The 144,179-nt window shown below is 40.0% G+C and overlaps 1 protein-coding gene, 1 long non-coding RNA gene and 1 other non-coding gene across 3 annotated transcripts; all 3 read right to left on the bottom strand.

The window, feature by feature from the left end:
- Positions 1-25,056: 25,056 nt before the first annotated feature.
- LOC131223883 (eukaryotic translation initiation factor 2 subunit beta-like) lies at positions 25,057-88,198 on the bottom strand. The gene is made up of 10 exons (XM_058219423.1): positions 88,042-88,198; positions 87,738-87,811; positions 80,133-80,241; positions 79,940-79,995; positions 79,767-79,821; positions 79,476-79,570; positions 74,847-74,992; positions 50,190-50,332; positions 33,907-33,992; positions 25,057-25,349 (listed from the first exon to the last, which is right to left on the bottom strand). Exons 2-10 carry the CDS (start codon positions 87,786-87,788, stop codon positions 25,272-25,274), a joined length of 819 nt encoding a protein of 272 aa, XP_058075406.1. The 5' UTR covers positions 87,789-87,811; positions 88,042-88,198; the 3' UTR covers positions 25,057-25,271.
- On the bottom strand, positions 45,396-50,183 carry LOC131223885 (uncharacterized). Its single transcript, XR_009160749.1, has 2 exons — positions 48,961-50,183; positions 45,396-48,914 (listed from the first exon to the last, which is right to left on the bottom strand). It is a non-coding gene; the product is annotated as an uncharacterized LOC131223885 (long non-coding RNA).
- A 53,440-nt stretch (positions 88,199-141,638) lies between the features above and the next one.
- LOC131224608 (small nucleolar RNA R71) lies at positions 141,639-141,745 on the bottom strand. The gene has a single exon (XR_009161079.1). It is a non-coding gene; the product is annotated as a small nucleolar RNA R71 (small nucleolar RNA).
- Positions 141,746-144,179: the final 2,434 nt, after the last annotated feature.

Consider the following 144,179-nt stretch of genomic DNA (forward strand, 5'->3'; position numbering starts at 1 on the left):
CTCTTTTTAGAGCACACAACTACCATTGTGTGCTTCAACAATCTTGTGAGCCCATAATCCACCTTATACCCACTTTTCCTTCTAGTTCAATGGCTCTTTTTGAGCTTGTGGCAACTATTTTCTCACTTTCCGCCCTTCTTTCTCTTATGGGAAAGAAAAGAGCTCCTGTGGAAGAAGCTGGGCCTAGTCACCCTACTCGTTCGAGGAGACCGAGAGGTGCCGCCGCAAGTTCGAGCGTCAATCGGGAGTTTCAGACTAAACGGGATCTTGATCCCTAGGCTCCCGTCGGAAGGACGCTGTTGGCGGAGCTGTCACATGGAGTATATGAGGGCTGTAGAGTCCTTTTTGAAGCTCATATGGATGCAAGGTTATTTGGGGAATACCTCTTGCTCGAGCGCCTAGAAGAGGCCGGGTGGGGTTCGCTACTTGAGGGCGAATACCGTGCTAATGTGAGCACTGTCCGAGCTTTCTATGCCCACATTTGAGAGCCTACGCTAGAGCCCTTGCAGTTCAAGATCCCTTGTGGAAGAGATCGGGAAGCCACCATCGACGTTGGATTAGTATCTCGGCTTATGAATGTGCCTCTTGGCGAGGTACATGCAACTGAGAAGAATCTAAGGAGTTTACGTGAAAGAGATCTCCGCACACGGGCCCTTTATGGCCAACTGGTTCAGTGGCAATCCAACAATAGCCTTCTAGCGACCCATATGTCTGGCGACTTCCGTCTACTTCACCATATCTTCACGTTCAACGTCTACCCTAGGTGGAGCAACCGCAGCGAGTACACGCGCCTGATGGTAGATTTTCTGTATCAAGTGGGGCAGGGAGAGAAGCTGTGTGTGCCCACTTATGTTCTGTGACAGATAGTTCTCATTGCACGCTCTAACAGAAGGACGGATTTGCTCCCATTCGGCCAACTCATATGCAAGATTGCACATGAGTTTGGCTACAGACTTGGGGCGGAGAAGCCGGTGCCGATCCACTACATAAATGAAGGGACTCTCAATTAGATGGGAATCGGGCCGTGGCAACGACAAGCCCTACTTGAAGAGGGTGAGGATGAGACAGAGAGCGAAGAGGAAGAGAGTGAGGAAGAAGAGGAAGCTGAAATAGAAGAAGAGCAGAGCGAGGAAGAAGAGGAGGCCCATGATACGGATGAGAACTCCCCTCCTGCGGAACCGGAGCATGACACTGTTTAAGCTCGCTTAGCTCAACTTGAAGAAGGTCAGCCTGTCCTACGACAGGATATAATGGATCTTCGGGGCCTCGTGAAACATAAGTTTAAGAAGGTGACTCGCGCTTTGAAGTCCATCCTATGCTGCCTACAAGATAAGGGTGCACCTCCTCCGTCACCTGACTCGGATGCCTAGTCATCCAAGTCGTTGCCCCGTAGCTTGTTTTGTTGCTGTCTTAGAATGTTTGTGCTTCAATGATTAAGAGCTTAGTAGCATCGTGGGTAGATAGTGTGTTTGTGGTTGGCAGTTGCTCTACGTTAGTAGTCTTGCTTTGTAATAGCTTTCATGCATTTCCTATCATGATTCATGTAATGTGCATTTCATGTATTATGACAATTTTAGAAAATGAAATGCATGCAGTCTCTTTTGCTAAGAAGTTGTGTGGAATGCTTAAAGGATTGTGTATTGATTATCGCAAATTGAACCAAGTGACGGTGAAGAACAAGTATCCTCTGCCCAGGATAGAAGATTTGTTTGTTCAGTTGAGAGGAGCGCAGTATTTCACGAAGATCGACTTACAGTCAGGGTATCATCAGTTGCGCGTTCGGGATGAAGACGTGCAGAAGACGGCTTTTAGGACTTATTTTGGACACTATGAGTTTCTCATAATGTCGTTCGGCCTTACGAACGCACCAGCCATGTTCATGAACTTAATGAACAAGGTATTTCAGCCATTCCTTTTCCGATTCGTCATCGTGTTTATTGATGACATCCTTATATACTCCAAGAGTCAGAAAGAGCACGAGAAACAGCTGTGAACAGTCTTGGATAGTCTGAGGAAGAACCAGTTGTTTGCACAGTACAAGAAGTGCAACTTCTGGAAAGAAGAAGTCAAGTTCCTGGGACATGTGGTGTCCAGAGAAGGGATAGCTATGGACCTTGCTAAGGTAGCCGCAGTTCAGGACTGGAAGCAGCCCGGTTCGGTTACTGAGGTGAGGAGTTTCCTTGGCCTGACAGGTTACTATCGCCGATTTATTCGAGATTTCTTGAAGATAGATAGACCTTTGTCTCAGTTGACACGGAAGGATCTGAAGTTCGCCTGGAATGAAAAGGCGGAAGCAGCTTTACAGGAGCTGAAGGACAAGTTGACGTCCTCCCCTGTGCTAGTATTGCCAGAGCAAGGGTTCAAGTATACGATATAGACGGACACGTCTCGTGTCGGTTTGGGCGGTGTTTTGATGCAGAAGGACAGGGTTATTGCCTACTTATCACGACAGTTGAGGAAACACGAGAAAAACTACCCTACACACGACCTGGAGTTAGCTGCCGTCATCTTTGCCTTGAAGATCTGGAGGCATTACCTCTACGGAGAGGAGTTCGAGCTCTTTTGTGACCACAAAAGCCTCAGATACATATTCACTCAGCGGGACCTGAATATGAGGTAGCGATGATGGATGGAGACACTTAAGGACTTTAAGTTCGAAGTCTCTTACCATCCTGGTAAGGCCAACCTTGTGGCAAACTCACTGAGCCGCAATAAGGCATTTGCATTTGCGGCTCCGTTAATGGTAGCAGAGTGGGACATGGTAGAATTTGTGCGAGACTTTAAGCAGAAACTCACGGTGGAGGAGCCGTATGAGGGCATCGCACATATTCGAATACAGCCCCTCATTGATGACAGGATCATCGCGGCTCAGGCAGACGATGAGCTATTGGCGAAGATGAGAGGGCAGGTTAGTGCAGATGAGGATTCAGAGTGGAGCATTGGTACGGATGGGGGCTTATGTTACCGTGGTCGCCTATGCGTCCTAAACCTCCCTGACTTGAGGAAGGAAGTTCTTGAGGCCGCTCACGATTCTAGGATGGTTATGCATCCAGGCAGTATGAAGATGTATCGTGACATGAAGAGGTCGTACTAGTGGGACAATATAAAGACTCACATAGCAGATTATGTATCCCGTTGCCTCACGTGCCAACAAGTTAAGGCAGAGCATCGCCGACCACCTGGTTTGCTTCAGCCCATGCCCATAGCAGAATGGAAGTGGGACTTCATCTCCATGGATTTCATTTCAGGTCTGCTGAAGACGAGGAAGGGTTATGATTCCATTTGGCTAATCGTGGACCGATTGACGAAATCAGCTCATTTCCTCCCTATCAGAGTTTCGAACTCTGTAGATGAGTTGGCCAGGTTGTACATCAAAGAGATTGTATGTCTGCATGGAGTTTCCTTGGAAATCGTGTCGAACCGAGACACGCGATTCACATCTATCTTCTGGACTCGTATCCAGGAAGCGATGGGTGTGAAGTTGAAGTTCAGTACCGCGTTCCACCCACAGACTGACGGGCAGACGGAATGGGTGAATCAGATCTGAAAGATATGTTACGGGCCTATGTGCTGGATTTCAAGGACAGTTGGGACGACTGTCTTCCCTATGTAGAGTTCGCCTATAATAATAACTTCCAAGCGAGTGTTGGCATGGCTCCTTACGAGGCACTGTATGGGCGTCCGTGCAGGGCACCGCATTGCTGGGCAGAGATTGGCGAGAAGAGCTTGATTGGCCCAACGTTAGTTCAGGCAACTTCAGCAAAAGTCGACATCATCAGGCGTCGACTTCTGACAGCGCAGAGCAGACAGAAGAGTTACGCTGATACGAGGCGGCGACCGCTAGAGTTCGAGGTCGGAGACCATGTGTTCCTCAGAGTTTTCCCTATGAAGGGAGTCCTTCGGTTTGGCAAGAAGGGAAAGCTTACGCCTCGATTCATTGGCCCATTCCAGATACTGGATCGAGTGGGAGCGGTAGCGTACCTCCTTGCTTTGCCTACACCACTTGCGGGCGTACATAACGTATTTCATGTATCTATGCTGAAAAAATACGTTCCCACTCCTTCACACATTATCAGATGGGAGCAGGTATAGTTGAGCGAGGACGCTACATATGTACTGCGACCGACGCGTATCCTAAACAGGAAGGAGCAGGTATTGCGTAGCAAGGTTATTCCGCTTGTGAAAGTGCTATGGACGCATCACACGGAAGAAGAGGCTACTTGGGAGACAAAAACCGAGGTTCGAAAGAACTACCCTCAGATTCTCGAGGAGTACGAGAAGGTACTAATTTCGAGGATGAAATTTTTCTTTAAGGGGGGTAGATTGTAACGTTTTGAAAAAATCTGTCCAAGGACCCGAGTACCACCTCAGACAGAATCACCCAGAACCAAATCCTTTAGAAATTAGGTTAATATTAGCAAGTGCTAAACTAGAGTGCTTATAAAATTAGCACTAATCACTTTAAATATGATCTGCAACACCCAAAACGTGAAGAATCATTGACGCTACATTACCCTGAAATCTAGAATCCATCCTTAAACTTGGTTGCTCTTAGGAGCACACCGAAACTCCGTATCAGACATGGACCACACGTCGAAAGTCCGATTACCCCGAAACTATACGGATATGACCGCATTACTGGACTTGACAATCCCCTCGGAAATCAAGTCTTAACTGTGTCTAGAAATGCACAACTTGAGCCCAGAGCGAAGAGTGTGAGAAACGTGAAAATATTTAAGAACAAAATCTGAATTTAAGTAATCTGACTCGTGTCGCTTGTGGGCTAAATATAAAGATTCAGACCGTCAGAATTTGACCCAAATACACCCTCAGATTAGGAGAATTGTCCCACACATGTCGATGTACTTGTGGCCCTGATCGAGTGACCGTGACCGCTGAACTAAAATTGGTCTACCACGGCTTATCTGTAAATTCGATTGGTACGAAAACTCAGCCTAACCTAGATCCATGGTCAAGGAGCTTAAGTCAACTGCACGTGGAAAAAGGGGCCACCAGAAGTGCTCCGTTGGACCGAAAGGGCCCATACTTGGATATAACCTAAGTATACCTTGGCCCTGGGGCCATTCCCATCAAATCTGGGCCTATATAAGGACCTTAAACACTCTCTCTCATATGCCATACGAATTTGATAAAACCCTAGGAGAGAGAGAAGAGAAAAGAGAAGGAAAAAGAGAGAAAGTGAGAGTGAGGGTTGTCTCATTGCTCCTCGGCCTTAGCTACCGTATCTACATCACTAATCCAGTGTTTTCGATAACGTATTTGGGTAAGAAAACCTAACCCTAATCCCTTTTAAGGTTTTAGATAGTGTAAGTTAAGAAATAGCTAGCCTAATTTATGCTATAGGTTGGCAATCTGCCGTAGACAAAGACTTAGCTTTAAAATTGAGTTCGTTACAAGTCTACCGGCGAAAGGTGCGGACTATAAGCGTATAGGTTATAGTTTTCAAGGCTTTCAATGTCGGTGAATGGTTTATTATTGATGTGGGTGAAATTTCATATGCAAAATGCAATGTTTGTATTGCGTTTCTGATATATATGAACTATATTGAGAATTGTGTATTCCATGTGTAGGTAGAAAGTATCGTATACGTATGAAATTTGAACATGTGTTTGCCATGATTAATTGTCGTGTGTTTGTGCTAGTTGTATGTGTAACAACTCCTTGGCGAAAGGATTTGTCCTAATATGTACTATCACCAACATACGTCATGTATGTTGGTATATGTAGTCCAAGTGTTTGTAGAAATGTTTGAATGATCAAATGTGTAATATATTATACTTTATATAGGCGTTGAGAAGGGATTCTCAACTACCTTGATGACGTGTATGATTTCCTTCATGTAACTTACATTCTTTGTCTACTAAACTTAGACACTGCTTATGTGTGAATTCATGTTTAAGTTGAAATCCGTCAAATGCTCACATGCTTGTATGATTGGAATTGTTGATCCATTACTGTTCTGATTTGCTTGTATGAGTATCTGTTATAATTGAATGTGTTTGGGACTACAGAATAGTCCAGGTAATCGGTAACAGGTCCTGATATGGTGGCTGAGGTTGTCTCGCCACATAGGACGTGATCGATGAATCCGAGCCGTACTTGGGTTGCCGGCAGTGGTTAGGCCACACGGAGTGCTCATGCACTTCATGTCGATTAACTCAACGTACGCTTGTACTAATCGAGCTCGTCAAGTAACCCGATTGACCCGATGTATGTTCACCATGTATGAACGCTAATGCTTGAATCTAAGGTACCAAACTCACTGGTGAAAACCCTTATAAACCTTGGTACCTCGATCCGCTAAGACTCATGAGCCGGGCATGGTGGTATGGGACACTGTGGTCAAGTTGTCGACTTACGCTGGGGTGACGAGCCTCCCCGTAGTGACCAGTGAGCAACCCATACTCGTGAGCTGAATACGGTGGTATGGGACACTGTATTCAAGCTATCGGCCTACACTGATAAAGTGACTAGCCCTTTGTAATGACCTCGAGCATACACTACGACTGCGTAGAGGTGACGAGCCCTTATGTAGCAACAAGAGTACACTAGGCCTGCACTGATAAGGTGACCAACCCTTTGCAGCGACCTAGAACCGTATCATCGTATGAGATGTACTAGGACTGACGACCCTAGAATGGATCATTGTTTGAAAATTTATATAAGGGAGGTACCTTAGCTTCCCAATCCTGTTGTATGAAAGGGACTAATAATAACTCGGTAATTACGCTCATGTCATCGCACTGCATGTGCCCCAGGTTAAAGAGCACAGAGGGAAGAAAGCATGTCGCGACCATAAGATGGTGTCGCATGAGGGAGTGTAGGCGAGGGCATGCATCAGACTTACATTTCATCCTTGCATTAATCAGAGTACTTAGGGATGTTTGATTGTATTGCTTTATCATTACTGCTTGACTGAATTAAGAACATGTTAACCTTTGCTTATTGTTCCACTGAGTTGATCACTCACTCCCACGTTCTGGGATGGTGTTCTGAACAGCCACCAGACTCTGTCTTAGTTGTAGATGATGATGCCATTCAGGAAGCGGAACCTAATTACTATGATGATCAGGATGAGTTCTCATATATACAGTCCTCCGGGGGTTTCGCTTAGGTCATCCGGATCGACGGGGCTACAGGGTTTATTTTTGTAGTTAAACTATTTTGAACTATTACATGTATATGATGACTCAGTGATGTATTCATACTCTGGAGACCGATCGTGATCTTTTGGTTCATACACGTTTATATACATTTTTCAGTCTTCTGCTTGCGTTATATGAATTGATCTGGAGTATGAATTATTGTTTTGGTATAATCCCACTCATGATTAATACACTAACACAGACAACCTTTAATCATCATTATTTATGTTGCATAAGTGATGCGTTGGAACTCGTGGATTGAGTTTATACTCGACCCCCAATTTTCAAGGCGTTACAAATCTGTACAAGGACCCGAGTACCACCTCAGGCAGAATCACCTAAGGATCATATTCCTATTGTAATTAAGGCGAAATTTAGTTAAGTACTAAATGGAATAATCAATGGATTAAGCATCGGCCACCATTTCCACAAATGAGAAGGCCTAAAACCATTAATACCATGACTCAACACTACATTAAGATCTAGGAGAAATCCCAAGAGCATGTCGCTCTCAAGAGTACATTGAAACCCAGTATCGGACCTAGACCGCATGTCGAGAGTCCGATGACTGCGAAACTATAGGATTATATCCATCCTACTGGGCTTGACAACTATTGCGGGAATCGAGCCCAGATAGTGTCCAGAAATGCTCAACTTGAGCCCTGAGTAAAGTGTGTGAGAAATGTGAATACCTTTAGAAAATGAACCAAAACTTAAGTAAATTGGGCCGTTCGCTCACATGTGAAATTGAAGATTTCAGACCGTCAGTTTCTGACCAAACTTCACCCATGGAAAAAGAAAATTTTCCTGCACATATCCGTATATTTATGGCCCCGATCGAGCAAGTTCGACCGTTAATTTGACACAGGTCCTCAACGGTCGATCGGCTTGTCCGATCGTACCGAAATCACATCCTGGAGTAGATCCATTGTCAGGGAACTTACCCTACGATGTACATGAGTAGTGGGCCTTCCTATGAGCCCTATTTGTCAAAAACAGCTGCCCAAAGGATATAAACCATGTATATAGTGGCCCTGGGGCCATTTACATCACTACTGGGCCTATAAATAGTCTCCCACACACCCTCTCTCTCCCATATACGAATTTCTCCAAACCTTAGGAGAGAGAAGAGAGAAAAGAAGAGAAAAGAGGAAGGAGAGAGGAGAGATCTTGGGAGATTGTTGCAGTGTTTCTCTCCCACTACTCCACGCACTGAATCACTTTCCTGTTACGCTACACAATCTGTTTCGGCTACAATTTGGGTAAGAAAACCTAACCCTAACATCGTTGTAGAGATCCAGATTGAGTATTTGTCGAACTAGCTAACCCTTTACGTTATTTAAGTGCTCGACATTCCGTTTTTGGGAACGTAGAATTCGAATCGAGTCCGAATCGAGTATTCCGACGAAAGGTGCAGATTATAAACATTTAGGTTATGGCTATCAATGATTTCAATGTTCACTAATGATTTGTGTCTAACTTGATTGTTGCCATATTGTCTTAGATATGCCGTTTTCGATATAATATACATGTAGGAACTATGTTGAACAAAAGATACATCCCATGTGTTTGTTGAAATGTTTGAATGAACATGTAAACATGATTTGTGCTTGCCATGACTACTAATCTACGATTCATCGTTGTCATATGCATGCTGACCTCTCTGTATAATGATTTACTAAAATATACATCGTAACTAACCTAGTCTATATATTTGATGAAGTGTAGTCTAAGTGTTTGATGAATTGTCTGAATGAGAAATTGTTGATGATTTGTATTTATTAAGAGTATTAAGGTAGGATTCTTAATTACCTTATTCATATGTATAGTTTCTTTAATGTGATCATATTTGTCGCTCCGTAATTTATGGATAGAATGCAAGTGTTTGGTAATATGTTCAATGTGTTTGCTAAAATGCTCAAATGAGAAATTCACTTGAATTGTTTATTAAATGCTGCAGTGATTATCACATGTGTTTACGTACTACATCTGAGTAAGATTGTGACTACAACGTTGCCCAGGCAATCGATAATAGTCCTTGTTCGGGTGGCCGAATTAGTCTCGCCACATTGGGTAAACTCAACGAATTCGAGTCGCACGACGATCGTCGATAGTGGTTAGGCCACGAGTGGTGCTTATGCGCTCCATGTCGATTGAGTCAGTGTGTGCCCGTACCAATCGAACTTACCTAACAAACCGATTGGCCTATGTGTGTTTACCATGTATAGACACCACTGCTTGAATCTGAGGTACCCCTCTCCAATGTAAAGGCCTACTTTAACCATGGTACCATGATCCGCTAAGACTCATGAGCCAGGCATGGTGGTATGGGATACCGTGTTTGAGCTATCGGCCTACGCTGGTGTGATGAGCCTCCCCGTAGTGACCAATGAGTAACTAAGACTCATGAGTCGAGCATGGTGGTATGGAACACCGTATTCGAGTTGTCGGCCTACGCTAAGGTGACGAGCCTCTCCATAGTGACCGTAAGTATAAACTTTTGAATTTGCCTATCGACTGTGTAAGGCCCGAATCCTAGTCTGTATCGTTCCGTAAACTTCCGCGATCCTTCCCGTCGAATGTCGGCAACCCACGACCTATAATTGATGTTTGCGCACGACCCTAAGTCGTATCCCATAAATCTGAGTTGGCTCAATCCGAGACTTGTACCATTGCGATTGCACCATCGTTGCGGTTCTAACGCCGCGTATTACGCGGTGAGGCGATACCTAGGCCAGGAGATGTAGACCAACGTTTAGTTCAAGAAAACGCCGTGTGTTTGCAATCCCAAGAGAATCTCTACAATATGTCTCATCAATTAAGTGTACATCAATCACCTCATGTCAAGTACAAGAGCAACCCCAAAGTCAACTCTCTCTCTTTCTCTATCTCTCTCTCTTACACACCCATACATTTCAAATACATATATCAACTCACATCCATCACTCACAACCATCACCTCTCTCTTACAACCACCATTTCTATCTCTCTTTCTCTTCACATTTTCCAAGCAACCAAGAAGTGCACGTCCAAGCACTCCAAGGAGAGAAAAGTGTGTTGTGTGTGGCCCACTTCCTACCCTAAGATCCATTATCCTAGCCCTTCATTTCTCATCATCTTCCATCAAAGTGAGACACAAGGAGTTCGGCGTTCCATCGGACTAAGGAGATCTAACGGTGGGTGTTTTATAGGCTTAGATTTTTATGTTTTGATGATGGACCAAGTGGGACCTACCAATTGATGGTATGGATCTCACTTTGAACCCTAGATGTGGTCGATGGCCCATTATGATCCACATGATCATTCCATGATGGGGCCAATCTCCATGGACCCTATCATGATTTTACTTTTCTAAGTTTGAAAGAGGTCATCTAGACCTTCCATTTTGGTGGAGAAGGAATCTCCACCATTATTTTGAATTGGTGGGCCCACATATATTGGGACCCACTTGATGTATGATTGAATGCATGGAAGGGAGGGCCCATAGTGTTGGGGTCCCTCCATCGCACGTGTCCCTTTCTCTCTCTCTCTCTCTCTCCCCCTCCCTTTTTCATTTTTTTTGTGTGATGTTGTGGCTGTGTGGCCCACCCGGATGTACCTCACCTTAATGTATGTCTTATCCACACCATCCAACCTTTTGGTGGCCCACCTAGGCAGCACATCTGTAGGTGGGGCCCACCTTAAAATGTGTTGTAACCAAACCGTCCAGTGTCCAGGGACGCTGGACACGGCCACACAGTGAAGTGTGAACGAACAGTGTGGTGTATTGACCGGCAAAACAAAAATATCAGTTTGATTTAAAACTTTGGGTGGACCACTCATGTAGGCCCCACATTGATGTATGGATTTAATCCACGCCGTCCATCTCATCTCTCGACTCATTTTAGGCGTTGAGCCTAAAAGTGAAGCCAATTCGATTTTTTGGCGGGCCATAGCATAGAAAATAGTGATTTTTACCATTCAAATCAATTAGGGCCTATCTTGATGTTTCTACACGCCAAAATATGCTGAATATTGGGCTCGTTTGGTCCATCATGAGCCACAGAATCTAATGGGTGGAGTGGATCCACTTGATGCAGGCCCCACCTAGGAAAAACCACAAATAAATAAATAAAATGTAGCAGCAAGCACTCCTACTGTCATCTAGAGGACGCTGCAACAGCGTCCTGCGCTCCTGTGTTAGGCGGTAAGCAGGGACGTGGGTCCCAGATGTAGGCCCTACCGCCATGTGTGTGGGACATCAACGCCGTGCATTTGATAGGGCCCCTTCTAGCTGTGGGTTGCCCCAAAAATCAGCCGTGTAAGGAACTCAGGTGGCCCACACTACAAGGAACAGTGGGATCGAACGTCTATCATTGAAACCCTGTTTGGGTCACAGAAGTTTTAGATCGTTATGAAATTTGTGTTTCCTCTTTATCCAGGTCTGTGTGACCTTATTAATAGATTGGATGGAAAGCAAATGTTATGGTGGGCCCCACGTGGGACCCACCTGCAAGAGGGATGGCTGGTATACCTCACTCCAGCTACATAGCTGCTGTAGTGACGTCACAAGCTCTGTGGGTCCCATCCGCCATCTACACCATCCATTTTTATGGACGTTGGCTGGTGCGGCTAGCCGTGATGCATAGCTCCATCTACACCGTCCGTGCAGTGGGCCACGCCATGACATATGTGTTTTACAGCAACATGACTACTATCATGCCATCAGCAAATTCTGGGGGCTTGTGGTATGTATTACATCCACAGCCCATCTGTGTGGGACCCTCCTTGATGTATGTGTTGCATCCAAACTGTCCAAACCTTTGGCAAGCTCGTCTTACAGCTTAAGATTAAAAATAAGATAGATCTAGGATTAGGTGGACCACATTATAGAAAGCAGTGGGTTTGAACGTCCACCATTAAAACCCTTGGGCTACCAAGTTTGGACCAATATGATATTTGTTTTTCCTCTAAATCAAGGTCTTTGTGACCTTATGAATAGGCTGGATGAGAAATAAACCCTATGGTGGGGCCCACTAGAATTTAACCGTGAAAATCATTATCACCATGGTTAAATATGGTATGGTCCAGTTGATCTTTTGATATGGTTCATTTTTATACAATACTCTATATTGATCTCTAAAAATAGATGAATTGTGTTCGGTCGCATTTGAATTGGCCCATTCAACTCGACCCATTCGACTTGACCCATTTGATTTGGTCCATTGATTCGGCCCATTTGATTAGGCTCGATGTGATGTACTTGGGGCCCATTTGATTAGGCCCGATGTGATATATGAGGCCCATTGTTAAGGCCCACCTTGATATATATGAGGCCCATGTGATGTGACCCATTCGATGTATTTGAGGCCCATGGGTCGAGGCCCAATGGGATGTATATAAGATCCATTGCATTGTGTGATTCCACCATGGTTTATATAATGATATTTAAGGCAGGCCATGCTTTAGGAGCAATGATGGTTTGACGTCCACATTATAATAATAATGTTGGTTAAATGTCCACATTGTAACTCTCCCTATGGCCCATTAATAGGCCCATACTTGTTGTGTGTAGGCCGTTTAGGCCCATCCTCGTTGTAAGGATAGTTCATCACCATATAACATGCTTAATATAACTCCATGACTCATGCCCATACGCATCATATGTATGCTTGATATGAATAATGACTGATCATAGCATATGACATTGGGCAGACTATGTATGGGACTCACTGATAAGAGTTACCCACATGAGCGTGCGGTTCGCGCAAGATTGTTACATGACTGGAGGGTGTGACTCATGCATCTCCATATGTGTGACATGATCATTACACGTCCTAACGACATCAGGGCCACGACCTCCACAGGCACATCGTGAATGGCCGGATTGGACACTGAAAATGTTTAGTTCGAATATCTGGGCACTTTGGATGTTCATGGGTGAAAGTCCCTAAACTTCCAAGGCCAGGAAACGTCTCAACGTCTACATCAAGTGGATACATGAGCGCCCAAGTGCCGAATACCAGTAGGCTGCGTCTCCTACTGTGTCGTGGTCGGTTAGGAGGGGTGTAGCCTTATCCGCCCGAGTGAGGGGGCTATAAGCTAGGCTGAGTTTGAGCAGCTCGCAAATGAGTCCGTTATCAACAAGCCGGGTAGGTATTGGCAAACTACTGGTCAGGCAAATAGTATGGTCTCTTCCACTCGCTGGGCTATGCGGCTAGGGAGGCGGCAGTCAGTGTGGAGTGTACTAGACCCCGGTGATGATCCCAGAGAGGAACACTAATACGTGGACTTACTGAGTAGGAGTTGCATACTCATTCATTCATCCATTCACTATCCACTCGGGCTGGTAGTGCGCAACTATTTATTACGTGTACCTTTGCAATGACCAGGATTTCGGTTGGGGCACGCGACTAACCTGAGATCAGGAGTTTTCACATTGTGTTTGACTATCCAAATTTAAGTATGGGACTGGTTTGGATAGAATTCCCTTGTGATGGACCCCATAGCCTACGATATCACGTACTATCATCCTGACTTCACTCCAGCTTGGTCATTTCATTCACATCGCATATTGCATTTCATCTGCGGCATATGACATTTTGGATTGCTATGTTTCTACACTTATATGGCTTAGACGGACTTGGCAGGATCTACATATTTCATTGCATCCTCGCTATCTGATACTTGATTCTTTATGACTCCTCATTTGCATAGTTGATCTGTATTGCGTACTCTGATGTTGTATGACTCATAGACTTGTTAGTATTTTCGCTTACTCTGATATCGTATAATTCATGATCTTGCCAGTATTTTCGATATTGTATGATTATGACATTGTATTGAATACTGGGTACTTACCTTATACACACACTTTCACCAGCCTCTAAGCTTCTTATAAGCTTATGCACGATAGATGCGTGTATGTGGCGTTAGGTTGTAGCAGCCTGGAGCTTGGAGCATGAGCTGACTTCTGGAGCTTTGATTTCGATATATGTATTTTTCTTTCAGCACTGTACTCAAATGTTTATATTAGTGGATATGTGATGATGATATTGCCTTTGTGATTTGGGTAAACTTTTGGTTATGCTTCTTACGAGATAAATGTACGTTAAAAAATCTTCCTTTTAGCATCCCAGGATTGGAACCTGGCATATGAGCACTATGAGCTGAGAATGGGGTACTATGGAGGCTGTCGGTACTGGATTTGGTGATCGGGATTCATGTGAGTCCGATTTCTAGGTTTGGGGCGTGACAGACTGCTTTTCATTAGGGGTGATGCCCTACAACTTGCCTACTGTATGTGATTAGCTAGGATTGACGACCCTAGATGGATCCTTCGATTCGGGTTAATGATATAAAGGGAGGTACCTTAGCTTCCTAAACCTGCTGTATGAATAAGCTTAACTAAGTACTTGGCTAACACGACCATGCATCGCATTGCATTAGTTAGGATGTGCTTTTGGCAATGAAGTTGTATTTTTTTAAGGGAGTGCTGTCATATGCGAAATTGGTTGTCGGAGTCACTTTTTGAGGGAACTTTGATGCGAGGGCATACATCATTACTTACACTTCATTCCTACATTAACAAGAGTAGTTAGGAAGTGATTGTTAAGTTGCTTTATCATTACTGCTTGATTGACTTGATAACATGTTAACCTTTGCCTTATAGTACTACTGAATTGATCACTCACTCCCACCCTAGGACGGTGTTTTAAAACACCAACCAGACTCTGATTTAGATACAGGTGTTGATGAAGTCTATGCGACGGAGCAGGACTTCATGGACGAGGAGGAAGAGTTCTCCTATTTCCAGCTCTCAGGCGGGTCTATGTAGACCTTGTGCTGATTCGACGAGAACACGGGGATACTTGGATTAGTTGAACATCTTACATTTCCACATTTTTTATATTTTGAGGCAATACATGTATATATTCAGCCTGGTTACATACTCATACTCTAGAGATTGTGAAACACTTACATACTTAAATATATATGCTTCAGACTTCCACTTGCTTCATTTAATTATATCCAGAGTATGATATGTTGTTTTAGTGTAATCCCACTCATGTTTAACTCATTAATATGGACGAAATCTGAACATCATTATCCATGTTGCATAAGTAATGTGCTGGATTTCGGGAGTAGAGCTTTGCTCGACCCTCGAAATTCAGGGCGTTACAGTTTGAGAGGGGTAAATGCTGACATGGCAGCTTGGGATTGGTTGAGGACAGAGGGACGCCACGTGACGCACTCCCATTGGCTTTTCGGGTTGGTAAAATGGTAAATAATGCTGGCTGGAGGGGTAATTTCAAAAGAAAGTTGACTTTCAGGCGCAGAGACAGTTGTTGCTTGGAGGACACATGCGCCCCGTGAGCGGAGGTAATCGGAGTACCACCGGGTAGTCAAACTACCGCCCGGGCTAAGCTCGGGCTGGCCTTTGTTCGGTGGGCCTCGTTTGGTGTGCTGGCTCGTCGATAGTCTTGTTTCGGGCTTTTGGGTTTGAATAGGTGGGTTTCCATGCTGAATTATGTAGATATTCTGATTCTGACAGGGTGTAGGTTTGGAATGGAATACGGGTTAGGCTAGGTTTAGAGTTTGGACTGAGGTTAAGCTGGGATTTAGGGATTTAGATTAGGGTTTCGTTGTGCAGATTAGGGTTTGGGGATTTAGATTAAGGTTTCGGGGTGTAGATTAGGGTTTTGAGGTTCGGATAGGATCATGGTTCTCGGACTATCTTAGCCTTCTCAAGATATTAGCCGGGGTGGGTGTCTACAGTAACACCTCGAATTATAAGGGTCGAGCAAATGCTTGACTCTTAAGACTCCGAGCATCACTTATGCTTTGCGGAAGCTGGTTTCTCGGTTGCTTCTACATTAGGCAATTAAGCATGTATAGGATTATACTAAATAGTGTATCATACACTGGAATAAACACGATTAAAGTAAAAAATTAATTTGAAATGCATATAGTATGATTATCCCGAGTATGGGTCGAATATACAATTCCAAAATCAACAAAAATGTGGAAAGGTGGCGTCTAGCTAAGCCTGATCGCTCGAGTCTCCCTGTCGAGAAGTGCGTAGTCTACATCGGTCCATCAGAAAGCTAGAAGTAAGAGAACTCCTCATCCATGCCCGCCTGATCCAATGCATTGGCCTCGATGGTCCCTGCATCTATATCAGCGTTTGGTTGGTGTTTTAAAACACCATCCGAGAGTGGGAGTGAGTGATCAACTCAGTGGTTCTATAAAGCATGGGTTACACATGTTATCAAGTCTATTAGCATAAGAATAATAAGGTAATTTAAAACTATCACTTCCAAATTATTCTTATTGATGCAAATAATAGAGTTTATGAAATGATGCATGCCCTCACCATACAACACTCCCTCAACACGTGACTCCGATCACCTGGTTCGCAAATGACAACACTTCCTCAACGCGACTCCAACACCTGTTTCACCACATTCTAAGTTAATGCAATGTGGTGAATGATTATGTTAGCCGAGTGATTAATTATACCTATTTATTCAGTAGTTTGGGAAAGATAGGATACCTCCCTTTTAGTCATTGGTCTCAACTGAATTATTAGATGCGGGATGACCACAACGGTCCTATGCCTGTAATCCATGATCTGTCTGGGTTCGTCACTCCCAGCTAAATACATACGAAAGGCAAGTTGTAAAAGTAATACTCGCAGTCACTATGGGGAGGCTCCTTACCCCAGCATAGGCTGATAGCACGGACACGGTGTCCCATACCACCATGCCTGGCTCACGAGTCTTAATGATCGCAATAGTAATGGTTAATAGTAGACCTTTGCAATTGGTAAGGGGGGTGTCCTAGATTCAAATAGTTGTGATCATACATGGTGAACATATATAGGGTTAGCCAGTTCTTTGGACAATTTCGGTTGATACAGGCGAACACCGATGTAACTGGCATGGTGTGTGTAAGCTCCCCACGTGGCCTAGCCACTGTTGATCGTCCGTGTTCGACCCGGATCAATCGAACGTATTCGGGGTGGCCAACCAAATTTGGTCAACCCATATCTGGGAATTTTCTAACTAACCAGACTACTCTTGTAGTCCTACTTCTTAATCTAATCAAGTCAACGAGCACTAAAGATGATTGGATTCACATTCAATTATCAAAATCAATAATCTACTCATTCGGGCATTTTATCGAACACGTAGGTGTTGCTATACTACAAATTGCAATCCATTAAGCATGAATTGAAATATATGTAAGTTATCATGCACATACTACATTAGTAATCATAAATCATTAATTGGAGCAGTAGTATTGATAAATCACAACCTAAGCACTTATGATCCGCACCTTTTAGTAGCACGTATGACTCGGACTTGTTCCTAGGAATACGTTTCCAAGGAAGGATCATCGGTCACCTATATAAGTACATGGGTTCAATAGGGTTGAGAAAGACCCATTTGGAGACCTATTTCTTTAAGGAAGTTTGCAGTCTTTACCCTAGGTTGTAGCCGGAGAAGTTCTGACGGCGGGAGTGGTGATAGTTAGGCTTGTGAGTCAAACGGAGAAGAATCGCCCTTCGTAGCAAGCACTAAATTCGTATTTGGAGGAAATGGAGTGATTTGGGAGTCTTTTATAGCTCCAGATGGTGTGCAAATCGCCCTAAGACCACTTTATTTGGTACTTATATCCTATGGGTGGTCCTTTCTAACTAATGGGGCCCTTAGGAGGGCCCGCGGAATCATTTATACCATGTGGTAGGTTCCCTATCAATGGATCAATGCTAGCGCATAGTTTTGGTGCGATCGGATAAACAGATCGGCCGTGGGAAGCCTATGTCAGATTAATGGTTATTAACGTTCAATAGGGGCCACGATTATACAGATGTCCGTGGAGAATTTTCTTTACTCTACGTGTGAAGTTTGGTTATAAAACGATGGTCTGAAATTCTCAACTTTGCGTAAGAGTAGACGACCCAATTCACTTAAGTTTCAGCTTCTTCCTTTAAGGTATTTGCACTTTTCATGCACACATCCCTCGGCTCAAGTTAATTGTTCTGGACACTACCCAAGTCCGAATCCCGTGATGGACGTCGAGCCCAGTAACACGAATATTATTTTATAGTTTTAAAACTAGTGGTCCACTAACGAGCGGTTTAGAGCCCGTTTGGATAATCAAAGCATTTTTAGAATAAATTAAGTAGCAAGATTTCTTGTACGCAATGATTAGGGTTTGGATTAACTATGTTCATAGTGTGGCCTTTTCGTAATTAGTGGAAATGGCGATTCAGTCGTAATCACTCTAAACCATTGGTTCGTAGGCTAAATGGATGATTAGGTCACTTTGGTTTATTAATTACGATCTGACCTCTAGTTATTTCGGATTTGGATAGATCTTTAATTTAGTTGTGGTCGTCTTGATTAATCAGTGATAGGTCGGCTAGATTTGAGCCCTATGTGAACAAATCAAGAGGTTATACTCGATGCTTAAGTGATCGGGCGGATTCGTTGGCTTTCTACGGTTGATTAATCAAATTTGTACGGTTCTTTATTAGTACCATCCACGTATAGGCTCACTTCGAGTGTCAAGGGTTAATAAGCGACAATGTAGGCTAGTCATATCGAAGGTTTTCAAGAGTTTTTTGAAAATCCAAAACAGTGAAAATCCGGGACATTACAATTAAGGTGTTTGAATGCGTACATTGATCGGTCGTTGTGCTGGTTGTCGAAAACCCCGAATAAGATGTTTACACATCAATCTTCTGCCTCTAGGATCTAGTACACTCACGCATGTAGGCCCTCTAATGAGGAGAAGAATATGCAAGTTGGAGACCAAATGCACTTCCTTATAATAAAGAGGTTATGTGAAGATCCCACCTATCGTAGGACTCTTCCAAGCCAACGTCTCCTCAATCTCGTCACTGGAAGAGAAGTAATCTCCCAATACAACTCTATCCAAAATTATATATAGTACTTCATGCCCATAAAATTGTATACACCCATCAACTGTGTGGGTCCCACCCTAATGGTCATGTAATTGATTCAAACCGCTCATTGCATTGTTAAATGGAATTATGCCATACATGGCCCATAATTCCAACATTCCTTTGATAGTCTTTCGATACTCGAGATTGTTAGTGCACTTATTTGTGTACCTTGTTTCTCAATCACATGCATCTGTGTGTTAGGGAGTCAGTTGAGCCCTTAGAAACTAAAGACCGAAGACACATGAAGACTAGAGCATGAAGGAGCAAAGAACAAGTATATAAGGTGTCTTGATACCTAACTTGACCCAAAATAACCCCATAACCTCTAAATGATTCTAACTTTAATAGGTAAACATTGTTGATCATCCCTTAACCTTAGGAGCGAAATTAAAACGTGATAAGATAGACTATAGAGGTCCCGAGCTGTTGAAAAATAAACTACCTAAACTAGAAAACTCATTGGCGTGCCTCAAGTGAATCTCAATCAATCGAGTCGATTGACTGAACATGGTCAAAACTGTCTAGCAAAATTTCTTGACAAATCTTATGGGAGTTCGAGTGCTTAAGGCGCAAGCTCGATCGATCGAGGAATCGAAAAGATCAGACTCAATTGTTCGAATATGGTCAAAACAGTCCAGCGAGTTCACTGAACTATTTTTGACCTAGCTCGATCGATCAAGCATTGAGGGTCAGGCTCAATCGATTGAGCCTAGCCGTTAGAGATCCGTTAGAGCCTTTTTATTATATATATTGCATTTAGCTCTTTAAACAAATGATATATTTTTGTATTTTAGAGACCTTAGTGCATCCTAAGTTATACCAAACCTCATAGGCTTTATCTCAATGAGATCCATGCTCTCTTCTTAACGATTATTCACTCTAATAAACATTTAAAGCTCCTATACTAGAATATCATGATCTCAAGCCTTCTTTAAAGTTTAGATACTGATTCTATTACCAAAACCTAGTGTCTATCAACCTCTACAATGTCCATTAAGAAGAATCCCCTATGAGTTCAACTTTACATTAGTTGTAAGAGATTTTACCAAACTCACATCACCTTGGTCACCTCCTACCTACTTTGGCGCTCGGGGTCATCGTTATTCAGTTTGAATTGGAGCCGCAATCCCAATTCCAGCACGCCCGCAACCACCCTTACTGAGAAAAAAAAGGATGAACAGTTGCGATGTAGTAATAACTCGGTAAATCTGAGGTCGATCCATAGGGACTATTTTTTGTTCAAAACACAATGGGATTGGTCTACTTCCAAAATTTAGAAATCTAGCAAAGTAATTAGGATTTAAAATAATAATGGAACACAACTAAGGATCTGGGGATTCACTTCTAATCAATCTACAATGCCCAGTTCATCGATTCAACTTCAATAACTCAATTGGAATCAAATGAGGATTCCTTCCAATCAGAAAATAGAAGAATTAATCCATCTAGAACATCCAACAATATAGGAATTCAATTGAACGATTTTTTTCATGAAACACTCAGTAATTGATCATAGGGAATCGAAAGTATCTATTATGCCCGGAGTCAACAATAGATCAAAGGATTTTATAGATTAATAACTTCTCTAATCAAGCCAATTAATTTCAAATTCAAAGCATCTGATATACTCAAAGTTCATAACTAGTCGAGGAATGAATAACTCACAAGCTAAAGTATTGAATCAAACAAACTAAAATATCATAAACTAATGAGAAGTTTCACCCCTTAGCCTTAGCTAAGAGATTAGCTAGACATATCTATGTAAATAAATAAATAAAAACTAGAAAAAAGAAGAAGAAGTACTAGAACTCTCTCTCTCTCTCTCTCTCTCTCTCTCTCTCTCTCTCTCTCACTCATTCACTCTCTCTGTCCCCTTGCTTTCTAATTCCTTAAAACGAGCTTAAAGGCCCTTAAATAACAAAAACCACCATCTTGGAAGAATCTCACTCAAATTAGGAAACAAATTATACACTTGCGCAAAATCACGCAGAACTGTCGATATGACCTTTGATAGGATCAAGTTCAATCGAGGTCCTATCGATGGGCTTTGATAAGATCAAAGAAGTGCAAAAAGTGTCCAACAACCAAATTGGGATTTTCTGGATCGAATCGATCTCCTATCGAGTCCAATTGAAGGTCTGTCAATGGAATCAAAGACCTATTAATCCAATAGAAAATTGTTGTTTTTCTTTGCTTTACTTCAATGCACTTGGATCTTCACTTCTCCCCTTTTGGTACTTGGTTTCTTTGGTTCTTCATTACTTGAAATCTTCCACTTTGGTCCTTCAATCTTCAATTGTTCAAACTTAACTCATTTGGGCTTTTGAATTCTCTTTTAAGCTCAATTCATCTTAGACCCTGAAATTCTCCTGCAAGTCAAAAATATACTTAATTAAGCTATTTTAATATTTGAATGCATGGAAAAAAAATGCAATATAAGGGATAGATATACAATATTTAGCTCTCAACAATGTGTATCGTGAATTCTCTCATAGAGACAAAGCATGTGGCCACTAGTAAAGCATCTAAGGAAAATATTTAGCTTAAGAAGTTTGTCTTAGAGCTGCATGTTTTCCCTACAGTTTATAAGATTTTGCCCATATTCCGTGACAACACTAGTGTGGTAGCACAATGTAGGGAGCCTCGGTATCAAAGCAAGGCTAAGCATGTCAACACTAGTGTAGTAGCATAATGTAGGTAGCCTCGGTATCATAGCAAGGCTAAGCATGTTGATAAGAAGTACCCCATCGTCCCAGAATGTGGAAGACAAGACTATAAGGGTTTTACGAGTAGTGTCAACGGATAATTTAGTAGATCCTCTCACTAAGGCATTGCTTGTTATCCTTTTAGTGCATGTGTACTTAATATGGGATTAATGTGTAGAAGTTGACTAGTTTCAGGGGACCGGGAGATTGGTGGTGTTGTGTCCTGAAAAAACCTATGTTTGGTTGCTTCTTGACCTAATTTCATGCATGGATTATTCAATCATTTATTGGACAAGTTAACGTATGGAACAGGATTAATCATATGGATTTAAGAGGATTTCCTCTGGTTGTCCATCCGCACCTGAGGTTAGACACAATGGTTGTTGGCCAAGGGAGAGTTATGGTCCATGACAATAGTGATTCTAAGATAAAACCATGTTTTTCTATGAATGACCCTCTTGTGTAAGGGATAACTTTGTGTTAGGATGGACAATCTCCATTGTCAGGGATTGATTTTATGTTGGTATGCATTAGCCCTATCCCACATGAGTATACGAGTGTGCCATAGATGATACCTTGGTGGAAACTTTGGTTATTTATATTGTTAGGATCAATAACAATCACTTAGAGTGGGAGGCCCATTAGCCCAAACTTGCACTAGCTTCGTTAAATCCATAGACTTAAGGATGTGTCGGTAGAGAGGTCTTGATTGATTGTGCTTTGGCCCACTTTATGAGATAAAAATGTGGTAACTGAAAGTATGTATGGCTGGGTGTTTTTATTAAGATATTTGAAGTACAAACGTTCAATAAGGGATCCCCTTGGTTTACTCAGGACATTAGTACGTGGACTGATCTTATAATTTGGAGAATCCATTGGGTATTTTAAAAGGCTGGCCAACACCTATGAGGTTTTCTATTGGTTAATTGTGAGTTTTAACCAATAATGTTAACCATTTATTTTTAAAAATTATATTTGATAGACATCCAATAATTAAGATATGTTAATCCAATCCTTAGGGCAATATGAAAGTAACCCAAGGACTGTGATCATGGATACTTGGGAGATTTGGGTGGTGGAGCACCATACAGGATATACATATTAGAACTTTAGCTTCCTCCTTATGGACCGATGTCAGAGAGAATGGAACATCTTAGTTGAAGAGAGCATGGATGCACTAACCCCTTTGGGGCATCACCATAGAATGAGAGAGAAATAACTGTGAGAGAGAAAAGGAGGGATGCCCCGTTCTTCTCCACACATGCATGTGCCCTAGGCATGTGGGGTCCACCTAGTGGAAAACTCAGGTCAGCCTCAGCCCCAGTTTAGGAACATTTTTGTACTGAGCCCCAACCTGAGTCCAATTGAGGAACATTCTATAGTGAGCACTAACTATTTATGGTAGACAGAGAATACGCTGACTCTTGCTTTAGAAAATTATGTATTGGGCACCAACCATTCATTGCTTGTATGGGCCAGGCTAAGTCCAGTTTGAGAACATTATGATTTTGTATTTCAAATAAGAAAAGAATTATTAAATTCCAGGCACACTTTAAATTTAATAGGTGACTAGCTCATATATCCACTTTGGCTCCTCATTAGGGCGGGTGGAAGCTCTCTGTTCCTATTCCATACATCACTATTTCCAAACCCTTTTTTTTTTCCCGGATAAATAATAAATGTGAAATGTGAAGAGCCTGATTGATTATGGATTTTTGCATCCTAAAAATGAAGCAGCTCTTGGCTCGTCATACAGTTTGCTCTGTGCCACTCGGACCCAATTTTCAAGGGTTGTAAATATTCATGATGTAGAAACTCATTAATTTGAAGATTCCATGGTTTTTTAGATCTCGATTCTTGATGAACCTCTTTCTTTTTCATCAATTGACATGAGCTCATTGCCATGCATCCTCCAAAGGGGCATTAGACACCAAAATGACGTTTTGAGACAAACCCCAGTTTGTGTTGTGCACTTGAGTCCCACTTACATAGGCACTGTCTCATCCTTCCCTAGGCAAGACAGGCATTAAAAAGCCAACTCGGCAAAAACCAATTACATCCACTTTCATTGAGCTAAACCAAAAGAGAAGGAATGAAAAACCCTTGGATTCAGATAATAAACCTCCAATCAATGTACCTGCTGCTGCCCCTTACTCAATTTCCAAAACTTAAAGTGGGTAATCCAAGTACAGATAATCCCACAACGATCAGCTCAGTCACGTAGGACAGATCTGAAATTCAATCACACTTCACCAACAAAAGAATAGGGTGTAGTACCTCTACCATGCAACTTTAGTCCTACCACCTGGTTGGGCCAAATTTCAAAAGGAACACTGATGCAACTGTCCAATAAACTAAATCTATGGACAGTTTTCAACAGACATGAAAATAACAGAAAAGTCCGTAGGTTATGATTTTTGAGCTGTAGCATCCCATCTACTGAATAGTCTAGATGGGCAAGCAATTGTTAATTATCAAGTTGGGGAGGCTAAAATGCTCCTCTATTTGAATCCTAGTACATGCTTGATGCTTGCATATTTCAAGCACTACAGCACTTAACACTAATACAGGTACCAGATGACTTTGGTATTAGTTTCTGTTGAACTATTAGTTATCAAGCACTATCTCCATACACTAGGCATACAGGTACAAAATCTGAACCATTCAGATGCTAGACCTTACCATATTTGGGTGCACCTTAATTTACACCAGTCAGGTAATGCTACCGCTACGGACACATTAGCAGCTTGGTCGTCTGAATGGTTCACTTTTGGTATCTGGCACATCACAGCAGTGGAACAAATGTTGTCAAGATTTTGAAAATCTAGTTATCCTCTTGCAAAAAATTAATGAAATGGTATTTATAGTGATAATATCATGATATTTTCAAATATTGGCAGTCATGGCTTTTCTTGCGATTTTGTAGTGGAAATATCCTGATATAAATCTGAAACTTTAAAGTCTGGCTAGTTCGTTAATAAATAAATATAATTAAAATTTTAAATCTATTTAAAAATTATAATGAATATTTAAATTATTTTAGCAAAAAAAATTCTTGATAAAATCCTAAGAACTCAAATTTTGAAAATCTCAGGAGAAAGTCCGCAAGACAACAGATGAACAGTGATTTTGTAATGTTTGTGAGATGCAGAGACATTGAGTGCGTGCTTGATATTTTCAATTAACACTGGATCCATTCAAAAAAAAAAAAACATGATACTTTATCAGCTTTCACCAATACAAAGCAGTTTCCTCTTAATTGACATTCATTAATTGCATTTGCTCACATCTTGACTAACATAAAATAAGCCTGGAAGTGAAATTGTATGTAGATTATGTCCAAATACCAAGGCAAAACCACAGACTTATAATCCAGAACCAAGGTTCGAAAACTAAAGATACACAACAAAGTGAAACCGTATTATAAGGAGAAATGTAATCCGATTAAGTCCCAGCCTTGCGACGTCCAACACGAGCAACAAAACCAGCCTTGATTGGTGCAACCGACCGGGAGCAACCACACTGAAAATGGAGAAAATTGGAAACGGAATGAGTTCCTAGATATTCCAAGATTTCATTACGATAACATCAAGCAGAATGACGTAACTCAGTCAAGTGTCATAATTAATATTTATAATTTATATACATTGTAGTCTTGGTGAGTGGAGTCAAGTTTTAATGAATGACCGAATCATGACTACATTGAGCCTTGATGAATTCTGATCAGATCAAGTTTTTCAAGTTTCCAACATGAAAACAACCCAAAGTATATTGTGAGCCACATGTGATGCGTGCCTATTGTGAGCCGCATGTGATTTGTGCATCAGATCCATTGCGTCCATTGGGGATGCCCTTCAATGGTTAGGCCAAAACAAAAAAGGAATGGAAAAAAAAAAAAAAAACAAAACAAAACAACCTGAATGGAAACTTAGGTGGGATACACCATAGGGAGACAGTTTGGAGCGAACTGTTGTTTGATGGGCCCCACTTAGATTTGTGGCCACCATGCTCAAACTTATCAACACTATAGATGAAATTAAGTCATGTGAAACAACCTTTGAAGATTACACCAGCCATTTCCCAATCATGACACTTCTTATACAAACATTTGAAGTTGAAGATGAGGCCTTGGGTAGTCTTGTAGATTATCGTGCATGAGAAAAGAATCAAACAATGTAGCCAATACTTTTTTAGATCATCACAGGGGGAAGGGGAGGAGAACTATAGAAACACACAACTGTTCAGGCATTTTCCTGACTAGCGCAATCCCAAAGGGGTAAATCTATCAAAGAAAATACAACAAGATTGTAGGAAACAATCCACTAGCCAAGTGCTAGAGATCACAAAACCCCCCTCACAAATGTTATTACACAAAAAAAAACCACTACAAACTCTGAATTTTTTTTCCAATCCACAATAATAATGGTATTAAAAAACATAACGATAAAGGTAGGCAATGTTGCCTGATACGGTTGTAACCGTCATTACAAAAAATGGCCTGTAACAGCCTCTATGCCTGTGACAGGCCATTTTGGGATGAATAGTAATTAGGATTTTTCTCCTCAAATTTCTCTTAGGAAATTGTATAGATGGTTAGGAATATGCACTAGTACGATGAATCCCACGGATTGCATGAATTTCGAGCCATTCAAGTGTACCCAAATCGGGTGACACTATTCATCCAACTTTTTTTTTTTTTTTTTAATTCCTCAAATTTCTTGAGGGAAATGGGGTCTGATGATTAGAGATATGCACAAGTGGAATTAATCCCATGGATTGCATGATTTAGGTCGGTTTTGTGTTGTTCAAGTGTATCAAATCGGGCCGACACCATTCATCCGAATTTTATTTTTTACTCAAATTTCTTGAGGAAAATGGTATATAATGATTAGGGATATGCGGAAGTGGGGTGAATTCTACTCATTTAGAATACTAAATATAGGATTTTTAGAGTCAGTAAAGTAAATAGAACTTAGGCAGATTGAGAAAACATTCTTACAAAAGAATGACATGTTAAACCATCATATGCATGTTTAAAAAACAATACACATTTAGGAACCTCTCATTTTTCTGAAAACTTTTCATTATTTTTTTCATATTTTTCTTTAAAAAATTCGACCATTTCAAGGCCTTGTGATGCAGGACATGAAAATTAAATATGATATGCGAGATTTCAAGCTTAAGATCATGTTAGTTCAGAAACAATTACACAAATTCCATATCCCACATGAAAGTCCAAACATTCAATTAAGGGGAATCTATGCGGGTCCAGGCCTACACATGATAGGGCTGGATCAATAAAAATTATGAACCAAACGATACTTAAAGATAAGAAATAATCATCCACACATGCATAGTAATCAATCCCTAATCCAAGGGATTCACCAATTTCAAATCAAGGAACCCTAGGGTAAGAAAATGGGCATAAAATTGGATATTTGAGTAATTTAGGGTTAGGTTTAGGGATTTTGGGTGAAAGCGGAGTGAAAGAGAAGAGAGACGAATCAGAGAAGTACCGCACGCGTGGACAACAACAATTGCCCAGATGCACATGCGTGTGATCTCGGCCGCATGTGTGTGGGGCCCACTATTCAGAAAAAGACCACCTTGGCCCTGGTCGGCCAGGGATAGACTTCAAAACCCCCAAATCTCAGCTCGATCTGATGTACGGTTTGTGCGTGATGCTCCGCCGAAGTTTCAGCCCTCCTGTAGGGCCAAATTTTGAAATTCTGCTGTGGGGAGGAGAATTGCTGCAATAGATGATTGATTCGAAGTATAGATGATGGGGTGAGATGAGAATAAGGGATAGTAGAATATGGGTAGCAGAGATGGTGATGGATGGGTGCGAATCGGGATAGATGTGGCTTTGCACCACGGTAGTTAACCCTTCGATGAAGGGAGGGCTTCGCACCCAATTAGGCTTCACAACTCAGAGAGTAGGAAAACGCAGAATTTTTATTAATCTTCAATGAATGAAAAACAGCTACAAGGGGTGCCTATTTATAAGAAAACCTCATATCCCAAAACTCGCGCCATGTGTGCAACCTATTACTTGGCAATGAAGTAAACCAAAATAGAAACTAATCAAAGAAATCTAAAGCGTCCATGATGTTCTAAATGACATTAATAAGCAAAACCTAAAAGATGAAATCAATCTGACTTAATGCGCCACGATTATGAGATCTCATGATGGGCTTTTCTTGACTAACAGGCCCACTCTTTTGAATTAAAACTTCGTCTTTTAGCTAAGAGGCCCTCTCTGGATGTCGTCATCGATCGGATCAACGGTGGGGCCCTCCTTTTCCTTGCGTACGTGCGTAGGGGGCGGCGTGCCTGAGCGTGTGCACGTTATGTCTCCATTAATTCTCTCCATCTGCGAAGATTTCGCCACTAGCGAAATAAAACTCCTAAACCGCTTTAGGATGTCAGGACCAAGTCTCTGAAGCTTCTCCTCATTGAACCACGTGCTGTCTGAAGCTGGGCGTGACTTCCATATAATCAGGAAACCTGCCGTCCGACGTTAAAACTATCTGATAGTCCAGGATATCCTCTATTTCCTCTCTGGGTGTGTGAATATTAGGTATGAGAGGTAAAGACTAGAAAGAAAGATCAGGAAGAGTAGGTATGGGGGTAGAGGATGAAAAAATAGGTCAGGACGGGTAGGTATGTGAGGTAGAGGCTGAAAAAAATGGGTCAGGACGGGTAGGTATGGGACGTAGAGGCTGAAAAAATGGGTCAAGAAGGGTAAGTATGGGAGGTAGAGGTTGGGAAGATGGGTCGAGAGGGGGTCATGGATCAAGGGATAAATCTGGAGAATCAAGATAGGTGGGCGAAGGGCCGGATAAAGTATCAGTGGTCCCCTGAAAAGTAACTAGATTCTCCGCATTGAATGCAGAACTAATTCTCATGAAAGGTGGAAGATTTACCTCATACGCATTGAGACCGTTTCGTTTTATAATTTTGAAGGGTCCAGCGCTACGCGCGTGTAACTTACGAACGGCCTCCGGAGGATACCGCTTAGGCCTAATGCGGACCATCACAGAGTCTCCAATATTGAATTCTTTGAAACGTTCATGCTGGTCTGCAGAAAATTTGTAATGTTCATTACTAGTAGTGATCTTCTGTCTGATTTCTTGATGCCATGAATGAATGTGATGCGCAAAAAACTTTGCAGGCTCTAACGGCCTGTGTGACAGAGACATAGGGACGATATCAATAGGTTTCTCAGGTTTATAAACAATAACGACTTCATAAGGACTGAGACCTGTGGACCTATCGACAGAACTATTAAACGCAAACTCGGCTGTAGGTATTATGGTGTCCCATGTTCTGGTGTGCTCTATATCCCTCCAATGGGGAGACTCATCCGGTAGATCATCAGGAAAGACATCACGTAACTCATCCATTATCGGAATGGCCTCAGTGGATAACTCTACACTAGCCTCTGGTGCACTCTCTCCAGCCACTAGGCCGCACATGTTGTACCCCTCAAAATAGTGGTCTTGATGTCTCTCATGGGGTGGGTGCATGGGTGCACACCCATAATTGATTCATTCACCCACTCCATTCATTGGTCTATCCTCCAGGCCACCTGCCTGAGATTGGACATCTACCCCAATGGTGGGGTTTGTCCTGGTGATGGCCTTTAGTCGGGTAATGCGTACATTAAGTTGTTCAAAGCATTGGTCCATTTCCAAGCGGTTAATAAAAAACTCCAACTTCTGGGACAGCTTGTTTAGTGACTCTTGCAATTGTTCCATGTTTAGTGTAGGGTGTCAACCAAAATTCAGCAATATAGTTGTCAAAATATAAGATTTTTTTTTTTTTTTTTAAGAAACAACCTAGTTTCTAAAAACGAAAAAGGAAAGTTTTTTTAAACAAGTTAGGAAAGTTTCTAAAAAAAAAGCAACCTAGTTTCTAAAAACGAAAAAGGAAAGTTTCTAAGAAAAACAAATTAGGAAAGTTTCTAAAAAAACAAATTAGGAAAGCTTCTAAAAAATAAAATAAAAAACAAATTAGAAAAGTTTCTAAAAAAAAAAAAACCTAGTTTCTAAAGAAAAAGAAAAAGGAAAGTTTCTAAAAATAGAAAGTAAGTTTCTAAAAAAGAAAAAGAAAAGTAAACTAGTTTCTAAAAAAGAAAAAGGAAAGGAAATTAGTTTCTAAAAACAGATTAAGAAAGTTTCTAAAAAACAGAAAAGGAAAGTTTCTAAACCTAGAAATAAAAAGCTAAGTTAATTTATAAAATAATTCAAATAAGGTGATAACAGAAAATTTGAGCAACTTATGTCAGGGTTTATGGACTTCTAAACAGCCATATATGATGAGAATTGATGCGTAATGGACATAAACAACCAAACCCTAAACATGTAATGAATTCCCCTACAAGAACCCTAGGCTCTGATACCAAATTTGGTGCAGGACGTGAAAATTAAATATGATATGTGAAATTTCAGGCTTAAGATCATGTTAGTTCAGAAACAATTACACAAATTCCATATCCCACATGAAAGGCCAAACATTCAATTAAGGGGAATCTATGCGGGTCCAGGCCTACACATGATAGGGCTGGATCAATAAAAATTATGAACCAAACGATACTTAAAGATAAGAAATAATCATCCACACATGCATAGTAATCAGTCCATAATCCAAGAGATTCACTAATTTCAAATCAAGGAATCCTAGGGTAAGAAAAGGGGTATAAAATTGGAGATTTGAGTAATTTAGGGTTAGGTTTAGAGATTTTGGGTGAAAGCAGAGTGAAAGAGAGGAGAGACGAACCAGAGAAGTACCGCACGCGTGGACAACAACAATGGCCCAAATGCACATGCGTGTGATCTCGGCCGCACGTGTGTGGGGCCCACTATTCATAAAAAGACCACCTTGGCCCTGGTCAGCCAGGAATGGACTCCAAAACCCCCAAATCTCAGCTCGATCCGATGTACGGTTTGTGCATGGTGCTCCGCCGAAGTTTCAGCTCTCCTGTAGGGCCAGATTCTGAAATTCTGTTGTGGGGAGGAGAATTGCTACAATAGATAATTGATTCGAAGTGTAGATGATGGGGTGAGATAAGAAGGGATGGTAAAATATGGGTAGTAGAGATGGTGATGGATAGGGGCGAATCGGGATAGATGTGGCTTCGCACCACGGTAATTAACCCTTCGATGAAGGGAGGGCTTCGCACCCAATTAAGCTTCACAACTCAGAGAGTAGGAAAACGCAGAATTTTTATTAATCTTCAATGAATGAAAAAAGCTACAAGGAGTGCCTATTTATAAGAAAACCTCATACCCCAAAACTCGCGCCATGTGTGCAACCTATTACTTGGCGATGAAGTAACCCAAAATAAAAACTAATTAAAGAAATCTAAAGCGTCCATGATGTTCTAAATAACATTAATAAGCAAAACCTAAAATATGAAATCAATCTGACTAGTAGGCCACAATTATGAGATCCCATGATGGGCTTTTCTTGACTAACGGGCCTACTCTTTTGAATCAAAACTTCGTCTTCTAGCTAGGAGGCCCTCTCTGGACGTCGTCATCGATCCAGATCAACGGTGGAGCCCTCCTTTTCCTTGCGTACGTGCGTAGGGGGCGCGCGTGTGCACGTGATGTCCCCATCACCTTGACGGCCCTTATGGCCCTTGTTGTAATAACCACAAGGATAGTTGTTACATCTAGCGTTACCATTATTGGATACCTTGACCATAATGCTTACACGTCCAAGCATAGCCTCAAGATAGGGGTGGCAATAGGCTAGGTTTTGGCTAGGTCAGTCTAGGCTCAGGCCGGGCCCTATACTTAAAGACCCTCAACCTGAGCCCAGGATGGGCCTGATCAAGCCCGAGCCCCAAAAAATTAGTTGGGCCCAGGCCCACGCCAGACCCAATCCAAACCAAAAAATCGATAAATTACCTATTTCCCATTTGAATGTTCCCATCTATTTGTTCTTCAAGTGGGCCACACATGCACAAAGAAATAAGCATTTTAAAGAAATGAAACCTATGGTCTACATTCAATATAGATGGATTGCTTGCGGATTAGAGTGACATATTTGTAGGATATAATACATTAGATATAAAGTTAGGTAAGGCTAAAATGACTTGAGCCCATGCCTGACCAGAAAATTGATCAAACAATGCATGTGAGGCCCAAGCCCGGCCCACAGGCCAAGCTAGTAGGTCTGAGCCCGGACCAAACCTGGGTCAAGCTGAGTACCTTGCTCAATGCCATCCTTACTTGAGATGGGTTTAATAACGAAAAAGAAAGAATGCCCTAATTTATGAAAAGACTAAAAATACCCCTAAATTCATCACAACCCTATGGGCCTTACGTTATTTTGCTATAACTTGCTCAAACGACACTAGGATTGCATGATCTTGGGCTCGTTTGAAAGCTAACTGAATAGGCTACAAAAGAGGAACAATTTCGTGTCATTATGACATTGTTTGATGCTCCAAAAGTGGCCCACTAAAAAAGTGACGAGAATACAAAAGGAGACTCATAAATACTCAATATAACTATAAAAACTTATTAAAAATAAATCATGTAAATTTAATGACCATTTGATAGATTCCATGGGCCCACAGTGCAAAACTGCAAATTGACTATTGGTCTCATCAGAATTATCATTAGACTATATATCTAGACCAGATCATCAATCAAAATAATCAAAACGGTTGAATTGGACAGATCTTTGATCAACCAGTCTGTGTTGCCATATGGTTGCATCACCAACAATTCATAAAGAACAGATAGCACTTCAATTTTTTGGGCCACCATGCAAAAAATAGAATTTCATTCCAGTGCATGAATGAGAAGTGCTATATAACAAATGCATCATTTAAGTTTTAGGAAGTGTCATCTACCTTCCCACCATATCTGCGGCGAAGATGATGGTGATTGGGACTGGTGTTTGGTGGGTGAGTTCATGGATCAGTTACGGGCCAATAATCATAATGATTGGACAACTCTGGCCATCTAGTCGTTGTGGTTTTCCCATTGATAGGGGACACTGTGACTGATTTCTTGAGTTACAGGCCACTACCTGGGTCTTGGATGCCTAACGGACATGGCCATCCACTTGATGGATTGCCAAACCAATAGTCTTGATCAAAGGGCACACTGAAGAAGTGCCACATAGTACAATAAAGATGTTCTAGTGCCATCTCCACTCCCCACCATAGCACTGATAAATACTGCTGGCAATTGGAACTTGACCTATGGTCTTAACTGAAGTTTTGGCCCTTGTTAGAGGTGGTATGGCGGAACAGGATTCATGTAGCCAAAACCCAATTAGTTGGGTAAGGCCTAGATGATGATTAATTGGGACTGTTGATTTGGTGGGCCACTGCATTGATGGGCTTGGGCCAAAAATCGTAGTGATTGGACAACTAACCGACCATTTGTTCACTTAGGGTTTGTTAATTGAGGGGAATGTTGCTCATTACAAGTTAAATCACCCTTTTATGGATCATGCATTGGGTGGCTACTGGATATGGCGCACCCACGTGACAGATCACCAAACCAGTCGTCCAAATCAACATAACCAGATGATCCATCTACAATAGTCATTCCCATGTAACGTACATCATGGAGCTTCATGAAGCTCTATCTTCATCCATGAAATAGAGACAAAATCATCAACATCATTAGTATCAGAGCTATTCTGGCTATTTGGGGACAAGCTTTCATGATAAAGGGTTACAAATAATCCAAAACCGGCACACATCACCCAATAAGTACTGGTTTTGTCCATAAATGGTACAAGCTGTATCAACTCAAAATAGCCTATTTCAGGGTGATACACTGAGATATGACTTTGAATCGGTTGTGAAAGATACAGGTATATACCAAAACTGATATTCAATCCTTGTTAAATTTGACTACCAGCTGCTTCCTGGCATTAACCCTTCTGGAACCAACAGGCACATTGCTACTACCTGGAGTATTTATTAATAATATATAATAATAAAAAAACTACAAACATAAAAGATAGAAACCAACCCAAATTGCTAGAAAGATAATAATGATGATGCAAGCACAATGTAATGTAATCAGCAAGAGTCAGTAATTACCTGCTCACATCTGAGAAAGAACAGACGATTCTCCTTTGAAAGTATAGTGTCTGGACTTTTGCAGCCATTGCATATAACATATTCATCTAGAAACATAAAGTAATAATCAAAATGCATCCAACATCATGCACATAGAACAATATAGGCAAAAACATAGATGTATCTATTTTTGGAGGAGATAGGTAAAGAAAAGAAAGTTTTACTCCAATCTCTTGGAAGACGATAGATAGGAACAATCAAACCTCAATAGTTTGTACTTTGAAACGATAAGCAAGGAAGGCACAAACTGGACGGAATATCTGATAGAGGAAGAATAATTGAGAAAACTGTACAAATATGAATTAGCTAATAATCCTGAATCAAATGGGTTCCTGATAGCTTTCTAGTAAATATTTTAGCAAGGGGACATCAATGATTCTCTTTGCTACTAAATTATCTTTCATCATTGTTCGATGATTCCTCATCATTGCTTCTCTCTCTTTGCTAATAAATTATCGCTCTCTCAATAAAGATGAAAAGAAAGACAAGAAGGTAATCTAATGAAACTGGGGTTTGTCTAGTGTGATAATACCCAAGATGGAACAAGTGGAAAGCTTAAAAGACTACAGATCTACGTCTTATTAAAGGACATTAAAAGATTCTTGCTAAGATCTTAGGCATGTGTTTAAGAGATGTTTTGGGGGGAGTAATATTTAAATCAAAATGAGATTTTCCTTATGGAAGACTAACTAGGATGGTTACTTGGTAGCACATGAATGCATTCATTCAAGGCACGAGGCACACAAGCCTAGGTCATCATCATCATTATCATCTAAGCCTAATCGCAACTAATAGGGGTCAGCTACAAGAATCATATTCCACCATTCCACTCAAGGACTATATCTTAGTTAAACCATAGGTCATAAGTCTTTTCTTAGAACCTCCAACCATGTCTTTGGGCCTTCCCCATGCCCTTTTAGAGCCTTCAACTTGAGCCAATTCACTCCTCGTCTTGCTACTAATCCATCTTAACATCCTCATTTCAGCTATATGAACATTTTTTTTGAAAGATGATAAATTTATTGACCACAGGTAGCAGCCTAAAGAATACAAGAACAGAAAAAAAAGAAAAAAAAAAAAGAAAAAGAAGCAAATTACAACTATTGCCATTTGATGCAATCACCCATTCGATAACATGAGACTAAGCCCTTTTGAACACCACCAATAATGCCCCTTTCGATTCCTAAAGCATCGATCATTCTTTTCTAACCATAGGAACCATATACCTGCTGCAAAGCCTATATGCCACACTTTCTCAAACTTCCCTTTGCCCCCACCATGCCAAGCCAAAAAGGAACCGGTCAATAGAGCTTGGCAACACCCATGCTACTCCCAACAGGTTGAAGAAGCAATCCCCCATTCTTTTTGCATATGAGCAATGAATGAAAAGATGATCCATTGATTCCTCATCTTGAAGCATTCCCCCATCCTTGTTGCATATGAGCAATGAATGAAAAGATGATCCATTGATTCTTCATATTGATAGCACATCAAACGTACATTCGGTATAATCATCATTCTTTTTTCGAGGTTGTCAACTGTTAACACCTTTTTTCTTCCCACTAGCCAAGTAAGCTCCGCAAGCCTCAGAGGAGCTCTGTAACACCAAACAAAGGAAGTTGGACTGACCTCTTCACTATTTCCATGCCCGCTTAGCAACTTGTAAAAGGATTTAACTGAGAATTTATTTATCTTTAATCCATTTCATCAAATCTGCTTCCTCGAGCACCACGATAATATTGGATAGCAACTCAAGCAAACCAATGAGCTCATATATCTCTACGTCCTCTAAATTTCTTCTGCACGGTGGGGCCCAAATAACTCTCTCCTTGGAAATAAAAACGTCTCTCCACCCTCAAGTCTTCCTCTAAAGCAGTCCCCACTAAATGTGGAAACACTACATTCAACTTTTGCTCCCCCACCCATATGTCCTCCCAAAACCGAATAGTTTTCCCATCACCCGAATAGAAACCTATCCCTTCCCAAACATTACTTTTTACCAACACCATGGCTTTCCATAAATATGATGACCTAGTCCACCTATCCCTATCATCCACAACTACTACCTCTCTCCATATAAAACCCTCTTCCACTCCAAACCTCCAAACCCATTATCCTAATAGGCTAAATTCGGTACCTTCGAACATCTTTAACCTGGCCTCCAAATTCATTCTATGAACATGTTCTTCCTTTCTGGCAAACATTGTCTGTTAAAGCATCAATGATTTTTTTTTATTGCAAGGTTAAAGCATCAATAATCTTATAGCTATCCTATAAAATCCCCATAATTTGATTGGTACATTGCGATCACATAAAACTCCAAAGACACAACTCCGCTTCTTCCACCTAGCTTGAATTTCATGAGCAACATCCCCCACTTTCTTCAATTATCAATCCAAGATATCGAAAATGGTGGTCATTTTGTGGTACTTTGCAAAACTGCTCTAGAATTTATCAGAGAAGTGTCAACTTCCTTAGATGATGCTCTACCTCTCCCTACATCTTTCGTGTTATCAATGAAAAGCTAATGATTCATTGCTCTTGCAGTCAGGGGAAGAAGCATACCTTTGATACCCTCTTCTGTTGAGTCAACAACCCAAGATTTCAACTATAATTTGGTAAAGGTAGGGAATTCCTCTACAATTTTTGAAAGCTTCCCGGTTTGCCATTTACCATGGCCACAATCCAAGACTTTGAAATGCAGGGCTCTATTATAAAAGAAACGTTATTTGAAAGATGATTTGTCAACAATCTTAACAAATTCCTCATTTCCACTCCTATTGTTACTAAAATTGCATTCCTTTTATTTTTGTTTTAGCCCTACTAATGTTGAACCACTAGATTCTAAAGCATCGATCCATAGTTCTGGCTTTGTGTTTACTCCTTCTCTCATCTCATCAATCAAAACTATGTTATCTATAAACAAAATACACCACGAGACCTCTTATTTGTAAATACCTAGTTAACTCGTTTATGACAAATGCAAAAACATATGAGCTCAATGTTGACCCTGGTGTAAAAAGCCTACATTTTGGAAACTGTCTCTCCACTAGTGGTCCCCAAATTTGCTCTCTCCCTCATACATATCTTTAATCATGTCAATATATTCTCTTGAGACTCCTTTCTTTCCCAATACCCACTAGATTAACTCTCAGGAGACCCTATTATATGCTTTCCCAAAGTCGATAAAACTCACATGGAGATCTTTCCTCCTCTCCCTGTATTTCTCCACTAGCTATCTAAGTAGGAAAACAACCTAAATGGTTGACCTTCCCAGAAAATCCAAACTGATTTTTAATACATTCGTCTCACACCTTAACCTAGCTTTGCTTGATTCCCTCCGCCCAAAGTATCATTTTATGACTCATAAGTATAATCCCATGATGGTTAGTGCAGCTCTGCATGTCTCCTTTATCCTTATAAATAGGCATTGTTGATGCAAAAATCTGGTCCACCCTTTTTAGACCTTCGAGTACCTGCACAGGAAGAAGACAAAGGAGACCTTGGCTAGACCAGGGGACCCTCCGATGCCAAAGTCAGGCTAGGAATCTGGGTCTGGTAGTATCGAAGGGTTTTGGGTGAGAGATTCTGCGTACCTTTCACCGTAGGCGGAATCCTTATTTATAGCCTTTCGGGGCAGTGGCGTATATGGCAATGCCTCTCTATGTAGATGCGTATTGCGGAAGAAATCTTCCTCCGGACGTGTCGTGATTGATTTCCTTATATCCTCGGCGAATCTCTCGGAGGATAATCCTATCTTTATAGCGAATATCTAGAAAGATAATCCTATCTTTATATATTCTAAGTGTATTTCTGTCCTAAGGCCGAGGTCGGCTCCCGAGGCCGAGGTCCGTATCTGAGGCCGACTTCCAAAGTTGGTTCCCGAGGTCGAGGTCGGTATCCGAGGTCGACCTCCAAAGTTGGTAACCGAGGTCAAGTTCTTTGGTCGAGGCCGACCTCCAAGGCCGAGGTTGGGGTGATTTTCCGGCCCTCAAGCAATCCATAGTCTTCGAGTCTGTTCATCTAGTCAGTCCATTTTTACCCATAACAGGTACCATTGTATTTTTACTCCATTCATCTAGCATTTTCTTTAATCTTACAATCTCGCTAAGCAATTTTATCAACAAAACAAACCAGCATCTTCCATGCACTTCCAAACCTTTAATGGTATACCATCGAGTCATAAGGCCTTTCCTTTATTCTCGTCTATGGTCTCTAATGTCATTTGACTTTATGATTCCTTTTATCCTTATGCTCTCGGAGTAATCATTTAACAAGTTCTAAAAATTATCATCTCAACCTTTCATTGATATCATTGTCCTTAACCAATACCCTTTAGATGTTGATCTTAATGCATCTAACATGATCTAGGTCCCTACCCTTCCCCTCTCTCATTTTTGCAAGTTTGAAGACTTATCTTTGTCACCTTCTCTCATCCCCAACGGATTGTGCGTATCATCATATGCCTTAAGTTTGGCCTCACTTGGTACATTCTTAATCCTTTTGGTGTTTCGATATTCTCCTAAGAATTTCTTGTTTCTAGTAGCTTGTCAAGCTTGAATAAGAACATTTCTCGCTAATACCCTTTTGAACTTCATCATTGCACCACTGAGTTTCCTTATATGAGCGGATTTTTCCTCTAAATACTCTTAAAACTTCTTTTTCCACTTTCCTACTGCACTCGGCTATCTCAATCCACATAACATTAACATCTTTCATCTTTAAAAAATAAAATAAATAAAAACAGTAACATAACACTTTTCCTCAACATTCCACATTTCTTCTTCCATCAATGTATTACTAAATAAGGTCGTTTTATCTTTTAAATCCACCACTTCATTTTTTGGCACCTATCAATTTCACACCCTCACCCCCATATCTTCATTAAACGTCCATAACTATTAATTGCCTAGTCAAACTCTCCTCAAGTATAACCTTGTACTCTTTAGTCTTTACAAAACGATTGGTTTGTCCTGTTAAGTATTGGCTTCATATATGATCCACTTTTGGAGGTTGTCAAATGTTCATCTTTCTTTTTAAAGTGTATGTTTGCTAGAGCTAGATTGTATGCTATAGCAAATTCCATGATGGCATCCCCCGTCTCATTTACTATCCATTCACCCCTTCAAATCACCTACTATCTTTTCCTACATGACCATTTAGGTATCCTCAAGAAATATCCTATCTCCATTTTAATCTCATTGCAATAGTCCATCCATGTCCTCCCAAAATTGACTCTTGATTTTATCCACTAACCTTACCTGCGGCGCACATGCACTAATGATATTGATTCTCATCTCCCAAAAGAAGATATATTAATAAAATCTTATATCTTACTCTCTTAACATCTTCAACTTAATCTTTGAAATCTTTGTCTACCACTATCCCTACCCCATTTCTTTTATATTCATCAATTTCTCTAGTTTTTTTTCCCCCCTTTCCATTTAGTCTCCTATATCCAAGATATGTTAACTCGACTTTACTTCATCGAATCCACTAACTCCATACTCTTACCTATCAAACTTCTTGCATTTCACATGGCAAGACGAATACTATTCTCATGGACAAGCTTCAAATATTCCAAAATGATTACGTAATGGTAATGGTGGTAATTGTTACACAGACGGGTTACAGACAAGAAAAAAAGAAGCTCTAACGACTGTCATGGGGGCTGTTATGGCCTGTATCGGCGGTGGCCGGCCGCTATGGCCACCATTATTGTTATGGAATACCTTGACTAGCTTCTTTACCTACACTCGTCCAAAATGCCATGGGAACCCTTGCCCACTTCTCGCCACAACTGGGGGTCATTGCCTTGGGTCGTCATCATTATCATCTAAGCCTTAACCCATTTAATTAGGGTCGGCTACATGAATCTTGTTCTGACATTCTTCTCTACAAGGACCAGACCTTCAATTGGGCCATTGGTCATCAAGACTTTTCTTACTACTTACATCCACATCCTTTTGGACCTTCTTGCCCTTTAAAGCCTTCAACTTATACCAACTCACTCCTAACCAGCGCGGTTCTTGGTCTCCGTTGCACATGACCAAACCATCTAAGTCTACTTTCCTTCATCTTATTACCTATTGGTGCTACTCCTACGTTTCCTCGAATGCATTCATTCCTAATTCTATCTTTCCTCGTCTTACCACTCATCAATCTCAACATCCTTATTTCAACTACACTCATCAATTTCAACATCCTTACTTCAACTACACTCATCCTATGAACATGTTTTTAATTGGCCAAACATTTTGTCCTGTAAAGCATGGCTGGTCTTATAGCTAACCTGTAAAATTTCACTTTCAGTTCAAGTGGTACACAACGATGATGTAAAACTCCAAAGGCACATCTCCATTTCTTCCACCCAGATTGAATTCTATAGGCAATGTCCTTTTCAATCTGTCCACTCTCATGAATTATTGCCCAAGCTATCAAAGGTGTCATCTAGGGAAACTCCTTGGTTAGTAGTCTTAACCAATGTTCGAAATATCGGTATCGCGTTACGTATTGCATTCTTGGGATACGGACACGTATTGGTTATCGCATGAGATATATCGGCTGTATCGTGTAATGTATCATTGTTGTTGGAAACATGGGGAAACATTGGGAAATTGGTTGAATTTTTCAATAAAACTTTAGTGATTGTTAAAAAAGACATCAATACATACTTATAAATCAAAACCTTACAAAAAACAAGTACACATAATAGGTTTTCTTTGTATGGGGTCCTAATCTATGCGTTGTCTAACTGAATTGATGCAAGTATATTCAATGTCTATTCATATAATTTATAAATGTAAGAAAACGTGTGGAATGCAATACATTCACAAGCAAAAGAAGAATCAATAGATTAGGTTACATACATGCTTAATTTTATGTTTGGACACAGATTGCAAACAATTTGCGAGAAATTGGGAATTTTTTATTTTTTCAATTTTTCATGACTCAACATCTCTTCCAAATCTTAAAATTGAAACTCCCAATCTATGATTTTTCTTGCAAAACATGAAAAATCATGGATTTGTATCAATTTGACACTAATTTAACATGATTTACAGAAAATAAAAGGATTGGAATTCGAAAATACTCACCAGATCAAACATGTGGGATATATCGCACTACCTATGCATTTCGTATCGCACAGGTGGGATACAAGATATATCGTGGGATATATCGGCCGATATCGTCGATATTTAAAACACTGGTCTTAACTAAATCCCTATTTTCACTCTTATTATTACTAAATTTGCACTCCATATACTTTGTTTTAGTCCGACTAACTTTAAATCCTTTAGATTCTAAAGCATCCCTATATAAATGTAGCTTTGTTTTTACACTCCCTCGTCTTGTCCATCAAAAAGGTGCATGACAAGGAAAAGGCATGTGATTTCATTAATTGGAATTTTTTTAGTAATAAGTACAAAGATCGAGGCTTGGGCTAAGATTAAGAAAGTGGATCCAAGAATGTTTTGTATCTGTGTCACTCCATTCCAATTAATGGTTCGCATATTGGTTTTATCAGGGGGGCCAAGGACATCCAACGAGTGATCAACTATCACCATTTTATTCGTTGTTATAGTGGAGGCCCCAAGCAGAATGCATGAAAAAGCATCCTTCATCTCACTAATTGAATTAGAGATGAGTAAAAACAATTGCTAAGTCTCCTATTCACAATTTTTTTAAAACGCACTACCTTTCTGTGATGTGAATAGCTCCCAAATTATAAATTTGAGAAACGTGCTAAGGTGTTCTGAAGCAATTTCAAAGCAAAAAGCCAATATCCATAAAAGCAATATTATTGGAGTGAAGATTTGATGAGCATAGGGTGAGCTTGGGTGTTTGTATGTAGAGTGGGAGGCCTTCCATTATCATACCTCCGTATCAAAAAGCCAATAAAGCATTTGTGTAACACTATGGTGGAGAGGATGGAAAGAAATTATAGGCATGGAAAAGCAAATATCTATCTTAGGGGTAGTATTACTCATGAAAACAATGTTATTCGATATGCCAGTTTACTTTATGTATCTATTTCAGTTCCCAACAAGTGTCATTCAACAGTTGAGAAAATGGAGATTTCCTAAGGAGATGCATGGATGATGGGGACATTAAAGGACCTACTCAGGTGTATCAGAGATGGAGATGAACACCCACATCAGTGCAATTTTCTTTGTGGATGGAAGACGAGTTCCAGATGGGGACCGCCAGGCCATTTTGCAGACCCCACATACATTGGACGTGCATCAGGAAGACCCCATTTTGAGATAATGCATGTGGGTTGCTTAGGAGACAATTTTAGTCATAGGATTTTTATTTCATGTCAATCAGGCCATTGGGCCACTAAATCTTCCAGATCTGAGCCCCTTAGACTCTAATCTTGACTCCTTTATATTTTTTTTGTTATTTTTAGGATTTATTTGATGGTTGAGAATAATAATAAGTGTTTTAGTTTTCTTATTTTGGATGATGGGCCATTTCACCTAAGAGAGTGGCATAGTTGTAATTATTTCGAATTTTTAATTATAAAAGCATATGTGGGGGGGGGGGGGGGTTTCCAACCCTAGTGGAGTTATTGAGAAGAAGAAAGAGATAAGCCCTCTTGTGTGAAAGAATTTTCCTCGTGTTTTAGGGTTTTTTAGAATCCCTCCCAATTGAATTGTGGAAGGGTAGAAGCTTATTAGGTAGTAGATTCCCCAAGGTGCATCCTTCATCTTTCTCTTCTTCAAAAGGTATTCTTCTTCTTCTCGTCTTCCTCCTTCCCTTCCATTACAACCATCTAAACCTATCAAAACCCCACTCAATCCTCCCTCTCTTTCTTCCCCTTTACCTAGACACGTGTGGACTTGCACATGCACATGCACGCACGCACGTGCGTCCATACGGGCAGCCACGTGTGAGCCCCCGTTTGGACTTTTCCTTCTTTAGTTTTCCTCTAAATCTCCCTAATCCCTTGATCCTTTGAATTCCTAAAAACCCCATTCCTAAATCTCTGTCTATGAATACAAAACCCTAATGAAAATCTGAATTTTTTTGTAAAATTTTCCCAAAACCAGAATTTTGCTTGCGTCGTTGTCTATTCACGTAGTTGTTGCACTACCCACACTAGATTGGAAGTCCCTAATTCCAAGTGGGTGACTCTTGAATTATTTTATATTTTCGTGCACTGCGTATGTGATAACCTAGGATCTTCGAGTTATAAATCTGAATTTACAAATCTATTATGTGGATATGCTTGATTATACATGTTGATTGCTGAAATTAATGTGTAATTGATCTCTCATCTTGCATCTTAGGATAGTTTCCATCATCCTACATCAATGGAGATGGGAAAAGAAGATTCATCTGGTTAGCAGGGGTGAGGTTTGCTAGCTGCAATCGATAGGGGAGCCGGTGATTAAAGACTTACGACTTAAGAATCAAGCAATGTCGGGAAAGTGGTTATGGAAGTTCTAGGACCAAGGGAGAGAGTCTACGAAAGCACGGAGAAAGGGGTCAAGGGTGGTATGCTCTGATAACCTCGTGTTATAGGGCCTTTGGCATTTAGAAAGTCATAAGACTCATAACAAAGGTGGAGATTGAATACTCAAATGGAGTGTCTTTTGTGATAATGGCACGAGAGTTGTACTAGATTTTCACAAGATACTTGGTGTGGAGGAATTCCATTTTATCACAATTTCGCTAGGTTATACAAGGTTGCCTCTAACCAACACGCATATATGAATCAATGTATTCTATGGAAGAAAAGGTAGTAGTATGCAATCCATGATTCAGAATACATCTCATTGAAGATGAGATCTCAGCATTTATACTTCTACAAGACCATATTCGGCATGCTAAGGACAACTCTTTAGGAGACTTTAGGGTTAGGTCATAATATCATTCTCTCCTTTGTGATTATGGGAGAAGCTAAGAGTCCCAACTACTTCAATATTGCATAATTTGGGGCTGCCCAGGGTGATGGCTTTATGGTGCCTGGTTGGCAAGGATAAATTCCTCACTATCAACCACCTTTGAGAAAGGACATGATCATCACTAATGCTTGCATCATGTGCCTGAGGAAGGAGAAATCCATGACCATCTGATTCATTCATTATGAGGTGGCCTCATATGTTTGAGAATGTTTGTTGTCTTCCTTTGAGGTGGCTTAAGTTATGCCAAGTTCAATCAAGGAACTAATCCAAGTCTAGAATTGTGGAATCAGAGCAAAAAGGAAATGAGCCCTATGGCATTGCTTATTGGCAATATTAGAATTTGAAAAGGAAGAGATTATTGTCCCAAGTGTTAGCGAAAGGTGTGCCCTTGGGCTAATAGGAGCACTTGTTTCTAGCAGTGTTCGAAATATTGGTATCGCTTACGTATTGCTTCCTTAGGATACAGATACGTATCGGTTATCGCACGGGATATATCATTTGTATCAGGTAATTTATCGCACTTTTTGGGAAACGTGGGGAAACATTGGGAAAATGGTTGAATTTTTCAATGAAACTTCAGGGATTGTTAAAAAAGACCTTAATACACACTTTTAAATAATAACATCTCAAAAAAGAAGTGCATAATAGGTTTCTCTTGTATAGGGTCCTAAGCAATGCGTTGTTTGATTGAACTAATGCAACTATATTCAAATTGAAGACAACATTTAGAGTGTATGTGATGATCATTTCATCAAACACTCCTAAATACTTCTAAATTACTCTCAATTGACAGCTGGTTGAAGGAAAATTTAAAAATATATGTATATATTTTATTAAATTTTAATTAAAAATGATTTTAATTTTAAAAAAATTGATAAGAACTTAACAAATCAGTAGATCAACTCTCATACATGCTTGATTTCATGTTTGGAGTGCAACATTGCAAGCAATTTGGGAGAAATTGGGGAAATTTAAAATTTTCCTCAATCTTCCCCAAATTGAACCACCCACACTCAAATTTCAAAATTAGAGTGTATGTGATGATCATTTCATCAAATACTCCTAATACTTTGAAATTAGTCTCAATTGACAGCCGGTTGAAGGAAAATTTTGAAAAATAAATAAATATGGAGAACATGAAGAACCAATGGATATCGAATCAAAGCTCCAACTCCATGATTTTTCATGCAAAACATGAAGAACCAATAGATTTGTAATCATTTGACACTAATTTAACATAATTTCAACAAAAAAAAAAAGGATTAGAAATTGAAAATGCTCACCGGATCGAACATGTGGGATATATCAGCACTACATGTGTGTTTCATATTGCACAGGTGGGATACAAGATATATCGTGGGATATATCGGCCGATATCGTCGATATTTAAAACATTGATTTCTTGAACAATAGTGTCGTTTATGCAGGTTTGTTTATGGGCGGATGGTGCCTTGCCATCCACCTCCCTACCTCTATCTCTCTTTCTTTCTTCTTCTTTTTTTTTTCTTTTTTTATGGCGATAGGGTGTCCCCGCCCCTTGTTAAGGCAAGACTAATCTCTCTTTCTTATTTTGTTTCTAACAAAATTGGAGTTACCACTGAAAAACCATTATTTAAAGAGAAGTGCTAGAAATATGAAAAAAACTTATCATAACCTGAGAAAAGAAGGAATAAAAATCCAATTATTTGAAGTTTTTAATTACAACATATGGGATCCATGAGTTGGCATGATGTGTCCCCCGTCACGTGGATAAGACATACCCCTACAAGTCTTGTAGATTTTAAGGCCCTTCAATTCCTTCAACTCCCAAAAAGACTAATTGATCCAGGTCGGGCATTCTGGTGCCTAGCGCCAAGGTGCACCAGAGCGCGTGCCTAGTGCCTTAATATGCCCAAGTACCACCTGCAAAATGTCATAAGGTACCATTATTGTTCCCTCAAAGAAATCATATTTGAGGTATTTTGACATCCATTATGTTGGAGCCAGTATCCTGGAAAACCAATGTGAGCTCTAATCCATTAACCGTGTGGATGTGATTAGGGCAATCTTGGCCAAAGATCATGATGACCATGAGTCCTTAGTGGACATACTATTCATCCTCTGTATATAGTGTTGCCTTAAATCTTCATTATGAGTTTATTGAGGAGTGATTCCTCTGGTAGTCCTCGGAAACTTGAGATTGGACATGATGGTCATTGACCTAGAAGAGTCGTGGTCCATCGATCTCAGTACCCCGTTAGACCATGATCGTCACAGGTGCATGGGACACACCTGTGGACATCAGTTCGTGAGATGTATGGTCATCTTGCGTCAGGATGGACAATTTACACCATCGGGAACTGACTAGTGTCAGTTTATGCTTTACCCTTACCCTTACCCTACACAGGAGTGTGAGTGTGCCATGAATAAAGGATCTAGGTTTAGATCTTTGGTCACTAACATTGGTGGATCGAGATCAAGTCAACAGTCTAGGGGCCCATTAGCTTGGACTGTGATCGTGAGATTGAGACTTGATGATGCATGAAAGATGATTAATCCTTAGACCTAAGGACATGTAAAAGTCACGATCTTGTTTAGTCAGCTTTGGCTCTTCCTACGAGGTCCATGCGGGGGCCAATAAAGTGGGATGTAACTAGGTACTTCCATCGGGAGTTGTTGATTCTTGCACGGTCAAACAAGGGACCATTGGTTTGCCTAGGATCATGTTTATGACTTTGATCTGGATAAATCAGGGACTCATCAAGTGGTTTTTCCACTGGGCCCAACACTCTAATTATTTTAATTGATTTTTCAAAGGTTTTTAACTGTTAAAGTTTTGTTTTAACCGTTAAAACTACTTTAATCGCACTTGGTGATAACTTGATGGCCCAAATCTGATGGTTCACTTCTGATTGGCATGGGATATGATCATTAGTGGATGACCATGGCAGTAAAGGGAGTGCATCATGAGTATATGCATAGATGAGGCAGATCGACGCACTTCCCTCACAATAGGTTATAAAATTGTGTAGGGTGGAAGAGTACCATATTGGTATTCTCCTTAAACCCTAACTTCCTCCTCATTTATTTGATTCTATCTCAGAGGAGTTGATACGAGAAACCCTAGACACCCTTTTCCCTTGGGCATGTAAATTAGAGAGGAGAGAAGTGTGTAGAAAGAATGAAGAAGTTTTTTATCCTTTTCCGCATCTTCTCCACCTCCGTGTGGTCCATCCTTGTAGTTGTGAGATTCCTTGGCACCTACCAAATGAAATTCCTTGGGCTATCTAGATCTCTCCAGTACCGAGATCATGGTGTGTTGAAACTCGTAACAACCGTTACGGGGCCATAAAGACTATTATGTAAAGGTAACACTGGCAACCGTTACACGTTACGAGATCGTAATGGCCGTTACGAAAAAAAATGACCCGTAAAGGCTGTTAGTTACAGCCTCCGTAACGGCCCCATTACGATCCATGATAGGGCTGATACAAGTTTTTTGGAATTTTTCTTTCAATAAAAAAAATATTGTAACAGCCCTTACGAGGCCCGTAATGACGGTTACAACTCGTATCATAAAGGTAACGGTGGTGGCCACTACGGCTACCATTACCGTTACAGAATACCTTTGACTAGGATAGATCGAGAAGAGACCTAGGTTGGGAGACCATCATCGACATTAGATCAACACAGATCGTCTAATTCCAGGTATAACTTTCTCAAGTTAGTTCTTTGATTCTAGAAATTGTACATGATTGTATTGAGGAGATCTTGGGATTAGGATTTCAATTTCGAATTCGAAGAAAGTCATATTCCACTGCACAATCCAATGAAATCGCATCACATTATGGGTGGAAAGACTTTAGGGGGGAAGGAGACCTTATAAATGCCCTTTGAACAATGGTTCCCTATTTCTTTTATATCAAAGCTTTAACTTATGAAAAATACGTCTTCTCCCATATTTCTTAAATTTTTTATAAACTCATAAAGTTCATCTTATTAATTCCTTGCTTCTATAGTTCTATTAGAATTTTAAGTACTACATTGTCTTCTTAAAAGCAATTAGAGTTTCCATTTGTCATACAAGAAGTAGAAGACAAATTGGAGATTTTAGGGGAATTGGAAAATGTAGGTTGGAGAATTTGGAGATATTAAAATTTGAATTTTTAGGGTTCCAAAAATTTTAGGGATTTTGGCAAAATTATAGTTTTGGATTAAGGAATTTGGGATTAGGATTTGGGGAAGTTAGGACAATTAGCGATATAGAAGAAAGAGGAACTAGAATCTTATGAAATTAGGGTTTCTAGGTTTGGAAATTTGGATAATTTGAAATTCTAGGTTTTCGTGGATTCATTGGAAAGTTTGAGCTAGTGTAAGGTTTTAGAAATTGCATGTCTAAAATATGTAATAACTTTACAGTTAGTTTCAATTCATGTGTTAAAATTAGTATTAGTGCTAAAACTAATTTTTTTAAAAAAAAATTGATAGGTATCCGTAAACAACACGCATCATATAAAATAAGTTTAATAAAAATTGTGCCTAGTAACAGTAACCCATTACATGAGACTGGGCTGTCATGCCCGTTTTGGAAAAAAAAAAAAAAGGATGTAACCAATACAGGCCATAACGCGCAGATGTTGGCCCATAATGATCCAATACTGGGGCTGATACATTTCCTTCTGTTATTTTTTTAAATTTTTTTATTTTTTTACCATTATAGGGGCATAACAGTCATTACGGCCGATATCGTGACAATGGTATTAAAAACGGTTACATAACAGTTATGGTCGTTACATAATGGTGATGGTGGGGGGCCGTTATACAATACAGGGCTGTAATGGCCATTCTGAAAAAAAAAATAATAATAAATAAGGCCCATAACGGCCGTAATGGGCTGGTACAGGGCCGTAATGGGCCAGTACATATTCTTCCTTCGATTTATTTTTTTACTGTTGCAGAGCCATATTATACCAGGCATAAGGCTGGCCGTTATGCCCACTGTAACCATTATTGAATACCTTGATCGGAATGGCCATAAGGCTAGCCATTATGGCCACCATTACAGTTATTGAATACCTTGGCCTAGATTAGCCTTATGGCCACCATTACAGTTATTGAATACCTTGGCCTAGATTTTTCAGGTGTATTTCTGTAGAAGGTGCAGCTATCGCCTTTAACTACACTACTATCCATGAATTTCCTTTACGGCCTGTTTGGATAGGGTGAATCCAAGAGGGGGTAATGGAAAGGGAAGGTAAAAATAAGATCATGGATCACCTAGGTAAAAACTACTGTATCCATTTCCCTTTCACCTGTTTGGTTTGTACAACATTTGCTGTGGAAATGTATTTTCATTTCCAATTTCATCTATTTATATTGGCATGCATAAATGTGGAAATCCAACCGAAAATATTACGGTGCTCCACACAATCGTGGCATATACATACATATTCATGCTATGATGGCCCACAACAAGCATGTTTATAAGCCATCCAATCCATTCACCTGCTATGTGAAGAATTACCTAAAAATCACAACATTCCAAAACTCAAGTGGGCCATAGCACATGAATTCAGAGGTTTACGTATCTTTTTTATGGAGTGGCCCAATTGAGTGTCAAATCAGCCTGCTGTTTGGGATCAAGGCCAAAGAAGGGGTGGTATACCCGATGGACGGGGTGGATTTCATGCTTGTGGAGCTATTTGCCCCACGTTTGAGTAAACACGGTAGATACCTAGGCGAGGTACACAAGCATTTTCCTCCCTACAATTGGAGAGATAAAATGATGTGTTGTCTTCAATCCGAAAGGTAAACACATTTACATGGTTAGTTTGCATTCATAATCAGGTAGAACCGTCCCATCAAAGAACCCTTTCCATTTCCAGCAGGGAAAACCCTTCACCCCATCCAAAACAGGCCCTTAATCTAATCACGCCTCTTGGAGCTGACTTTTCGAGGAAAATCTTTCCATAATTTCTTCTGCTACAGCAGCCACAATCTTAATTGGCATCCAAAGTCTCCATCTTATCGCTGATTGCACTTTATCCTTCTTCGACATTGCCAAAACAGTCCTTGTTCCACTTCTTTAACTCATCTTTCAGAATTTCTGAGTTAGTGGCTAAACTTACATCTTAGAAGAGCCATCTAAGAAGCACTCAGAACTATACATCCCACTCACGGGAGTAGCAAGCATTTGTTTCAAAATGTTTGCAAGTATAAACAGATGGGACACGAGCAAGAGCAGGAGTACAAAGTTTGAAGCCTCATTTAAAGAGGGAACAGCACCTGCATAGAAGGTTCATGCAACTAAGGCAGCTCTAAGTTCTCAGCTAAATAAGACAAGAAACTTACTGATGTATCTTCGTAGGATGCCCTCGAAATTCTTAGGAGCAAATCTTCCCTTAATGACTAACCTTTGCTGCCCGTCAAGAGATCCACTCGTTCCCATTTCAGCAAGTAAGAATGTCATAACATGCTCCGGCTGCCTATGCATCCTGTAAATCACAATCATGTCAATAGCTTTTTGTAAAGAAACCTAGTCTTGTTATTTTTTAAAATGTTAAAGGAATTTTATTTATTTTTTAATTATTATTTTTTTAACGCACGCACACACAACCCCCACACACGCTGGTGGAATTTCACCACCTATGGGTACTCAAACCATTGACCGGGAGTTGAAACTCCTGAGAGTCTACCACCCGAGCAAGAGTAAGGACCCATCCACAGCTTAATGTTAAAGGAAAATATGAATAAAGAATGTCTTTCTTCACGGCCGATATGAAAACGTGGCATACGAGGCATTCATCAGGTGCGGACCGACATGAATATGCCATCTCCAAATGGACAGGCCTGTCCACTTGTCAGGTGGGCCTAAGCATGTTGACAGTGGGCCTTGCTTAATGAATAGCCCAGACCTCGCATGTGGCTCACACTGGCACATGTGCCACGAAGAAAACCATGAAACCTCCTTTTTTTTTTTTTTAGGAAATAATACACGGCATAGAATCTGTGCACACTCATATAATCTAAGCAAACAAGTAAATAATACAACGTTGTGCACACATTCTACATGGACAGAATGGCTAACTGAAAGATAAGGACCCATCCACAGCTTAATGCAAACATGTGACCAATGAGGAGGTGCTCACAACATTGTGGATCAACAAAAGGCCCCAAACAGAAAAGAGGAGTGACAAGAAAACAAACCCAAATTGAACAATCAACAAATTCAAACATTGCATATTGGCAGCTGAAAGCTGCTAAGGATATTTTAGGGACAAAATTTGACTCTCATACAAAAATTAGATAATGAATTAAAAACAACAGAGAACAGATAAAAGCACAGCACACCAGGAGAAATGAAGCAATAAACTTGATACAACCCTGCTAAGGCCATTTTGAATCTTACTGACGGGGACATCACGCGCACGCGCACACGCACGCTGCCCCCCTACGCATGTACGCAAGGAGGAGGGCCCCACCGTCGATCTGGATTGATGACGACGTTCAGGGAGGGCCTCCTAGCTAGAAGACGGAGTTTTAGTTCGTTGGAGTGGGCCTGATAGTCAAGTAAAGCCCATTATGGGATCTCATGATCGTGCCTCACTAGTCTGATTAATCTCATATTTTAGGTTTTGCTTATTAATGTTATTTAAAGTATTATGGACAGTTTAGATTTCTTTGATTAGTTTTTATTTTTGTTTACTTCATCGCCAAGTAATAAGTTGCGCACATGGCGCGAGTTTTGGGGTATAGGGTTTTCCTATAAATAGGCACCCCTTGTAGGTTTTTTTTTCCTCATTGAAGCTTAATAAAAATTCTGCGTTTTTCTACTCCTCTGAGTTCTCGAGTTGTGGAAATCCAATTGGATGCGAAGCCTTCCCTTCCTTGAAGGGCTAACTATCGTAGTGCGAAGCCACATCGATCCCGATTCACCCCCATCCTCTACCATCCCTATTTCTCATCTCCTACCACCATCCACGCTGCAAATCTATCCTTTATTACAACAATTTTCCTCTTTACAGCAGAATTCCAGATTCTAGCCCTGCAGGAGGCTGAAACTTCGGCAGAGCACCACGCACAAACCGTGCATCCGATCAACACGAAACTTGGGGGTTTTGAAACCCTCCCCTGGCTGACCAGAGCCAAGGAGGCGCTTTCCGCGTTTGACGCCTTCTCGCACGTAGGGCTAGACCCTTGCGCACGTGCCACAGGCCTGACTCGCTATCCACGCGCGGGGACTATCTCCAAGTTCAAATTTCCGCCTATTTTACTCCTGTCATACCTATTCTCCCTAATCCAAACCCTAGATTGCATTACTTTCAATTTATTTACCCCTTTTCTTACCCTAGGGTTCTTTGAATTGGAATTGGTGAATCCCTTGGATTAGGAACTGATTGTTGTGCATGTGTGGATGATTTTTACTTCCCTTTAAGTATCGTTTGGGCCATAATTTTACTGATCCAGCCCTAGCCTGTGTAGGCCTGGACCTGCACAGATTCCCCTTGCTTGAATGTTTGAACTTTTGTGTGGGATGTAGAATTTTATGTGATTGTTCCTGAATTAGTATAATCTAAAGCCTGAGATCTTACATATCATATTTAATTTTCATGTCCCGCGTCAAATTTGGTATCAGAGCTTAGGGTTCTTATAGGGGAATGCATTACATGATTAGGGTTTAGTTGTTTCTGTCCATTACGCATCAATTCTCATCATTTATGGTTGTTTAGAGGTCCATAAACCCTGACATAAGCTGCTGAAATTTTCTGTTATTCCCTTATTTGAATTATTTTAGAAATTAACTTAGCTTTCTATTTCTAGGTTTAAAAACTTTCCTTTTCTGTTTTTAGAAACTTTCTTACTCTGTTTTTAGAAACTAATTTCCTTTCCTTTTCGTTTTTAGAAACTAGCTTACTTTCCTTTTTCTTTTTTTTAGAAACTTGCTTTCTATTTTTAGAAAATTTCCTATTTTGTTTTTAGAAACTAGGTTGCTTTTTTTTTTTTTTTAAAGAAACTTTTTTAATTTGTTTTTAGAAACTTTCCTTTTTCGTTTTTAGAAACTAAGTTGTTTCTTTAATAATAATAATAAAAATAATAAAAATAATAAGAAAAAAAAAAAACATGGAACAATTGCAAGAGTCACTAAACAAGTTGTCCCAGCAGATTGAGTCTTTGGGTAAGCGCTGAGAACAACATAATGCTTTGAGCAATTTGATGTGCGCATTACCCAACTAGAGACATTCACCAAGACAAACCCCACCATTGGGAAGAGTACACCAGAGGCTAGTGTAGAGTAACCCACTGAGGCCATTTCGGTAGTGGATGAGTTTCGTGATATCTTTTCTGATGATCTACTGGATGAGTTTTCCCTTATGAGGGATATACAGCATACCAGGACATGGGACGCCATACTTCCCATAGCCGAGTTTGCATTCAATAATTTTGTCAATACGTCCACAGGTCTAAGTCCTTTTGAAGTCGTTACTGGTTACAAGCCTACGAAGCCTATTGATCTTGTCCTTATGTCATTGTCCCATAGGCCATCAAAGTCTGCAGAGTCTTTTGCGCATCACATCCATTCATTGCATCAAGAAATCAGACAAAAGATCACTACTAGTAATGAACATTACAAATTTTCTACAGGCCAATATAAACGTTTCAAGGAATTCAATGTAGGGGAGTCTATGATGGTCCACATTAGGCCTAAGCGGTATCCTCAGGGGGCCGTTCGTAAATTACACACGCGTAGCGTTGGACCTTTCAAAATTATAAAACAAAACGGTCTCAATGTGTATGTGTTAGATCTTCCACCTTCTATGGGAATTAGTTCCACATTCAATGTGGAGGATCTAGTTGTTTTTCAGGGGACCCCTAATACTTTGTCTGAGCCTTCGCCCACCCATCCTGATTTCCCAGATCTATCTCTTGAAACATGGCCTCTTCCCGACTTTTCTTCCCAGCCTCTACCTCCCCTACCTAACCTTCACACACTCAGAGAGGAAATAGAGGATATTCTGGACCATCAGATAGTTTCAACGTCGGACAACAGGTTTCAGAAGTACCTGGTTAAATGAAAGTCACGCCCAGCTTCAGACAGCAATTGGCTCACTGAGGAGGAGCTTCAGAGACTTGATCATGACATCTTGGATCAGTTCAGGAGTTTTGTTTTGTCAGTGGTGAAATCTTCGCAGCCGGAGAGAGTTGATAGGGACATCACGCGCACGCGCGCACACACATGCACGCCGCCCCCTACGCACGTACGCAAGGAGGGTCCCACCGTCGATCTGGATTGATGACGACGTCCAGGGAGGGCCTCCTAGTTAGAAGACGGAGTTTTGGTTTGTTGAAGTGGGCCTAATAGTTAAGTAAAGCCCATCATGGGATCTCATGATCGTGGCCCACTAGTCTGATTAGTCTCATATTTTAGGTTTTGCTTATTAATATTATTTAGAGTATCATGGATGGTTTAGATTTCTTTGACTAGTTTTTATTTTTGTTTACTTCATCGCCAAGTAATAGGTTGCGCACATGGCGCGAGTTTTGGGGTATAGGGTTTTCCTATAAATAGGCACCCCTTATAGGTTTTTTTCCTCATTGAAGCTTAATAAAAATTCTGCGTTTTTCTACTCCTCTGAGTTCTCAAGTTGTGGAAATCCAATCGCGTGTGAAGCCCTCCCTTCATCGAAGGGCTAACTACCATCGTGCGAAGCCACATCGATCCCGATTCGCCCTCATCCTCTACCATCTCTATTTCTCATCTCCTACCACCATCCGCGCTACAAATCTGTCCTTTATTGGAACAGTTTTCCTCTTTATAGCAGAATTCTAGATTCTAGCCCTACAGGAGGGCTGAAACTTCGGCGGAGCACCACGCACAAACCACGCATCTGATCGACACAAAACTTAGGGGTTTTGAAGCCCTCCCCTGGCTAACCAGAGCCAAGGAGGCACTTTCCGCGTTCGGCGCCCCCTCACACGTGCGACAGGCCTGGCCCCTATCCACATGCAGGGACTATCTCCAGGTTCAAATTTCCGCCTATTTTACTCCTCTCATACCTATTCTCCCTAACCCTAACCCTAACCCTAGATTGCATTACTTTCAATTTATTTGCCCCTTTTCTAACCCTACGGTTCTCTGAATTGGAATTGGTGAATCCCTTGGATTATGGACTAATTGTTGCGCATGTGTGGATGATTTTTACTTCCCTTTGAGTATTGTTTGGTCCATAATTTTACTGATCAAGCCCTAGCCTGTGTAGGCTTGAACTCGCACAGATTCCCCTTGCTTGAATGTTTGAACTTTTGTGTGGGATGTGGAATTTTATGTGATTGTTCCTGAATTAGTATAATCTAAAGCCTGAGATCTTACATATGATATTTAATTTTCATGTCCTGCATCACTTACTCTCCTCACAACTAATTTGGCACGCGTGAAAGATCCAGACCATTTATTGGTGAACCTGTTGTGTGCGTGCGCTGTGACCAGAAAATCAATAAAGTCCAATCATCATGTACAATTTCAATGGCCTTATTTTGGGGTGTGGAACATACCAGGTGGGTCCACTGAGATCTCATACACATTGGCAATGGGGGAGAGCAGGTTTTAAATCCTATTCTTGCAAGTATCGTTCACATTTCCTTGCTTCATATACTATCGATTTTCCAATCAATAACAAAGAAAAAGGTATTATAAAATACTCAACCCAAGAATATCTACAATATGTTCAGGTTTTCAGTTTGTACAATGGTTTAAAAATTAATCTGATACAGCTCATTACTACCCAAGTTTCATATTGGTTTCAGTGGGAACTGGGACAAGTCAGGCCAGACAACTTGGGATGAGTCACACAGTGCGAAGCGCATATACAATGCAAGATCTTTCACTCGATTTTCTAGTTTTGGAGCTTGGAGGAGAGAAAACATGATTTGGGAACTGAATTTCGGTCAACCGCAAGAAAAACACTTCAGAGAATTATGATCTTAAGTTCTCGAGGTAGAACATTTATTTATTATAGTTTATCAATAGTTTTCACTCAAAACAACCTCCAAATCATAGATGCATGGATTGAGGCTTAGATCCATGGATCTATGATTTAAAAAATAAGGATAATTTTTTATTAAAAAATTTAAAAATTCAAAAAATATTTTTCCGTTTTCCATTATTATTGTGTTCTGTTTTTAACTTAGGAGCAGCTTAGAGATGGAGAAATGGTGGACAAGGATGATGCATCGGCAGTGGGAGGCAGTGAGTTCTACTCATGAAATCTCGTATTCTCGCTCAAGGGGGAGATCAAAACGGAAAAAAGCCTCGTCATTCAGAAGTGGAAAATGACAAGGCTGAAGTGAGGATTAATGCAGGGGCATTTTCACACCGGGCTCGAGTAGGGTCACATGTGGGATGCAGGGGCACACTCGAGGTGGGCGAGCCCACGGGGGAGGTCTCGTGTTCGAGACTCCTCACCGGGGGTGATTAATACGCATTTCACACCGGGCTCGAGTGGGGTAGCTTGTGGGATGCGGGGACACACTTGGGTGGGCGGCCCGTGTGAGGCGGTACTCATGTGATTTGGGGCCCATGAGGGGGGTTCGGCCGAGGTCCTAACTCATGAGATGTGGGGCCCGGGCTATGAGATAAAGGGATTAATTCGTCATGCTCTAGCAGTTCGAGCTTTTAAAGTAAGTGGTTAATTGTCCTGCATCAAGGATGCATGAAAAGGAGATTGAGAACATCGGATGAACTAGGTAAAGAGAGATTTGACTGCCAATAAAGAAGCAGATCTTGCTTCAAAGGTCAAGAATGGTAGGAAATCGGCAAAAGACAGAGCATGGTAACTCGAAAGGGAATTCAAGAGGATTGTCAGAGGAGGTATGTTGGCCGGAATCTGCGAGAGTTTCCGATTGAATTCGTAGATAATTTTCCTGAAAATTGGATCAGACAACTTCTAAGAATGTTTTTGGGGACTATGGGGAAGTCATAGAAGTAATTATTCCTAAAAGATGGGAACTAAAGAAGCAAGGGGCTTTGCATGTGTTCGAATGAAGAAAATGGAAGACTTGCTAGAGGCTGTCAACACCATTAATGGAGTTCATATGGTAATGAAAGTATTGAGGGTGAATGTGGCGAGATATGTACAAGAGAAGATCAACAGGGGGTAAACAAAGTGAAAGGCAAAAGCAAGCAGGGGGGAGATTTTAAGAGACAAATCAAAGGGTTTCATCAAGATAATCTGCATGAGGGAGATAGCAGACTGAAAGAAGGAAAAATATACAAGGATGGCATCTCAAAAGTTCCTAATCAGTGAAAGGAAGATGATACAGAGGCGGAGAAGAAAGGTGAGGCATCTCGGTCGCAGAAGATGAAATGGACCTAGAAAGAAAAAAATGGAGGGATAGTGAAAGTACACTCAATGATTGTGCAGAAGGCACGAAAGTCCTTCAAACGGAGCTTCGTCTTCTTGATCAGAGCTGGAACATCGAAGGAAGAAATAGGCAATTGTATATGGGAAATTGGAGTACCGAAGAAGATGACAAAGTAATAAAGCTGATGTCTGATACAGAGAAATGGGTTTCGCTGCATCCATATGTAGATGTGGAGAAGTTCTTCCTTGTCAGTAACCTATGGTATGATTCGAGAGATTGCAAGATGGGAAGAATGGTTAGCATTTGGGTGGGCAGGATCGTGGTTTCAAATATCAGAGCTCCCTTTGGAGCTATGGATTGATGAACTGTTTGAGGAAGTTGGGTCGTGTTTAGAGGAGGTAATGGAGATCGATCCAGAGTCTACAAATTCTGAAATGTTGAGGTTCTAGTACAGGAATTAGAAGCCGGTATGGAGGAAGTGGACTATAATAGTCTCCAACATGACCTTCAAGTGGCAGGGGGCAGTTGTTGAAGACCTGGTAATGGAGGGGCAGGCACTCGACGATGATAGAGTATAGAACAGGTGCTCTGGCAAAACACCTGACCATAAGTAGTTGGCGTGGAGAGAGTCAACTGGTCATCTTGGGTTAGGTGGGGTAGAATCGAGTGAGAAAGTGACACGTGTAAAGTCGGGGGCAAAGTCGGCTTCTCTTTGTCAGAGCCAGCTGACGTCTAGCAACTGCATGTACTATGTGTTAAATTACGAGTAGAGGGGAAGGCTCGAGAACTGAATGATGTCAACGGTATTAATTGCAGCTGTAGGGCAGAGGACACATGGCTGGTGGTGGTGGATATGGTGGATGAGGTCGTGCCACATGGTGATTCGTAGTTGAAAGAGAGATTTAAATCTCTCACATGTGTGGAAAGCTGGCATGAGTGAAATTTATTTATTTTTTACACAATGTTTTCCATATTGTTATCACATAATGCAACGCACCCTTGGGATACGAATACATATCAGTTATTGAACAGGATACATTGATTGTATTGCGTAATTTATTGTTGTTGTTGGGAAACATGAGGAAACAATGAGAAATTAGTCGAATTTTTCAATGAAACTTTAGGGAATGTTAAAAAAGACACCAACACATGCTTAGAAAAAAATAAATCATAAAAAAACAAGTGCACATAATAGGTTTCCTTTGTATAGGGTCCTAATCTATGCGTTGTCCGATTGAACTAATGCAACCATATTCAAAGTCAATTCATAAACTTTATAAATGTAAGAAGACATGTATAGAAACACAAGCATTACATTTAAAAGCAAAAGAAGAAGTAGAAAACTAGGAATACACCTATAGATTTTGAAAAAATATATATACTTTTCAACTTTTCTAATTCTTTTTAATTAATTTTTTTCCCAAAAAATCCCCAAATTACCAAGAATGTGTAAATCAAGTTATATACATGTTTGATTTCGTGTTTGGACATTAAGACTGCAACCAAATTGGGAAATTTTGGAGAAAATTTCCGATTTTTCCCCAATTTTTCTCAATCGGCCCATCTCCCCCAAATCTCGAAATCAAAGCTCCAAATCCATAATTTTCATGCAAAACACGAAGAATCATGGATTTCTTAACATTTGACATTATTTACAAAATATAAAAACGAATCAAAACAAAAAATACACACCCCTTTTAGAATCTGACCCCAAGAAGCTTCAGATCACAATTTTGGAGAAATTTTGAAGATTTTCTTCCAACAAACTAAAGTGGACTAGTCAAAATCACCTTACAACATACTAAGATTTTTAGTTATTTATTTATTCTTTTTTTTTTGGCAAAAATTTTGATTTGTGATTTTTGAGGACTTTCCAGACAAAACAACACCAATTTCCTTTTATCCCTTTCAATATCGCACTCAATATTGATATATCACACAATACATTAAGAATTTAACATGAAAAATGGATAGTAAAGCTAGGTTTTGTATCGCCCAATTGGGATAACAGATATATCGTGGGATATATCAAACATATCGCAAGATACTAAAAACACCGGTCTAACGTGCTTGAGATTTAAAAGAATATCAGACATGTAAGACAATTTTTCATTTAAACACCAATTATAATCTCTCTTTCAAAGTGGAATCACGAAGACGGGTTTTGGAGTAGTTTACGGGCTTCTCCGGGAAGATTAGAGTGGCAACCCATCGACATTCTCAAGCGGCAAGCGAGGTCAATCTTTAGAGGAAAGCCCTTTTCACTTCGAATGCGGATCGCACATATGAAATGGCAATTGTGGTCTATCAGAGGGATAGCCAAGCCTCAAGACTTTTGTCAGTTATAGGATTTAGGGGTCAACGAGGCAGCTGGGCAAGAGAAGAACGCCATGTACAAGAGCAAGCTATCCAAACAGTGGCAGCGATGATGGAATGTGTTGAAACAGATGCCGGGAGCAAGAATGATGAAAGGTTAGTACCAAAGAATTTTGCGTTATTGGATGGGGGAGGAGGAGTTTCAATAGCATGTGGAATGGCTTGGGTAAAAGATGTACCAGGCAGAGTGGGTTGCATTCTGGGGGTATCCTTTGTGAACAGAGAGGACGACCATAAAGCGCTAATTCAATTTATTTAAGATAGATGGAGATATATGGGCAATGGAGAGAATGTTCTCACAGTTGGTATTACTTCTAAAGGCGGTGTCAAGCTTTGGTTAGGTATTTACGTCGATGTATGGTCCAAATATTTCAAATCAAAGAGAAATGTTTTGGAAAGAACTACACGAGAGTCGTCACAAATGGCAATTACCGTGGTGTGTAGGTGGGGATTTCAACATGGTAAGATTTGTCTTTGAAAAATACAATGGGGGGGGTGAACCACTAGTAGTATGAAAGAATTTTTTATTTGGATTGTGAAAAATGAGTTGATAGATTTACCTATGGGAGACATAAGATTCACATGGTTAAATGGTCGAAAAGATGTTGTCAAATCAAGGTTGGATCGGTTTTTGATATGTTTAGAATGGAGAGAAATTTCTTTTAGCCCATAAAAGATGTCTTCCAAGACTGGAATGAGATCATTGCCCAATAATATTGGAGCTGGAAGAAAAAAATTGGGGCCCGTGTCCTTTCATATTTGAATTGGCATGGTTGGAGATAGACGGTTTCAAGGATTTGATAAAATTTGGTGGTTGTCCATAGTGATTCGAGGCAATGTTCGAAATATCAGTATCACGTTACGTATCGCATTCTTGGGAAACAAATATGTATCGGTTATCACACGGGATATATTGTTTGTATCGGGTAATTTATCACACTTATTGGGAAACAAGTGGAAACTTTGGTAAAATTGCTGAATTTTTCAATGAAACTGCAGGGATTGTTAAAAAAGACCTTAATGCACACTTTTAAATCATAACATCTCAACAAAGAAGTGCACATAATAGGTTCCCTTTTTATAGGGTCCTAAGCTATGCTTTATCTGATTGAACTAATGCAACTATATTCAAATTGAATGCATAACATTTTGAGTGTATGTGATGATCATTTCATCAAACACTCCTAAATACTTTGAAATTAGTCTCAATTGACAGCTGGTTGAAGGGAAATTTCGAAAAAAATAAATTAATATTTTAATGTTTTTTATTAATTTTTAATTAAAAAATTATTTTTATTTTTCAAAAATTGACAAGGACCTAACAAATCAGTAGATCAGCCCTCATACATGTTTAATTTCATGTTTGAAGTACAGGATTGCAAGCAATTTGGGAGAATTTTGGGAAACTTTGAATTTTCCCCAATTCAGACCACCTACACTCAAATTTTGAAATTAGAGTGTATGTGATAAATGATGATCATTTCATCAAATACTCCTAAATACTTGAAAATTAGTCTCAATTGGCAACTGGTTGAAGGAATATTTTGGAAAAAAAAAACATGGAAAACATGAAGAACCAATGGATATCGAAATCAAAGCTCCAATTTCATGCTTTCTTATGCAAAACATGAAAAACTGATGGATTTGTAACTGATTTAACATAATTTCAACAAAATTAAAAAAAAAAAAATTTAAAAAGATCAGAAATTGAAAATGCTCACCGGATCGAACATGTGGGATATACCAGCACTACCTGTGCATTTTATATCACATAGGTGGGATCAGTGTTTTAAATATCGACGATACCGGCTGATATATCCCACGATATATCTTGTATCCCACCTGTGCGATACAAAATGTATAGGAAGTGCCGATATATCCCAAATATTCGATCTGGTGAGCATTTTCGATTTTTGATCCATTTTTTTGTTCTAAATCACGTTAAATCAATGTCAAATGGTTACAAATCTATGATTCTTCATGTTTTCCATGAAAAATCATAGATTTGGAGCTTCGATTTCGAGATTTGGGGGAGATGGGGCAAGTGGCGGAAAATTGGAAAAAATCAAAATTTCTCAATTTCTCACGAATCAGTTGCAATCTTTGTATCCAAACACAAAATCAAACATGTAACCTGATCTAGTGATTTTTCTTTTGCTTTTGAATGAATTGCCTGTGTTTCCATACATGTCTTCTTATGTTTATAAATTATATGAATAGACTTCAAATATACTTGCATCAATTCAGTTGCACAATGCATGTATTAGGACCCCATACAAAGGAAACCCCTATCATGTGCACTTTTTTCTTTTTTGTAATGTTTTGATTTTTAAGTGTGTATTGATGTCTTTTTCAACAATCCTTGAAGTTTCCTTGAAAAATTCGACCAATTTCCAAATGTTCCCATGTTTTCCAACAACAGCGATACATTGCACGATACAACCGATATATCCCATGCGATAACCGATATGTATCCATATCCCAAGGGTGCGATACAATATGCGATAACGATATTTAAACCATTGACTGGGATACAAGATATGTTGTGGGATATATCAGCTAATATTGTCGATATTTAAAACATTGATTCAAGGTTATGCAAGCTTCTCTTTATTTCAAAAGCTATGGAGTCTTAAGGCAAAAACTATTGGTGAGGAAAGAGGTTATAGGTAATCAGGAAGCGGGAAGTAGAGCTATATGAAGTGTTACAAAAACTACAAGCATTACATATTAAAGAAGAGGGAGTGGAATTGTTAGAAGAGGAGTTGGCATGGTGGGAGGTTCACAATGTGAAATATAGTGCAATGCTAAGGGAGGATGAAACAAAATGGAGACAAAGATCTAGAGCAACTTGGCGTAAAGAAGGGGATACAAATACCAAAATTTTCCATGAAATGGCTAATACTCGAGCAAAAATTAATAAAATCAATAGTGTATAGATAGAGGTGGTGAGGGTAGACGAAAAAGAGAAGGTATGTGAAGCCATAGTGGGATTCTACAATAACCTTCTGCCAAGTGAAGATTGGGTTTGGCCAAAGCTAGACAATCTCGTTTTTTTATATGAATTCAAGGAAGCAAGCAGCAACTTTGGAAAGGTCACCTTTGATTGAGTAGATGAAAGAGGGAATTGAAGAGTTATGAAGGGACAAAGCACTACGGCCAAACAAAATTCTTATAGCTTTCTTTCAGGAATTTTTGGAATTGATCAAAAACAATTTAAGTGTGTTCATAAATGATTTTCATGACAACAAAAAGATAGCAAGTGAGTCGAGTGCTACATTTATAGCTCTGATTCCAAAAATAGGTACGGAGAGATTGTGGGATTTCATACCTATAAACTTGATTGGAAGCCCTTATAAAGAAATTATCAAAAATATTGGCTTCCATATTCCAAGCGGTCCTGTATTGCTTGGTGTGATCTCCAATTCACAAGGGGCTTTTGTGTCAGGGCGGCAGATAGTGGATAGTGCTTTGATTACTCATGCAGTTATTGATTCTTGTCACAAATGAAGGAAGAACGGAATTGTTTGTAAGCTGGATATAGAAAAGGAGTATGATCATGTGGATTGGGATTTCCTCTGTTACATGTTAAATTGTGTGGGGTGTAACCAGTAATGGAGAAGATGGATGCAAGCTTGTGTCAAGTCGACTAGGTTTTCAATGTTGGTGAATGGTTCTCCAAAAGGCCTCTTTTCAACTTCAAGTGGCTTGTCGCAAGGGGATCCACTAGCTCCATATTTATTTTTGGTTGTGATGAAGGCTTTAAGTAGAATGGTTTGCAAAGGTGTGGAAGCAGATCTCATAGAAGGCTTCAAGATCAATAAATCAGAATTTCAAGTGCCACTATTACCATATGTGGATGACATGAATATATTTTGTGATGCAAATGCAAGCAAGGTGGACAATTTGAGGAAAATTGTTGTTTGCTTTGAGGCAGTTTCTAGTCTAAAAGTGAATATAAGCAAGTGTGAAGTGTTGGGGATCCATTTATCTGAAAGTGAATTGAAGGAATATGTGTCTATATTTAGGTGTCAATTGAGTTCTTTTCCTTTGACTTACTTACATCTTCCATTATGTGTAGGAAAGCCGACTAAACACTTGTGGGAGAAGTTGGTGGGAAGATTTGAAAGAAAATTATCAAGTAGGAAAAGAAGGAACTTATCTTTAGGGGGGAAGATTGACATTGATAAAGGCGGATATGTCCAACCTTCCAATTTATTTTATGTCCTTATTCAAATGCCCACATCAGTGTTGGATCATTGGACAAAATCAGAAGGGATTTTCTTTGGCAAGCAGTGGAAGAGAAGCATAAATATCATTTAATGAAATGGGAAGAGGTATTAGCCAATTCAAGAGGGTGGTGCGGGGATTAGGAGTTTGAGGTTCATGAATTCGATGCTTCTCGGGAAATGGCTACGGCATTTTGGAGTCGAGAAAGAAAGTCTTTGGTATCAAGTCATAGTCAAGAAATACGGGTTTGAGGAAGGGAGAAGATGGATTAGAGCATCCTCTTCTTATCAATTATCAGGGGTTTGGAGAGCAATATCCGGAATGAGAGAGAAATTTAAAGAGGGGATAGGATTTTCGTTGGGGAATGAACAGGGCATTCGCTTTTGAGAGGATATTCGGTTGGGGGATGACCACTTCAAGATATTTTTTCTCGATTGGCTAGGATATCAATGGAGCCGAGATTGTTGCTCATTGTTTCTCAATAGCTGGAAATGTGGTGAGTTGGATCTCATTATGTAGAAGGAACCTGTTGGAAGAAGAAGAAGAAGAAGAGATGCTCAATTTGTTGGAATTGCTAAGGTTTTGCTAGTTATGGGAGAGGAGGATTCAATGGTGGTCGGTTAAATCCTTTTACTCGTTCATTTCAAGTGCTTCATTGGATAGACAAACTTATAGTACAACTTTTGTGTGGCATTACAAGGCTCCCCATAAAGTGATAGATTTGGCGTGGCTAGTGGGAAGGAAAATGGTGTAAACCATAGACAATCTTCAAAAGAGAAGGATGGCGCTGCTGAATGTATGTCCGATGTGCACGCAAAATGAAGAGAGAATGGCTCCAAAACATGGAAAGCAGATATAAAAGAGAAAGAGAGCCCCAAGGAGATCTAAGGATCCAACGAAGAAGAATCCCAAAGAGATATACAACTTAGGACAACAAAAATAAGAGCGGAAGAGAGCAAAACAGCCGAGGACTGCTCTCAATCCAAGATAGAGGAGATTGTCGAACTATCAATCTTAAAAATGGCAAATCACCAATCCTTGAGATCCCTTAGCAAAAAGTATGCCACTCTTTTGGAGGAAGAAGAAACATTTTGAAAGCACATTCTGTTTCATTCCTTCCATATGGCCCAAAGGGAGGCCATGACCACAAGCACCAAATTGAGGAGAAATCCCTGTAAACATTTCACCGAACCAGACAAACAGAAGACTGGGGATCGAGTTGGGCATCACGAAGTGATGATTCATCTTGAGAAGAACAGACGACCACACCTCTGTAGCAAAAGAGCAATGAAGGAAGAGGTGCTCAATGGACTCCACATTGCCCTTGCATAAGAGGCAAATATTCGGAAAAAGCAAGCCCCGACATTGAAGGTTGTTGATGGTAACGGTTCTTCCGCGAGAACGAAGCTAGATGAAAGCTGCCACCTTGGGGGGAGCCCCAGAATTCCAAATGAAAGAAGGGAATGCCTCAATTAACATAGGAATGGGGACCCTTGATGACGTTGAGGAAGGATTTGGAGGAGAAGGTTCAGCACCTCACTTTGATCAAAGCAACTTTATCCAATCTTCCCTCCTTCCTATCATTATGTCAGTCCTAAATCCATCTTGTCTACGATAGATAAATTGTGCTGAAACATTTTTTGGAAAGGTAACGGGGACAATGCCAAATTTCACCTCGATTGGTTAGAGGTTTGTAATTCACAGAAGAGGGTGCGGGCATCAGTGTTCTCTCAGACATCAACACTGCCCTTCTTGGAAAATGGATTTCGCAGTTTGGTTCTGAACTTGGTATCTAGTGGAGAGAAATCATCATCTCCAAATATGAGTAGAGGAGGGGGGCTAGTTCACCAAATCTACCTCTCTTTATCGTGCCTCCAAAATTTAGAAGGCTATTGCTAATGTTGTGCCCCAACTTCGGGAATGTGTCTCTCGGGCTTGGTGATGGATCCCACATTAAATTCTGGCTCACTCATTGGATCTCATATCAATTCCCTGGCCTCTGTCTTCCCAATCCTTATCAGTGTTGCTTCAAATTTGTTGGTCTTTGTGCTTGATTGCTTCTCTTCTACAGGTTTTGGTGTGTGGTGCTCGCCGTGCAGAAGAGGACTGTCCGACCTTGAGACAAATGCTTTTCTCAATCTTGTTAAGCTTCTTCAAGGAATCCAGCCTTCTCAAGGATCAGAAGACTGCCTCCGCTGGACCCCTAGCCCGAGGAGAGCTTGTGTTCCATTCTCTCTATAACTACATCCCACGGGTGTTTCACAAGTTTACCAATACAAAAGAGAAGACCCAAATATTTAGAGGGAAAAGAGCCAGCTTTACATCCAAAAGATTTGGTGAAGCTCGTAAGAGAGGAGTCCGAGATGTTGATACCCAACAGTTCACTTTTGGCGAGGTTAATTTTCAAACCTGAAATGGCCTTAAAGCAATAGACCAGCTTCCCTAAATTGGAAATTCCAGAGGGGAAGGCTCATAAAAGATTAAGGAGCCATCTGCAAATTGAATATGTGACACTGAGGTACTAGTGGTTGCCACTTTGAACCCTCTAAACAGGCCTATAGACTCCCCTCTTATTAGCATGTGGTTGAGACCATTGTTTGAATTATCTCTGATATTATTGAAATATCTCCAATATTATCGTTATCTCTAGCTTGGCGATACCGATAACACTGGTAGAGATATCGATAACACCGGTAGCATTAGAAATTCCAAGCATCAGCAATGTATCGTCAAGTATCGCCAACATATCGATGTTGTGAATATTTTCAATTGTGTAAGTTTTAGGCATCGCTTGTATTGCCAATATTTTCGACTATGTAAATTATATGTGACACTTGTATCACAAGTGTGTCAACAATATTTCAATAATAACGCCAATGTAGAGATATCACAAAGTTTTTTTATTAAAAAAATCTATTTCAATTTTTTTTATGAGCACATTGTTGTATGTAGTTTTCAATTTGTCATTGCTAATATTGATAATATCTCAATATTATCATTATTGCAACATGTGCGATATCAAGACCACAATCTTTCATTTCCTTTCCAGTTGTTGATGATTTATTGACAAAATATCCTGAGTTGTCGATATTTTGCAATATCGATGGATGTTTGGATGGAAGGTTGGATAGATAATTGGATGGTTAAATGGAATGAATGTGATGGTTAGATTGTTTCTTATGACAACACATGCTTTTAAGCCCCCATTAAATGGAAACTTATTGTGTATACATTCTTTTTGTAAAAATTTTAATCCTAAGTATGCAGATATGTGTATTTTAGCATCTCCTGAAGTTTCACTGAAAATTCTACCATTTTTTCCATGTTTTCCCATATTTCCTGTTATCAGCGATATTATCGGCGATATCGATATTGTTTCCATACCCCGGCCAACGAATCTTGTAGCAATACCGATACTTCGAATATTGGTTGAGACCATCCAAGGCTAAGACGAAAGGAAAAGGGGAAAGGGGATCACCTTGCATGAGCCCTCTTGAGCAGGGGAAGAAACCTTTAAAAGGGCCATTGATCAGAACAAATAAGAAAGCAAAGGAGAGACATGAATTAATCCAACAACGCCATTTGATCCCAAAACCAAACCTTCTAAGGATATAATCGAGATACCCCCAATCAACATGATCAAAAGCCTTTTCTATGCCTAAATATATTTCCATTTTAAGGATTTAATAGATTGGCACATGAGACATTGGGGAAATTTCGATGTGATCTAGTTTTCTCATGAGAAGTTGGGGGGCAACCACATCACTTACTCAATGAGAAATTTTGCTACTTTCATCACTGATAATGATTAGGTTGATCTTCCGCTTTGGGGGGATCAATTTACACGGTCGAATAATTAGGAGAGATTGCCATGTGCAAGCTGGACCATTTTCTCATCTCATCTGATTGGGATCAGCACTTTGGCGGTGTGGTTTGGTCGGTTCTCCCAAAGACAACATCGGATCATACACAATATGTTTGGAAGTTACCAGAATTTCAGCAGGGCCAACCCCATTTCCATTTCATAATCAGTGGGCAGACAAGGGGAGTGTATTGATATAATGTCCGAGTGCTGGAAGGATTGTGTAGTGAAGGACTGGGTCAGTTTCAAATGTCTGGAGAATCTACAATTCCTCTAGATCAAGTTGAAAGAAAGGACAAAAACTACGATTCCTCAAGATCAAGTTGAAAGAATGAACTAAGTCCAAAATTGCTGCTGGGGAGATGAGGAAGGAGGAAATCTTAAATCGTGTTGCCACAATCAATGAAGAAGAAGAAAGGCGTTCCATAAATGAAGCAAGCTAGGCTAAGAGAGAAAGCATGAAAGTGGAATTCTCATGGCTGCTAAACAGAGAGGAATCTAAGTGGAGACAAAAGTTGAGAGCGACTTAGCTAAAAGAAGGAGATGAATAGTGCTTTTTTCCATAGGATAGCCAATGGAAGAGGGATAGTTAACCACATTCATAAACTGAAGATAGGGAATTCTATTGCGGAAGAACAAAGGGAGGTAGAGCAGGAAATGGTAGAATTCTGTATCAGGTTCTATTCTAAGGAAAACTTTTCAAAACCCTAGCTAGATGGAATTTCTTTCAAGACCTTATGATGAAGACATCTGAGCAGCTTACAAGGTATACCAAAGGAGGAGGAGATCAACTCCAATTTCACTTTGGCTCGGTGACCACTACATGGGTCCAGTTGGGTCACATTGAAGAGCCCATGTGCATGATCGTGCATCTTGCATCTTCGAAGACCCTATGCTAGGAAGATACATGTGGGTTACTTATTAAGGAGTTTGGACCGTTGGATTGTGAGGACACGTCGATCGGACGGTTGGATCTTGAGGACGCTATGATCGGACGGTTGGATCATTGTGATCTTAGATCACATTGATCTTAGACATGTTTTAGATTTCTTTCTTTTATTTAGTTGATTATTCATGTTGGAATTATTTTGATATTTAGTGGAGATTAGGGGGGTTAAGAACAAATGTTATTTCGTTAAGCGTCCTTATGCGAGGATTTTCATCTAAGAGTGCCTTTTTTTTTAATAAAAAGTCCCTTTTGAGACTATAAAAGGTTGGACGTCTAGCCCTAGTCCATTATTGAACATTTATATATATATATATATATAAAAAAAAAAATAAACTCTCTTGCTTTGAGATAGAAAATCTCTTGTGAATGAAGATTGATGGTGTGATGCCAAGGTGTGCAACCTAAGTTATCCTCTTTGTTTCTCTTTGACAATGTATTTCTCTCGTCTTTCTCATTGTCTTCTCAAATCCTTCTTTTCTTCTACTTTTCTTTTGCAAGCCCCTAAATCCCTTTACTCTTTCCTTCTAAACCTAAACCCATTGCCCCAAACCCATCTTTTCTTATTCCTCACTCCACCAAACCCAACCCATCGCCATCAGCCCCTACACCTACGGACTACCTGTCCATACTAGTCAGTCCGTATGGCAATACGGACAGGGTCATACAACCGTACGGTCTGCCCCTTCTTACCATTTTTCTACCCTTTCTTTGATTCCTTTCCCTTAAACCCTAGACTAAAACTCTAGTTCTCATTCACCTATAAACCCTAGTTTTCTTAATTTTTCTAATCCCCAATCCCCAATTCCCTAAGAAACCCTAATAATACCCTATTTCTGGTAAAATCCTAAATTCCCAAATCCTTCCAAAGCCCTAATTCCTTTCAAATCCCTAACCTTACATACCCAAACCCTAAACGGAGATTATCATATCCTTAACCCAAGAAAGAACAAATCAGCCCCTTCGAATTAGACATAACATAAGCCTACACTAAAGTGGAAGTTCTACCTTCCATTGATCCTTTGAAATTCATCTTCTATATGGTTTAGTTTATTGTGGGATTGTGATTTAGCTTAAAATCTGAATTTTATTGGATTTCTTAGATTTGTGGTAGATTTGTATATTTTATGCTATGAATTGCTCTTTAATCTGTTTATAATTTCCTTGGATCATATTTAGTCTAGATCATGTGTCATGCATCACATTACCAGCTGATATGGCAGTGCATCTAGAAAGGCAATTTGAAGAAGAGGAAATGTTTAATGCGATCAAGGATTGGAGAACAATACAGCTCCAAGTCCATATGGTTTCACAACGGTTTTCTTTCGGAGGTGGAGTTTTATTAAACATAATGTTCTAGACTTCTTTTCTTGGAATTTTACACTAGGCCGAATTTGAAAAAGGGGGTGAATGCTACATTTATATCCCTCATTCCAAAAATTGATGATGTGGCTGAAATCCTGGTGGGGTGTCTTTATAAATTTTGGCTAACACCTTCTCACTTAGTATGTGGGAGGCTTTAAGTTTCATTATTTTTCCTTTCCAAGGTGCTTATTATTAAGGATAGGCAAAGTTTGGACAGCGTGTTCGTGGTTAGTGAGATTATCTATTCCAAAAGCTAAAGATAAAGAACCAGGAATTTTATGCTAAATTGATATGGTACAATCTGTCAATTGGGATTTCCTCATTGTTTATTAAGGATGGGTCATGGGTGGGGTCTTGACGAGAAGTGGATCACGTGGATAAAAGAGTATCTCCATGGTATCCTTCTCGTTTTTTGTAAACGGTGTTCCGGCTGGCTTTTTTTCACTAGCTTGAGAGGTATCAGGCAGGATGACATGTAGTCACAGCTTTTGCTTTCCATAGTTGTGGAAGGGCTGAATCACCTAATGGAAAAAGCATCGTGTCATCGGAGTATTGGACTGGTGAGTGGTTTTAGGGTTGGCAATCTAGAGAAGGTTTTTACACACCTCCAGTTTGCCGATGATACCATCATATTCTATGATGCGAGTAGGGAACTAGTGAACAATGCTAAAGTAAGTCCTGAGATGTTTCGAGGTGGTATCGGTTGCAAGTGTATCTTAAGAAAAGTGCCATAGTGGGTGTTGCAATTAGTGACAAGGTGGTGGCTGATTTAACCAGCCGAATTGGATGTAAAGCAGTTAGTCTTCAATGCTCATATTTAGGGCTCATGCTTGTAATCCTAGATCGGTGAGCTTTTGGTATCCCATAGTGGAAAGGATAGGTAAGAAGTTGGCCAATTGGAAACTGAAGATTCTGTCATTTGGGGGGAGAATTACTCTAATCAGGGCTGCCCTATCTAATCTCCTAGTCTACTTTCTTTCTCACTTCAGAATTCCACTAGCGGTGGCTTTGAAGATTGAGTGAACTCGGGAGGGATTTCTTGTGGGAAGGAATAGATGCAGGGCACAAGTTCCATTTAGTTAACTGGAAAGATGTGCAGAAACCTTTGTGTAATGGGGTGCCTTGGTATCAGTAATATTAGAGAGAAGAATTTTTACTTTTGGGTAAATAGTGGTGGAGGTTCAGAGAGGAGCGAAATGCGCTTTGGAGGAATGTCATCCAACGCAAATATGGGAAATCGAAAAATGGTCAGTTTTCGAGAGCGAGCTCTAGAATCCAAGGATCATTTCTGTGGAAGGGCATTAGCTAAATGGACCAGCTAAACAGCAACATTGGTGGGGACATTCATGGTTAAACAGGTAAGGAAATGGAAAAGGATGTGAGATTTTGCATCGGCAAAGGCGATAAAGTCCATTTTTTATGGGATGCGTGGCTGGATGATTCTCCCTTGCTGCTCTCTTTTCAGCATCTGTTCTTCCTCATTGTGTGGAAGTAGGAAAAGATTCGGGACTGCTACGAGATGATTGGTAATGCGGGGGTTTAGCATATTAGAGTTTGGAGAAATCTAGATGATGAAGAAATGGGCACATTCACGGAGCAGGCATCCGAACTCTCAGGTTCAAGATGATCGGAGGAAGATAGAAAGTTATGGAGATGGTTCCAAGTGGTGCTTACATTGTGAAATCAATGTTAATATTTTCTAGGTTGCCTGTGAGTCCAAATTTGCAGCCTCCTTGTGCCACCAAATGGAAATCTCCAGCTCCCCCTAGAGTGAAGGCTTTTGTTTGGCTAGCTGTTACTAACAAGATCCTCACATTGGACAACTTGGAGAAAAGGAATTTCCCGATCCCAAATAGGTGTGTTATGTGCATGGCTGATGAGGAATCTGTTAATTACCCTTTTATTCATTGCCAGGTGGCAAAGGAAGCATGGGATTTCTTCTTAAAGAGATTTGGAATGCTGTCAAAGTTCAATGGGGCAGCCAGTGATCTGATTCTTGAGTGGTCCAAGGGGTTGTTAAAGGTCGTAAGAAGACCCTGTGGATTCTTCTCTTTTTGGCATTCTTTTGGGGAAAATGGAAAGAGGGAAACAATAGGATTTTTGAGGATAAGTCTGCTCCTAATGTAATTTTGAAAAGAAAGATATCGGCAATGATTATTAATTGGGCCCTGACGAGGCCCGATTTCAACTGCTGCTCTTTTTTTTTGGGGGGGGGGGGGGGGGGGGGGGCGGGCTCTTGGGGAATTAGGATGGAGATTTTGATGATTCCAGCTGTTGTTTTTGTCAGTAGCTGGGCCGCTTTAGAAATTTCTGTTTTTCTGGTTTTTGGTGTTTGCTCCTTTTACTTAAGTTGGTGATGAATGGGTCACCTCCTACGCTTGGGGAAGATATATACAAGATGAAATGTAGTTATTTCCAGAGTCTGATCTTTGGAGGAATCACAATTTAAAGAGCATCTCAAGTACATTAAAGGCGAGCCATGAAGGTGTACAAATGTATTGACAGATGTCAGAATCAAATATGAGTGGCTGTATCTGGAGAGAGAGAGAGAGAGAGAGAGAGAGAGAGAGAGAGAGAAGCAAATATAAGACAAATTTTCAAGCCAAAATAAGAACAGAAGGTTTTGCAGTTTATGATCTCAATTACATTATTCATGGCGACGATGATAATGAGGATGCTGAACTAGACGAAAATACCAAAAATCTGAGAGGAGAAATGCGAGCCAGGATAAAGTCCTATAGAGAAGAGCAACATTTTAGATCAGGTCAGCCTTATAGCAGCGCAGGGACCTCATCGAGGAGTGGGTTAGGTCATAGGTGACAGAGACAACAGTCGCTGAGAAGCACCAGTTGCTAGGGATCCATTGTTCCTATGGATCCACATTTATTTAGAAAGCAATGCAAAGCCAACTGGTGATCCCTTCATCTCTAAATAAGAAAAGCCTGAGGTTTTTTTTATGAATACAAAGAAACTTCATTGAAGAGCAAATGGAGAACTAACAGCTCTAAGCAGAGCCGAAAAGGTAGGCAATGAGAAGAAGGGAAAGAAAAAAAAAAGTAGCATCCCAATACAAAATTCAAGCTTGTAGCACTTGCCACTGTATGCAAATTATCTCTGACCGCACCTTTGCCAGACTATCTGCATTCACATTAACAGAGCAGTGCATATGAGAAATGGACATTGAGATAGGGACATGAGTCAAAACCTTCCTTAATGAGGTTCACTACTTCTCAAGGACAGCACCCATGTTTGATCCACCTTAATGCACTGCTCGAGTCTCATCCAATAATAATATGAATTGGATTGAGAGTAGATATCAATCTGACCCCTTGCAACAAAGCAGCAGCTTTGGCCTAATTTGAGTCCTGGACTGACCATGGAACAGAATACTCCAGAAGGATTACACCCCTGTGCTTCCTAAGACGACCTGTAAAATCCTTGCCATCCCGAGATTTCCAAGAGAAAAACCATCGAATTTAACCTTTATGCAATCATCCAAGGTGTCGATTAGGAGTGAGTGGGTACAAGTTGAAGGTTCTAAAAGGGCAAGGGGAAGGGCCAAAAGGACTTGGGTGGAGGTAGTAAGAAAAGACCTGAAGACCATTGTCTAACTGAAGTTATGGCCCTAGATAGAGTGGAATGGGGGAAAAGGATTCGCGTAGCCACCCCAATTAGTTGGGATAGGGTTTAGATGATGAAGATGATCCAAGGGCTTTTGCCACGTCCCTGAAGGTCTCATGGGACTCCAGCTGCATCTAATAAGCTCCTCCCAATTGTATCTCATCATCTAAATACAAGTACCTATTAATGCCTTGTTTATCTTGCTCCATTCATGTGACAGCTCAAAGATTTTCCTTAAACCTGTCTACTAGGAATTTATCTTCCCCTTAAAAACTCTTCTTCTTTTTTTAATCTGGATGCACCATAGGATGCTTTGATTATCAAATTCCATAAAATTCGACCTACTTGATCCCATGCAATCGACCACCAACCAGCAAAGAGGGCTTCAACTAAGCTTGGCATTACCCAATATGTACCAAACCGCAATAAAAATTAAAAATAATAAAAATAATTTTAAAAAATAAAATAAAAATGCTGAGCATATATACAAGGCAAAGGAATAGTGGATGAACAGATGAGGATTGTCTTCTTCTGCAGCGAAACACATCAAGAATCTGTTTGGAAGGGACTGACCCCTAGTTTTTAGATAATAAGGATTTTATTTAGGCAGACAGTCCAGCAGAATGCTATCACCTTCAATGAGCCCTCACCAGACCAAAGACCAGCAGCATACCAATCTGTTCTCAACCTTGGGTCATATGAAGAAGAGGCGATTGAGCAAGATGAAAAATAACAATCTGATTCTGAGGCCCAAATCCTGCTATCCATACCAGATCGACGATTATACATAACTTCCAGATTTTTGTCTCTAATTTTCCCAACATGAAGCCCCCCGCCCTCTTTAAATTTTTGCACATCCATCCACTTTACCAGCTGAAATTTACAACCATCACCCTTGGACAGAAGCATGTTTTAAAACAACAGATGCCGCTGTTCAAATAACAAGCTTGCTTTCTCTTCAATGAGGACTTAATTAGAAACTTCAGCCATTTTCAGCTGAGTCCATAAGCCTGGAAAAGCATCCCATTGGCATGGTCAGATCAACTAGTCAGGCCACTAGGCAAATTTCCAAGCAAATGCTAAGTTTCAAAGAATCCCTGAAATGCAATGAGATAGTTATGCAAAAATTACTGTAGCAAGGATAAGATGTGTGCATAATATAGTCGAATGAAGGGAAGTGATCGTGCAAAAAGAGAAAAAAATCAACAACAGGAGAAAATGAACATAAAGAAGGGATGTGGAAAGATACGTCTTGCAAAGGTCCATGAAGTTCACAAAAACAGTCTTTTTCGTTCCTTCACGAAGAACTTGAGGTGGCCTCATCACTGTCCTGCGCCTGTCTCCAGCAAGCTCTGGATTATTCTCACGTAAGATATTGAACACCCTATCTAGAAGCTGCACAGTCATTAGGAAATTGACATTGTAATCAACCAACTCGCAGCTGCTGCATAAAATCCAATTGTATGCAGGAAACCAAGACGCATAAGATGGGAACAGTGAGAAAATATATACAGTTTGAGGTCAAAGTCAACAATCCATTGTGATCTCAGTAACATAAACTGTGACATCAAATGACAGAACATGGAAATATACATACACATAAATCAATGAATAACCGAACTTTTATTTGCAGTAAGGGTGTATTTTGGACCCTTCTATCCCTTCCAAACCAAAAGCACATATATGTGGGCAACTGATATATACTGAAAACATGCTGAGATCACGAACGCACGCACGCAGAGAGAGAGAAAAGGCAAAAAAGAAAAACATATTATGGCTTATCAAATCAATTATACTGTTTGACCGCATCTACTGCTTGGATAACGATAGCAAATCTAAAGGCCAACCCATGCAACAAACCCCAATCAATGAAAAGAGTGCATTTATTAGATAAAAGGTTGATGTGGGTAGGGCTGTCAAAAGGTTCAGGTCAGGTCTATGTATGCCCATACCCGAACATATCAGGCCCCGGGTCAAGTTGGTTCCCACTAGGTCCGAGCACCATATTTGAGGTCCTAGATCCAATCAAGTCGATCTTCGGTTCCCATCGGTTACCCATCAAATCTTACAAACTTCCTTTGGTTGCCGCAGAATGATGCTCCCAATATGGTACGGAAGTTGTTAAGTGCATGGGTTGATACTCTACCAATTTATGGAAGAGTCTTTGAATCTTCCTCTGGACAAAAAAATTAACCGTGCAAAAAAAGCTCTATGGATTGCTGGCCACTAATGTAATGCGTGTGAAATCCACTCCTTCCACCATCAGTGTGAGCTTATATTAGGATGTGAGCCTTTTTTTCCTCTTTTTTTTATTTTTTTTTGGAAAGGCAACAAATTTTATTGAGAAGCTGCATCAAGACGATGACGGAAAAAGCAAACAAAGCAAAACCAAAAACAAAAATTACAATCCCAAGAGAGCTATTAGAACACAAGCATCTTACTCCAAAAAGCTGGAAGTCCAATCAACAACCCAAGAAGCGATCCTCCAAGAAACCAAACAAATAGATTCAAATTTGTTCTCAAAGCACCAACTATTCCTTTCATGCCAAATGGCCCAAAGAATTGCCATCGCTGCCAATCTCCACACCACCTTTCCATCCTTTCCCACACCACCCTCATGCTAAGCTGCCAAAAAATCTGATATCGACCCCGGCATCACCCAATTAATGTTCGTACTTGAGATGAACCGCTGCCAAATCTTCCTCACGAAAAAACAACAAATGAAGAAATGGTCCACCATCTTGACATCACTCCTGCACATAATACATATATTGGGCAGCACCGTGGATCGCTTAATGAGATTATCCACAATAAGCAGTCTACTCCTTCCCACTAACCAAACAAAGGCATCTACCTTTTTATTATTATACCGTCTCCCTACCGCAACTGTTTTAGGCAATTTGCAACCCTTTCGTCTTGTAATTCAGCTGGCAAAGAAGTCCGCTCCTAGGTCAAAAACTTCCAAATACCTCTCATCCTAAGAAGGTTTTACATCCATTCATTCCAAATTAATCTCCTCATAAAAAGGCTAAACCCATTAATTCCTCATTCATCTCCCGTAAGAAGAGTACACCCATTAATTACTAATTAATATCCATGTAAAAGGATAGCAACCATTAATTTGTAATATGCATGGTCTTAATTATCTGGTACCCATCGAGTACCCAATACCCAACCCAATTGGACCTGATTTCCAAAAAGGTATATGGCAATTACCCCGAACTAAACCTGGTTATTAAAACGGGTCCTGAAATAGGACCCAGGCCCTTTTAAACCAGGTTAGATCCCTCAAGTACCCGCAGATCCAGATATCTGTTAACAGCCCTAGACGTGGGTTCTTCTCATCGCTCTAATGATTTATGATAACTTGCCAGCTTGCACGGACCTCATGCTGGTCACGCATTATTCACGGCCCTATGAATTTCCATAATAATACGATAGTGGCTACTGTAGTGGCGATGGGCAATGGAGATTTAGGATCCAATTCCAGTAAGCAGGCCTGAGGGATGAGAATGCTAGAGACCTTGCCTTAACAGGATTCTGGTCCTACCATCTTGCCTAGCAAGCTTGTTTGCTAGAGACCCTTTTCGAGAACGCACAATAGCGAGACTGAAATGCATGAGATTCTACCATGATTGCTTCCAAAGGTAAAAGAGGATGGATGATGTCTCTTAGGAAGTCAATTATGGAACCTTCACCAACTTACCAATGTTTGGATTTAGTTATAGAATCTAAAGGTTTAAAAATTAGCTAAAGCCAACATGGTTTATTTAGAACTTAATTACATGATCCTTCTAACCAGGTGTTGCTCCCGCTCTGAAATTTCTTATACACTTTCCTGCCGCTGCTTCCTACCTATTTGCACTTGGAAATATTTTATTACCCATAAAAAAAAAATAATAATAATAATAATAAAATAAATAAATAACATTTTGAATCAGACGCTTCCACGCTCTTGCACTCAAATCCATTGCCACTTCACTGCACACTTCATGTAAGTACAATTTGGAATGCAACTTTAGTAGGGATCGTTACAGAGGCATGGCTTTCATTAAGGTCAATGGTCAAGAGATCCCTCAAGGCAATTCTTTAAAATAATAATAATAATAATAATAATAATAATAAAATAAAAAAATTGGCTCTATTCTTGAAAAAGATGAGGACGTTGATGAGGATGTTTCCAATAGAATTACACCTAGACAGATTAAGTGGAGATGTAACTTGACTCCAGAGTGTTATGATCACAACATATCTATGAAACTTCAAGTGAAAACTATATAACGTAGATATTTGGTCCTCTACGATATATGTAGTAGAGTGTGTTTGGCAGTGCGAATGCAACATGAACAAAGATTATGCATCACAAAGACGAAGTTGTTCAGATAGGTCATAGGTGTAAGGAAAGACTAAGGGTAGAATTAAGAACAAAGCCGCGTAAAGCAGCCCCCAAGTGATCTCGATGAGAGATAAATGATGGAAGCATATTGAGATGGTTCATTCCTGTGCAACAAAAAAAACAACGATGGCTCCAATAATGAGGGGACATTGACTAGGGTTTAAGGGGTAGAAAAGAGGATGAGAGGAAAACCTATAAGGACGTGGATCATGTTGATGAGAAGGGATATGAAAGTTTGTTCGGACACCAAAGACAGGGCTTTAGATGGGATTAAACGTTTTTTTTTTTTTTTTAAAAAAAAGGACTTCTAAAGCCAACCTCAAATAACTGGGACAAGGCTAAGAAGATGATGATGACAATGACAAAGACAGACATATATTTCAGGAAATGCTAATGTCCCCCACATTTGTGATGTTATCAGCAGCATCCCCAAAGCATTTAATTGATGCATGTGATGGCAAGTCATCGATCTAGACCGTTGTTGATTCATAAAACTAGGGCCAAGCATGGTGCAAAAAAGTCACGGTGACAAGATGATCCTAACCCTTTGACGCTACACCCATCGATCTTTTTATGAGCCATAGATTGCATGGTTAGCATCATCATACCAAAGTGCTTCTTTAGAATCATAAGCAATCCATGGTGGGGTCTATTGAATAGATGTTTGGGGATGTTGATTGGATCTCTTGATTTTCCACCTTCCCAAAAAAAAAAATTTATTGGTTCTCAGCTCAATCTTAGCTGTCCATTTTTCATATTGTTGAACAGATGGTTTGGATCATCCCATTCGTGTCATTTTTGCATGAGGCTTGCCCCTAGTTGTATGAACAAATGGATAGTCTAGATCGATGATTACACATCCACATCCACATCTCAAGTAAAAGCGTTGGAGATGTTGCTAATGTCCCAATAAAGTTGGAGACATTAGCAATCCCCATGCATGCATATATTTGTGCCCTAAACAATTTTTTTAAAGATGCCCTAAACAAATTTTTGAATGCATGGATCCAGAAACAAGTGAATTAATTTCTTTTCTGATGACGAAAGTGAAAATTAAAAATAAAAATTTGTCATAACTCTGGAAACATGCCTAGAAGTTCATTGAAGTAGTAGCATTAGCTTTATTGCCACAGACCAAACAAAGTGCAGAACTAATTAACAGAAGTCTTACATTGTTTTGCCTACAGAACAGATACAATGACTTAGCCCAAAATGAGGATGTGCTCCACAGAATGCATGCACATCATGCACGGTTGTTGATATTGTATCCTATTTTCATCACCCAATATCATGAACCTTATTCTAGTGTCACGACACTAGTTCCAGTTTCAAAAGTTGGAGCAATGTGAAATTTCTCACTTGAAATTTATTGAGTCAGCTTCCAAATGAATAAGGTCTCATTTAATTGAAGCAAGTGAAGATGAAGACAAGAACCGAATATTGATAATATTTGACACCAACCAGAAACAAGAAAAACTGCACCTCTTCATACTTATAATCCCGGTCACTGCCCTCCCAAGGATATTGAGCTTGCAGGACAATGCCCTCCCCTTCTTCCTCCTCTCCTATATAGTCACCTGAACAATGTATAAAGCATCCGTTATATAATTATATTCCATATGAGGATGACAAAAACATTTCCTCAAGAGAACCACTCAAGTTCAGTAACATTGTGAATTAAATACTTATTAGCATAAGAAAAAGTTGTTCATTCTTTTCTATCAGAAATCTCCCACAGGTAAAGCAATCCCTTGAAACAATCAGACTTCATACCATCAAGGTCATCACGAGGATCCCTATTCTCTTCATTGAGGAAGTCAGTCTCCACCTGAAATTGGCAAGACAACCCAGAATTCAAATCATCCATGGATCATGGCCAAAGATGTTCTTTCAGTGAATAAGATTTCATACATGGGTGTGGTCAGGCACAATGCACGCATCATTACCAGTTTCTTCTTCTTTTTCTTCATTCCAGCAAAAGTAGATTCAATTCCATCTGCAACTGCATGAGCAAGAGACAGTATGAAAAAGTTACAATGTGTTTTATTGTGACAATATAGAAGTAAAAATAGATCAAAATGAGCTGTAATGTGAACTTCCACAAAGAAAAACTTGGTCTTTATCTGAGTCCCAACATACCCAACAAATTCTCAGTTTTTTCAGCTAGTTTATCAACAGCATCATCTGTGGAATCCTGAATCACAACCTTCTTCTTTTTCTTCTTCTTTGTAGGATCGAATGGGGCAAGCTGCAAGACATTCATGGTTATAGAATTGCTCATAAATGGAAAATTACATCAAATAGTCCACATTATTAAATGATTAGGATCATCCAACAGTAGAGGTGTACACGAACCGAGCTAGCTCGGTTCGATCGCTCGACTCGACTCGAAAAAGCTCAACTCGACTCGGTTCAAAGCTGAGTTTGAGCCGAGTCGAGCTGATTTTTTTAGCTCGAAATCATGTTCAAGCTGGCCCCAGCTCGACTCAACTCGGATCGAACCCAGCTCGAATCGAACCAGTTCGGTGACTCGGTTACTTTGATATTGATGTTGCTCACCAAGTGTTTTATGAAATGACTCAAAGAAGTGTGGCTGGTGGCAAGGAATGCATGTATATGAAACCAACACCCTTTTTTTCTTGATTTTTATGTTGCTTAGAAGGTATTTGATAAAATACATGTAAATCCATTGCTGCTATCTCAAATACAGTGAGATTTTGAAGGTGCAGTCCAGGTGTTTGTGAAAATGCTGCAATGGCGAACACGGCTCGATCTTGGCTCGAACTCGGCCCGAGCTCGCCCAAGCTGTTGACCGAACCGAGCCGAGCTGGTCAGTCAGGTTAGAGGACCGAGCCGAGCCGAGCCGAGTTCGAGCTGAGGTCAGGTAGTGGCCGAGCCGAGTCGAGCTGAGGCCAGCTCAACTCGGTTCGACTCGATGTACACCCCTGTCCAACAGGGAAGATTTCTGGGATATTTACAATTCATGATGCAACCCACTATATGAACAGTTGGGATCACCAAAAGGTGGGCCATGCATCTAGTTTGTTGGACTGACTAAATTGCTCAATCGAGCCCTGTGCATTTCCTCGTACTTTAGTGGATATAGCCAACCACTGGTTGGCATTCGAACACAGTAAGGAACAAAGTATATAACGCATGTACATAGTACAAATAATAACACAACAAGATACTTCCTAAGCCATATCCTATTATTTGTGCTAGCTATAAACAAAATTATCCCATTAATGCAACAGTATCTGCACATATTTGCAGGGGTGGCAACGGATCATGAAAGGGCTGGGTCAGGGCCAGCCTGAGTTCAGGCCCATTTGGTAAACTGGCTTGGAATTCAGGTCTGAACCTGACCTCAGCCAGAGAATACATGGTTTGGGCCAACCCATTTAAAATTGATTAGACCAGAGCCCGGCCCAACCTGTAACATCTAAATAGTAATTGTGTCAGACCCAGCCTGGCCCAAATGGACATCCAGCAATAACAACAGTAGCTGTTACAGCACCATTACTATTATCGAATACCTTCATCGACATAGAGAAAGCATATGATCATGTTGATTGGGAATTCTTCATCAACCCAACCTATTTAAATAATCTTCATCATCACTGTAGATTCATAGACTTGTCCCAGAAATATAATAAATAATAATATGAACTATCTGATCCCCTCCCCAAGCATATGTACAGAATCAATGGGCCATACATTGACATTCCTACAAGGCCCTTGGTCAAGTGGTCTAAACCATTGATCATAGGACCACAGACGGACAATGCCCCAAAAGACCTCTCCAATGGGACAATCCTACCATTATCAGTTGGCTTGGAGGCATAACATGAAGAAAAAATACTGCAGTGGCACAGATTCAATTGAAAAAAGGCCAAATATTGGATGGAGAGAATCCTATGAGTGTAAGAGATTTTTGGGCATTTTCCATCTTTATCCAGGTCCATCTCAAGGTCTAGGATCACCATTCCATGCTGCCCACTTGTAAATTCCAACATAAGAGTGATGATGATGATGATGACAACAACAACGACAACATCAACAATCATGAGATACTAAAGAAGGTAGGAGGCATGGATAGAGATAAGGTGACTTAGGCCCATATCGATTCTCCACAGCGTTTTTTAAGGATTTTTTTTAATCAATAAGTAATGTGATTCTATTTTTCTAGGATTGTTGGGATATTATTAAGGTGGATATATGAGCTTCATGAAACAATTTCAAAAGTAATCAATCCTGAACAAAGGTTTCAAAGTTACATTTGTAACCCCCATTCAAAATAATAAACAAGCATCAGAGATCAAGGATTTTAGACCAACAAGTTTGGTCGGAGATGTATACAAGATTTTAGCAAACATACTCTGTTAGGCTGAGGGAGTCTATGAGTTGGGTCATTTCCCCTTCCCAAGGGGCTTTTGTGAAACATATGCCAATTCTTGAAGGTGGCCAATCGGCTCATTTATTGGAGGATAAAAGAAGGGGAATCCAGCATTTTACATAAAGTGAACATCATGGTATTCAAAAACAGTTATGTAATGGGCATTACGTACCGATAACAGTGGGTACTGTTACACGTTACAGAGTTGTTACAGCTTTTCTTTAGTGGTCGTAACAGTCGTTACGGCTAGTATCCTAACAATAACAACAGTAGCCATTACCATGGTTTGCTGTAAAGGCCGTTACGTAAATGTAACGGTGGCAACCGTTACACGTTATGGGGTCGTAAAGGTCGTAACAGCCACTACGGAAAAAATGACCCATAAAGGCCGTTATAACCCCCATAACAGCCCATTACACCCCTTGTAAAGGCCGGAATGGTCAATTACGGGGTTGATACAGTTTTTTCAAATTTCTTCAATTAAAGAGAGAGAGAGAGAGAGAGAGAGAGAGAGATTGTAACGGCCATTATGGCCCCCATTATGGTCATTACACCCTGTATCATAAGGGTAACAGTGGTGCCTGTTATAGCCAATGTTATCGTTACGGAATACCCTAGCCGTTACAACACTATTACCGTTATAGAATACCTTCATCGACATAGAGAAAGCATACGATCATTTTGATTGGGAATTCTTGTGGTATTCTCTCCACAAGATGGTTTCATGGTATTCAGTCTATTAGTCTTATCGGAAATCCCTACAAGATCCTTGCAAAAGTGTTGGCTAACAGATTTCAGTCGGTTCTATCATTAATCATTTCGGAAAATCAAGGCGCCTTCATTGCAAACAAACAAATTTTAGACTCAGCACTTCTAGCCCATGAATGCATCAACTCAAGATATAAGGAAGGTATAAAAGGCGTGATTTGTAAGCTAGATATTGAAAAAACATATGACCACATAGATTGGAGGTTCTTAGTGTACATGATGCGAAGAATAGGTTGCGGTATCAAGTGGATTAGCTGGATTCTCGAATGTATATTGTCCGGGTCTAATTCAGTGTTGGTGAATTGCTCGCCCAAATCTTTCCAAAACAAAAAAAAAAAAAAAAAAAAAAAAAAAAAAAAAAGAAGAAGAAAGAAAGAATGGCTCGCCCAAAAGCTTTTTCAAAGCCTCTAGGAGTCTAAGACAAGGAGACCCTTTGTCCCCTTTCTTGTTTATTGTCGTAGCGGAAGCCCTAAGTGCCATGCTGGAGAAAGGTCAAGTGGCAGGTATTATATCTGGTTTCAGTGGCTCAAGAGGGACCAAAATATCCCACCTACAGTTTGCGGACAACACATTATTGTTTTGTGATGCAAAGGGGTCTAAAGATTAACGCAGGGAAGACTGAGATGCTTAGCATTGGATTATCTAAGGAAGAAGTTTCTATGTTCGCAAAAGTATTTGGATGCGGTGTTGGATCCTTTCTAACAACTTATTTGGGGCTTCCGTTATGTCTAGGGAAGCCACTGAAGCATTTATGGAACAAGGTGATTGAAACATTCCAATGGAAGTTGTCCAAATGGAAAGGGCGATTGCTATCTTTAGCTGGGCGCATTATTCTCATTAAGGCGGCTCTATCCAACCTCTCAATTTATTTCATGTCCCTATACAAGTGCCCAAAATCTGTTTTGGTTAGATTAAACAAGATGCATAGGGATTTCTTATGGCAAAGAGCTTAAGACAAATAGAGCTTCCACCTATTACAAACCCCTCCATGAAAGCAACGTGGGTATGAGAAATTTGGAATCCCTGAACATTACATTGCTCAGCAAATGGCAATGGAGATTTGACACCAAGGAAGGCCACCTATGGAGGGAAGTCATTGCCACAAGATATGGCATGGAGGAGGGGGGTTGGGAGGTCAAAAAATCCTCACATTACCATGCCTCAGGAATTTGAAGGCTATATCATGTCGATGGCTCCTCTTATCCAATCTAGCATAGTCTTTTCCCTCAGAGATGGATCTCATATTCGTTTCTAGAAGGATCCTTGGTGTAGAGATGGGCCATTGGAGGTGGAATTCCCTTCGTTAGCAAGTTTAGCCCCAGTGAAGGACATAATGGTAGCCTCTTACTTTTCAGTCGTCGAGGGGAGGGGGATTTGGTGTCCCCCTGTGTCAGAGGAAGTTATCAGATGAAGAAATCGAGGATCTTATCAAGTTATTGGAGAAGATAAAAATATATAAGCCTAAATCCATCATCAATGGACTCCTTGTGATGGAGTGCATCCTCTTCTGGCAAATTTTCCATTAAGTCTTTATACAACAAAATCTGAGCTTTGGAGCACAAGTCAAATCGAGAATTCTTTCACGCATTCTAGTTCTATGGGGCTCCCCCAAAGATAGCATCTTTCGCATGGTTCATAGGGCGAAAGTGTATTCTGACAATCGACAACCTCCAAAAGAGATCAATGATTCTTCCCAATATTTGTCTCCTTTGCATGAAAGACGCGAAATCAATAGATCATTTATTTCTGCATTGTCTATTCACTTCTCAAATGTGGCTCCACGTTTTTTTAGACATTTGGAGTTGAATGGGTGATGCCTCTCTCGGTTGACCAAATGCTCCCATTATGGCACAGAATCCAATTGGACATGGAAAAGGTCATTCCTTGGCACATGTGCATCCTTGCAGTCCTTTGGAATATTTGGAAGGAACGCAATGCTCGGTGTTTTTGCAACAAGATGAGGCCATAGGAAGAGGTCTCTTGGAAGTCCAAGCGTGATGTATTACAATGGGCAGTCATCAAGTCTTATGTGGATGCTTCGATAGCTAAAAGGATATTGGGGTTGTAAAGGGGTAGGTTCTGTTTTTTTTTTTTTTTTTTAGCTTGGCTTGTCGCCTGCCAGTTCTTTAATAAAATAAGTTCAATACTCTTCAAAAAAAAAAAAATCATCTCTACAAGATTGGAAATTCGTATGGTACTCCCTCCACTCAAAACCCAAACACACCGTACACTCTCAGCCCAAACACCGTATAATACCTCATACCATGCCCATCCCAAAATATTTATAGTTGCTCAAGTTTTCAGCATGTACAAGTGCGGCTTGTGGTTAAATGATCCAACCACTTATATGATGTGCCCCACTTTGGGCTCAAGCATAACAAAGCTCCCAAATGTCACAATCCTGGGTGGCTTCAAAAAGGACAGAAAAAATAGCAAAGGTCCATATTCAACCATAAAATTAAGGCCAGAGATCCAATGATGAGGATCCTCCAATCTAAGGACATGTGCAATCGACATTGTGGCCCACAACATGCATGATTTGTGTCATCGAACCATGTGACACTCACTGTAAGTCACATATCACGCAAACTGCACATTCTCAAGCCGAGCAATGCTTGAGGATGATGGCCATTATACAATGTGTATCATGAAAAGTTCTTATACAAATAAGAATTTCCACAAACAGCCCTATGTTTCCTACAAGCATGTCAAATGTGTAGGACATTGGAAACATGCAAAAGGTGGGCCAAACCGTGAAGATTACTTGGTGTGAAAAGCAAGCTGATTCAATAATTTGGCAAGCCGCACCGGCGAAACCAATGGGCAGCCATCTGACTTAATGTGCCCACCTAATGAGCACATAGGCCCAATTTGCATGGCAGATGATATTTACAGTGTGACCAGTTTTGCACAGTCCAATTATGACCAAAAATCACCAAAGTTTTGAAAATCTCACAATATTATTGTAGAAACTGATCAAAAGATATTATTGCAATAATATCGAGATTTTGAAATTCTTGGCTTAGATTTCTCACGATTATATTGCAAAATCACGTTTTTAGGGCCTGTTTGGATTCATGGGAAGCATGGGAAAGGAAATAGTGTTTCTTGGGAACCCTTATTTCCAAGAAACCATTGGAAAGGAAACATCGTTTTCCTCATTTGTTTTTCAACAAGATTTTCCTAGAAATTTAGGATCTATTTTCAAATTTGTTATTTGGCAAAACAAAAAAAATTCTTGGGAAAAAATTCTACGTAGTCACTAGCATGTGTCAGATTAGCACATGTGGCCCATGTGGGATGCTTGAAGATGAAAAGTAGCAAATGTGAAATGCTTGAAGATGAAGAGTGGCACATGCGGCATATGCGGCATATGTGAGCGCTTGAAGCTAAATTGTGGCACACGTGACACATGCGAGGTGCTTGAAGTTGTATAGTGGCACATGTGGCACAAGACACACATTGGCACATTCGGCACATGGGCACCTAAAGCTAGATGGCAACACTTATGCACATTGGCACCATTGGCACGTGGCATATTTGGGGTGACTGAAGATGGATGGTGGCACATGTAGCACGTTGGTGCGTGTGGAGTGCTTTGCAATGTGGGGCACAAGAGAAGTAGAATGGTGGTACATGGCGCACATTAACGCATATGGGGTGCAACAGAAGATGGATGGTGGCACATGTGGCATATTAGCACATGTAGGATGCTTTACATGTGGGACACAATAGAAGATGGATGGTAACACATGTAACACATTGGCACATATGGCATAGTGACACGTGTGGGGCATAACTGAAGATAGACAATGGCTCATGCAGTACATTGGCACATCTGGCATGTGAGGCTATTAAAGATGGATGGTTGCACATTTGGGCTTAATCCTTGAAAAACTCATTTTCCTTCTATCGTGGGAAAATGTCTTTCTTAGAGGTGGAGGTGGGAAAATGAATTTGCTTTATTTTCAACAAACATAGAAAGTGAGAAATGTTCCCCACAAATTCCCACAAATAAAGGCTTAACAAACAACAGAAAGTAAGTTTCATGGGAAACATTGTTTCCTTTCTTTTCCTTTCCATGAATCCAAATGTTTAGAAGTTAAAATAATTCATTTTTAACTATAAATTTATTTTTATAATTATTTATTAATTTAAAACAAATATCTTTTTATATTTTATATTCAGTGTGATTTTCCCAATAATATTGGGAGAAAAACGTTAAATATGACAATCTCCTGAGAAATTACCTGGTGTAGATCAATATCCTAAACATGTGACACCTAGGTGGGAAAGAAAAGCTATGTGCAATTTTCACATGCAGGGTTCTATGTGATCATTTCTCATAATAACAACAACAACAAAAAGGACAACAGCGATGATGATGATGACTACTACAACAACAACAACAATAACAATAGCAATAATACTAACAACAATAACGATGACAACAGCAACAACATCAACAATAGTAATAATAATAATAAGAACAACGATGATGACAACAACAACTATAACAATAACAATAATAGTAACAACAACAACAATAACAGTAAAAGGTGAAAATAAAATTATTTTACATCTGCCACATCGTCCTTGAGTTCAGTTTCGATCTGAGCTTCTTCCGCCATCTCGGTTCCGAATCCGCAAAGCCCTGAGCAGCATAATAAAAAAAACAAAGGTTCAGGAAATCGGACTCATATTTATGGAGAACTCGAAAATTTCTGAAAAAGATTTTTCTTTCTGCTCACAACGAAAGAAACCTGAATTCTATCCTTCCCATACAGTGACACGAACTAAATCAATCAATTGGAAAACTGATATAAAATAAAATCTGGAAACGGACGGGATAGAGAACAGATTAAAACCCTAGATTTTCATTACCTTATGAGGAACAAAAATCGCTCTCCTTTTCCCTTTTTTTTTCCCTTCTTTCTTTTTTTTCTTTTTTTTTTTTTTGTTCTTTTGAGTTCCGCACCTCTGCTGTAGCTACGAGGGTGAAGGAGAGAACGAGGCTGCGAGAACACAGAGGTTTGCTAGCCACACGTGCACAATTTCCGCACGCGGCCACAAGTGCCAATCTAGCTTGTGTGTAAGAAATAATCCGGTTAACGCGGACGAGCGCCACGATCTTCCTAACCGTCCAATCATTTTCTTTCGTTGGATGATTGGCAAAAGCTTCGAGCAGGGTGGCACCACAGTAGCCAAATGATCAGACGGCTATCATCATTCAATCAAAGTGCTTTTTGGGCTGTGGACCATCCAGCGTAAAGTGGGGAGAAATTTCCTACTGTACGACCCATTTATTGCCCACGGACCTTTTAAGCCCAGCTCCCAAGAATAAGCCCAGCTGTACGGACAGCTTTTCAAGGTCAAAAATGCCCGTGGCTTAGTGGAAGCTGGGGTTTTCCTATGGCTACGGATTATAACCGTAGCCATAACCGTGGCCCCTGCTTTGTGATATGTCTTTCACTATGCATCAAAGGTCTTTCAATATGATTGAAAAAGGTCCAAAACTGTCTAGCAAGTTTGCCTCAAAAATCCTGCAATTTTCAATACATATCAAAGGGTATTCGATATGTATCAGAGGTATTTTTCCATATGGCTACGGATTAAAACCGTAGCCATAATTGTAGTGTTGTGGTACTCTGTGTAATTTTTTTTTTATTTTTATTTTTTACTTTACATGAAGAACTTTATTCTACCCACATTTTTATCTAATACATATTTATTTAAATATGTATATATAAGTATATAAAAAAAAATTTCTCTTTTTTTTCATTTCTTTCTTTATTCATTTAACAAGAATATCTTCTAAACCAAAATTAGTTACTTGACGTACCATATATGATTTTGGGGTAGGAGAAGCTACTTTAGCCAACCAACCTAGTCATTTTCATAGATTCCATCAGATCGATGGTCGAAAATCCATTTCATTCACTTCGCAGTCAATTTCAATCAGTTCGCGGTCAATTTCATTCACTTCGCGGTCAATTTCATTCACTTCGCGATCAATTTTATTAACTTCGTGGTTAATTTTATTCACTTAGCGGTCAATTTCAATCACTTCATGGTCAAATCCCTTCATTTCTCGGTCAATTCCAACGATTTCCCTTCACTTCACGGTCAATTCAATTCATTTCACAATCAATTCCCTTCACTTCACGGTCAATTCCCTTCATTTCACGGTCAATTCCCTTCACTTCATGGTCAATTCCCTTCATTTCACGGTCAATTCCATGCATTTCACGGTCAATTCCGGCGATTTCCCTTCACTTCATGGTCAATTCAATTCATTTCACAGTCAATTCCCTTCACTTCACAGTCAATTCCATGCATTTCACGGTCAATTCTAGCGATTCCCCTTCACTTCACAGTCAATTCGATTCATTTCACCATCAATTTCCTTCACTTCACGGTCAATTCCGTGCATTTCACGATCAATTCCCTTCACTTTACGGTCAATTCCCTTCATTTCACGGTTAATTCCGGTGATTCCCCTTCACTTCACGGTCAATTCCATGCATTTCACGGTCAATTCGCGGCAATTCCCCTTCACTTCATGGTCAACTCAATTCATTTCACGGTCAATTCGCTTCACTTCACGGTCAATTCCATGCATTTCACGGTCAATTTCCTTCACTTCATGGTCAATTCAATGCATTTCACGGTCAATTCCCTTCACTTCACGGTCATTTCCGTGCATTTCACGGTCAATTCCCTTCATTTCACAGTCAATTCCGGCGATTCCCCTTCACTTCATGGTCAATTCAATTCATTTCACAGTCAATTCCCTTCACTTCAAGGTCAATTCTGTGCATTTCACAGTCAATTCCCTTCACTTCATGGTCAATTCCATGCATTTCACTTCATTCACTCCCTTACACTCAAATACACGTCTGAACTCATCTCTGTTATCCCTATAGAGATTTAATGAAGAAAATGGGTGAAAAGAAGGAATATCGATGGTAGAGATGAGTTCAAACGTGTATTTGAGTGTAAGGGAGTGAATAAAGTGAAATTGATAAAGCACCGACATTTTTGACCTGTGAAAAGCTGTCTAGGAGTGGATGCGTCACAGAGAAAGAATGAAATAGAGTGAATGAAGTGAAGTGGACACGCCATGCTATAAATGCTTGCGTTTCTTCGATATATCGAAGGTCACTCGATATATCAAAGGGAGTCCAACGGTCGGGACAAAAGGTTTGATAGTTTTTTGAGGTATTTGCAATCGAGTAAACTTCGAGTGATATCGAACTATACTTTGATATATCGAAGGTCACTCAATATCATCAAATTTTCATTTTAAATGAACACGATGTCTCTAGACAGTTTTGGGTCTTTTTTAATATATCAAATAGCATTTGATATATCGAAGAGGTTTCGATATATTGTAAAATGCAGTGAATGGTTTAGTATGATAACATCGAATAGACTTCGATGTTATTGATAACTTAAGCTCGATATCATCAAGTAGTCTTCGATAACATCGAAGAGCACTTGATAATTTTACCTTTAACATCATCAATAAATTCAAGGTCTTTATAATCGAGTAAACTTCAAGTGATGGCGAACTATCCTTCGATATATCTAAGGTCACTCGATATCATCGAAAATTCATTTTAAATGAACAAAAACTCTTTGGACAGTTTTGGGTCTTTTTCAATATATTGAATGCCATTCGATATATTGAAGAATAGCATATCGAAGCGGATTCGATATATCAAAAATTCAGTGAATTTTCCGTGTATAAATTGCTGGACGAAACTGATTTAGTTACGATAACATTCGTTATTTAATGAAGAGACTCACTCACAATAACATTGAGTAGTTTTCGACGACATTGAAGAGCCCTTCAAAATTGTAGGTTTTGTTTTAAAGAAATTCAAGGTCCATGTAATTGACTGACATTCGATGATATCAAATTCAAGGTCCATGTAATCGACTGAAATTCTAGACAGTTTTTTCATTTATAAGATCATATTGAATTTCGTGAAATGCATGGAAATGACTGTGAAGTGAAGGGAATTGACCATGAAGTGAAGGGATTTGACCGTGAAAGGCATGGAATTGACCGTGAAGTAAAGGGAATTGACCGTGAAATGCATGGAAATGACCATGAAGTAAAGGGAATTGACCGTGAAATGCATGGAAATGACTGTGAAATGAAGGGAATTGACCATGAAGGGATTTGACCGTGAAAGGCATGAAATTGACCATGAAATAAAGGGAATTGACCGTGAAGTAAAGGGAATTGATCGTGAAATGCATGGAAATGACCGTGAAGTGAAAGGGATTGACCGTGAAATGAATAGAAATGACCGTGAAGTGAAGGGGAATCGTCAGAATTGACCATAAAATGCATGGAATTGATCGTGAAATGAAGGGAATTGACTGTGAGATGCACAGAATTGAGCGTGAAGTGAAGGGAATTGACCGTGAAGTGCATGGAATTGACCGTGAAGTGAAGGGGAATCGCCGGGATTGACCGTGAAATGCATGGAATTGACCGTGAAATGAAGGGAATTGACCGTGAAATGCACGGAATTGACCATGAAGTGAAGGGAATTGACCGTGAAATGCATGGAATTGACCGTGAAGTGAAGGGGAATCGCCGGGATTGACCGTGAAATGCATGGAATTGACCGTGAAGTGAAGGGAATTGACCGTGAAATGCATGAAACTGACCGTGAAGTGAAGGGAATTGACCGTGAAATGCATGGAAATGATCATGAAGTGAAGGGGATTGACTGTGAAATGAATAGAAATGATCGTGAAGTGAAGGGGAATCACACGGAATTGACCATAAAATGCATGGAATTGACCATGAAATGAAGGGAATTGATTGTGAAATGCACGAAATTAAGCGTGAAGTAAAGGGAATTGACCGTGAAATGCATGGAATTGACAGTGAACTGAAGGGAATGGACCGTGAAATGCACAAAATTGACCATGAAGTGAAGGGAATTGACCGTGAAATGCATGGAATTGACCGTGAAGTGAAGGGGAATCGCCAGGATTGACCGTGAAATGCATGGAAATGGGCGTGAAGTGAAGGGAATTGACCATGAAATGCACGGAATTGACTGTGAAGTGAAGGGAATTGACCGTGAAATGCATGGAATTGACCGTGAAGTGAAGGAGAATCGCCGGAATTGACCATGAAATGAATGGAAATGACCGTGAAGTGAAGGGAATTGACTATGAAATGCATGGAAATGACTGTGAAGTGAAGGGAATTGGCCATGAAATGCATTGAATTGACCGTGAAGTGAAGGAAATTGACTCTGAAATGCATGGAATTGACCGTGAAGTGAAGCGAATTGACCGTGAAATTCATGGAATTGACAATGAAGGGAATTAACTGTGAAATGCATGGAATTGACCACGAAGTGAAGTAAATTGACCGTGAAGTGAAGGGAATTGACCGTAAAGTGAATTGAATTGACCGTGAAGTGAAGGAGAATTGCCAGAATTGACCGTGAAATGCATGGAATTAACCGTGAAAGGAAGGGAATTGACCGTGAAATGCACGGAATTGACCATGAAGTGAAGGGAATTGATCGTGAAATGCATGGAATTGACCGTGAAGTGAAGGGGAATCATCGGGATTGACTGTAAAATGCATGGAATTGACCGTGAAGTGAAGGGAATTGACCGTGAAATGATTGAAATTGACTGTGAAGTGAATGAAATTGACCGTGAAATGATTGAAATTGACTGTGAAGTGAATGAAATTGATCGTGAAGTTAATGAAATTCATCACAAACTGATTGAAATTGACCACAAAGTGAATGAAATTGACCGTGAAGTGAATGAAATGAATGAAATTGACCGCGAACTGATTGAAATTGACCGTGAAGTGAATGAAATGGATTTTTTACCATCGACCTGATGGAATCTATGAAAATGACCAGGTTGGTTGGCTAAAGTAGCTTCTCCTACCCCAAAATCATATATGGTATGTCAACCAACTAATTTTGGTTTAGAAGATATTCTTGTTAAATGAATAAAGAAAGAAATGTAAAAAAGAGAGAAAAAAAATTTTATATGCTTATATATACATATTTATATAAATATGTACTAGAGAAAAATGTATGTAGAATAAAGTTCTCCATGTAAAATTTAAAAAAAAAAGAGAGAGAGAGAGAGAAGTGCATAGACTGTCGTGGCACTATGGTTATGGCTACGGTTATAATCCGTAGCCATAGGGTCGTGGTTTTTTTTTTTCCTGTTGTAATCCCCACTACTTTTTATGGGTCCTATTATGAGGTATGTGTTATATCCAAATTTTCCATCTATTTAGCAAACTCGTATTAAGGCTTGGGACGAAAAATAAGACAGATCTAGCTATCAAGTGGACCACACTGTAAAAGGCAGTAGAGGATTGAACGTCTACCATTATGAAATTTGTTTTTCCTCTTCATCTAGGTCTTTGTGACCTTATGAATATATTGGATGGAAAATAAATGTCATGGTGCGCCCTACAAAATTTTTAACGGTGAAAATCAATTTTCCCGCTGCTCTTTGTGGTGTGGTCCAGTTGATCTTTGGATATGATTTTTTTTTTTTGTGATAATGCTCTGAAATGATCTCGAAATATGGATGAACGTTGTGGATATAATAAATACATAACTGTGGGGCCCATGTAACTTTGATCTCTTTTGAACCGTTTGTACAACTCGGAGTTCGAAGAGCGTCAGCGCTCGTCTTCGAGCACGAGGCAATCCACCTCTGGAAGGAAAGTAGGGCATTTTCGACCTAAGAAATGGAGCCGTATGGCTGGGGCTTATTCTTGGGAGGTAAAAAGCAAGTGGGCTTAAAAAGGTTGGTGGGCCATATATGGGTCGTACAGTTGGAAATTTCTCTAAAGTGGGGCTATAGAGATTGTTTTGGTACTGAGTTTCTCGAGCCCACGCCACATAGAGTGGCGCGACTAGGCTGAGCTGGGCATTGAGTTGAGTCGTACCGAGTTAGGGGTGATTCGACTTGATTTGGTTTTGAAATAGGCCTGACCCGAACTCGATCCGACTCGATACTGAGTCCAACATGCCTAACACGATCCGAGTTCGGTCTGGCCTGGACTGATCCGGACCGAGTCTGATCCAATCAGAAGTACCGAGTTGAGTCAAGTTGGCACCGAGTCGAATTGAGAGATGAGGGAGGGAGGGAGTGAAGAGGAGAGAGAGGAGGAGGAGGAGGAGGGTGATGGTGGTGGGTGGTTTTCGGGCTTGGAAGAGGAGGGAGGGAGGGAGGGAGTGAAGAGGAGAGAGAGGAGGAGGAGGGTGATGGTGGTGGGTGGTTGTTGGGCTTGGAAGTGGAGGAGGATGAGGGAGGGAGGGAGGGAGAGAGAGGTTCGGATCAGGTCGGGGTAGGGTTAGAGAGTCGAGTCGAGTCAGGTTTCGAATCGAGTCAAGTCCAACCGGATCGAGTTTCGGGTCGAGTCAGGTCAAGTTACTGGGTAACTCGAACTCGACTCGATTTGAGTTCGGATTGGGCGAAGCTTACTCGATTTAGACTGACTCACCCATTCGGTTCAAGTCGAGTCAGATCAAATTGAGTCGGATGAGTCGAGTTAGTTGGATTGTGTCGTCCTGTGCCCACCTCTAGCTGTGACCCCCGAACCAACGTTGTGGTTGAGACCCTAACAGTAGGGGCCCACCTTAATGTGTGAATTACATATCCACGTCGTTCATTTGTTTCTGCAACTTATTTTATACAATGGTCCCAAAACTGAAGCTGATAAAATTTTTAGATGAACCACACCTTAGGAAATAGTGATTATGGACCATTAAAAACCTTTTGTAGGCCACAAAAGTTTTTTTATCAAGCTGATATTTGCTTTTTTCCTTTCATCCAGGTCTGTGTGACCTTATCAATAGGTTGGATGGTCAATAAACGTTATGGTAGACATGAAATTTTTTTTAACTGTGGGTGTTCAATGACCCATGTTTCCTTGTGGTGTGGTCCACCTCAGGAAACAGTGGTTATGGACCATTAAAAACATTTTGTAGGCACTAATTTTTTTTTTTTTTGTATGAAGCTGAAATTTGTTTTTCCCTTTCATTTAGGTCTATGTGACTTTATCAACAACTTGGAAGTTCAATAAACATTATGGTGGATGGTAGAAAGTTTTTTAATGGTGGGTGTTTAATGACCCTTATTTCACGTGGTGTGGCCCACCTATAGACACCCCAAATTAGCTAAGTGTCAACCAGTTCTGACCAAAACCGGCTGACACTCCACTAGTTGTGAGTTCTGCATGTGATTCGGGCTTGGTTCTGCATGTGGTTCAGGTTTGGTTTACGCGAGCCTTGCTTTCAAACGAAACTATGGCTTCAAAGAACTGAACCCGGTCACGTATCCCTTTTCAAATGCACATAAAAGGGAGAGGTCTAGTGAGAGAGAGTCTAGCAAGAGAACCAAAACGAAGAAAGTCTAGCGAGAGAGCCAAAACGGAAAGAGTAACAGAGAGAGTCTAGGGAGAGAGCCAAAACGGAGAGAGTCTGATGGAGAGAGTCTAGCGAGAGAGCCAAAATGGAGAGTCTAATGAGAGAGTTTGGCAGAGAGAGTCTGGCGAGAAAGCGAAAAGGTAAGAGTTTGACAGAGAGAGTCTAGTGAGAGAGCCAAAAGGAGAGATGGGGTGCCTATCTAAGACAGAGACAAAAAGTTTGTCTCTTCTATTCTCTCGATCGCATCCATTCTTTCAATCTCTTATATTTTATTTTAACTTAAAAGCCAACGATGTATTCTTGATTTATTCTTTTCCAGTATGTATATTCCAACCCTACTATTTTGAACACCTGAGGTAGTAAGCTTTGCTTTAACATCATGTAAAATATGTTCTACAGTTGCCTCCTTTGAGGATTTGTTCTTGTATATCAAAATATGTGACTTAAAGAAGTAACGAAAGACTTTGTATTCTTTTTCTTTTCCAGACTTCTATCGGAAAGCTTTTTTCTACCTCTCTTATTGCTTTTTCAGTTTATCTTTTATAGTTTATACATCTAAATCTTAGTATTTTACTGAAAGTTCCTTGAATCCCTTTTGAAAGCATATACAACCTGACAAATTAGAGACTATGTTTCACACAGGCATTAAAAGGTGCCTAACCTCTTCATTTTTCATAACCAAAATCCTTACCTATAATCCATGGCATTCGAGTCAAGAATTCTTTGGGTTTTTTTTTAAATTTTTTTTAATTTTATCTTAAGGCAATTCTACAGATTTTAGTATACTGTAGATTCTGAAGCCTTTATTTTGGCTAGTCACGACTCCAAAACAATGTTCGGTTGAGCTATTCTATCAATATTGTGAAATGTAATATACAAGCTAGAACCATATCGAGTTATTGCAAACCAAGTGCGCACATCCGGGGGGCTCATCGTCCATGATACAATCATGTTGTATTAGGTGTTACGAACGGTATAAGTATAATTATTAACTTCTCTTCTCAACCCTTCCGCAAGGTTCAGGTATGGAGGTCTTAGCTATTAGATTTGGATAAACTTCAGATCCCGGCCTTCATACGCTACTACATGTATCAACTAAGCACCTAAAATCATAACCTCTCTTCTCAACCCCTCCGCGAGGTTCGAGTATGGAGGTCTTAGTTATGGGTTTCACTGGATCTGGATATACTTTAGATCTGGGCCATCACATGCTATCGCCCATATCAACTGAGCATATACTAATCTAGGTTTACGAAAGACGTATACTCTATGACTTATTGGGTATCTGAATCTTGTCACATCAGAAATCTTAATAAATTATAGTTTCATATCTATCACACACACACACAAATATATCCATCACTCGACTCATGCAACTATCATACAGTTTGACCCTGATGCCTAGTGAGTAGCCCTGGGGAAAAATTTCCCTGAGATTTCACAAAATAGTGACTCTGCTAGGGATGTAGCTCATAGCCAAAGGCCCGACTCAAAATGTCGAGTTGTACATTAAAAAGGGGATTCATTCGAACTTCTAGTATCGTGCTAGTCTACATCTACTAGCATAGTTTACATTCATGTCTTTAGATTCAACATTTCAGTCTCGTACTGGTACATTTATATTCTTGTATGTACATTCTTGTCTTTCCATTACCTCATTTTCATCCATTTTTTATTAAAAAACAAAGGAGAAAGACAACATAATAAGAGAAGGTAGAGAGCAAAGATATAGAGAAGACCAGGAAGGGAGAGCCAAAAACAGAAAAAGATGCACCTGACCTGACTTAACTATTAGTAATCACAAGCTTTACAAAATCCCATGGGCTTTTCCTATCATGCCCCAAACTCAGAAATCGGGCTCACAAAATTTTCGATTGCCGAATTTGGTGCCGACAACCTCCATAGTGCCCCATTCTCGGCTCCTAGCACCCATACACCAGGTTCTAATCATAGGATCCTACAAGAAAGATTTTCTAATGTACATTTATCTCATAAGAAGCATAATCGCAAGTTTACCCAAATCACAAAGACAATATCATCATCACATATCCACTAATATAAACATTTGAATATAGTGCTAAAAGGGAAATACATATATCGAAATCAAAGCTCCAGAAGTCAGCTGCACGCTCCAAGCTTGACGCTGCTGTAACCTAATACCACCTGCACGCATCTGTCGTGCATAAGCTTATAGAAAGCTTAGAGGATGGTGAAAGTGGGTGTACAAGATAAGTGCCAAGTATTCAATACAATACCATAATCATACAATGTCGAAAATACTAGCAAGATCATGAATCATACGATATCAGAGTGAGCAGAAACATGCTGGTAAGTCCACGAGTCATATAATATCAGAGTACGCAATACATATCATAATGAGCCAAATATCATATACTGCGGATGCAATGCAATATGCAAATCTTGCTAAGTCTGTCTAGGCCATATAAGTGCAGAAACATAGCAACCCAAAATGTCATATTCGGCGGATGTAATATAATATGCGATGTGAATAAAATGACCAAGCTGGAGTGTAAGGTCGGGATGATAGTACGTAGTATCGCATACTATGGGATCTATCACAAGGGGCTTCTATCCAAACCAGTCTCTTACCTAAATTTGGATAGCTAAACTCAATGTGGTCGACTCCTGATCTCAGCTTAGTCGCGCGCCCCAACCGAAATCCTGACCACTGCGAAGGTACACATGATGACTTGATTTCACATCACCAGCCCGAGTGGATAGTGAATGAATGAATGAGTATAATGCTGAGTATACAACTCCTGCTCAATAAGTCCACATATCAACATCGTACATCTCTAGGATCATCACCGGGGTCTAGTACACTCTACATGCAATCGCTGCCCACTGGACGCGTGACCATGCAAGTGGAAGAGACCTCACTATCCGCCTGGCTAGTAGTTAGCCAATATCTACCTAGCACGTCGATAGCAAACCCAACTACGAGCTGGTCAAACTCAGCCTAGCTATGCCCACTACCCTCGAGCGGGTAAGGCCACAACTCCTTCCCAATCGACCACGACATAGTGGGAGATGCAACCTACTGGTATTCGGCACTCGGGCACTCATGTATCTACTTGGTCTAGACATTGGGGGCGTCTTCTAACCACGGAGGTTTAGAGATTTTCACCCAGAGACATCTATGGCGCCCGATGTTAGTAATAGATTTCTGGTGTCCCATCTGGCCATCCACGACATGCCTGTGGAGGCTACGACCCTGATGTCGCTACGGTGTACAGTTATCACAACACACAATGCAAGATGCATGAGTCATACAATCCAGTCATGCATCAATCCTGCGCATACCGCGCGCTCATGTGAGACAATCTCCGCCTATGGAGGAGTCTCATAACAACCTGCCCAATGACATATGCAATGATCAATTACATCTCATAACAAACATACATATGATGCATATAGGCATATATCATGATGCTATGCTATCACTTACTCATAATTGGTATCGCTAATCGGCATTGATAATTGGCTTATACAATCGACCTCGACAATTGGTCTCGACAATCGGCCTCGACAATCGATAATCGGCCTCGACAATCGGCACTGATGATCATCATCGACCTCGATAATCGGCACTGATAAGCAGCATTGATAATCGGCATTGATAATAAACCTCAATAATTGGCATTGATAATTGACATCGATGATCAGCATCGGCCACGATAATCGGCACCGATAATCAGCATCGATAATCGGCATTGATAATTAGCCTCGATAATCGGCATCGATGAGAATGGGCCTAACAAGGCCTAAGGGAAGGTCACAATGTGGACATTTAACCATCATTGCCCATCAATGAGGACATTCAACCAACATTGCTCCCAAGGAGTGGCCCACATAGAGACAAACATATAGTGGGGCTCATGGCCTCACACAAGGATCCAATGTACTTTTCAATGGGCTTTAACATACGGGACTTGTATACATCACATCGGGCCTCGCTCATGGGCCACATACACATCATAATGGGCCTCATCATATGGGTCATATATACGTTACGTGGGCCGCATCACTTGGGCCTAATACACATCACGATGGGCCGCATTACATGAGCCTAATATACGTCACGTGGGCTACATCCACAGGCCGCACCAATGGGCCTCATATATATCAAGTGGGCCACACCAATGGGCCTCATATACATCAAGTGGGCCGCATAAAACACATACCTCTGGTGGGCCTGAAAACTGATAGACGGCAAGGATAAAATATACATCACAGTGGGTCCCACTGGATGTGGGCCATCCAAAAAACGGGCTAGCTGCTGGGACACATACTTCACGAGGGCCCCACATACATCACTGTGGTCCTCCATCCTAGTGATGGAGTGGTGTGAATACAACACATCATCAAGGTAGGGCCCACCATAACGTTATTTCCCACCCAATCTGATTATAAGGTCGCAAAGACCTGAATTGAGAGGAAAAACAAATATTATATTGATCCAGAACTTCTGTGGTTTCAAAAAGGATTTCAATTGTAGCCGTTTAATCCCCGCTATTTTTGGCAATGTGGTCCACTTAATGAATAGATCTGTCTTATTTTTAGTCCCAAGCCTTAAGACGAGCTCGCCGATTGGATGGACTGTTGGGACATAACACATACATCAGCGGTGGGTCCGCATCCCAGTTGGACGGTTTAGGTATAACACATACATTGTATGGGACCCACAGGGCCTACTGACATGAACCCAACAGCTACATCTGTTGGTGGATCCCCACCATTCAGATGGGTGGATGGGATGAAATACATACGTCATGTGGACCTGCAGAACTTGCTGGTGTTAATTCAGTAGCTACCTGTTGCTGGTGGGGTCCTCAAATGAATGGTGTGGATAAAACCCTCACAACACATGGGTCCATGCCGATGGACAGTGTGGATCAAACCCACACAACTCGCTGACGTCAAAAAGTCAGCTATATTCAACGGTGATCCCACCGTCCAGATGGACGGTGGGATAAAATACACGTATCACGGTGATCTCACAACTGCTGGACATCAGTCCAGCTGCGTCCTTCAATGGACAGTCAGATGTAATAACATTAAGGTGGGTCCACACGTGTGGCCCATCGGTTATATATATATATATTATAAATATATATGTATATACACATACATATGTATTTTATTATATATACATATATTATTTTATTATTATTATTATTTTTTGAGTAGCAGCGTCCAGACATTGACCATGTAAATCAGTACCGTCCAGACATTGTCCATGTAAATCAGCACCGTCCAGACATTGTCCATGTGAATCAGCACCGTCCACACATTGTCCATGTAAATCAGCACTGTCCAGCACAATCTGGACGGTGTGGAATAAATACATCATGGTGGTGTCCACGTTGGCAAAACAGGTGGATGGCTTGGGTAAAACACATATACCAGGGTGAGCCCCACCCCCTGGACGATGTGGATGACATAAATACATCAAGGTGTGGTCCACCGTCTAGATCTGCTGGACGGTGTGCATACACCACATACATTAAGATGGTCGCACACCTCCCATCTAGATGGAGGGTGTGGGATGAAAACATACATCATGGTGTGGTGGATCTCCACTGTCCAGCATCATGGTGGGCCACACATCAAATAAAAGGGAAAGAGAGAGAGAGAAATAGAGAAATAGAGAGAAAAATTAGTGAAGGGGAGGGACCCTGCCACTATGGGCCCTCCCTATACAATGCATATATTAAGATGGGTCCCACCATAAGTGGGCCCTTAAATCACAAAATCAAAACATAAAATCACCCACCTTTGGATATCCCCTTCCTTCTTCCACCAATGCATCCTAGAGCTCCATGGAATGCATTTCAATGGTCGAGATGAAGCTTGGAGGGTGGGATTGGATGGTAGAAAGGTGGGCCACACTAGCTCTCTTATGGAAATAGCTTGGACGGTTGCTCTCATGGAGCTTGGGAGAAAAATGAGAGAGAGAGGTGATGCAAGAGATGGGTGTGATGGGTGAAAGGTGATGGATGTACTTGACACAGTTGACTTTGGGGATGGGTATGCGTGATGAGAGTGATGGGGTGTGTACTTGACATTTGATAGGATATATTCTCTTAAAATTTACAACGCGTGGCGTTTTCCTCGAACTGAATGCGGGTCCACATCTCCTAGCCCTGGTATCGCCTCGGCACGTGAGACGCGATGTCGGAACCGCAGCGACGGCGCAGTCGCAAGGATACAAGTCTCAGGTCGAGCTAACTCTGGAATACGAGACACAACTCAGGGCTGCAGGCAAATGCCGATTTCAGGTCGCAGGTTGTCGGAATTCAAAAGGGAGGACCATGGAAGCCTACGGAATGGTACAGTCTAGGATACGGGCCTTACATTTCCTCTATTCTCATTTTTCATAACCTGTTCCCAGCAAGAGCTACTCCATTACTCTATTTTGTTTTCAATCTCTTTTAAAATAAATAATAGAAGAGAAAGATATTATGAGAGATATTTTAAGAAACGTTATGATTCTATTCACGAGAAATAGCAAAACCATCATACAATCATTGTGCCCATAAGGCAACTAGGGGTCTGACACCCTGTAAAGTCAGCCTATCGAAGCATCATCTGAACACACATACAAGCCAAAATGTCACTTTTTTGAGATTTGTTGGATCCTACAACCGATTCACCCACACAACAAACCTTCCAACCCACGATAGACCTTGCAATAGCCAATCTAGCTTCCAGCATGAATAGGATAGAGAACTTGATGAGTCTGTAGCTGAACTCACGTGCAATCTTGCATATGAGTCGGCCTTATGGGAGTGAAATGGCCTTCCTAGTAGAGCGTGCGGTCAGGACTATCTCTCACAGGATGAAGGTAGGCAGGAACAGGTTGTCTCCCTGCCCCACACGGTATAAGAAGTCCACCATTAAGCGCGTACACTCACTGTGATTGCTCCACCTGGGGTACACATTGTACGTGAAGATGTGGTGGAGCAGGCGGAAATCGTCGGTCATTTTGGATGCTAGGAGGCTATTGTTTGGATTCCAGTGGACTAGGTGGCCACAAAGGAATCACGCGCGGTGGTCCCTTTCACGTGCACTTAAAAGGTTCTTCTCACTAGCATGGACCTCGCCAAGCGGCATTCTCATGACTCGGGTTATCAAGGCAATATTAACTATGACATCTCGCCTGCCCACAAGAAATTTAAACTGTAAAGGCTCCAGTGTCGGCTCCTAGATATGCGCGTAAAAGGATCGGATAGTGTTTACATTTGCCTTTGTCTTACCCTCAAATACGGGACCCCACCCAGCATCAACCAGGCTGTCCATCACCAGATATTGCCCAAAGATCCTCTCATCCATATGTGCTTCGAAAAGGACCCTACGGCCCTCAAACCTTCCATGAGACAACTCCGTCAATAGAGCCCTTTCAATGGGAGCCTGGGGATCGAGATCCCGTTTGGTCCTTATCTCCCAATCGACGCTTGTATCTGCGATGGCGCTTCTCGGCCTTCAAGATCGAGCAGGGCGGCTAGGCCTGGCTTCATCCGTGGGGGCCCTCTTCTTCCCCATAAGAGAAAGAAGTGTAGAGATGGAGAAAATCATTGCCACAAGCTCAAAAAGAGACATGAGAATGAAGAAAAATTTGGGAAGTGGGATAGGTTGGATTTAAAAATAGATGAGACACAAATATAGTCTTGTGTGCTCAAAGGAGGGAAAAATAAGGAAATAGAAGATGGATTTTGATGGAGGTGGTGAAGGGATGTTTGTATTAAAAAAAATGAGAAAGTAGGAGAATGGAGGGGAGATTTGAGAGGAGAAAATGAGTTTTTAGAGAAAAGGGAGAGCTTGGTAGTGTGTAAGAGGGGAGAATAGGGCAAACCTAAAGGGTATAGGGGTCCCCATGCGATTCCGTGGGCCCCACAGCATCCCACAATGAGCGGCCCGACCGGCCCTGGTTGGCTCGACAGGCCTGGGCTAGGTGATCGGTGAAGGCTCGCCAATCCGGCGATGCCATCGCCGGTCCCTGGACCATCCGGCGATGGCTCACCCTAGGGGCAATGCCATCCCCCCCGAGGTGCTAGAAATGTGCGGGGTCCACTCTGGACCCCCCGATTTGTACGATTTGGGCCCCCTGCTTCGTTCGAGCCATTTCGGGTCCAACTGCGCATATATTCATGCTTTTCAGTTTGTTTAGATGTGAAATAGGCTGCATTCTCATTTAAACCCATCGATTGACGGTCGAAGAAAGGTCTGGGGTCAACACGCATAATCTCGGATGTGTACGGGCCCCAATTCTAAGGGTCAATTTCAGTCAATTCCGTTGTCTGGCGAAACTGGGAATCCTACGATCATTTTTATATTATATCGCACCCTCCTATGTCAAAATACATCAGTGTGCGTCGTGTAACCATAACCCAGGTCCGGTTTAGTCTAAATCATGCTCTGATACCAACTTGTAACACCCTGAAAATTGGCGGTCGAGCATAGACTCAACTTCCGAGTTCCAACTCATCACTTATGCAACATAGATAATGATGATTAAATGTTGTCCGTATTAGAGCCTTAAACATGAATGAGATTATACTAAAACAGCATGTCATACTCCAAAGACAAATTAAAGTGCGTTAGCGAAAGACTGTGATGTGTATATAGACTGTATAAAAGTAATAGCAAGCTCTCAAAGTATGAACGTCACTAGGTTAAATAATTACAAGTTTGATTCAAAATATACAAAAATCAAAATGTGTAATGTTCTCTATCTAAAACCCTATAGTCTCGACAGTGCAACTCCAAGCCTACATAGACCTACCAGAGAGTTACACATAGGAGAACTCCTCCTCATCATCGTAATAGTCCGGCATTGCTTCATAAGCATCACCATCACCAGCAGCTAAGACAGAATCTGGTTGGTGTGTACAACACCGTCCCAGAACGTAGGAGTGAGCGATCAACTCAGTGAAACTATGTAGCAAAGGTTAATATGTTATCAATTAAGTCAAGCAGTAATGATAAAGCAGTACAACACTCATGTCCTAAGTACTCTTGTTAATGCAAGAATGGTATGTTGTAATGATGCATGCCCTCGCCTGCACTCTCTCTTGTGACAACATCTTACGATCATGACATGCACCACTCCCAGTAAACGTGCCTTTCCTCACCAAAGCACCGTGCAATGCGATGCATGATCGTGTTATCCAAGTTCTTAGTTAGCCCTTTTTCATACAACAGGATTGGGAAGCTAAGGCACCTCCCTTTATATTATATACCCAAACATTAATCTATTTAGGGTAGTCACTCCTAGTCATTCACATACGATAGATGATTCCAAGTCGCCACAGAGAGGCTCGTCACCTCAGTGCAGGTCTGGTTTATACTTTAGTTTACTACGGAGAGGCTCGTCACCTCAGCACAGTTTAGAGTATGCTCGAGGTCACTACGAGAGGCTCGTCACCTGATCGTAGGCCGACAGCACGAATACAGTGTCCCATACCACTGTATTCCGCTCACAAGTCTGAGTTGCTCACTGGACACTACGGGGAGGCTCGTCACCCCAGTGTAGGCCGACACCTCGACCACAGTGTCCCATACCACCATGCCTAGCTCATGAGTCTTAGCGGATCCAGGTACCAAGGTTAAACGGGTTTTCACTGGTGAGTTTGGTACCTTAGATTCAAGCAGTAGCGTCTATACATGGTGAACATACATTAGGCCAATCGGGTTGCTTGACAAGCTCGACTGGTACGAGCATACGTCGAGCCGATCGACATGGAGTGCGCAAACACTTCATGTGGCCTAACCACTGCCTACAAGCAGCGTACAACTCGGATTCTTCGGGCATGTCTGTCGTCGCTAAACAGCTCAACCACCGACCATAGACCATTACCGATTGCCTGGACTACATCGTAGCCCCAAACACAATACAAATAACAGTATGCGCAGGTATTAATCAAGGACAACATATGAAAGCTAAAATCAAATATAAATCTTACTCTAAGCAATTCAACAAACCACATACTACACATGCACCAGATAATATCATTTCATCCTTAATTCACATAGTAGTAAAATAGGTTATATGAAGGATTCTATAACCATAGATAAAGGAGTTGAAAATCTCATCTCAGCATCCTCGTTACAAGCGTTTAAACAAGCATTTTCACATTCAGGCATTTCATCAAACACTTAGGCTACTCATATCATATACATGTAATACGGTAGTTATAACAGGTATTATAGCAAATCCCTTTACAAGGGGTTCACCGTGCGTACACCAAGCATGTATTATTAGTCAATGAGCATGGCAAGCATAAATCATAATTCCATACACATTTGAACATTTCAACAAGCACACGAAATGCATTAAAATTCACATAATCTACATATACATGCAATATGTGGAAAACATCGTATCTACACACATGTGACAGCAATCAAATCAGTCATAAATCATTACTGACATTGACAGCCTTGAAAAGCATAACCTAAACATTTATAATCCGCACCTTACACCATTAGACTCGTAATGAATTCAGTTCGTACACCAAGTCTTTGTCTATGGCACCACAACAACCTATAACAGGGAATAGGTTAGCTATCCCGCTGTTTGCTCTATTTGAACCTCTGAAATAGGTTAGGATTAGGATTTCTTACCCAAGTACAGAGTCAGAATCGCCGAAATCGTGATACAGATGTGGTGGTTAAGCACGTGGAGTGGCAGGGATCGAATCACAGGAACAACTCCAACTCACACTCACACTTTCTTTCTTTCCTTCTCTTTTCTCTCTGTTCTCTCTCCTAGGGTTAGGAATTCGTATGGAATGAGAGAGAGAAAGAGAAGGGTTTAGTCCCTTATATAGGCCCAGAAGTGATGAGAATGGCCCCAGGGCCATGGTATACTTAGGTTATAACCAAATACGGACTGTTCTGATCCAAAGGAGCACATCTGGGGACTCCTTTTCTGTATGTGGTCGGACTTAAGCTCCCTGACATTGGATCTAGGCCGAGTTAAGTTTTCGGTCTGATTGGATTTATAGTTCGGCCGTGGCGGACCAGTTTCAGTTCAACGGTCACCGATACTCGATCAGGGCCACAAGTGTACTGGCATATGTTGGAAATTTTCCCTAATCCGAGGGTGTAATTGGGTCAGATTCTGATGGTTTGAATCCTTAGATTTGACCTGCAAGTGAAACGACTCAATTCACTTAAGTCCCAGTTCATTTCCTAAAGATATTCGCGTTTCTCACACACTTCGCTCCGGGCTCAAGTTGTACGTTTCTGGATACAATTAGGACTTGATTTCCGAGGTAGTGGTCAAGTCCAATATAGCAGTCATAATCGTATGGTTTCATAGTAATCGGACTTTCGATGTGCGGTACAGGTCTGATACGGAGTTTCAAGGTGCTCCCGAGAGCAACTGGGTTTAGAGATTGATCCTAGATTTCAGGGTAATGCAGCGTTAACGATTTTACATGTTTTGAGTCTTGCAGTTCATATTTATAGTGATCAGTGCTAATTTCATAGGTAATCTAGTTCAGCACTCGATAATTCTCGTCTAATTTCTAAAGGATTTGGTCCTTAGTGATTTCTGCCTAAGGTGGTACTCGGGTCTTTGTACGGATTTTTTTGAGACGTTACAACTTCGGATTCAACTTCAGTTCGACCGAAACATAATGCGACTGTATAAATTTGAGGTGGTTTCACGATCAGATTGCGGAAATTCCAAGTCGATGCGTAAGATGGAGCTTCATAACTATAAATAGGAGTCCCTAGGACGTTCCTAGGTATCTTCTAGGGTTTGAGGAGTGGAGTCAAAGGGTGAAGAGTCACCGCCAAGTGTTTTTCTTCTTCTTCTTTAATTGTTTTCATGTTTTGTTTAAGAGTTCGTAGTTCAATCATGTCTATGGTTAACTAAACCTCTTAGATAGGGTTAAGAGGTAAAGCTTGTAGCGTGATTGGGATGTTTACTTTGCTTTAATTCATGTTTACATTGAACTTCATTGATTTTTAGTTGATTTTAAGGAATATTTTTAGTTTTATATGGTTTGTTGTGACTCAAATTACAATAGACGCTGCTATAGCTTTGAATATCTTCTTTTTTAATTTGAGATTGTTGGATTGACAAATCATGTTGTTTGCTATCACCTCCGGGGCATGGTTGGGTGACAGAATCCCTTTTAATCTCCACAATTCTCTTCCATTGAAGATGGATCAATGATAAGTTCAGAGATTTGATCATATCTTCTTTCAACTGGATAAGATAGGACTATGATTCCAATTTGATCTCTTGAATCAAGTTAGGTAGCATCTTGATTGCTACAAGTGGATCCTCGGCATCCTAGTTCCCACTTTTAAATTCACAAGTTTCAATTACATTATTCACAATTACTCTTTCAACTATTCCAGAATTTAGATTTAGATCTTCTTCTTCTTCTTTTAGTTCTAGTTCTTTTCAGAAATGTACAAGTTTAGTACCTATGGATTCGACCTCGGTCTCACCGAGATTATTACTACATCACGACCCTACACTTGGGGTTGTGAACAAGTTTTTGGTGTCGTTGCCAGAGATTATAATTACATTTTTTTGAATTTAATTTGTATTAGAATTAGGTTAAGATTAGGATTAACTTTCTGTTTTATTTCTAGGTTAGGAATTTTTCTAAACTTATTTTTAGAAACTAACTTTGTTCTCTGTTTTGTAGGATCCTAACCTAGTAACTCCTATCTGGTAACTTCGTTTTAACTTTCTCTCTCTCTCTCTCTCTCTCTCTCTCTCTCTCTTACTTCTTATTTGCTATAGTTTTTAAGTCTTAGATTTTAGGTTAGATTATGAACTTGAAAGCTGAGAGTATTTCGTGCCCCTGTGGGTCCGTGATAACACTCTATGTCTTTTGAGTGAAGAAGGATTAGTCGAAGGGTTGTCTATCCATCACAGAATTAGACACCACTTGAGATCCTCATAGTCAATTGAAGTGATGGCTATAAATCAACCTACAATTCAACCTCAACCTTCGGTTGAGGAATCTCAGGATGAGAATGAGGTGCATCAAACACCCCCACCTCGTACTTTATGAGACTATTTACAACTGGTAGGGGTGAGCGCACCTTCTTGTATGATTTTTCCAGAAAATACAGGAAATATGGATATCAAGCTAGGAGTGATCCAACTCCTTCCAAAGTTCCATTGACTTGAATCTGAAAGTCCATATCTACACTTGAAAGAGTTTGACGAGATAATAGCCACTTTATATTTTCCTAATGTGTTTGAGGACACAATTAGGCTGAAACTCTTTCCCTTCTCCTTAAAAAAAAGCTAAGACATGCTGCATTCACTACATACACAGTCCATTGGCAGATGGAATGACATGACAAGGGAGTTCATAAAGAAATTCTTCCCATATCATAAGACGAACACCATCAGAAAGTCGATCATGAACTTTGCCCAAAAAGAAGATGAGACATTCTTCCAATGTTTGGAGTGGTTCAAGGATCTTGTCAGTTCATGCCCATAATAAGGCTTTGAAACGTGGCACATAACAAATTTCTTCTATGATGGACTGGCATCCTCCATGCGTCAATTGGTCGAGACGATGTGTAATGGAGAGTTCATGAAAAAAGATGTCAATGATATGTGGGATCACTTTGATAAACTTGCTGAAAACGCACAATCATGGGACATCTCCTCAAAACCCAATACCACTTCTAAGCTTACTGAAATGGCCAAGCTATATGTCCTAGAGGGGGGGTGGGGTGAATAGGACTATGCCAAATTAAAAATAAATACAGCGGAATATGAAATAAAGAATAAATAACAATCACAGAATAGGAATGGAAAGCAACCTAAAATAGAGAAATAGAAACATAAATTGTTCTAAGGACAACTTTACACCAAAAACCAAAGTTTATGGTAGGACAACCTTATTTCTAGAACAAATAGAGAAACAGAAGCACAACGTAATAAAAAGATAGCAAAAATATAATGCTGTAATGTAAATCTAAATTATTACAACATTCCCCACTGTGCTTGAAATGTAAAATTTACAACATTCACATCCACACATACATTCCACAATTCTGAATGATAAAAGATAGGAAATATAAATCACACATCCACAACACAAAGAATTATAGTGGTTCGCCTGTGTGTTCACCAACTATTAAACAACAGCTACACAGAATGCTACTCTACTCCTAATATCCTCACACTAGGGATATTAGTGTTCACTATCAAATAGGTTTTCACAGGTTCACCCAAAATGTTCACAATTGTGTCTTTTTCAAAGGGCTTACACAATTCAAAAATCCTCACTTCTGATTTTTCTGGCTCTCCTCAGATAACCAACAACTTTGAGATTTTTCTGGCTTAACCTCAAACAAAACCAAACAATGTAAATTACACAAATTGTAAAATACCTGATTTTCTCCTTCGTTGTAGCAGCCCAAAAGAACCAAGTCGGAGTAGATATTTGAATGTTAAAGTTCAATGTCCAATATTCACTTTATAATGGTTCTAGGTTCTAATAGATTTTAAATTAAAACAAAAGGGCTAGCTCTAAATGATTTTGATTTCAAAAAAAAGGAAAACAATAATTCCTCTTTTTCAGATTAGATTGGAATGCAAGAAAGAAAATCAATTAACAAAGCTAAAGAAAGAGAATATTAAATATGCACACTTAGCTTATATGGAGCACCGACTTATCTCTCAGTAGACCGAATTAATTTAGCTTAAGGTTCATGTTTTATTCTGAGATTCGTGCTCTATTTATAAGTAAGCAAATCACACCTTCGACTGGTCTAAGGACCTCTACGATTGATCGTAGAACCAACAGATATTTGAAAAATTCGGGCGCGATAAAATTTGATAGTTTTAGGACTGGTCGTAGGTGGTCTACGACTAGTCGTGGGTCTCCTACGACTGGTCAAAGCAGGTCGATTTTCAGCACTGTACATTGAGTCGTAGCTCTACGACAGATTGAAGATGCAGTCGACACTGTTCCTACGACTGATCGAACAGTCCCCAGGACTAGTCAAAGCCTAACAGAAAATTTCTGATTTTTGTAACAAACTTACGACTGATTCAGGAATTTCTTAGACAGGTCGAAGCAGTGCTAGGAATAGTCGAACAATGTCCAAGACTAGTCTTAGAATAGACCAAACTCACTTATAAAAAACATATGAATTATGTATCCAAAATGACCTACTCTAAAGGTCAACCTAAGGTCAGTCATACCTCAATAGTGAAGTAAGGACATTGAAACTTTAGAGATGAGTGACCTTTGAAAGTAATGGAGTTTGAAGTCTTGATGGAGCTCAATCTTGAAAGCTTCTTGAGATCTTGAGGTAGAACTTGAATGCATCTTGAGATCTCGATAACAATCTCACTTTCTCGAGTTTTGACTTGTGAATAGTGATTGTTAATCGAAATTGATCTTGAGTAGAGCATTGTTCTTCATATATGCAAGCTTCATAGTAGTGTCTTTGGCACCACAAATTTGACAACACACAGGGCTATAAACTATGGCACTTACAATCTCCCCCTCTGTCAAATTAGTGACAAAACACACTTTCAAGATATGTTTCATAACACAGAATATCTGATTAAAGAATCATGCACCAGTTATTATCAACCAGCATCCTGCAGACTTGTAAATCAATATTCAGTCCACCTCTGCACACCACTGCATATACTCCCCCTGAGTAACATACTCATAAAACATCTTACAAAACAATACTACTCCCTCCTCATGACAACATCCATATCCATATAAATATCATATACATATCCATAACATATCCATACTCCCCCTTTTTGTCACAATATGACAAAGGAAGCACAAGATAGATGGTTGAGGAGAAATAATCAATGAGAAATATGAGAGGTAACTAGTCAAGATATGAGAACATAGTATAGGTAGCACACATTAATTATAGACTGAGTTAAGTTAAAGAGAGTGACAAGCTCAAAACAAGTTAGGAGTAAAAAAGTTATTACAAGCCAATAAACTTAAAAATACTAATCTGATCCAGATGAAGGAGCAGGAATGGAAGGATCAAGTTGATGCATGCCTTTGTTCAAGAGCCTAAGATATTTACGCATATATTTGAACTGTAAATCATGGGCAACAGAGATGTTTTCCATTTTAGCATTTAGACCCTCAACTTTATCTTCCAATGCACTTAGACGTGCTTCAAATGAAGAAGGCTCATAATCTGAATCATTTGTAGAATCGGACTCAAGCTCTTCAAAAATATCATCCATGTTAATATCATCAAGAGGAAGATGATATAAATACTAAAGTGGTCAATCTCACAAGGAAACTCGAGGTCATGGAACTTAAGAAGGATAAGGCTAAGGAAGTTATTTGCGGTATTTGTGCTGTAACATACATATAATTGAAAATTATCTAACAATACCTGCTTTTTAAGAGGTATTGAATGAGCAATCGAATGCTATAAACAACTATTAGAGGCCTTTCAAAAGAACTACCTCAAACACATACAACTCCGGCTGGAGAAACCATCCAAATCTCAGTTGGAGGAATGGACAAATTGCTATTCCTCAAGGGATCCTTAACCAATTTTTGGATCAAAGGAAACCTTAGGAGGATCCGGTTTTAAAACACATCTAATACCCAGAGCTTTTCAATCAAAGCACATTACAGGCCTTTCAAGACCTTACTAAGGCCATTCAACGAATTGAGTCACACTTAATGATGGGAGAGAAAGGGACTCTTCCAGTCCAATTTCTACTGAATCCAAAACCACAATGTGAAATTAGTGACCCAAGCTCTTCAAACTAAATGGAGCAAGCTAAGTCTATCACTACTCTTAGGAGTGGAAAGACAATTGATAAATTTATTCTGGTGAGGGCTGAAAAGCCTAAGGAACCAGAAGAAGATATAAATGATAGACCTAGCGCTGCTCCACATGGTTTAGAACCGAAAACTCATAACAAACCGATTGCGTCATTCCCCCAACGGTTGATTGCACCAAAACCTCTCTCTAACTCTTAGGATATTTTAGAGGTGCTTAAGTAAGTGAAGGTCAACATTCCTTTACTAGATGTCGTTAAACAAATCTCTTCATATACCAAATTTCTAAAAGATCTATGCACTACCAAAAGACGGTAAAAGATTCAAAAGAAAATCTCTTTAATAAAAAAAGTGAGTGTCATCCTGAAGCAAGATGTGCCACAAAAATACAAAGATCCCGGTAGCCCAACCATCACTTATGTAATTGGGAATTACCGGATTAAACACGCACTTCTTGACTTAAGGGCGAGCGTGAATCTGATCCCTTCCTCAGTCTACGAACAATTGAGTCTAGGTGAGTTAAAACCCACCCGGACCACATTACAACTTGCCGATCGCTCAGTTCGTATTCCGAGAGGGATAGTTGAGGATGTGTTGGTCCAAGTTGACAAATTCTACTATCCAGTAGATTTTATCATCTTGGATACATAACCCATCATGGATATGAGCACTCAAATTCCTATCATTCTTGATTGTTCATTCCTTGCTACATCAAATGCAATCACTAATTGTAGGAATTGAATTTTGAATCTATCTTTTGAAAACATGACATTGAAGCTCAATATCTTTTTCAATATGAGCAAATAGTCAGAGGATAATGACGATACCCATGATATTATTTGATCAATTCTTTCGTGGAAGATAGAGCACTCCTGACTCTATACTCTGACCCTCTAGAGACATGCTTGGCTCACTCTCCTGATTTAAATAATGACACGATTAAGGAGATGGATGTTATGCTTGATGCTGCGCCAGTACTTGAAGTTTACCGGTGAAGGCCTTAATTTGAGAAATTGCCCCAAACCGATGTTGTGCCTTTACCATCTAGCCTCAAAGCACCAAAGCTTGACCTAAAACTTTTGTTCGATATGTCTATTTAGGTCAAGATGAGACATACCTAGTGGTGATTTCATGCCACCTGGAGAAAGAACAAGAGAGTATGCTTATCTCTACTCTCATTGAGCATAAAAGAGCCCTTAGATGGTCGATTGTAGACCTCAAGGGAATTGACCCGTTGATTTGTACTCACCGCATTTATCTTGAGAATAATGCGAAGACCTCCTGACAACTACAATGTCGATTAAATCCAAACATGAAAAAAGTGGTGAAGGCCGAGGTCCTTAAGTTGTTAGATGTGGGTATTATATACCCCATATCCGACAACCAATGGGTGGGTCCAACTCAGGTGGTTTCTAAGAAGTCCGGAGTCACCATCGTAGCCAATTCCAATAATGAACTCGTGCCAACTAGAGTTACTACTGGTTGGAGAATGTGCATTGACTACAGTAAGTTGAATAACGTCACGAGAAAGGGCCACTTTCCTTTACCCTTCATTGATCAAATTTTGGAAAGGCTAGCTGGTCATTCTTACTACTGTTTCCTTAACGGGTATTTGGGCTACAATCTGTAAGTGCTATGGCCTCTTGCCCATTTGATTGTCAAATTTTGTAGTACCAAAACCACAATCTGTGTATTGTGTTGCACATTGATATAAATGTTCAAGGCAATGCATCACATGTACAAGGTCAATGCTTCAAGTCAAGAACAAAGATCTACTTCAAGAAATGCAAGATTAAGTACATTGTTTACTCCTTTAAGCTTCAAAGTTTAATGTTTTAAAGTGACATCGAAAGACAAGTCAACTGTTCATAGTCAAGTGAAGTATAACTCAAGTACTACAAATTCAAGCTTCAAAAGATCTCAAGTTCAAGCTTTATCATGTGTCGAGATCTCAAGCTTTATGAACTTCAAAGATCAATCTATCATCTGAAGAAAAGAAGGTTCAATGTTTATACATCATGGTTAAGGTATGATTGACCTTAGATTGACCTTAGGGTAGGTCATTTTGTATACATAATTTAAATTGAATCACTTTATAAGTGTTTGACTGTTCTACGACTAGTCTTGAACTCTGTTCGACTAGTCCTAGCACTGGCTTGACTAGTCCAAGAAATTTCAGGACCAGTCCTAAGATTGTTGCAAAATTTTAGAATTTTTTTATTAAGCCATGACCAGTCCTGGAGTCTGCTCGAATGGTCATGTAAACAGTACATGACTCATCCTACGAGCAGTCCTGTAGTTACGACTTAAATTCTAGCAACTATTCCTGGTTCCTCACAACCAGTCGTGGACAGCCTACGACCAGTCATGGAATGGTTTTATCTGATCGCGCTCAAAATTTTAAAAATCTGTTTTTCCTACGACTAGTCGTAATGTCCACAGGAGCAGTCGTAAACGTGATTTCTACAACTATAAATAGAGCACGAATTTCAGAGTTTTATATCTAATTCAGGCTAAATCAATACATCACTCTAAGAGATAAGTTAGTCATTTATTTAAGCTATATTGTGCTCATTTAATATTCTCTTTTTGTAGCTTTCTTTGCATTTGATTTTGAGTTTCTGCATTCCAATTGTATTTGAAAGAGGAATTGAGGCATTCCCATTTCTTGGAATCAAAATCAAATCAAGCTAGCCCAAGGTGCTTTAACTCTAAAATCAATTTAGAATCTAGAACCACTTCATAAGTGAGTGTGGACATTGAACTTCTATGTTGAAATTCTACTCCGACTTGGTTCTTCTGGGTTATAACAAAAAAGAGAGATCCGGGTATTTTACATTATTGTAATTTCCATTGTATTGGTTTCTTTTGAGATTGAGCTAGAAAAATCTCATTCTTTTGGTTATCCGAGGAGATCCAAAAAACTCAGAGTGTGGGGTTTTTGAATTGTGTAAGCCTACTTGAAAGACACAATTGTGAGGGTTTTAGGTGAACCTGAGAAACCAATTTTCATGAACGCTAATATCCACTGTGTGAGGATATTAGGAGTGGAGTAGCTATGTGGCTGTTGTTTAACAGTTGGTGTACACACAGGCGAACCACTATAATTCTTAATGTTTTGTGAATGTGTGGTTTATTTTCTATATCTTTTATCATTCAAGTTTGTGGGATGTATTTGTGGATGTAAATGTTATAATCTTTTACATTTCAAGCATTGTGGGGAATGTTGTAATAGTTTAGATTTCAATTCTTGCTATTTCCTTTTTATTCCTCTTTAGTTTGAGAATTTGATACACAAACAGTTCTAGTAAGGTTGTCTTGCCACAAACCCTTGGTTTTTATGGTGTAAGGTTGTCCTTAGAACAACATTTATATCAACCTCTCAATACTAGAATTTTGAGGTTGCTTTATATTTCTGTATTTTGGTTTGTTTAAAGTGTTATCTTTCCTTTAATTGTTTAAATTCCGCTGTTATCATTTTAATTTGACATAGTCCTATTCACCCTACCTCTAGGACATATAGCTCGGCCTTTTCAAGTGGTATCAGAGCCTAATAGCTTGTATTAATTATTATATTTTTGGATTTATTTCCTGAGCTAATCGATCTAAGATATTTATAAGATGTCGAATTTTGATAGCTTTTTAGTCACTAGGCCTCCACCATTTGATGACACCAATTATGCCTATTGGAAAGCCAGAATGAGGATTTTCTTAAAATCCATGGATGAGAGCGTGTGGCAAGCCACAGTGACTGAATGGACCCCTCCTACTACTGAAGTAACTGGAATCGATGGATCGAAATCTATGAGAATTATACCTAACTTCTCTTGGACCACACTTTAGAAAAGTGAGAGTAGTGCCAATGCAAAAGCACTAAATGCAATCACTTGCGCACTATCACCGGATGAATTCAAAAGAATTATATCCTGTGATTCTGCAAAGCAAGCCTGGGATATTTTAGAAATGACACACGAGGGAACATCAATTGTCAAGAAATTTAAAGTCCAAATCCTCACAACTAAATTTGAGGAAATACATATGGAAGAAAATGAAATGTTCATGGACTTCTATACAAGATTAAATGACATTGTGAACTCTATGTGGGGTTTTGGTGATAAAATCCTAGAAAGTAAAGTATATGCAAAGATTCTCCACTCACTTCCTGAACGGTTTAATTCTAAGGTAACTGTGATCCTGGAACTTCGTGATACGGATAATATGAGGGTAGAAGAATTAGTTAGGTCTCTACAGACTTATGAGTTAACTTTTAAAGCTCCTAAAGGTAAATCTATCACCCTTAAATCTTCTAAATGTATTACTCAAGAAAATTCTGATTTAGAAAATTCTAAAGACGATATGACTCTTTTAGCTAAAAAGTTTTACAAAATTTATAAAAGTAAAAAGAGAGTTGATTTTCAAAAATCAAATGATAAGAAAAGATCTAAATCTAAAACTTGAAAATCATTAAAAGACAGTCAGTGTTACAACTGCCATGAATATGGGCATTTAGCAAACAAGTGTCTTAAAAAGGACAAACCTAAAAAGAAGAGTATGTTGACTACTTGGGATGAATCTTCTGGTTCTGAAGCCTCTTCTGAATCAGAAGATTCTAAAACTGAGTCGGGCAATGAAGTCAAAGCCCTTATGACTCTAGCCAACTTCACTTTTTTAGATAACAATGATTTAACTAGTGAAGAAAATCTGAATAGTGATCACAAAAATGAAGAAGATCTTCAAGATGCTTATAATGCCCTTTACAAGGAAAGTTGTAAAATTGCTGTTAAACTAAAACTCCAAAAAGAAAAGTTTTCAAAGCTTAAAGAAAATTTTGATTATCTTGTTTTAGAAAGACCCCACATTTCAGATTGTTTTGAAAAATGCAGATGCGACTTAGAATTCAAAACCTCATTTATTGAAAATCTGAAATCTGAAAATGAAAAACTTAAACTTGAAGTCTCTTCATTTTTGAGTTTAAATGATACATGAAGGTATGCCTAAGGTGATCCAAAGTTAGAAAAGCTTTTATCTGGATTAAGAAAATGTGGTGTTCGATCTGGTTTGGGCTACGACAGAAATATTCCTCCTAAATAGAAGAATACTCCTCCTAGGTTTGTGAAAGGAGAGTCTTCAAACTCAAAAGGGAAAAGTTCGAATAAAATTTGTTCTAAAAATGCTAAAACTTTCAATCTTTAAAACCTAAAAGTAACCATTTCAACTATAAAAATCAGAATCGAAACCCTTTAGCTAAGAAAATAGTTAATTTAGTTAAGGAGCTCTTAAAATCTAACTCAGTAGGTCGGTCTTACAACGACTACAAATACAAGAAGACCAACTATACTCCTAAACCCAAAACAGTTATGAAATGGGTTCCTAAGGTTACTAGCTTGGTTGCCCACACAGCTTTCAAAGCTACAAGCCATTCAAAGTGATACCTAGACAATGGATGCTCTAGGCATATGACTAGCGACAAAGGCCAATTCACCGATCTTAAAGACATGGCTGATAGTTCAGTCACATTTGGTGATGGTAGCAACTGCAGGATTATTGGCTAAGGTACGGTTCAACTCTTTAATCTCCCTTTGTTTGAAAATGTTTTATACGTTAAAGGGTTAAAACTCAATCTGTTAAGCATTTCTCAAATATGCGATAACAATCATAGCGTAAAATTTACTAATTAAGGTTGTGAAGTTTTAAACAAAAAGGGTTCTGTTATATTAATTGGTCGCAGAACTTCTGAAAACTGCTATATTATAAGTGATTGTAGCTCATCTAATCAATCGTGTTGCATGGACCATACCGATGAGACTAAGTCATGGCATAAACGTCTTGGACATGTACACTACCGCAAGTTGTATAGATTGAGCAAAAGAGAACTGATAAGAGGTCTACCTAAATTATAGAAAGTAGGCAAAATATGTGGCGAATGCCAGATTAGCAAGCAAACTAGGAGTGCTCACAAAAATGTGGATTCCAATGCCACATCCAAACCGTTCGAACTTCTCCACATAGATCTTATAGGACCAACCAGGACGGAGAGTTGAGGTGGAAAAAAATACATACTGGTCATCGTGGATGACTTTACCAGATTCACTTGGGTAGCCTTCTTAAGGAATAAATCAGAAACCCTTGATGAAGTAAAAAGAGTTCTCAAACGAATCCAAACGGAAAAAAGTTCTCAAGTCTGTAAGATCCGTAGTGATCATAGATCCGAATTTGGGAATAACAATTTTGAGAAATTCTGTTGCGATAAGGGAATATCACATGAATTCTCTACGCCCAAAACACCATAATAAAATGGAATTGTTGAAAGAAAAAATAGAGTGCTTCAAGAAATGGCAAATGTAATGTTGAATAGTATGAAGCTCTCTAAGAATCTTTGGGCTGAAGCTGTAAATACTGCCTACTATATAATCAACTGGGTTTGTACAAGTAAGTCAAATAATCAAACGGCTTATGAAATATGGTTTGATAAGAAGCCTAATGTCAAATACTTTCGAGTTTTTAGCAGCAAGTGCTATATTTTACGTGACCGTGAAAATCTGGGAAAGTTTAACACCAAAAGTGATGAAGGGATCTTTTTAGGATATGCTTTGAACAGTCGAGTATATCGGGTTCTTAATAAGAGAACCAATGTGATTCAAGAGTCCATTAATGTGGTTATAGATGATCACCTGAATACACCTATCTCTAGTAGATGATGAAGTCTTTATATTTGATAAACTAAACTCTTCATCCAGTTAAATTGACATTGAACTTTAAGGTGAACCATTATCTACATCATATTCTACTGAGTCAAGGTTAGTAAAAGACCATCCGTCTAATCAAATACTTGGTAACCCTCTTTCTGGTGTTCAAACCAGAAGACAATTGGAAAATGTCTACAATTACTTTTGCTTCAATTCCTAAATTAAGCCGGTCAACGTAATTGATGCACTAGCTAATGAAAGTTGGACTTTGACTAAGCAAGAGCCTAAAATCCACTAATCTTGAGATGCGTGCTTTATCTGTATAAATTGTAATAATTTGTGTTTTAACATGTTTACTTGATATTGCTTAGATATTTCATCTCTTTTGGGTCTATAATAAATGTATTTCTTTATTTGGATTTCGTGCTCTTCTTAATGTCTTTTCCTTAAGCACATATGGATATTTGTCTTCATTTTTTCCATTGAAATAAGAAGATGCATTGCCCACATATAAATATGGATGATATTTTCAATGAGATCGAATCAAATTCTGGGGCTAACCCTGACTATCAGCCTTCTGATTTCGCTGAGAGCTTACATTCTCTTGAGGAACAGGTAGCTAAGATTCGTGTAACCCAGGACTCTCAGTGTGCCTATATGTGTAAATATATGAGACACATTATCAAGAGTTTACACCAAATTGATCTGTTTATTCCTGCTCCCTCTGCAGGATCTGATTAGTATTTTCTAATCTTCGTTTGTAATAACTCTTATGATACTTTGCTTTCTTTCAGTTTGTGGAACTGATTTTGGTTGAACTTGGTTCTTGTTGGTTATTTCTATGAGAACACTATTTGCTTGTTGGTTATCTTTCATATCATGACTTGTTTGTTCCATTAGTCCTCTTTGCTTGTCTTATTCTTCCTTGGTTATTTTTCCTCTTCCATATCTTCATTTCTTCCTTTGTCATATTGTGACAAAAAGGGGGAGAACATTTTGTTATGCTATGGATTGTGGGGTAGTAGTTTGTGCTACTCAGGGGGAGTAAGTAGAGTAAGTAAGATGGTGTTTTGACTATTTCATGATGATGTGTTCTGGTTTTTGTAACTGGTGCATTGTACTCTCTTGTGTATATATGTATATATGGTGCATGATTCTTTGTTGAGCATGTAATGCTTCTCTTATTTATAATGGCATATGTTTTGTCACAAATTTGACAAAGGGGGAGATTGTAAGTGCTATGGCCTCTTGCCCCTTTGATTGTCAAATTTTGTAGTGCCAAAACCACAATCTATATATTGTGTAGCACATTGATATAAATGTTCAAGGCAATGCATCACATGTACAAGGTCAATGCTTCAAGTCAAGAATAAAGATTTACTTCAAGAAATGCAAGATTAAGTACATTGTTTACTCCTTTAAGCTTCAAAGTTCAATGTTTTAAAGTGACATCGAAAGACAAGTCAACTGTTCATAGTCAAGTGAAGTACAACTCAAGTACTACAAATTCAAGCTTCAAAAGATCTCAAGTTCAAGCTTTATCATGTGTCGAGATCTCAAGCTTTATGAACTTCAAAGATCAATCTATCATCTGAAGAAAAGAAGGTTCAATGTTCATACATCATGGTTAAGGTATGATTGACCTTAGATTGACCTTAGGGTAGGTCATTTTGTATACATAATTCAAATTGAATCACTTTATAAGTGTTTGAACTGTTCTACGACTAGTCCTAAACTCTGTTCGACTAGTCCTAGCACTGGCTTGACCAGTCCAAGAAATTCCAAGACCAGTCCTAAGATTGTTGCAAATTTTTAGAATTTTTTATTAAGCCATAACCAGTCCTTGAGTCTGCTCGATCGGTCGTGTGAACAGTGCACGACTCGTCCTACGACCAGTCCTGCAGCTACAACTAGAATTTTAGCAACTATTCCTGGTTCCTCACGACCAGTCGTGGAGGGCTCACGACCAGTCATGGACAGCCTACGACCAGTCATGGAACGGTTTTATCTGATTGCACTCAAAATTTCAAAATTTCGTTTTTCCTACGACCAGTCGTAAGGTCCACAGGACCAGATAGAGCACTAATTTCAGAGTTTTATATCTAATTCAAGCTAAATCAATACATCACTTTAAGAGATAAGTTGGTTATTTATTTAAGCTATATTGTGCTCATTTAATATTCTCTTTTTGTAGCTTTCTTTGCATTTGATTTTGAGTTTCCACATTTCAATTATATTTGAAAGAGGAATTGAGGTATTCCCATTTCTTGGAATCAAAATCAAATCAAGCTAGCCCAAGGTGCTTTAACTCTAAAATCAATTTAGAATCTAGAACCATTTCATAAGTGAGTGTGGACATTAAACTTCTATGTTGAAATTCTACTCCGACTTGGTTCTTCCGGGCTGCAACAAAAAGGAGAGATCCAGGTATTTTACATTATTGTAATTTCCATTGTATTGGTTTCTTTTGAGATTGAGCCAGAAAAATCTCATTCTTTTGGTTATCCGAGGAGATCCAGAAAACTCAAAGTGTGGCATTTTTGAATTGTGTAAGCCCACTTGAAAGACACAATTGTGAGGGTTTTAGGTGAACCTGAGAAACCTATTTCCATGGTGACTATCCACTGTGTGAGGATATTAGGAGTGGAGTAGTGTGGCTGTTGTTTAACAGTTGGTGTACACACAGGCGAATCACTATAATTCTTAGTGTTTTGTGAATGTGTGGTATATTTTATATATCTTTTATCATTCAAGTTTGTGGGATGTATTTGTGGATGTGAATTTGTAATCTTTTACATTTCAAGCATTGTGGGGAATGTTGTAATAGTTTAGATTTTAATTCTTGCTATTTCCTTTTTATTCCTCTTCAGTTTGAGAATATGATACACAAACAGTTATAGTAAGGTTGTTCTGCCATAAACCCTTGGTTTTTATGGTGTAAGGTTGTCCTTAGAACAACATTTGTATCAACCTCTCAGTACTAGAATTTTGAGGTTGCTTTACATTTTTATATTGTGGTTTGTTTAAAGTGCTATCTTTCCTTTAATTGTTTAAATTCTGCTGTTATCATTTTAATTTGACATAGTCATATTCACCCCCCGTCTAGGACATATAGCTCGGCCTTTTCATAATCAGATAGAGATATCTCTGGAAGATCAAGAAAAGACAATGTTCACATTGTAAATGCTATTGTGTAAATCTAGCACCTGTAGTGTTGTCAAATTTTGTTGTGCCAAACCATTTAGTATTTGTATCATGTTTTGAGTTGAAGTGATCAGGTTCGTACATTTTAAAGTTCTCTGGATCTTCATCGAACTTGCCTACATCTTCAAGTTGAAGTGAAGAGTGGTGAAGTTCATGATTTCACGCTCAAATTCAAGAACTCAAGTTCAAGTTTGATGTTCAACTACTATTCGCTAAAGACTCAATTGTAACTCTAGCTTAAGTTCAAGAAATCAAACTCAAGCTTCACGTATCACAAGTATTCAAGATTTTGAAGCAAATTGATGTTTCAAGTGTTCCAACTCATAAATAGGTTTGGATGACCCTAGATTGACTCTAGATTGTGTCATGTTCATTGCATATTTTATGTGGGTTATTTCGTATGTTTATAGGTCATTTTCTCGACTAGTCTTAGACCTTGTTTGACTAGTTCAAGTACTGGCTCGACCAATCTAAGAGTTTTCTCGACCGGTCCAAGGTTTGTTGCAATTTTTCAGAATTTTCTGTTAGACTCTTGACCAGTCCTGGAGACTTCTCGACCAGTCGAGTGAACAATGTTCGACCAGTCGAGCAGACTCGACTCAAAGTCCAGCAACATATTCTGGTCGTACTCGACCAGTCGAGCAGGCCACTCGACCAATCGAGTAACGGTCTAATCTTATCGTGCCAGAAATTTTGAAATTTCGTTGGTCCTTCGACCAGTCAAATCGACCCTTAGACTAGTCGAGTGAACAATATTTTCACCTATAAATAGAGCACGAATTTCAGAGTTTATTCATTTATAAAAGCAAAATCAAGACACCACTCTAAGAGATAAGTTTGTGATATTATTAAGCTATATTGTGCTCATTTTAGATTCTTTTTAATAATTTTTGTAATTTGATTTTGTGAACTTTATTCCAAACATTAAGAAGGGATTTGTATTTTCCCCTTTCTTGAGATTAAAATCAAATCAAGTTAGCCCAGGTTGATTTAATTAAAAATCATTTAGAACTAGATGTTTTTCATTTGTGAGACTGGACATTCAACATCCTCATCTACATCGGATTGGTTCTACCGGGCTTCTTCAAAGGAGAATTTCCAGATAAGTACACTTACATTTTGTATATCCTTTTTGGTTTTTTACGGTTGTGCTAGAAAAATCTCTTTTTGGTTTTGTCTAAGGTGATAAAAAAATCTCAGAGTGTAGGGTTTTTGTGATTGTGTAAGCCCAATTAAAGACACAATTGTGAAGGTTTTAAGATGAACCTTAAAAAACCTTTTTTCATAGTGAACACTATATCCCGAGGGAGTGGATATTAGGAGTGGAGTAGTTGTGTGGCTGTTTTTTAATAGTTGGTGTACACACAAGCGAACCACTATAATTCCTGGTTTTGTGGTGGATGATTGAATGTGCTTATGTGTGTGAATGTTATAGTTTTATTTTAAGCATTTGTGGTGAATGGTTTAATTTATTTTATGCAGTTGTGGGAATGTTATAATAACTTAGTTTATTTCCTTTGCTATTTCCTTTGCCTCTTTATTGGTTTGAGGTTTTGATACTTACAAATGTTCTAGTAAGGTTGTCCTACCATAAGCCTTTAGTTTTTGGTGTTAGGTTGTCCTTATAACTAAGTTTGTATCAACCTCTCAAGACTAGTACTTTTGAGGTTGCTATCTAATTGTGCTTATTTATTATTTGATTGTGCTATCTTTCTTTCAATTTCACATTTTTTTAAAAATTTAGCATGGTCCTATTCACCCCCCCTCTAGGATGTTTAGCTCGGCCTTTTCAAGTGGTATCAGGGCTTAATAGCTCTTTTTATTTGGATTCATTTCCTGAGCTAACCGATCTGAGCTTTTAAGATGTCAAATTTTGATAGCCTATCAATCACTAGGCCTCCACCTTTTGATGGCTCCAATTATACCTATTGAAAAGCCAGAATGAGGATCTTTTTAAGGTCCACAGATGAGAGTGTGTGGCAAGCCACAGTGACTAGATGGACCCCTCCTACCACTGAAGTGATTGGCGCTGATGGAACTAAAACTATGAAGGTTACACCTTATTTTTCTTGGAACACACTTCAGAAAAATGGGAGTAGTGCCAATGCAAAGGCTTTAAATGCAATCACTTGAGCACTATCACCAAATGAATTCAAAAGAATTATATCTTGTGATACTGCAAAGGAAGCCTGGGACATTCTAGAAATGACACACGAGCATATGACTATTGTCAAGAAATCTAAACTACAAGTCCTCACTACTCGGTTTGAGGAGTTACGTATGGAAGAAAGTGAAAATTTTATGGACTTCTATATTAAATTAAATGACATAGTCAACTCTATGTGGGGTCTTGGTGATAATATCCTAAAAAACAAAGTCTGTGCAAATATACTACGCCCATTGCCTGAAAGGTTCAATTCAAAGGTCACTGCCATTCAGGAACTTCGTGATACAGATAATGTGAGGGTTGAAGAGCTGGTTGGTTCTTTACAAACCTACGAGTTAAACTTTAAGGCTCCTAAAGGTAAGTCCATTGCCCTTAAGTCTTCTAAAAATGTTATCAAAATAATGCTGAAAATTCTAAAGATGATATGACACTATTAGCCAAGAAGTTCTATATAAAAAGAGGCTAAATTTTTAAAAACCTTCAGAAAAGAAAAGAACTAGATCTAAAAATTGAAAATCTATTAAAGACAGCCAATGTTTCAACTGCCATGAATATGGGCATCTGGCAAACAAATGTCTAAAGAGGGATAAATCTAAAAGGAAAGGCATGTTGGCTACATGGGATGAATCGTCTTACTCTGAAGCCTCTTCTAAGTCAGATGATTCTGAAATTAAGTCTGCTAATGAGGTTAAAGCCTTAATGACTCTAGCCAAATTCACTTTCTCAGACAGTTGTGATTCAACTAGTGAAGAAAATATGAGAAGTGATCCTAAAAATGATGAAGATTTACAAGATGCCTATGATGCCCTATACAGGGAAAGTTGTAAGATAGCTTTAAAATTAAAACTTTTAAAAAAAAGTTTTTAAAATTAAACGAAAAATTTGATAATCTGGTCTTAGAAAAATCACATTTTTCAAATTGTTTTGAAAAAGCTAAGTGTGATTTAGATTTCAAAACTTCTCAAATTGAAAACCTAAAATCTAAAAATGAAAAACTAAAACTAGAAGTCTCTTCTCTCTTGAGTTTGAAGGATACTTGGAGGTATGCCTAGGGTGATCCTAAACTAGAAAGACTGCTAACCGGATCAAGGAAACGTGGTGATCGATCTGGTCTGGGCTACGATAAAAATACCCCTCCTAAATATAAGACCACTCCTAAATTTGTTAAAGGGGAGTCCTCAAACTCAAAAGGAAAAAGTCTGAATCAAAATAACTTTAAAAATCCTAAAACTTTTCAGGCTATGAAACCTAAAAGCAACCATATCAACTATAAAAATCAGAATCATAACCCCTTAGCTGAGAAAATTGTGGATTTACTCAAGGAGCTTCTAAAATCTAACTCGAATGGTAGAATATACAACAATTACAAGCATAGAAAAACTATCCTTCCTCCAAAACCCAAAACTGTAATGAAATGGGTTCCTAAGGTTGCTTGTCTGGTTGCCCACACCGCTTTCAAGGCTTTAAGTCAATCAAAGTGGTACCTAGATAGTAGTTGTTCTAGACACATGACAGGTGATAAAGATTTGTTCACCAATCTTAAAGATATGACTGATGGTTCAGTCACATTTGGTAATGGTAGCAACTGCAAGATTATTGGCCAAGGTACGGTTCAACTCTTTAATCTTCCTCCATTTGAGAATGGCTTGTTTGTAGAGGGTCTTAAGCATAATCTCTTAAGCATTTTTTAAATTTGTGATAATAAACATAGCGTCAAATTCACCAACCAAGGGTGTGAGAACTCTAATGAGAATAGTTCCGTGATATTAATTGCTCGCAGAACATCTGAGAACTGCTATATAGTCAGTGATTCAAACTTGTCTAAGTTATCGTGTTACATAGTCCAAACCGATGAGACCGAACTATGGCATAAACGCCTAAGACATGTACACTACCGTAATCTTTATAGACTGAGCAAAAGTGAAGTAATAAGAGGTCTACCCAAATTAAAGAAATTGGATAAAATTTGTGGCGAATGTCAGATTGGAAAACAAACTAGGAGTGCTCACAAGAAAGTGAACTCTAATGCCATATCCAAACCCCTTGAACTCCTTCATATGGATCTCGTTGGACCGACTAGAACGAAGAGTCGAGGCGATAAGAAATATATTCTGGTAATAGTAGATGATTTTACCAAGTATACATGGGTAGTTTTCATGTGAGAGAAATCTGAGACTCTTGATGAAGTGAAAAGGGTACTCAAGCATATCCAAACTGAGAAGGAATCACATGTCTTCAAAATCCGTAGTGATAATGGTTTCGAATTCGATAATAGCAGTTTTGAGAAGTTCTGTAGCGATCATGGAATATTTCATAAGTATTCTGCACCTAAGACACCTCAACAGAATGGGGTAGTTGAAAGAAAAAATCGAGTACTTCAAGAAATGGCTAATGTGATGTTAAAAAGCATGAAGCTTCCTAAAAATCTTTGGGCTGAAGCTGTGAACACGGCTTGTTATATCGTTAACCATGTTTATACTATAAAATCTAATAATAAGACTGCTTATAAACTATGGTTCAATATGAAGCCTACTATCAAATACTTTCGAGTTTTTGGTAGCAAGTGCTACATTTTGCTTGACCGAGAAAATCTGGGAAAATTTGACATTAAAAGTGACGAGGGTATATTCCTAGGATATGTGCTAAATAGTCAAGCATATCGTGTTCTCAATAAGAGGACCAGTGTTGTTCAAGAATCCATTAATGTGGTTATAAATGATCACTTGAATACACTTGTCACAAGTTCAGAAGATGATGAAGTCTCTTTATTTGATAAACCAGACTCTTCGTCTAGTCAAAATGACCCTGAACTGCGGTCAGTTAAAGACCATCCAACTGATCAAATTCTTAGGAATCCTCTCACTGGTGTGCGCACTCGTAGAAAATTAGAAAACATTTGTAATTATGTGTGCTTCACATCCCAGATTGAACCGACCAATGTAAAAGAAGCGCTTCATGATGAAAATTGGATTATAGCCACGTAAGATGAACTTAATCAATTTGTAAGGAATAATGTATAATACTTAGTTCCTAGACCTAATGATAAACATATTATTGGAACTAATGGATCTTTAAAAATAAGTCTGATAAACTTGGTAATATTATAAGAAATAAAGGTAGATTGGTTGTACAAGGGTACACTCAGATATAAGGCATTGATTATGATGAAACCTTTGCCCCAATAGTTGGTCTTAAATCTATCAGATTGTTTATATCCATTGTTTGTTACAAAAAGTTTAAAATTTATCAAATGGATGTTAAGAGTGCGTTCTTGAACGGTGATCTACAAGAGGAAGTATATATTGAACAACCTAAGGGTTTTGAAGACCCTAAACATTCTAATCATGTTTATCACCTGAAAAAAGGTACTCTATGGATTAAAACAAGCTCTCAGGGCATGGTATGAGAAATTGACTAAATTTTTACTTAGTCATAACTTTATAATGGGGAGTGTTGATAAGACACTTTTTGTAAAGAAACACAATGATCACATACTGATAGTACAGATATATGTTGATGACATTATCTATGGATCTACCTGTTCTGACATGACTATTGAGTTTGCAGATTTAATGAAGTCCAAATTTGAAATGAGCATGGTTGGAGAACTAAACTATTTGTTAGGTTTGCAAGTAAAACAGCCTTCTGATGGGTTCTTTATCTCTCAAACCAAATACGCTCTAAATTTGGTTAAAAAGTTTGATTTTAAGAGTGGTAAAAATTTCGATACTCCTATGAATGCGACACTTAAACTCTCTAAGGATTCGACATGTAAAAGTATAGATCCTAAGTTGTATCGCAGCATGATAGGTAGTTTATTATATTTAACTGCGAGTCGACCTGATATTGCCTTCAGCGTAGGAATCTGTGGTAGATATCAATCGGACCCTAAAGTGTCCCACCTGATTGTTGTCAAGTGTATTTTGAGATATGTCGCATGTATGGCCAAACTCAGCCTTTGGTATCCTCATGATACTAATGTTCAATTAGCTGGTTATTCGGATGCTAATTGGGCTGGTAATATTGATGACAACAAGTCTACCAGCGGTGGATATTTTTATGTCAGGAACTGTCTGGTTTCATGGCATAGTAAGAAACAGAGTTCCATATCACTTTCCATAGCTGAAGCTGAGTATATTGCAGCCGGTAATGCTTGCACCCAGCTTGTGTGGATGAAAAGGATGTTAAGTGATTACAGATTGGCGCAAGATACTATGGCATTGTATTGTGACAATTCTAGCGCAATTAACATTTCTAAAAATCCAATTCAGCATTCACGAACTAAGCATATTGACATTAGATATCATTATATTCATGAATTAGTAGAAGATAAAATTATTTCTGTGCATTATATTCAGACTGAAAATCAACTTGTAGACATATTTACAAAACTGCTTGACTAAAACAGGTTTGCTAAGTTGAAATTGGATATGGGTATGTGCAATATGATTTAAATTGCATGTGTTTATTTGTAATATATTGCATGCTTTTATTTTATTTTTTATTTTGTAAATTTTTTAATTTTCAAAAATATGGAAAATTCTAGAATTTTTGAGGTGAACGACCAGTCGAGTACACACTCGACCAGTTGTGGCACGACCGGTCGAGTATGTACTCGACCAGTCGACCCGTTCAGGTTTGGGGCTTTTTATTGTGCAAAAAGCACTTTCTCTTCATTTGTTTCATCTTCTCCAACCAGCCCTACTACGACCGGTCGAACCCACCTTCGATTCTTTTATGGTTAGTGCATCATTTTCGATTTCCTTGTGGATTTAAGTTCTTTGCACTTCCATTTTCTTATTTTTGTACTTTATTTCAAGGTTTATGGTGGTTTATTAGGTTTTCTAGCTAAAAATATGATTTCCTTAAAACCCATCTTTCCTTTCTTGCATTGCTTGTATTCTTTGTATTTCTTGTACTATGGAAAGTAGAAATAAGAAGAGAGCCTCTCGTGGTCCCTCTTCCTCTCGTTCTGCTTCAATCACGGTGCACCATCTTCGGTCACCCGAAGAAGATCCTGAGTATGTGCGGGATATTCGTCTACGCAACATGATTGTTGAACAGATAGTTAACTCTAATCATTTGGAACTTTTCGATATGATTCCCCTCCTTCAAGTTGTAGGATGGGCTAACATTTTAAATTAGGGCAGTTCAACATACCGTTCCATTACGTAAGCTATGTTTGGTTGCATAAGTGACTTCTCTACTGAGAATTTAACTTTTACAATTACAACTAGAGAATGTCCTATTGATGTAGACCGTCACTTAATATTTGGATTGATGGATTTCCAGTTAATGATGACGGAATACCTATTTCTACTCTTGTAGCAAGACCTTTTGAGTCTGAGAAAAGAATGCTCACTAGAGTGTTATGCAACATGAATGTGGAATAGAATTCCGGGAATGCGCTCAGTTCCAAATTTATGTTACCTAGATACAGGATTCTCCATCGTATTTTCATCTCTAATGTATATCCTAGGTCTGGTAACAAGACTGAGCTCACTTCTTTCATAGCTCGCATCCTTCACTCTATTGTTACTGGTGTTTCTGTATGTCTTCCATCTCTTATCTATAACATTATCATTTAGTTTCGTCTCCAGCAGGGTCATAGTGATATTCCATTTGCCTATCTTATGACTATCTTAGCCACACATAGTCTTGTGGCTATGCCTATTGGAGAAGCTCCCATTAACCATCTTTCCTTCAACAACTCGAATATAAATAAGATGAATCTGAGGTTGGCTCCTGGCCAAGTTGATTTGGGTGCTGGAGGAGCTACTGAAGCAACTGAAGAGGAGGATACTTTTCCTCCTGATGATGTTAATATGGATGACTTATTTGATGAGATTGAGTTAGATTCTACGCCTGATCCTGACTTTCAGCCTTCTGACATTGATGGGCGTTTGTGATCCCTCGAGGATAGGGTGGAGGGTCTGCATGTGTCCCAGGAAAATCAATTCCAATACATGCGCAAATATCTTTGGTGCATTAATAAGGGATTACATCAGATAAATCCTTCTATTCCTGCTCCATCATCTGGATCGAATTAGCTTTTTTACTTTATTCTGGATATGTATTAATACTTTCTACTTTTTGTGTGTTAGAATATTTCTTGGACATACTTTTACTTTTTAGTATGTGGACATGCTATTGTGCCTTACTTTGACATTTTGATTATCATGGTGATGCTATTTCCTATCTTATTTCATTTATTTCTCTTATCTTTATATGTCTTTCCTTTGTCCTATTGTGACAAAAAGGGGGATAAATTGTGGAGAGATGATGTGTGATTGTGGAATGTGGAGTGTAGGTGACTTTTTTTTTACAGGTGTAACGCCCTGAAAATCGGGGGTCGAGTAAAAGTCCAACTCCCGAGTTCCAACGCATCACTTATGCAACATATTTAATGATGATTAAATGTTGTCTATATTAGTGCATAAAACATGAATAAGATTAAGCCAAATCAGCAAAACATAATCCAGGGACAGTTGTAATACGCAAGTGGAAGACTGAAACGAATAAATATAGGTTTACAATTCAGTATAAGTCCCCAAAGTATGTGTGCATTGCCAGGTTAATAATTACATGTATTGTCTGAAATTACAAAATGTCAAAATATAGCAGTCCACTACAAGTATAACCCTGAAGCCCCGATGATTCAGAATGGTCTACGAGAACCCGCCTGAATACTGCATATAGGAGAATGCCTCCTCAAAGTCCGACTCCGCCTCGCAGGCTGCGCCATCATCTGAACCTACAACAGGGTCTGGTCAGTGTTTAAAACACCGTCCCGTAACGTGGGGTGAGTGATCAACTCAGTGAAATAATAAAGCAAATGTTAACATGTTATCAATTCAGTCAAGCAGTAATGATAAAGCAATACAATCGAACATCCCTAGATACTCTGATTAATGCAGGAGAGTATAAATAAATGATGTATGCTCTCGCCTGCACTCCCTCAGCGATCTTCATCTAATGGTCGCGCATGTCAGTCACTTCTTCGTGCTCTCTACACATCGCCAAACGGTATATGCAATGTGGTGCATGAGCGTGATTACCAAGTTCTTATTAGTCCTTTTCATATAGTAGGATTGGGAAGCTAAGGTACCTCCCTTATATCAATTCCCAAACGATGATCCATTCTAGGGTCGTCAGTCCTAGTAAGTTTTATACGATGTTACGACTCTAGGTCATTGCAAAGGGCTCGTCACCTGATCAGTGCCGGCCTAGTTTGTACTCTTATTGCTACGGAAAGGCTCGTCACCTCTACGCAGTCTCAGAGTACGCTCGAGATCACTACAAAGGGCTCGTCACCTGATTAGTGTTGGCCGACAGCTCGAATACAGTGTCCCATACCACCGTATTCGGCTCACGAGTCTGGGTTGCTCATTGGTCACTACTCACCCCAGCGTAGGCCGACAGCTCGACTACGGTGTCCCATACCACCATGCCCGGCTCATGAGTCTTAACGGATCGAGGTCCAAGGTTAAAAGGGTTTTCACTGGTGAGTTTGGTACCTTAGATTTAAGCAGTAGTGTCCATACATGGTGAACATACATTGGGTTAATCGGGTTACTTGACAAGCTCGACTAGTACGAGCGCACGTTGAATTGACCGACATGAAGTGCGTAAGCACTCCGTGTGGCCTAACCACAGCCGACAACCAAGGTACGACTCGGGTTCATCGAACACGTCCTGTGTGGCGAGACAACCTCAACCACCTATTCAGTGCCTGTTACCGATTGCCTGGACTATTCCATAGTCCCAGACACATTCAATTATAACAGCTAATCATACAAGCTAATCAAAACAGTAAGGGATCAATAATTCCAATCATAGAAGCATGTGAGCATTTGATGGATTTCAACTACAACATGAATTCACACCTATGTAGTGTCTAAGTAAAGCAGACAAAGAATACAAATTACATGGAGGAAATCACACACATCGTTAAGGTAGTTGAGAATCTTATCTCAACACCCATGTAAAGTACAAATTCTACATGCCTGATCATTCAGACATTTCTACAAACACTTAGACTACATATTCCAACATACATAGATTTATTTACTAAAAACGCATATTATAGCAAATCCCTTCGCATAGGAGTTACAACGTGTACAACAATTATGTATTAACAAACATTTATCATAGCAGGTATTAATCATGATTCCATGTTCACTCAGATATTTCGACAAACACTTAGTCTAAACACTTCAACATACATGACGTATGTTGGTCGTAACACATCCTGGGCCAAATCCTTTCACTGGAGAGTTATTACACATACAACTAGCATAACCACACGATAATTAATCATGGCAAACACGTTCATATTCCATACGTATACGATACTTTCTACATATACATGGAATACACTAAACTCAATATAGTTCATATATATCAGAAACGCGATACAAACATTGCATTTGGCATGTGAAATTGCACCCACATCAGTAATAAACCATTAACCGACATTGAAAGCCTTGAAAACCATAACCTATATGTTTATAGTCCGCACCTTTCGCCGGTAGACTCGTAACGAACTCAGTTTTAAAGTCAAGTCTTTGTCTACGGTTGATTGGTAACCTATAACATAAATTGGGTTAGCTATTTCATAACTTACACTATCTGAAACCCTAAAACAGGTTAGGGTTAGGTTTACTTACCTAAGAACGGAATCAAAATCGCCTATATAGCGACACAGGAAAGGTAGTTGAGTGCGTGGAATAGTGGGATCGAATCCCAGGAAGATTCTCCAACTCTCACTCTCACTTTCTCTCTTTTCCTCTCTCTTTTCTCTTCTCTCTCTCCTAGGGTTCCTCAAATTCATAGGGGATATGAGAGAGGGGGTTTAAGGTCCTTATATAGGCCCAGGTTTGATGGAAATTACCCCAGGGCCAAGGTATACTTAGGTTATGTCCAAATACAGACTGTTCCGGCCCAACGGCGCACTTCTGGTGGCCCCTTTTCCATGCGCTGTCGGACTTAAGCTTCCTGACCATGGATCTAGGTCAGGCTGAGTTTTCGTTCTGATCGGGTTTGTAGATCAGCCGTGGTGGACCAATTTCAGTTTAACGGTCACGGTCATTCGATCAGGGTCACAAGTACACTGACATGTGTGGGACATTTCTCCTGATCTGAGGGTGTATTTCGGTCAGATTCTGACGGTCTAAATCCTTATATTTGGCCCGCAAGCGACATGACTGAGATTACTTAAATTCAAATTTTTATTTCTAAATATTTTCACGTTTCTCACACTCCTTGCTCTGGGCTCAAGTTGTGCATTTCTAGACACAATTAAGACTTGATTTTCGAGGGAGTTGTCAAGTCCAATCATGCGGTCATAACTGTATAGTTTTACGATCATCAGACTTTCGACGTGCGGTCCAAGTCCGATACAGAGTTTCGGTGTGCTCCCAAGAGTAATCGGGTTTAAGTATGGATTCTATATTTTAGGGTAATGTAGCGTCAATGATACTGCACGGTTTGGGTCTTGCAGATCATATTTAAAGTGATTAGTGCTAATTTCGTAAGTACTCTAGTTTAGCACTTGCTAATATTAATCTAATTTCTAAAGGTTTTGGTCCTGGGTGATGTCTGCCTGAGGTGCTACTCGGGTCTTTTTATGGATTTTTCCGAGACGTTACAATCTACCCCCCTTAAAGAAAAATTTCATCCTCGAAATTAGTACATTTTCGTACTCCTCGAGAATCTGAGGGTAGTTCTTTCGAACCTCAGCTTCTGTCTCCCAAGTAGCCTTTTCTTCCATGTGATGCGTCCACAGCACTTTTACAAGTGGAATAACTTTGCTGTGCAACACCTGTGCCTTCCTGTCCAGGATACGTGTCGGTCGTAGTATATATGTAGCATCCTCACTCAACTGCACCTGCTCCCATCTGATAACGTGGGAAGGATCGGGAATGTATTTCTTTAGTGTGAAACATGAAACACGTTATGCACACCTGCAAGTGGTGTGGGCAACGCAAGACGATACGCTACCGCTCCCACTCGATCAAGTATCTAGAATGGGCCAATGAATCGAGGCGTAAGCTTCCCCTTTTTGTCAAATCGAAGGACTCCCTTCATAGGAAAAACCCTGAGAAATACATGGTCTCCGACCTCGAACTCTAGCGATCGCCGCCTCATATCGGCATAGCTCTTCTGTCTGCTCTGCACTGTCAGCAGTCGGCGCCTGATAATGTCGACTTTTTCTGAAGTCGCCTGAACTAAATTTGGATCAATCAAGCTCTTCTCGCCAACCTCTGCCTATACAGTTTCTCGCAAGGAGCCATGCTAATACTCGCCTGGAAGCTGTTGTTATAGGCGAACTCTGCATAAGGAAGACAGTCATCCCAACTGTCCTTGAAATCCAGCACACAGGCGCGCAACATATCTTCTAGAATCCGATTCACCCATTCCATCTGCCTGTCAGTCTGTGGGTGGAACGCGGTACTGAACTTCAACTTCACACCCATCGCTTCCTGGATACGAGTCCAGAAGTTAGATGTGAATCTCGTGTCCCGTTCCAACACGATCTCCAAGGGAACTCCATGCAGACGTATAATCTCCTTGATGTACAACCTGGCCAACTCGTCTGCAGAGATCGAAACTCTGATAGGGAGGAAATAACCTGATTTCGTCAATCGGTCCACGATCACCCAAATGAAATCATAACCCTTCCTCGTCTTCGGTAGCCCCGAGATGAAATTCATAGAGATGAAGTCCCACTTCCATTCTGCTACGGGCATGGGTTGAAGCAAACCAGGAGGTCGGCGATGCTCTGCCTTGACCTGCTGGCACGTGAGATAACGGGATACATAATCTGCTATGTGAGCCTTCATGTTGTCCCACCAGTATGACCTCTTCATGTCACGATACATCTTCGTATTGCCTGGATGCATAGCCATCCTAGAATCGTGAGCGGCCTCAAGAATTTCTTTCCTCAAGTCAGGGAGGTTCGGGACGCATAGGCGGCCATGGTAACGTAAGCCCCCATCCGTAGCAACGCTCCACTCTGAATCCTCATCTGGACTAACCTGCCCTCTCATCTTTGCTAATAGCTCATCATCTTCCTAAGCTACGATAATCCTGTCATCAATGAGGGGCTGTACTCGAATATGTGCGATGCCCTCATACGGCTCCTCCATCGTGAGTTTCTACTCAAAGTCTCGCACAAATTCTACCATGTCCCACTCTGCTACCATCAATGGAGCCACGAATGTCAATGCCTTTTTGCGGCTCAGTGCATTTGCCACAAGGTTGGCCTTGCCAGGATGGTAAGAGACTTTGAACTTGAAGTCCTTCAGGGTTTCCATCCATCGCCGCTGCCTCATATTCAGGTCCAGCTGAGTGAATATGTATCTAAGGCTCTTGTGGTCGCAAAAGAGCTCGAACTCCTCTCCGTAGAGGTAATGTCTCCAGAGCTTCAGTGTGAAGATAACGGCTGCCAACTCTAGGTCGTGCGTCGGGTAATTCTCCTCGTGTTTCCTCAACTGTCTCGAGGCATATGCAATCACCCTGTCCTTTTGCATAAGGACACAACCCAAACCAACACGAGACGCATCGGTATATATGACATACTTGACCCCTTGCTCTGGCAATACTAGCATAGGGGCGGACGTCAATCTGTCCTTCAACTCCTGAAAAGCTGCTTCTGCCTTTTCATTCCATGTAAACTTCAAATCTTTCCGTGTCAACTGAGACAAAGGTCTGGCTATCTTCGAGAAATTACGAATGAATCGTCGATAGTAACCTGCCAGACCGAGAAAACTCCTCACCTTGGTAACCGAACCGGGCTGCTCCCAGTCCTGAACTGCGGTTACCTTAGCAAGGTCCACAGGTATCCCTTCCTTGGGCACCACATATCCCAGGAACTTGACTTCTTCTTTCCAGAAGTCGCACTTCTTATACTGTGTAAACAATTGGTTTTTTCTCAGAGTATCCATGACTACTCGCAGGTGTTCCTCGTGCTCTTCCCGACTCTTGGAATATATCAGGATGTCATCAATAAACACAATGACAAATCGGTAAAGGAACGATCGAAATACCCTGTTCATCAAGTCCATGAACACGGCTGGTGCGTTCATAAGGCCGAACGACATCATGAGATACTCGTAGTGCCGAAAACTGGTCCTGAAAGCCATCTTCTACACGTCCTCATCCCTGACGCGCAACTGATGATACCCTGACTGTAGATCGACCTTTAAAAAATACTGCACTCCTTTCAACTGATCAAACAGATCATCTATCCTGGGCAAGGGATACTTGTTCTTCACCGTCACTTGGTTCAACCTGCGATAATCAATACACAATCGCAGTGAACCGTCCTTCTTCTTCACAAATAACACGGGTGCTCCCCAAGGAGACTCACTCGGCCGTATGAAGCCCGCATCTAATAGATCATCGATCTGTTTCCTTAGTTCCTCTATCTCACATGGAGCCATGCGATACATCGAAAGAGATATTGGTGTCGCATCGGGCACAAGGTCGATAGTGAAGTCGATCTCAATCTGAGGAGGTAGTTCAGGTATCTTACTGAACACGTCCTCAAACTCTCAAACCACTAGTGTGTCTTCAAGTACCGGGCTATCAATATTCTTCAGTAAGGAAGCATAACAAAGGACTCGAAAAGGGCAACTGACCTGCACGGGGAACGTAAAGGGCGTGCCCTCAGGTCTGTGAGCTGTCACCAATCGGGTCTTACAATCAATCTCGGCCCTCACTTTAGTCAGCCAATCCATACCAAGGATGACGTCGAAATGGTATATCATGGTGACAATCAAGTCAATGCATATTGTCTTGCTCCCTAGATCTATCAAGCAACCCTCACACATCTTGGTGGCATCCGTAAAAGTCCCTAGTGCTGCGATAACTCGCACCCCAACCATCGGAGTCGTCTTCAGCCCTAAGCGCTGGACTGCAGAACACGATATCACCAATATAGTGTATCCTGTATCCACCAATAGAAATATAGGGGTACCTTCAATGTGGGCGATGAGCTCAAAGGCCAAAGGCACAGTAGCTGTAGAATCAGGCGCCTCCACTGTGAGTGCATAGACCCACGCCTGCTGAGACCGGTTGGGCTGAGGAGCCATAGGTCGCTGGGGTAGCCTAGATCAAGGTACAGGTGGCCGAAAGGATGGATGAGCTGGTGCCGAGCATAGAGGTGGTGGTGATATAGTCTGGGGAAGCTGGCGATTGATCCTCTAGGGCGGTGAAAAGCCGCTATCCCTCATCCTGGTGAAGCAAGTCACCTCCATGTGGCCTGACCTCTTGCAGTAGGCACACCACATATTAGGTCACCTCACAGGGGCAGGTGGAGCCATCTGCCTCAGCGGTGAATCTGCCTATGGCCTCTTCCCGAGGAATGGTTTGCTTTGAATCTCAGGTCGTGGCTAAGGAGCCATCGGTGCTCGCATACGGGACTGCCTGTCCCCGTCCTACTCGGCCCTCATAGACATGCTCACTAGCTCAGAATAGCTAGGTATGCTAGCGCAGCACATCTTTGACCAAATATCTGGTCGCAAGCCCTCAGAAAAACACCGCATATGCATCGGCTCATCTGCCAGAATCAACCGGGCTGTTGAGGGTCAAATATTACATATTAGACTCCAGTTATTGCCTGGATTTACGAACATGGTACTGTTTAATAGCTACTTTAATTGTGTTTGTGATGCAAGTTGTATTTACGAGCTTGGACTGAAACAGGGTGCTTAAAGCATGGATTTAACGCTCTGATGACACCAAAGGCAAGGGACATACCCTAGGAGACTAAGATCGATGGATTTACATGCAAGAGATCCGAGAAAATCAAGAAAATGAAGCTCAAGTGGCCCGAAATTGGTTCAGAATGCAAGATTACAGGGTTCAAATCATCTGTTTAGTTCAAAACTTCATATATGGCCTGAGGACCATAAATTAATCGTACACGTCAAAATTTAGCCCTTGGATCAGTGTGTAAGTGACCCGATGGATAAGATCAGATAATAAACATTAAGAAAGCATCTTGGACATCCTTGGGAGATCTGGACCCAAACTGAACTGATGGAAAGATCACGAAAAACGGTGGATATTTGCCAAATTTCACTTCTTTTGGATGGTGCAGCAGGGAGGAACGAACGACGAACGTTTCTAAAAGGCAGAGTGGAAATTCTGTAAATATAACGAACTCCATATGCATGCACGTAACTGGGAAGAGGCTTGCTTCAACGATGGGTAGTGACTCATCACATGTGGATTGTGTGGCCCACCTAGTGTTCAGATCTACTTCATACTTTGACTTATGGGCTTACACATTACTAAGAAGAGGACGAACGGAGTAGATCTCCGGGAATGCCATCAGAAGTGGGCCCCACCTATTTTTTGTACAAAACATCCAAATAGTGTCAAAAACGTCCAGTGACGGACATGCTTGCGATTGGGTTTTGATAGTGGGCCCCATCCATCATCCTTTTTCATGATCTGAACCGTCCAATGTGTCTTAGAGGGGGGGCTTAACCCTCTCCTAGGTGGAGGAATTGTAGAAGATAGCGTGAATCGGATTTCAACCATTCAAACGGAGGATAGACGGCAGAGGGGAAAATCCATGGGCCACACTGAATCCAATCCAAAACCGTTCACTCTTGACTGGTTTTTCAAGGGTATTTCAATGGACGACGCTGATTCTTCAAAAAAACATGGCATGTGGGTCCCACAGTAACGCAGAATTAGAGTTTCCACCTCTGTTACGCAAGCAACGGACTCCGAAAAGACCCGGACACTGCCGACTCCAGTGGACCCTTATGTTATCTCAAGGATGATCGGATTGATGATCAAGACCATTCAACCTCTTAAGAAATGGGCTTTTAACCCCACAATGAAGTTAGATTACTTAGATGAGATGATCTCTCCTCTCAATCTCGATCTAAACATGGTTGCAGAACAGAGTGCGCGGTTTGACGTGCGCAAAGGAGTTTCTAAAAAGGCCTTGTTGCATAAACTTACGCACATAAATCACCTCTTATGCGGAAACTCTCCACCGACTTTGCTGGCTCTTATAAAAGAAAGATGAGGGAGAGAAAGAAGGGGATCGAATGGGGGAAGTAGTTGCTGAGAAGTAGGACGTCACAGAGAGTTTGTTTGAATTTTTATTTGTTTAATTACTATTTTTTTTATATGATTATTTTTGAGAGATTTAATCCCATCATGTTGGGCTAAACCTCTTCGATAGGGCTGAGAGGTGAAGCTTGTAGCGTGATGGGGGGACCTTTTGCTTGTGTTTATTTTGGCTGAATTGAACTTGATACTAGTTTGATTATGGGAATGCTTTTAGTTTTTAGTGGTCTGTTGTGACTAAAATTATAATGGTCTGCGATAGCTTTGAGCATGTTCTTTGACTTATTTTGATTATGACGTCAGGAGGCTCTATTGTTCACCATCGTCTCCTGGACATGGTCGGATGACAGAACCCTTCCTAACCTTCATACATCAATGATTGGTTGTCAATTAGTTTAATTCTATTGTTTTCTTTGTCTCCTGGGCATGGTTTGGTGATGGAATCCATTCTAATTCATACACCTTTTATCTCTTGAAAACTATATCAAAGGAAGTTCAGCCTTGATTTTTATGGTTACACCCTTCAACTGGATGAAGATAGACTCCAAGTCCAGATGAGTTTTTGATGCAGACATAAGATCTCCTTGATCTCTACAAGTGGATCCTCTGAATCCCTAGTTTCCTACCTTTAAATTCTACATATTTTAGTTTACTATTTCATCATTATTCCTCAAATCCACCTGATTTAGATTTCATCTTTTTCTAGTTCAAGTTCTAGTTATTTTCAGATTACGTACAAGGTTCAGTCCCTTGGGATTCGACCTCGGTCTTACCGAGTTTATTACTACATCACAACCCTATACTTGGGGAGTAAACAAGTTTTTGGCGCCGTTGCCGGGGATTGACGGTTAAGCTTTTTGAAATTAATTAGTTTTGGGATTAGTTTAAGATTAAGATTTTTCTAACCTTAGATTTTTTGTTTTTTCCTGATTTTTAGAAACTAACTTATTTTTTCCGTTTTGTAGGATTCTGAGATAGGTTTCTAAGTTGGTAATTTCTTTCTTAATTTCTTCCTTGGTATTTCTAAATTAGGATTTATTTTTATTTTTTTAGCAAGTTTCTAATTCTAACTCTTTTAGAATCTAACTTTGTTTGTTAAATTTTTTTTAGAAATTTTCTACTTATAGATTTGTTTAGAAACTAACCTTCCTATTTTGTAGGCTTTTAAGATAGAAATTTCTAATTCGGTAAGCTCTTTCTATACTTTATATTTTTCAGATCTCTTTTAGTAACTTACTTTCTAGTTTAGGACTTTCCTAATTTATTTTAGAAATTTCCACTTTCTTTTAGGAATTTCTTCTTTTAGAAACTAGTTTACTTCTATCTTTCTTTTTAAAGATTTTCTAATTTTAGACTTTCTCTTTAGAAACTGACTTGTTTTGTTTTCTTTTGCAGGTTTTTAACTTAGGGACTCCAATTTGGTAACTTCTTTCTAACCCTCTCTTTCTTTCTAGATTTTCTTTTCCTTTCTTAGGATTAGGTTTCGAATTTGATTGAGGGCTGCGAGTGTTTCATGCCCAAGTGGGCCCGAGACAACACTCGACGTCTCTTAACTGAAGGAGGATTGGTTGAGGGGTTAACTATCCATCGCAGGACCAAACACCACTTGAAATCCCCTGAGTTAATTGAAGTGATGGCTAAAAACCAACCTCTTCTACCCCAACCTAGGGTGGAGGACATTCAGGATGAGAATGAGGTGCATCAAGCACCCTTGCCTCATACTTTACGAGATTATTTACAACTAGCAGGGGTGAGTACGCCATCATGCATGATTTTTCCTTAAAATACAGGACATATGGATATCAAGCCAAGGGTTATCCAACTCCTTCCTGAGTTCCATGGGCTTGAATCTAAAGAACCATATCTACATTTGAAAGAGTTTGATGAGATCATAGCCACTTTATATTTTCAAAATGTGTCCGAGGACACAGTTAGGCTGAAACTCTTTCCTTTTTCCTTGAAGGAGAAGGCTAAGACGTGGTTACATTCACTGCGTCCGAGATCCATTGGCACATGGAATGATATGCAGAGGGAATTTATAAAGAAATTTTTTCCACGTCATAAAACGATTACCCTTAGAAAAGCAATCATGAACTTCACCCAAAAGGAGGATGAAACATTTTACAAATGTTGGGAGAGGTTCAAGGATTTGGTCAATTCATGCCCACAACACGGCTTTGAAACATGACGCATTACAAATTTTTTCTACGATGGACTGACATCTTCCATGTACCAAATGGTCGAGACAATGTATAATGGAGAATTCATTAATAAAAATGTCGACGAGGTATGGGATTACCTCGATAGTCTTGCTGAAAAAACACAATCATGGGATTATTACCCAAAATCAAACACCACGTCTAGGCCGACTCAATCTAAGGAGAAAGGTGGATTGTATCTCTTGAAAGAAGAGGATGATCTCAAGTATAAAGTGACTACACTTATAAGAAAATTTGAGGCCATGGAAGGAAAGAAGGATAAGGTTAATGAAAGTGTTTGCGGCATCTGTGATTGCAACATTCACACAACTAAAAATTGTCCTACAATACCTGCCTTTCGAGAAGTGTTGAATGAACAATCCAATGCCGTAAATACTTATTAAAGACCTTTCAATGGATCGACCTCTAATACGTATAATCCTGGTTGGAAAAATCATCCAAACTTTAGTTGGAGAAATAGATAAACTGCTTCCCCTCAAGGTTTCTTCAATCAAATTCCAAATCAAGGGAAACCTCAAGAGGATCCAGTTCAAAAACATAATCGAGAACAAGAGCTACTTAATCAAAATTTGGCATAAGCATTTCATGATGTCCACATAGCATTAGGAACGCTTGCGTCGTCTATTCAAAGGATAGAGTCACAATTAACAAGTGGAGGGAAAGAGATGCTTCCTGCTCAACCTCTCCCCAATCCCAGACCGTAATATGAAATAAGTGACCCTAGCTCTTCAAATCAAATGGAGTACGCTAAATCCATCATCACTCTTAGGAGTGAGAAGATCATTGATAAAACCCTTCCGGTTAGGCCCGAAAAGCCTCAAGAAGCAGAAGAAGACAACAATGATGGACCTAGAGATGCCCTACAAAAATTAGAACCCGAACTTCTAGAAAAGCCAGTTGCTCCATTTCCTTAACGGTTGGTCGCACCAAAACCTCTCTCTAACTCTCAGGATATCTTAGAGGTGTTGAAACAAGTGAAGGTCAACATTCCTCTACTTGATGTCGTAAAACAGATACCTTCATATGCCAAATTCCTGAAAGACTTATGCACGACCAAACGACGACAGAATATTCAAAAGAAGATCTTCTTGACCGAGAAAGTGAGTGACATCCTAAAGCAAGATGTGCCATAGAAATTTAAAGATCCCGGTAGCCCAACCATATCATGTGTAATCGGGGACCATCAAATTGATCATGCACTTCTTGACTTAGGAGCAAGCGTCAATCTGATTCCCTACTCGGTATACAGACAATTAGGTTTGGGGGAATTAAAACCCACCCTAACCACACTACAACTTGCTGATCGCTTTGTTCGTATACCAAGAGGGATAATTGAGGATGTATTGGTCCAAGTTGATAGATTTTACTACCCTGTAGATTTTATCATCCTAGACACCGAATTCATCAATAACATGAGCACTCAGATTCCCGTCATTCTTAGTCGCCCATTCCTTGCCACTTCAAACGCAATTATCAATTGCAGGAATGGTGTCATGACTATGTCTTTTGGGAATATGACATTTTACTCAAACATTTTTTTCAATAACGGCAGAAACTTAGAGGATGATGACGATTTCCACGACATTAACATGATTGACTCTTTAGTGGAAGATACAACACCTCTGACCTTATCTTCTGACCCTCTAGAGATGTGCCTGGCCCACTCTCATGATTTTGATGATGACATGATTAGGGAGACATGTGCCTTACTTGATACTGCACCGGTACTTAAAGTTAACCGGTGGAGGCCACAATTTGAAGAATTGCCACAAACTGATGTAGTGCCTCTACTGTCTAACCTCAAGCCACCGAAGCTTGACCTAAAACCTTTGCCCTCTGATTTGAAATACACATATTTAGGTCAAGATGAGACATATCCAGTGGTAATCTCTGCCCACCTGGAGAAAGAACAGGAGAGTATGCTCATTTCTACTCTCATTGAGCATAAATGAGCCTTAGGATGGACGATAGCGAACCTCAAGGGAATCGACCCCTCAATTTGTACTCACCGCATATATCTTGAGGATAATGCGAAGACCGCTCGACAATCACAACGTAGACTAAATCCAAACATGGGGGAAGTGGTTAAGGCCGAGGTTCTTAAATTATTAGATGTAGGTATCATATACCTCATATCCGATAGTCAATGGGTGAGTCTAACTCAGGTGGTTCTTAAGAAGTCTCGGATCACCATCGTAGCCAATGCTAATAATGAACTCATGCCAACTAGAGTTACTACTGGTTGGAGAATGTGCATTGACTACAGGAAGCTGAATACCGTCACGAGGAAGGACCACTTTCCTTTGCCCTTCATTAATCAAATCTTGGAAAGGCTAGTTGGTCATCCCTATTACTGTTTCCTTGATGGGTATTCGGGCTACAATCAGATTGAA

This window comes from Magnolia sinica, chromosome 13 (assembly GCF_029962835.1).
Source record: "Magnolia sinica isolate HGM2019 chromosome 13, MsV1, whole genome shotgun sequence".
NCBI classification, from domain to species: Eukaryota; Viridiplantae; Streptophyta; class Magnoliopsida; order Magnoliales; family Magnoliaceae; genus Magnolia; species Magnolia sinica.

Excerpts from the sequence above, each read along its gene's own strand:
- LOC131223883 (XM_058219423.1), bottom strand. The coding sequence starts at position 87,788 with ATGGCGGAAGAAGCTCAGATCGAAACTGAACTCAAGGACGATGTGGCA. Across the intron at positions 79,822-79,939 it reads AGAAAAAGAAGAAGAAACTG|GTGGAGACTGACTTCCTCAA; the intron begins GTAATGATGCGT and ends TGCCAATTTCAG. Across the intron at positions 33,993-50,189 it reads CATCCTACGAAGATACATCA|ATGAATATGTTATATGCAAT; the intron begins GTAAGTTTCTTG and ends TTATGTTTCTAG.